Below are 113,502 nucleotides of genomic sequence, written 5' to 3' on the forward strand. Positions count from 1 at the left end.
TTTTCTTTTTTGTTAGATTGTTTGTTTTGATTTATCCTTGTTGTCTTTATTTTCCAGTTTGTTTTTTTTTAAGAGAGTGAGGAAGGAGTGGAGTTTGAAGGGTAGGGAGGATCTGGGAAGTGAGGAGAGGGAACCATAATTGAAGTATACTGTATGAAAATAAAAATTTATTTAAAAATAAACTGACACTTAAAGATGTATAAATAAATAAACAAACAAATAAATAAATGGTACTATGGACTTGTTTATAGGAAACACTGACAGAGGCATTTTCTAAATCCCCAAATAACTCTAGCTGTTGATATAAAACTATCCAGCATGGGCTGGAGAGATGGTTGAGGGGTTAAGAGTACTGACTGCTCTTCCAGAGACCCTAAGCCTAACCCTAACCCTAACTCCCAGCACCCACATGGTGGCTCACAACCATCTAAAAAGAGATCAGGTGCCCTCTTCTGGCCTGCAGGCAGAACACTGTATATGTAATAAATAAACAAATCTTTAAAAACAAAGCAGCACTACCACCACCACCACCAACACCAACACCAACAACAAAATTACCCAGTAGAGCAACAAAAGTTGTTTTCCTGGGACTCTCTCTTGGTAGTCTCTACTAGTTTCACAAGGATGATCCGGAGATGAATGGGGGGAAATGATTCATACATCATTACCTTTTTGTTTTTTTGTTTTAGACATCTTACCTGGCACCTGTCTTTGCTATGTAGACCACATTGGCCTTAAACTTATGCATTCCTCCTTGCTGTAGGGTTTCTACTGCTATGAAGAGACACCATGACCAAGGAAGTGGGAGGGTGCTGCGTACTAGCTTGCTTTGCCTGGCTTGTTCAGCTTGTTTTTATGACTGATTTATTTCCTTCATGTATGAATGCCCTATGTACACCTGCAGGCCAGAAGAGGGCATCAGATCACATTATAGATGGTTGTGAGACACCATGCAGTTGCTGGGAATTGAACTCTCAAAGAGCAGACAGTGCTCTCAACCACTCTCCAGGCCCCAGCTTGCTTTCTTATAGAAGCCAGGACCACCAGCCCATCTGCTGGGCCCTCCCCAACCAATCACTAATTAAGAAAATGCCTTACAGCTGGCTCTTAGGGAGGCATATTTCCCCCCCCCCCCCTCTCTCTCTCTCGTTTTTCGAAACAGAGTCTCTCTGTGTTAGCCTTGGCTGTCCTGGACTCGCTTTGTAGACCAGGCTGGCCTCCAACTCACAGCGATCCACCTGCCTTTGCTTCCCGAGTGCTGGGATTAAAGGCGTGCACCACCACACCTGGCAGAGGCACTTTATCAACTGAGGTTCCCTCCTTTCAGACAACTCTAGCTTATGCCAAGTTCATATAAGATTCCTGCTTCTGCCTCCAGAGCGCTGGCATTATGGATGTTCATTAACTTCCCCCAGGCTTTTCTTCTAAACTGTTCCTTACATTGTTATTTTTACATTTATCTCCGCTGTGCTGTGTTGTGTAACACTTTTCACCTGGGAACCATCTTTCCAGCCTTCTTCTAAACCTACATTCCATACTTAAACTGCTTTAGAAAGCCTGGGGATGCCGTTCAGTGGTAGAGTGCTTGCCTAGCCAAGTGTGAAGCCTTCTGTCACCATTCAGCAAAGCAGCAAAAAGAAGTGTTTTATGTGGTTACTTAAAAACAACAACAGCAAACAACCAGGCCTGGTGTCACATGTCTTTAATCCCAGCACTCAAGGAGGCAGAGGTGGCCTGATAGCTGTAAGTTCGAGGCCAGAGTGGTCTACAAAGCTGGTCCCGTATAGTCAAGGCTACACAGAGAAACCCTGTCTCACAAAACAAACAGACAAACAAAAAAGCCCACCACTAACAAAGAACAAACTGGAAAACAACAACAATAGCAACAACAATGAAACAACCCAAAGATACGTGTATTAAAACACACAGAACTGGCAAGATGGCACACTGGATAAAGGTACTTGCCACCAACATTGATAACTCGAGCTCTATCCAAGGTACACACATAGAACTGCCTCCCAACAAGATGGCCTCTAATTTACACACACATTTTAAGTAACTATGATTAAAATAATAATAAATAACAACAACAATAATAAAACAACAACACACATTTTCTTGTCCCTTACTCTTTCTGAAAGCGTCTTTGATATAAGGTTGTGTGTTTTAAAAATTTTTTTAAATGGGGGGGGGCGATTCCATGTGATGCCCAGGCTGGCCTCAAATTCCTAGGTTCAAGTGGTAAAGTGACCTCTGTTTTTTGATTGTTCTTTTTAGGGTGGTGACAGTAAAAGAGAAAAGTACTTTTATTGGCCTATGTACCCATTACAATTTCAACAATCCAGGTGGGAGGCAATTCAGGATTCTTCTCTATGCATTCCAAGTTCAGGAAGACCAAATGGGCCGCCGTGGTGGCGCATGCCTTTAATCCCAGCAGTCGGGAGGCAGAGGCAGGTGGATCGCTGTGAGTTCGAGGCCAGCCTGGTCTACAAAGATTCCAGGACAACCAGGACTGTTACACAGAGAGACCTTGTCTCGAAAAACCTTAATTAAAAAAAAAAAGGAAAGACCAAGTGGTTGCGTTTTGAGTAATCAGCAAGAGCTCACGTTGTGCGCCCCACAAACCTCTTCAAACAAGCCCCAGAAATGGCTGCTCCTGGGCTCTCCTGCTCCTGATTTATAGCAGTCCGCAGCTTTCGGTCAGGTGGCACTTCCGTTCGCTCCTCCCTTCGCTCTCAGTCACGAGTTGTCTCCAGGACTCCGCCCCTTCGCCAGCTGATTGGGCAGCTCCTGTCCTCTGATTGGCTGTTCCTTTTGCGGCTCGCCAACCCAACCGGATGTAGAAGCAGGGCTTCCGCTTTCGCCTTCTCCCTCCTCTCGCTCGTCCTCCGGTAGCAGCCGCCAGCATAGTGTCCGCTGCCGGGCGCGGTGTCGGCGGGTCGCGCGGTTGGCTTCGGCTTCGGTGTCGCTGCAGTTGAGTCGGGCCGTCATGGCTGAGCTGGATCCCTTCGGCGCTCCCGCCGGTGCGCCCGGTGGCCCCGCGCTGGGGAACGGGGTGGCGGGCGCCGGCGAGGAGGACCCGGCCGCGGCCTTCTTGGCGCAGCAGGAGAGTGAGATTGCGGGCATCGAGAACGACGAGGCCTTCGCCATCCTGGACGGCGGCGCCCCCGGGCCGCAGCCGCACGGCGAGCCGCCGGGGGGTCCGGGTGAGGGACGGCGTTCGGGCGGGGAGGACTTGCGGGCACACTCGAGCCGGGGCGGGTCGGTGCTCTGCCGCGAGACTCGGGCCTCCCTCCTGAAGGTGGAGGTCAGGAGCGCAAAGAGGAAGTGAGACCCCGCCTGGGTCCTGCACAGACCTCCGCTGCTGCAGGCCGACCGCGTCCGGGGCGGAGGGGCGCGCAGATGCAGTGACTTGTCAGGATCCCGTCGTGTTCGGTCGAACTTTTCGCTAAGCATTTGCTGTGCTTGAAGCCTGGTCTCGGAAGCTGCCGCATTGGCGCAGTTTGGCCAGATTTTACCAACATGTCTGAGTCCATCCCGCAAGAACTGCTTTTTGGGAAAAACTAAGAATAATATAAAATTGGAGACACACACATGCAAACAAAAATGGCAGCGTAGTTCAGTAGTTAAGATAAATAAAATGTTAGGTTGTGGGGAGGAAGAGAATAAGGGCCTCAGAAAAGATGGTCTGGCCATCAAGAAAGGAACTGGCCTAGAGGATAGGTGTTAAATTACATACATTGTTGAGTGTGTCAAGGCAAGGACTCCCAGTGCTTTTCTCTGGAAACCTTTGTGAGGAAGTACTGCTTCAGGAAAAGGCAGGCATAGTCCGGGCTAATCAAAGAGCCGGGGGAAAGATGAATGTAGGATGCAGTGTGGGCCTTACCACAGAAAAGCTCATGCAAAGGAGTTGGGACAGGCATAGGATGACAGATTGGCCTTTGGGCGCCTTCCTTAACTTGTGTGGTGCTTAGCATTCTGATGTGGGAGGGATGATTGAGTGGAAAAGACCCATTCAGTAGAATAAGGAAGTAGGAAATTCGATAGAAAAAAAATTGAGGCAATGCTTTTCACTTACAAGAAGAAAAAAAAAGCTTGTTGTGGCGCATTGCGCTTAGATATTTAGGAGGTTGGCGCCCATGATTCACCAGCCTGGGTAACATAGGGCAAGCCTGCAATCAAAGAGTGCAACTTAAAAATACAGTGGCACTCCAGGCAAGTAGGAATAGCTACACTCTAAACTCTACCAGTATGAACCCAGTTAACAGATGAGAACAAACAGCTCTGAGACAGTGAGTGTTGCAGACTCAGGCTTTGAGTAATGCTTTGTGTGTATTGTGAGGCCCAGAGAGTTCAAATTACCATTCTAAGCAAGCAGAATATTTTGGGACAGAAGTGCTTCTGGTTTGCAGGCTTTGGGGTGTTTTGTTTTTGTTAAAAAACAAACAAAAAAACCAGGACATTATGGATCGTGGACAAGTCAGCGCCCACTAGGAACCTGCATGGGAAGCTCAGTACCCCAGGTCTGCAGTTCACAGCAAGCTGGCGGGACAAACTGGGCTGTCGCCTAAAGCTGCTTTTAAATGGCAGAAGCTGTGTTCTTTGGGGGAACTTTTGCATTGCCTGAGAACATTTAAAATTTGCTTTTTAGCCCTATAACTTCTTTCCTTCATTTACTAGAAAACTGAATCCTATAGGTGTGACTTGGTTAAGAAAGCAAGTTTACCCTCCCTTAGACTGCACTGGATTCTGTTGCAGATGCCTTAGCAGGGTGTGCTTGGGTGGAAGAAAAGCTCTTTGGGTGTTTTTGGCAGGCAAGAACTGGGAGGAATGGTTTCTCTGTAGCTGTGGCTGTTTTCGAACTTATCCTTGAACTAACAGACCCATAGTTAGAAGATGATAGTGACTGTGGTGTTGTATGTGTTTAGTGTCACATCTGGATTATTTAACAGTGTCTGGCCTATTATAGTAGGTGTTGATGTGTTTGACAGTGGGCAAAAAGAGCCCTGTACAGAACGCACAGCTTTTGGGGGCATAGGCAGTTTGGGAAGATAGAGCTGGGCAGTTTTGCCTTCTGTTCAGCAAAGGGAAGGAAGGGGTGATTGCTGACTTAGTTCCTGGGAAAGACTTTTTTTAAATGAACTAAGCATTTAATGACTTAATGCCAGAGCCTAACTGTGTTGAGTTGGTAATGTGTAGTCTCAGCACTTCCTGTTGGGATTAGAGAACTTTGATACTCAACACAGTAGTGTTTGGGATTTGGGGCTATCCTGTGCTGCTTGAGTGTGAATTTAGGCAATACCTGTAATCGCCGTCACTTCCCCGCCTATTTGCGTCTCTAGGTACATAATATATATCACATGTTTTAGCGGTACCTTGTCTGTAAAGTGTTTACTGCTGTGTAGGAGGTGGTCAGTGAATTTTAGCTACTATTTCCCTGGGAGCAGGAAGAGAAGTTGCAGGGCTCAAAGGCTTTGTGTATACTAAATAAATTGAGAGAGTAAGTGGGGGCACTGTTTCATGTACCCTCCACAGGGGCAGAGGAAGAAAAGACATAAACTTACTCCCTCTGTGGGCAAATTCCCATGGGAGATGAGTCCAGGTTAAACAGGGCTGGGCAGAGACATAGGTTTAGGTGGGAGGCAACCAACTAGGTGAAGTGCTGGGAGTATTGAGGAAGAGCAAATGGCCCAGGTGTTGGGGGAAAAAATCCTTCGATGGTGGGGCTTGGCAGGAGAGGAGTACAAAAGGGATTGAGGAACTACAGTGGGCCGCAGGCTACTGCTTCTAACAAGTCCTTTCTTGGAGGAGAGAGAGGTGAATTAAGGGGTTGTTTTCTGAGGGAGATTTACTTTATTGGTAGAAGTGAAGACAGAAGTTATGAGAATGTTACACATGATACTTAAATATGCTGTGCATTTACCGCATGCCAGATACTCCTAGTACCTCTTGATCTGTCAGTAAGTGCCAGCTAAGCTGCAGTGTCAACATACTTGAGATGAGAACTGACTGCTGTGCAAGTTAAGCAGTGTCCTAAGGCAGCCCCTCCCAGTGGCTCAGCCGCCTGACTTCACACACTGACACACATAACGTAAAGAAAGGTGGTTTGCTCCGTGGAAACCTCACTCTGGCCCTCAGTTCTTTTTCTTTTTCTTTTTTGGGAGGTGGTGGTTTGAGACAGGGTCTGTGCCTGTATCCTGGGCTGTCCTGGAACTTAGTATAAATCATGCTGGCTGAAGCAAATCCACCTTCTTCTGTCTCCCAAGTCATGGGATTAAAGGCGTGTACTGTTGTGCCTGGCTTGGCCCTTATTTCTTTCCAGGCTTTTTGTTTGTTTGTTTGTTTGATTTGGTTTGGTTTTTGGGTTTTTTTTTTTTTTTGTTGTTGTTGTTGTTGTTTGTTTGTTTTTTCCTCCCAAGACAGAATTTCTCTGTAGCTGTGGCTGTCCTGGAACTTACTCTGTAGACCAGGTTGGCCTTGAATTCACAGAGATCCACCTGCCTCTGCCTTCCTTAGTGCTGGGATTAAAGGTGTGGGCCATCAACACCTGGCTTCTAGGCTTCTTAAGATGCTTGAGAAAGTTTTCTTCTGGATCATTAGAGTTAGCATAGCTGTCCTAAATCAAGGGTCATGATATAATTTCTGTTGTTTCTGTAGACTGTCCTTTGACTTTGGTATTTGATTCATGTAATAATGTGAGAACAGGGCTGGAGGGATGTCTCAGTGGTTAAGATCTGACACCCTCACCACACAACAGGGACATATGCTCAACCATGTTCATAGCTGCCTTATTCATAATAGCCAGAACTTGGAAACAACCTACGTGTCCCTCAACAGAAGAATGGATAAAGAAACTGTGGTACATTTACACTATGGAATACTACTCAGCTATTAAAAACAAGGAATTTCCAAAATTTGTGGACAAATGGATTGAACTAGAAATTGTCATAATGAGTGAGTTCACACAGAAGCAAAAAGAGCTAAATGGTATATACTCACTTATATCGAGACACTAGCCCAAGGTGTACGTCCCCATGAAAAACTGTACCTACCAGAATAATGGGTAAGAGGGGAGGACATCCTATTGAAACTTTAGGTGTGAGAAGCCTGGGAGAAAGAGGAAATGGAAGGATCCAGTGGGTCCTGGAAAACTACAGGAGAGTCTGGGCCCTGGGGTCCTCCGCAAACTGTGGCAACAGCCAAGGAAAAAATAGGCAGTAAAAACCTTGAACCCCTACCCGGACTAGCCGATGGACATTCTCCACTGTTGAGTGGAGAAGAAGATCTAACTCTCACACAAACTCTGGTGCCCCATATTTGATCATGTCCCTTGGATGGAGATGCCTGGTGGCACTCAGAGGAAAGATAATAGGTCACCAAGGAGAGACTTGATACCGTATGAGCATATTCAGGGGGAGGAGATCCCCCTCAGACACAGACATAGGGGAGGGGAGTAGGGGGGGGGAAGTGGGAGGAAGGGAGGGATGGGAGGATACATGGGATGGGCTAACAACTGAGATGTAATATGTATAAATTAATAAAAATGTATTAAAAAAAAAGGAAAAAAAAAAAAATAAAAAATGCTTAAAAAAAAAAAAAAAAAAAAAAAGATCTGACACCCTCTTCTTGCCTTAGTGGGATTGCACGCATGGTGGCACAGACATACAGGCAAAATACCCTACACATAAAATAAGTATTTTTTATATGATAAGGAGAAGTTTATTATATGAGCATGGAGGAGAGAAGGAAGTGGGGAGCCCAAGAGAGAGAGAGAGAGAGCGAGAGAGAGAGAGAGAGAGAGAGGGGGGGAGAGACAGACAAAGAAGAGAGATGGAGACAGGTAAGAGAACAGGAGAGGAAGAAATAAAGGAAGCCTTTAAAAAGAATGATATAATATCTAATAAAGAGCTCAAAGCATGTGCCAGAGGGTCTGGATGAATCCTCAGACCAAAGGACAGGCTGCAAGTAGTTTAGGAGGTATAGGGCCTGCATGGCTCTGCTTTTATGTAAGGAGTAATGGCGAAAGTTGTTTTTGCAAATATCCCTGCACTAGACTGTATTAACTGGATACTGTGTTATCTGTAATATATTAACCATACTGTAAGACTGGTCCAGCTAGCCATTAGAGGCTCGAAGAATTAAAACTCTCTCACTCACTACCTTACACAAAAATAAATTGCGGTGAATTAGATATTTTTAAAGTACCAGAAGAGGGCCAGAGAGATGGCTCAGTGGGTAAAAGGCCGTGCTGTCAAACCTGGTGGCCCAAATAAATGAGGTGTAATGATTTTTTTTAAAGTACCAGAAGATACTGGGGGATAGCCTGTTGCATAAAAGCCCATGCAAAGATCACAAAGGAAGAGTTGCTAGTATTTTCATACAAATTAAATTGTATTTCTAACTATTAATGTCATAAGCCGAATTGAAAAACAAATTAGGTATTGCAACGTAACTTAGTTGGTAGAGTGTTTGCCTAGTGAGCATGGAGCCCTGGGTTCAGTTCCCAGTACCTATAAACTGAGTGTGGTGGTGCATACCTGTCAGTTCCAGCACTTGGGAGGTGGAAGCAGAGTATTAACAGTTTAAGGTCATTTTCAACATGTTTGAAGCTAGCCTGAGCTACAGTGAAGACCTATGTCTTTTTTTTTTTTTTATAAACCTTTAGAAAACCCCACAAAAAGAAAATGTTGGACTTGAAGATGGCTCAGGTGGTAAAGTGCTTCCTGCACGAGCTTAATAACCTAAGTTTAGATCCCAAATATTCATGTACAGTCTGGCTCTGTGGTGTGTGCCTGTCACCCAGAGCTGAGAGGAGACAGGAGGATGGGTCAACCAGCAGACCTTGTCTTAAAAAATAAGGTTGGAGGAAGATACCCAGCAAGAGCGAGCCTCTGACCTCCACATGTACACACCACTGCACAGGCACACAGAGGAGCCCGGGAGGCAGGTGGACAAAAGAGGGACTATTTGCAGTAATAAGGTTATTAATAAAGGAAATCTAGAGATCAGAAGACAGTGAAAGTAGACAATCTAGTTGGGCATGGTGGCACATGCCTTTAATCCCAGCACTTGGAAGGCAGAGCCAGGCGGAGCTCTATGAGTTTGAGGCCAACAGGTCTGCAGAGAGAGAGAGAGTCCAGGACAGCCAGGGCTACAGAGAGAAACCCTGTCTCGAAAAACAAACAAAGAAAAGATATATTATTACCTCATAGGGAATAAGGACCCTCACACTAAATACATATCCTGGGACCCAGCAATTTTTCAACAAAGAATTAATCAGAGGAGTACTTGGCTACACCAGCCAAATACTTTTATTCACTGCTTAGTAAACTTTGTTAAAATTGTTAGGATGTGTGTCACCTATATTTACTTTCTTGCTGTATGGCTTGAGCGCACCTGGAATCTGTCCAGGCCTCACAACCCTTAGTCTCCTGCCTCAGCTTCTGAGTGCTACAGGCATGTTTCACCATGCATAGTTCAACTCCACCTGTGCGCGCGTATGTAGGTTAGAGGAAAGCTTGCAGGAATCTCGTTCTCTCCTACTATTTGGGTCACAGGCAACTTTTTTTTTTTTTTGCTATCTATGTTTCTGCACCACAGGGTGCCTGGCACCCTTGGAGGCCAGAAGGATGTTGGATCCCTTGGAACTGGAGTTACAGATGATTGTAAGGTGCCATGTGGATGCTGAGAATCAAACCTGGGTCCTTCAGAGGAGCAGCCAGTGCTCTTTACCACTGAACCATCTTTTTTCGGGCTATCCTCTCCCACCAAAGTATTTTGCCCATTGATCCCAGGGCCTCACTGAGGCATGCGTGCTCGGCAGGCTGTCTGCCGTTGAGCTGTACTCAAGCCCTAACATCACTTCTTAAAGGCTGCTTAGCAGTTCATGGTCTCTACAGCACACAGTAGTTGTATTCTACTATATAATCCTTATGCTTTGGCCTAGCATTTCAGTAGCCCTCATTGACAGGCTGAACCTTGTGTTTTGCAGATGCCGTTGATGGAGTGATGAATGGTGAATACTATCAGGTACAGAGTACTCTGACTATACTAATGATAATCAACTAGTCTTAGCTATGATTTGAATTGACTGACCTAAAAAGAGATCCATAGAGAGCCGTAACTCACTGTGTAGACCAGGCTGGCCTTGACGTCAGTATAGATCAGCTTGCCTCTTCCTCCTGAGTACTGGGGTTAAAGTCTGCACCATCACACTTGGCTTTCTTTTTTTTTATTAGGACAAAGTTTTATTCTGTAGCCCAGGTTGTGGCATTCCTCCTGCCTTGGCTTCCTGAGTGTTTGGATCATAGGTATAAATCACTATGCTCAACTGAGAGCACTGTTTTAATATTTGCCCCATTTCATTGTCTTTTTCCCCCCAAGAATTGATCCTTCATGATGATGGTGGTGGTGGCGTTGGTGATGGTGGCACTGTGTGCCATGTACCTTATCAAACACTATAAAGGTCACTAGTACTTTCTTGTTTTTATTTTTGTTTGAGACAAAAACAATGTGGCCCTGGCTGTCCTGGAATTCCCTGGGTACCTCAGCTAGGATACCTCACAGAGCGTTGCCTGCCTCTTCCTTGTAAGTGCTGGGATTCACCACTAAGCCTGGCAGTCACTAGAACTTTAAATAATTCTCTATTTGACTTTGTCAGAGTCTAATAAGGTTAAGCTGGCAATAATCCCCAGTTGGCCACATAATATAATTCTCAAATCAACAGCTATGAGTGTTTGTCAGTGTGTTTTAGCTTTCAGATCTTTATCCACTATAGAAAAGTGTCTGTCCATTTGCCCTTTGACTCACAGTTGCCCGCCTTTTCATTCCCTCCTTGATTTGACGGTAGTTGCTATACATATGCTTTTGGATTCTTTTCTTAAAATTTATTGTTTTGTTAGATGGGTATTACATAATGGTTTCCAGTATGATATAATAGTATTTGAAGTCTTAGGCTCTGGGCCTGGCTGTTTTGTACTTACCTTTGTTACTTGGAGATAACATGTAATCTCCCTGTCAAGTGAGAAAACAAACTGATAACAGTGTCCTAATATGTCTCTTACCCATCCAACCTCAACGTTCCTCTCTCCCACTCGTGTCTCATCTTTTAACAGATAACAGCCACTCTGCCTCCCTTGTGAGAGTGCAAGGGTTCAGCATAGTAATGCTGGAGGCTCTGATGGCTCATGAAGTTACGTTGTTGCTTTAAGTAGTCCTTTAACATTTTACAGCAGCCCGCTGGCATTTGGGGTACTGATAGTGTATATAATTTTCTGTGTTAAGGAGAGCAATGGTCCAACAGACAGTTACGCAGCCATTTCAGAAGTGGATCGATTGCAATCAGAGCCTGAGAGTATCCGTAAATGGAGAGAAGAGCAGACGGAACGCTTGGAAGCCCTTGGTAAGGAATCCTGTTTTGCCTTTGGGTGTCTGTTTTCAGTAGGGTAGTTGACCTAGACTCTACTCTTACCCCTTTCAAGCTTATATTAGCCATATTGTCTCTGTCTGGTCTTTGGGAAGGTGTACGCCTCAGCCTAAAGGTCACAAGAGCACCGGACAAGGCTACACTTCATTCTAGGCTATTACATGACGAATATAGTAGTTTAGGAGCCATCTTCTCCAGGAAGAACCCTGGATTGGAAGTGAAAGCCTCAGTTGAAGATTTTACCTTATTGTGGACACTTGGTTCAGATCTTTCGTTCTGTAGTCATCTGAAGGGAAATCAGTGTTCCTGGCCTCAAGCTGAGTGCTATTCACAGGAATATATGGGGACTTGAAGTACTACTGTTCATGTGAATGACATTCACAGTTCACTTATCACTTGAAAGATGAATCTCATATTAGGAAATGTATTAGTAGCTTCCCATTACTGTGATAAAATAGTGGAGAAAATCAGCTTGAGGAGGAAGGCTTAATTTGGTTCAGTTTCAGAAATGGCCCACTGGCTCTATTACTTTTAGGACTGGGAAGACAGAAACATCATAGTAGATCAAACAGGAGATCTGCTCACCTCATGGCAGCTAGGAAACAGAACCCTGGAGGCCAAGGACAGCATATACCTTCAAAGGCACTCTCCCCAGCCTCCACTTCATTCAGACCTCACCTCTCACTGGGACCACTATCTCTGAACGGTCCAGTCAGTTGTGCATCAATCATGGATTGAGTCATCAATTTAGCTTGGATCTCTTGTGGTCCAGTCACTTCTCAACAAATAACACCATGAGCCTTTTTTTTTCTTTTAAGAATCATAATTGAATCTATGCATATGAATGTTTTGGCTGCATGTGTGTCTGTGTACCACACATGTGTCTGGTATCTGCAGAGGTCAGAAAAGGGTGTAGGATCCCCTGGGCCTGGAGTTACAGATGGTTGTGATCTGTTATGTGGATGCTGGTTTTCTGCAAGATCAACAAGTACTCTAAATTCCCGAAGCTTCTCTCAAGCCCCTACATGAGCCTTTTTAGAGGGGTCCTTCATATCCAAATCATAACAGAAAACATGAACTTCTTTTTTAACCTTACTGTCCCTATAAGGTGAGGGTTTTTTTTTTTTTGCATTTTTATGAGTAAAGGAATTAAGGATTATAAATAGATTATTTGAAGCACACAGCCTCACGTGGTAAACAAAGTTGCTGTTTGCTTTATAATCCATTCATCTCCGTCAGCCACATCACTTTCTACGAATTTTGTGTATATGGCCATCTGGCCGGCAGGCCAGGCCCTGCTTTGGCGTTAGCTTCTGGTAGAATTGTATACCTGAGTGTCACCTAGTCCTTCAAGATCACGGGAGGGCTGGTGGTGTGGAGGCAGTATGAGGAGGTAATCAGTAGTGATTTCTTTTTTCAGTTACTTAGTAAAATGTCAAATCTAACAGTAGGAAAATTAATATTAAGTGATTTTGGCTGGTAAGTTGGGTTTTGTGTTTTTGTTTTGTTTTGATTTGATTTTTTTGGTTTTTGGAGACAGGGTTTCTCTGTGTAGCCTTGGCTGTCCTGGACTCACTTTGTAGACAGGCTGGCCTCAAACTCACAGTGATCTGCCTATCTCTGCCTCCCGAGTGCTGGGATTAAGGGCGTGCGCCACCATGCCCTGCTTCAATATTTTGTTGTTGTTGGGGGTTTTTTTTGTTTTGTTTTGTTTTTTGTTTTTTTGAGAGAGGGTTTTTCTGTGTAGCCCTGGCTGTGGTAGACTTTGTTCAAAGCTGGCCTCAAACTTGCAGAGATTGCCTACCTCTGCCTTCCTGAGGGCTGGGATTACAAGTGTGCACAACCGAACCTTTGCTTTGTTTTTGTTTTGTTTTTTTTGAGATAGGGTCTCTCTGTATAGACCAGGATATCCTGGAGTTGGATGTGTAGACCAGGCTAGGCTAGAGCCTACAGAGACCCTGGCTGCCTCAGCCTACCGAGTGCTGAGGTTAAAGGTGTCCTATCATGCCCAGCTCTTAAATGATTTTCATTGTAATAATACTATGTATTTGTGTGTGTGTGCTTCATTTATTTTTGGGTTTGCTTATTTTGTGTGTATGAATATATCGCTTACATGTATATGTACCACATGTGTGCCTGGTGCCTTCTGAGGCCAGAAGAGGGTGTGGGGCCCTTGGAACTGAGACAGATGTTGTGAGCCACCGTGAGGGTCCTAGGAACCTAACCTGGGTCCCTTTGTAAGAGCAACAAATACTTTTTTTTTTCCTCCCTGAGACAGGGTTCCCCTGGGTAGCCTTGGCTGCCCTGGACTCATAGACCAGGCTGGCCTCGAACTCACAACGATCCACCTGCCTCTGCCTCCTGAGTGCTGGGATTAAAGGCGTGCACTACCACGCCCGGCACACACATGTATGTTTTATAGAGGTCTGTGTACATATTCCTTTTGTTTTGGCTGATTGGCTCCAACATACAGACATAACTTCCTGTCTATTTTGTTCTATAACTCCTAGGAGTAGTGAATTCTTCATGTACCCACGTCAGTAGGGACACCTTTCTGAGAACATTGACCTAATGAAAACATGACTCCTTATTTTTCAGGTGGGGAAAACTGACACCTGGAAATAGGAGAGAACCATGACCCAAATAACCAGACAGTGCCAGATCTTTTATCCTTTGTCTAGTTTTCAAAGTTCTCAATACAAAGAGTCGCCCCGAATCGTAGTACCTACATGTCTTTTCCTCAGTGGAAGTACTAAGTATCTCTACTGTTGGCCAGTTTGATCCTTGTATAAAATGCTTGTGTTGGATGTGGTGATGAGCAGCATAGGAGCCCCTCACCATATGTGGGTGTTGAGGTACTCGTCCCTGGAATCGAGAAGCTCAGTTTTATATTTCGTTCATTTTTAGTAAGCTTCTTTTCCAGGAGTCATGTGTGACTGGAAACTGCTGTAGTGGAGAGTGCAGCGTAAAGAGACGAAAGCAGGCTGTCGGGTCTTAGCAGCTGGGCTTTGCTGCTTGCTTTTTGTGTGCCTTTAGAAAAGGCTTGGAGACAGAGTTTGTTTTCACAGAAAGATTATATTTTGGTGGTAGGAAATTTCTTTTTTCTTTTTCTTTTTTTTCAAGTTACCACGTTTGTATGCTAGACTGTGAAAACATGAGTGGTTACAGCAGGATGTGTACTACATACAGTAGCAGTCCTGCGCAGTTGGAGAGTCCGTGCCTAGCATGCATGACGTCCTCAAGTCAGTCCCGAGCACAACACAGAACTGGCCATACTGTACATTTCTGTGGTCTGACATTCAGGAGGTGGAAGCAGGAGGACCAGATGTTTAAGGACTTCACTGGTGTCATAGGTCCAGGGTTAGCCTGGGCTACATAAAATTCTGGATCAAAGAAAAAAGTATATGTATGCCTGTGCACCGTATGTGTGTAGTGCTTATACTAGAGAGGTGTCGAATCCCCTGGAACTGGAGTTCTGGACCTTTGTGAGCTAAAATCAAATGAGATTTTTTTGCTTGCCCTGCTCTGAATAATGACACAGACTTGAATTATATTTATTTATAGTAGCTTTGGACCTTAGCTTACTCTTGTTTCCCAACTAGGTCTTATAACCTATGGTAACCCGGTTAAATTCATCTATGTTCTGCCACATGGCTCATTACCTCTCCTCTTCCATGTCTGTCAGCGAATCTCTAGAGTTCCTGTTTCTCCCAGAAGGCCCGCCTATTGTCTCCTGCCTTTGTTTTAGGCCATTCTGCTCTTTACTCAACCAATCAGAAGATGATGGAAAACAGGGCTTATAAAATATTGAGGCAGAATACGCTTCTTAAAAATGACAGTATCAAAGTCTATCCTGTTCTCAACTCTCTAGATACAGAAATCAGCATTTGAATCATAAAAGGACAATCTTTATACAACGCATAAAAAGATCGCTTCAACAGGGATACACCATGGAATGTAGGTGCTCTTAGCTGATGAGCCATCTCTCCAGCCATTGCCCATCATTTTTTCCCTAACATATATGTGCTTATATTCCCATTCTTAGGTAAAGTCAGTAAGATCACAATGTTACGTGTTAAGCTGGGCATGGTGGCGCACACCTTTAATCCCAGCGCTCAGGAGGCAGAGGCAGGCAAATTGTTGAGTTTGAGGCCAGCCTGGTCTACAAAGGAGTCCAGGACAGCCAACGCTACACAGAGAAACCCTGACTCAGAAAAACAAAAACCAAAAGTTACATTTTGAAATAAACTTATATTTTGCTTTCCCTCAGTTGTTGTCTTTTCTTTCCTTTAAAAGATGCCAATTCTCGGAAGCAAGAAGCAGAGTGGAAAGAAAAAGCAATAAAGGAGCTAGAAGAATGGTATGCAAGACAGGATGAGCAGCTACAGAAAACAAAAGCAAACAACAGGTCAGTTCACTGTGCTCTCCACAGCCGGTTTTCTGGTGAATCAGATCCATTTTCTCGTACTCAGTCTAGGTTCTTGGCCATGCCTGCCCTCGTCGTATGAAAGGCCTTGGAGGTTTGGAAGAAACTGCTAGAAACAGGCTACAAGTCTCTTGGGTCTTATGAGCTTGGATTGAGTTTGGCTTTTAAACTGGCTTTGGTTTCCTCAGCTGTAGTGGCGTCATCTGGAAAAGTGAGGCCTGAGATGAACGATGAGCTGCAGGGTCTCATTACTTTGGAGACAATTACTGACTAACTTACGCTGCTTCCCCAGCCCTGGCCTCCTAAAGAGGCCCCTCAGGGTCCTTAGCATGGGTGCTCTGTAATTACGAAGCTCAGGATGTTCCAGTGTGGACTACAGAGTTAGAGTCACTGACTTCTACCTGTGCTTAACAAGCCTTGGCTTGGTTTCCTACTGCTTTTTTTTTTTCCAGAATACATTTTATACTTAATAAAAGTTAATCCTGTGGGGAGAACATACTCATTCTCCTCCCATTACACAGTAGCTGTAAACGTGCAGTGCATTCATTTCTTAGAGCCTTCCTTCTTGGAGGTAGCCTAGGGACACACTTTGCTGGCAAGGCAGATTAGCTTACTTGCTGCTGGGTTCAGAGCCACCTTTCATTGAGTAGGAGGCATGTCACTCATTCCACTGTAAAAAACAAAACCCAAGGCAGACTGGGCCTGAGTTTACTCTCTGTGGCCTGGGGCTGGCATTTTTTGTGTAGCTCTTAGATGGAAATCTGTCAGGAAAATGTAGGCAACCCATTCACCAGCCAGCTGATGCCATTGTGAGGCAAATGTGACAATAGGTGGGCTCTTTTATGTGACAGTCCTTTAAAAAACACTTTCTGTGTTTCTTGGTCATCCTTGGCACTGCCCTCTGACGCCAGACCCTGGCCTCTCAACTTGATTGGCTATTTCTCTGATGGATACATTCTAAAACAGTGCCTTTCAAGTTCCATTTGAAGTTTTGTGTCAAGTAGGGTAGGAGATACTGTCTGGTCAGGGTTAGCTGCCTCAGGGATGGCTGCTGTCCAGCTGCCTGGAGCTTCTGCTGAACCGATGTGAAGTGTCAGGCTCCTCTGTTCTTTGCCTCATCATGATGATTCCCCAAGTACTGGTCTGTAGTAAAAAAATAAATAAATAAATAAAAAAAATAAAGCTACAGTGTTATGATAACTCCCCAGCAAAACTACCTCAGCACTCCATCTACCCTGAAGTTCTTGGACCAAGTACACTAACTCTCCCTGCATCAGGTGCCTAGGGCTTCAGCAACTTGACAAATTGATTTTCAGACTTACTAATGCATATATTAGGAACGGGCTTTCTGTGGCAGAGGTTTTGCTTACTCCCTTTATCTAAAGGAATACCCCATATCTGTTGTAGGTACTTAACCTTAGAGGTTAAGGTTCTGAGCACATAGCCAGACTGTAGTATTTTTGTTTATTTGTAGTTGTAGATGTTGAGTTGCCTGATCCTCTCCAGTTTCAGAGAGATTTTTTTCTGAATGTTAACATAGCGGTGTCAGAGACCAGCTTATATGCCTTGTAAAGTCTGTTCACAGGCTAGAGTCTACGTGCATAAAGTTAGTGGTGTGCAAGCCACTGTCTCCGCAGTCCTAGGACAGAACATATGTTTTTCAATATTTAGCCCCATAGTTTGTTTTGTTTTATATTTATTTTGAGGCAGAGTCTCTCTGTGTTGTCCTGGTGGCTGGCCTCAAAGAGATCTGCCTGCCTCTGCTGGGAGTAAAGGTGTACGCTACTGTGCCAGGCTTCTGGTGATTTCTTGAAGAATGGGTCAGAGGGTGGTGGCCTGGAGGATTTATACATCACTTGAGGACTGGGAATGAAGTTCTGCCTGATATGCAGGGCCCCATGCACCACAGAGAAAAGTTGTCTGTGGTGCCACACTACTATAATCCCATGCACTGAAGGCTGAAACAAATTAATATTTGAGGCTAACACGGGGTCATAGACCTTGTTTCAAACAAAACAAAACAAAAATCACCTCACCAGACATTGGGAGCACGTGCAGGCCAAGTCCTGCAGATTGGGGTTTGGAAGAGTCAGCAGACAGGAGGGGTCTTTGGTCCCCATGTAGACTGTAGTCAGTGCCAAACTGCAACCTTCTTTATCCCAAGCTATGGCCTATGAGAAAGAATCTCCTTTTCAGAGACTGAGAACAGTGGCAGTCTCCTTCAGCTTATCTGTGGAGGACAACCACCAACCGTCTCCCTTCCTTCCCAAGCGAGAAAAGAAACATTCTCCTTGTTAGAGACCTCTTGTGTTAGGACTTTTCAGCTCTTCCAAGGCCTAAAACCATTTATTTGAGGATTCTAAATCTATTATTCTCAGCAGTGGTAGACTTTCCCTCCCTGTGTCTACTGTGGAGCTATTTATAAACTGAAGTTCTGAGTTGTTATTTTAGGCCTGTGGTCAGGCTTTCCTGAGCACTCTGACAGTTGCCGGTTCCCAGTCTGTCTGTGCTGGCTGGGAGAAGAGCAAACAGGTGGGGTGCCTGTGGGTTTAATTTTCTGGTGGTCCTTCAGACATTGACAAGCTCTTTAGTGCTGAGACTAGTTGCAAAGAGGCAGAAGCTGACATAAAAGCCTTTGTTGTCAAGGGATGCCTTGATGGAAGGCAGTAAACCTTCCTCCTCCAGTTACACAAGGCAGAGCTGAGTGGACTAGGCTCAGCCTTCTGTAAACTAAAGAGGATTAGGGTGAACAAACTGCCCGCCCACCTGTCTTTGCCTCCCACTTACTTGACTCACAAGCAGCTGTTTCGCTGCTGAGTCACCGAGTTACAACCAGGCTGCTCCTTTTGCTTTCTTTAAATTTCCACAAATGCCTTATGTGTAGAGAAGTAGGAAAGAATGAAGGGTATGTGTGCATTTTAAAAATAACCTGAAACTGCACTGGAGGTGTGGTTCAGTTAGTAGTGATTGTAGAGTATTTGAGAGGCCCTGGGCTCAGTCCACAGCAATGCAGAAAGTGGATGTGATGGCGAATACTTACAATCCAGCATTCCTAAGATTGGGGAATGTGGAGACAGGAAAACTACAGCTTCAAGGTCATCCTCTGTTACTTGTCAAGTTTAAGGTCAGCCTGGGCTACATGAAGCTCGGTATTAAAGTAAGATAAATATAAACTAAAGCATAAGTTACTGCAATTTGCTTTCAGATAAATGTCTGCTTAAGTTAATGAGCGAGCATGATTGTCATTTAAAAATGGCCCTTCCAGAGCTGGGTGTGGTGACACACACCTGTAATCCCAGCACTTGGGAGGCAGAGGCAGAGGCAGGCAGATCTGTGTGAGTTCTAGGCCAGCCTGGTCTATGAAGCAAGTCCAGGAGAGCCATGCCTACTTTGAGAAACCCTGTCTTGGAAAAACAAAACAAAAATGGCCTTTCCAGCTAGTTACTGCCTACTCTTGGGAGGCCAAGGCAGGGTGATCACAAGTGAATTCTAGTCTAGTTAGGCCTACAAAGTGAGATACTGTTTAAAAAACTCAAATATTTGCAGTTTTTCATCCAAAAACAACTTGGCAAAGGACAAACTGAGGCTTAGCAAGGTTATTTGCAGTATACCTTCTCGACACACTGTCCCCTGGTTAGTCCAAACGCTGTCAGTTGATCCACTGTGCACCTGGAGAGTATAAAGACTTGGTGGAGTTCAGAATTTTAAACTACACTTTGTCAAAGCCAAGACTGACATACAGTTGTTTAGAAACTCTCCTGGCTTCCTGAGCAGACACAGAAGCCCAGGGCCAGAGTCCAGACTAGCTTCCATTTCCCTAGACTACTTACCCTAATCTCTAAGACTGACATTTTGCAACAAGTACAGGTTTTTTATCCCACCAAGCCAGTGTGGGGAAGCAGTGACTGGGTCCAAGATTTGGATTAAATCCTTGGGACTGTGCCCCTTTGTTGCCTGGCAGCGATCACACCCAATGATAATTTACTGAGGCTGGCATCCCGAGCTGGGAAGCAGCTTTAGTTTACACTGAGCCACTACACTGCTACTGCTATAGCTGACCAGGTCCTCATCACTGCGCCTCAGGCATCTTCCCTGGGGAGTGGGGTGAGAACTGGCAGTGTAGGTGAAGTGGTTAGGGTTTGTGGAATGGCATGTCGCCCATAAGAAGTGCTTAGTAAGGGGTGCTGCTGGGAAGGCCCAGTGCTGACTGAAGCTGCAGTGCTCTTGTGGAAAGCCCATGAAGGCCAGCTTCCGAGGTGCCTCTGTCCACTGAAGTGTCCGCTGCTAGAAGCCCCTGGGGTTAGGACGGAGCCTTGCGAGCAGCTCCCCAGGGCACTGTCACACTTCTATTGTGGGTTTTAGATGTTTCTGCTTCTCAATGTTTTCTCTTTTTTCCTGCCTGCTTGCCTGCCTTTTGGACTTCTTGCTGTCTAGGGTGGCAGACGAAGCTTTCTACAAACAACCCTTCGCTGACGTGATTGGTTATGTGTATGTTGCAAAACTAATTTCTTTTCTTGTTTTGATTCTTTCTTTCTGTTTAGAGTTAATGCTCTCTTTTGTCACAAGTTGCTTTGCTTTTTAAAATACTTCACATTGGCTCTGTGGGGCTGCTTGAGCGTTGATAAGCTAGATATGACCATTGCTAGTTTCGCAGAGCTGTCACTGAACGCACTCCTGGTGACTGTTTGCATACTTGGGACCCTGGCGGGACATAAGCTTCCAAACATGGTCCTCCAGTTTCTCTGGGAAGGGGTCAGGGCTTGGGTGGGTCTGACACTTGCTGGTGCTGCTCCAGACCCTTCTGCCTGTTTGCCTAAGATGGGAAGGAGAGTCTCCCTTCATCAAAGGCGATAACCTCCACTGTTAGGAGCCCAGGGCCGCAGCGCCATACATTACCAGAGGCAGAGCTGGGAAGGCGGGAGGGGCTCTGCCTTGCCAGTTCTTGATCCTTAAAGACCTTGAGGTGAATGTCACTCACTCAGGCAGAGGGTTATCTGTCACTGATTTTCTCTCATCTTAGATATCAGAAATTGCTGTTTTAGTGGCCAGTTTCTGGCGCCCTGTCTCCCAACCCCCAGCACAGAGGCCCCCAGCTGTGAGGTTAAGATAGTCAAAACTGTCGAGTAAGAACTGTATATTTTCTGGAGCTTTTTTGTTTTTAATAAGGATCCTAGTTAACGAAGACAGTATTGCTGCAGACTTGGAAGTAGTCCTGCTTTCATTTTCACAACAGAATTAGGAGAAAAAATAGCAACTACTTATGGAAGGTGGGTGGTAGGCAGAGGGTTCCATAGGGCCCATGACCCTGAGATGGCTGCCTCACTAAAAGGCAGACTGGGTGTCCTGCAGGGGCTGCTGAATGAGCTTGCAGTGAGACTTGTGAAATGATGACTTACAGGTGGTGTTTGATTTGACTTTTTACTCATTCTCTGGAGTAGAAATGGAGACTGGAAAGGTTTAGTCTGGGTTTGCTGGACAGCAGGGTGGCCCGGCAAAGCCAGCTGCACGTCGCCAGGTGTAGATAGAACGGCAAGGGCATGTCTAGCTTACTGACCATCTGCATTAAGCTCATTCTCATTTTCTATATCTGACCTAAAGTTTCTCCTTGTTTTTTTTCTTCTCTTCACCTTTAAGCACAAACATAAACCATCCTTGCTACAGCCTAGAACAGTTAAGTAAACCTTTCTCACTGCCCCTAACTGTGTGTGCCATAAAGTCGCAGTGTTGTAGTGGCTCTGGGCTTCAGCAGTGTTTGCCACGGCCATCCCTGTGATAGTGCCACCCTCTGTCCCACAGACCGGTCATCTCCATTGCTTTTGCTTTGCCCATGATGCTTGTTGGAGTAGATGAAACACATTGTGTCTTTCCCACCTCTACCACTGTCCTTTTGGGCTGTTGCTCCCACTGGTTAGTTCCCCGCTTGGGGTGGGCTGACCTTGATGTGAGAGAATGTTGGAGTGCATCCTGCCAAAAAGCAGCTCATGTTGGCTCTCCTGCCAGGGTATTCCCTGAGTGGCACCAGGCACCTGGCTGGAGAGAAATGGCAGACGTTTGGCTGAGCTGGTGAATGTCATAACAACCCCTTCCCGAATGGCTGTAGTCTCTAGTGCCTGTAGCATGGGAACTTGGTCTTGAATGCCTTTTGCTCTGCCCCGTTTCTCTCCAGCCTTAGGAACAAGTTTCCAGCTCTTGTGCGATGACCCAAGGGCTTCTAAGAAATCTTAATTCCCTTGAATCTCAGTACAGCCCAGCACCAGCTACTCTGCAAGCCCTTGATCAACTTGCTGCTTTGCTCTTGTTCAGAAAAGCAGTGCGTAGGTGGCCAAATACTTGCTTTTTCATGCTCTGATGAGCAGAGACAGCCATAGAGAGACTGAGCCCCAAACCAAACACCTGTATTCCACCATTTCACACAGTAGCCTGGGTCCCTGGACCTAGAAGAGCTGGCCATGTATCTGGCCCTGCTTCTGCCCTGAGCTGGGGTCTGATACTCTGAGCCACTGAGTCAAAGAGAAGATCACTTACTTTGTAGCAAGTTAGAGCAAGGCAGCCACAGATTGCGCAAAGGTTTTGTTTGTTTTTTGTTTTGTTTTGTTTTGTTTTTTTTACATTAAACCAACATATTGTTATTGCTTCCAGGGCAGCAGAAGAAGCCTTTGTAAACGACATTGATGAGTCATCCCCAGGCACTGAGTGGGAGCGGGTGGCCCGCCTGTGTGACTTTAACCCCAAGTCCAGCAAACAGGCCAAAGATGTCTCTCGCATGCGCTCAGTCCTCATCTCCCTGAAGCAGGCCCCCCTGGTGCACTGAAGAGCCACTCTGTGGAAACACTACGTCTGCAATATCTTAATCCTACTCAGTGAAGCTGTTCACGTAATTGGATTAATTATGTTGAGTTCTTTTGGACCAAACCTTTTGTCTTTAGAGTTGATCATTGTTTGTGATTGCATGTTTCCTTCAACTGTGTTCTCCCTGGCATTCAGAGAAGAGAGGGGAGGAGGAAGAGGAAGGGAGGGAAGCTCCCAGCAGTAGCCTCAACCCATGCTTTTGTGCATTATTCTGAGAATAAATTTCTGTTTTAAGCAATATACATGAAGCATCTTTAATTGATCTCAAAATGCTGCTGCAGCGTGGGAAGGCTTAAAGGGGTGAGTGGTTAATTCTTAGTGATTTTTGAGGGTTGAGAAGGCACAGCCATTGAGCATCCACCCTCCTTAAAGTATAGTAACTCCCAAGTTTCTGGTGTTTTGTGGGGATGGGGGTAGTAGAGAGTGAACCTAGGGTCTCAAAGTATGCTATGTAAGCATGCTACCATAGCCCCCCCAATAGCCCTTTTTTATTTATTGAAATAGAGGTCCAATTTAAGTTTAAGGGCCCCTCCATAGCACTTAACTCCTCTCCCCTGAACTCCCACGGCCTTGGATTTGGATTATCTGCATGCCGTTGTCTGGGGGTTCCTCGGAGATGTGACGGTTCTAAAATCTGATATTGTCCAGATGAGAAGTGAGGCCATGTGAGTTACAAGGCTAGATCAGCACAGCTTATGGCTGGTGTGTTCAAATCTCGATCTGGTACCCTGAACTACTATGTGAAAGCTATGCTGCTGTGAAGCCACCGTGCAGCGAGGAAACCCAAGCTCGCCCAGAGAGATCCCACAAGGAAGAGCAGTGCTTCCTATCAGCTCTAGGTACTAACTGCAAGGGCATGACTTTGGGCCCAGACCTGCTGAGCAAATCTTTCCCGACCCACAGACACCATGCATGGAGTTGCTGTTGTCTGGAATTCTTACATCTTTCTCTTCTTACAGAATTTAGTTGTGGATTGGAAGTCTATAATTTTCATTTTTACCAGGAGGTTGTAGGTGAGAGACTGCCTTGTGTCTCAGAAGAAACCTGGGACTTCTGAATGGTGCCGAGACTGTTAGAGATGACAGAGACCGACTAACTGCATGTGGGTTTATGGGAGTCAGCAGTGGGTGTGGTAGTTTTATGCCCTCCACAGGCTCAAGTATCAGTACCTGGTCCCCAGCTAGTGGTGCAATTTTGAGGGGTGCAGCCTGACTGGAAGGAGTGCATCCCTGGGGGTGAGTTCATAGCCTTCCCCTACTTCTAGTTCATTTACCCTGCTTTTTGCTTGTTGTTGATGTGATTTCTCACGCTCCCTGCCCAGGCCTCTGCTTCTCCTTCACTGTCACTATGGATTCTCTCAAACTGTAAGCTAAAAGAAACTTCCTTGGTCACCGTCTTGTCACAGCAACAGGAAGGAACCAAATGCAGTGGTACTTATTAGTACTTATTTCAGGGTACAACTAATAGGCAGAACGTTTGACTTTTGTGTGTTGCCATCAGTGAAAGAACAGATTTTAAGCTGGGTGTGTTGACTACTTGTCTATGATCCCAGAACTGTGGAAGCCGAGGCAAGAGGATTGTTCTGAGTTCAAGATGAACCAAGGTAGAGTGAGACATGAGATTCTGTCTCAAAAAACAAACACAACTAAAGTACAGATTCTAATTTAGTTAGAATCCAGATTTGTGGCTCTGAGCTCTAGGTGTCGATGACATTCTGGGTCACAGAGGCAGGAGGGGTAGAAGCATCTGCTGGTCAGAAGCAAAGAGCCTTTGAGGACAGTGGCTCTCCTTCCAGAAGCTCTAAGTCCTGCTTGCTTTCTCTGGGAAGTTAAGGACAGCCACTAAAGCCACCATAAATTGGACCCTAAAGTGTCACAAACTCCAAGAGTAAAGCTTCTGTCAGCAGACACTGGGGTGTGACATATATCCAGTCCCTTGATTGTGGTGGCTGTTTAACAGGAGTATGCCTTCGAGAAAGGTTAAATGTATAGACCTAAGTTGCTAATAAACAGTGAGCAAGCATTTCCTGGTGAACTTTTCTTTGGATGTGTGACAGGATCTTTCGTGGCCTCATGATGCTAGCATCCCAAGGAGGAGTCCTAAGGCTTCTGGGTCAGTTGCTGTTGCGCCTTGTGCTGCACAATGGGGTTTGCAGTAAGATGGCCCTGTCAGAGCAGCCTTTGCAAATGCTCATGTGGAAAGGTGGATTTGGAAGATGTGATGCTATTCTTGGTTGTCAACTTGACTACATCATTTGAAGTAGGAAGAGCCACCTTTAATCCAGATCTCTTGAGGTGGGAAGATCTGCCTTTAATCTAGGCCACACTTTGTGGTGACAGCCTGTACATGGAAGGACGGGGTTGCTTTTGCCTGGTCGCCCTTGCTCTCCATTCACTGTCGTCAAAGCCTGCTCCACAATTCTGATGTAGTCTGCAGACCAGCCAAGACATCCAGCCTCATGCAGTGGCCAAGTCCTGGACTCTGGCCCTTCCCTTGGAGGACAGCCATGTGGGGCTAGCTTAGCACAGCCTGTGAGCAGCCTAACAACCCTCTGTACAGAGCTCATTCTAATAGTTCTTTTCTTCTAGAGAACCCTGGCTAATACAGAAAGGAAAGAGGCAAAGATACTCCTGGTGTTCTGGGGATTAAATAGCAATTTTTTGTTTGTTTGTTTGTTTTTTTGTTTTTTTGAGACAAGGTTTCTCTGTGTAGCCTTGGCCATCCTGGACTCACTTTGTAGACCAGGCTGGCCTTGAACTCACAGCGATCCGCCTGCCTCTGCCTCCCGAGTGCTCGGATTAAAGGTGTGCGCCACCACGCCCAGCTAGCAAATTTGCCTTTTAAAAAATAAGATTTATTTTTAATTGTGTGCATATGGGAGAAGGGTCTGTACATTTGAGTGCGGTGGCTGCCCTATATGGCTGAGGCATTGGATCCCCTGGAGCTTGGCTTTCAGGCAGTTGAGCTGCCTGACATGGGTGCTGGGAACTGAACTGGGGTAAAGGCTCTTAACCACTGAGCCATCTCAGCAGCCCCCAACTTGGCCTTTGAAGAAATACTGATCTAGAAGAACATGGTTCCACCAAGCAGCTTCTGGGTCTCAGTCCATGTCTACTCCCAGGAGGCCTAGTGGACCCTGCGGGTCGTGTAGTCCAGAACCATGCTGGCAGCGCCAAGCAGGGCCGGGTCAACCAAGTCTGAAACCACCACATCTACATCCTGCACAGAGGACAAGGCTTGCTGGCGGATGACGTCCTTTACGATGTGGATATAGTGGCTAGCCAGGACTCCAGACAGGATCACCAGGGAAGGATTCATCGTGTGGAGGATGTTCACAACCCCAAGTCCCAGAGCAGTTCCAGCTGCAGGAGAGCGAAAAGCAGAAACATTTCTAGAAAAACACTAAATCAAACATCAAGAAGTGCTGTTCTTAAAAGCTGTTCATGAAGGCAGACGTGATGGTACACAGCTTTAGTCCTACCACTTAGCAGACAGGTAGGTGGAGTAGGCCAGCCTAGTCTATAGGGTGAGTTCCAGGACAACCAGAACTATGTAGTGAGACATTGTCTTAACAAAACCAAAAACCAAAACATACCTGTTCATAACTTATTCTTGCTTATATTTTTGTTGTCTCTGTTTTTGAGACAAGTCTCTTTCTGTGTAATCTGGGCAGCAATTCTCCTGCCTCAGGCTCCTGAGAAGAGAGGCCTATAGGAGAGTGACATGATTTATTCTCCTCTTTGAGACAGGCTCTCATTCTGCAGCCCAGGCTGGTCTTGAACTTACTAATCATGCAGGCTGCTACCTAGGTGTCTAGAGCTGATGTTTCCCCATCTTCCCGAGACCTCTCGGCTATCATATCTTTGCTGTTTCTCGTGTGGTGTCAGCACAGACAATAAAGGAAACCTCATCTGAGAAAAAAAAGGAATGGGAGTCTAGCTTAGTGGCAGGGTGCTTGCCAGAGAGTCTAAGGTTCTCATTCTAAGCACTGTAAAATAGACAATTTTTTATATAAACTGTAAGATATAATCTTAATAATGTGGACATTACAAGAACAAATGGAAAGACTGGGAAGACATTCTGATAGTTGGTGAGTCTTGAGTGGTAAACTCAGGGTGCTTTTTCTTACTAGTATCATATTCTTCTCTAAATACCTGTAAAGTAAACAGGTAATATACTCCGTATAGAATAAGAATTAAAACACTTGTTCTTTTTTGTTTTGTTGTTTTTCAAGATAAGGTTTCTCTGTGTAGCCTTGGCTGTCCTAGAACTCACTCTGTAGACCAGGTTTGCCTCAAAGTCAGAGATCCACCTGCCTCTGCCTTCCAATGCTGGATTTAAAGGTGTGCACCTCTGTGCCTGAGAATTCAAACACAGTTAAAGGCAGTGCTTCTAAACATGTTCAACACCTTTCCCTTTCTCAGTAAGTGGGAAAAGTGCCTGTGTGCATGATGTAGAGCATTGCAGCTCAGGAAAACTGAGGCTCTCTGTAGCAGCCCTGGGTGCCTGGGACCGCAGGCGTACCTGTTCGTAAGATGCTCTGGGCCTTCACATTGCCAAGCTTGGCGGCTTGGATGAGATGGAGGGCGCCCACAGCTTCGTCTTTTGGCACTGACATCCCTTCCACCAAGAGCAGATCCTCTGAGCAAACAGGAGGAGCAGTCATTAGTGAGCAGTGAGGGGCCCAGAGGGAAGCTGGTTATACCTGTGCCTGCTGGCAGCAGCTCTAGGCACGGAGGCAGAGCTGGTTATCACTTAAGGACGCCCACATGTTGCCCAGAAGCCTTTGCTGCCTGCCCTCTTGCTAGCACAGTTCTGGACTTACTGGGAAGATGGCTCCCATCTGAATACAGCCCCCCTACCTGCTGCTTCCTTCACTTCTCACTTGCAATATTAGAGCCTTTGTTGTTCTCCCCACCCCACTCTTCTCCTTTTCTACCCTCATTCACCTTAAACAAAGCTGCACTGCTGGCTCTGAGTGACAGCTCTGAGGGGTCTACAACAGCAAGTCTCAGTGGCTAGAGCAACAGGCCTGGCCAGCTCAGTTCAGATCTGTTCTGTTACTACTGACAGCACAGGCCTGCCTACATCATTTCATTTCTGTATGTCTCTCTTTTCTAGAAGACTGGGATAATAATAATGAGAATTATTTTAGGAATTAAATTAAGACAGTGGATATGGATTTGTGTACAAAGCTGGCTCAACTAAGTAAACAAAAGACATTCCCTAAGGCTCAACTCCCAGGATGGTGCACTGCCACTCCCTCCTTTCCCTGTATGGAGGGAACACAGGGAACTTGGTGTCCCCTGTACAGGTAGCCACCTATTTGGCCATTGCTCTCAGTGCATTTGGCACACTGAAACTGAAGATGTTCACTGTTTATTTCTTCACTACAGTGTACATGGAGTTTGGGTCCTGTGCCAACCAGTACTGAGAAACAGAACTGAAAGAACTCTTGCCTACTGTCTTGGGGTGGTAGGCCTTGTGCACCTCTCCCCAGGCAAGGATAAGGCAAGGCAAGGATCTGGGTGAGGACCAAGGATGCCCTGGAGCATCAGGATGAAGGAAATAAAGAGTTAGTTTAAAGTCATGGCTTCCATGCTCAGCTCTGTAATTTCTACTCCCAAAAGTACTTGTCTGCCAATGGTCAGTTACTGCTTTAGGAGAGAGGTACCAACCATCATGGAGCTTCTTTGCTTCCCTCTGCAAGGCCATTCCAGAGGCATAGGCTTCAATACACCCATGGCTTCCACAAGAACAGTCAGGCCCATCCAGAGACACCACAAGGTGGCCAAGCTCTGCGGCACAGAAGGAGCTGCCATGGATCAGCTCGTGCTGGTGGATGATCCCTCCGCCAATCCCTGCAGGAGACACGTCACAGTGGTACTGCTGAGACCGAGCTGGCCTGTGCCAATGCTCCCATCTGGTTAGCCAAACTTTAGAGTGTAAGGTTTCTAAGTGCCAACTTCTCTAGAGGGCTGAGGCTCACTAAGCACTGGAACAGTATTTGTAGCATATTTTCTGAGGTCTTGTTTCCCATCTGGCTGGCTGACTTACTGTAACTTCAACCCAGCTGCGGCATCTGACCCCTCTTGTGTTGGGACGGTCCCTCAAACACACTGCCTACTTTGTGCAATGAGTGAGACCTCATCAGCTGGCAGACTGGTGCCCAGGTGAGACAGAGCCAGCAGGAAGTGGACAACTCCACAGTGCTGTGGGAAGCGCCTTCAGCGTCCTGGGAAATGTGGCCTTTACTGCCTCCATGGGACTTGGATATCACGCCCGTAAGTGGCTCCACTCCACTTTACTCCTTCATGGTTTTCAGGACCACCTCCACAAGGAAAGGCTCTGCTTCAGGAAAGCAAGCTAAGGCACTCTACCTAATGGTGTTACAGTGCTTGCTTCCAGAAGCAGAGCGTGGAATACGATTCTGAGGCCATGTCTGAAATTCTCCCATTCTAAAGTAGCAAAAGACTGTCGTATATGGAGCACTACTGAATTAACTCCCTTATTAAGGAGTTAAAGGTCATCTACCATAGAAGCCTTTGTTTTTAAGAGCTGCCTTGCCAATTCTTACTTTTTAATTTTAAATTGTATGTGTATGGGTGCTTTTCCTGTATGTATCTAAGAGCAACACGTGTGCTGGTACCTGCAGAGGCCAGAAGAATGTATTAGATCCTCTGGAACTGGAGTTACCGATAGTCATGAGCAACTGTGGAATTATGGGAATCACACCTGGGTCCTCTGGAGGAGAATTAGTACTCTTAACTGCTCAGTCATATCTCCAGATCTCTTCTTCCTCTCACTGTAGCTTAATGACTGCTCTGAGCTAGAAAATGGTAGTCAGCTCTGTTAAGTTGTTCAATACAAAAAGGGGATTTGCATGAAAAAAATGTAAGCTTAGTTAGGCATGATGATGTAACCTTGGAGTTTGGAAGGCTGAGGTAATAGGCTCAAGTGTTCAAGGACAGCCTGGGCTACATCAGATCTTTGTCAAACAAAACAACAAACAACAGGACCTAAAAGGAAAGTGTAATAATACGAAACTTAAGAGCTAGGTAGCCTGGCTGACCTGGAAGATTATAGCAATTCTCTTGTCTCTGCTTCTCAAGAGCTGGGATTTCAGGTGTGAGCCGCCATGTCTAACCAAAATTCTTTTTCTTTTTGGTGATACTGGAGATAGAACTCAGGGCTTCACATGTGGTGGACACATGCTCCTACCATTTTGCCCCCTCAGAAAGGGGCTAGGAGGCCCTAACCTGAGTGTGTGCATCACTTTCATGGTCCACTCCAGCTGCAAGTCAAGCCTGAGGTGTACCTATGTGCCTCACTGAGGGCTAAAGCCAGCTCTGGCACGTTCTGAAGTGCCTTTTCTTCCCCTCTCACCTGTTCCTGTGATGAGCGTCACAAAGTTTTCCTGTCCTTTTCCTTGGCCAAACTTCCTTTCTGCCATGGCAGCACAGTTGCCATCATTGTCCACCCACACAGGGAGATGCAAGGTGTCAGAGAGGGGTGTCCTGAGGTCCACAGAGTTCCATTCCTGTATCAGTTTGGTTGAATGCAGCACAATTCCTTCCTGGGGATTCACACGGCCACCTGTGGAGATGCCTGAGCTCCACCCCAAACACAGAAGACAATTTTGATTACCCATTTTAGGAAAGCCTGCCAACTTTCTTGGGTCTAAACATACATTAATTTGCCCAACATCTTGAACATGACCAAAGATCACAAGGAATCACAGTTCTGAGCAAAATCTACAGTGCCCACAGACCTACACACCCACCCATGCTTCTCCCTAATGCTGGCATCGGGAGCATGCTTGGGACCTAGGTAGAACCTGGAATCTAGTCACAGGCAGACACTGGCCTGAGGGTAAATGTAAGAAGCTGCTGAACTGTGAACACAGAAAGGAGCATTGCTTGGATTTGTAGTTTAAAATCTCACCTACTCCCAGAATTCTGCAGTTTAGCTTCACGGCTTCTGCTGCAGCTTCCACACACATCTGCAGGATTAAACTAATCCTCTCTTCATAGGTTTTAGGATTGAACTGAGTGTACTTCTTAACTATTTCACCCTAAGAGAGGGAGGGAAAGAAACCAAAGCACTGGTCTGTCCTGGCGCCACAGCTGTGGCACCTCCGTCTGCGCATGTTAGTTAGCCTTTCCGGTGACATGCTGCAGATGGAAGTGAGTGCATGTGGAGGGCCTAAGTAATATCCTATGAAGCCATCCACCATCCCAACACAACGGTGCTGACGCAATGGCAACTGCACAGCCATCGAGGAAGACGGTGGTGTGCAATCTAAATCTAGTTCATTAAAAGGGCATAATTCCTCTTTTCAGGTTGACAGAATTATCTAATTTCAGTACCGACTGAGGAAACTAAACAGTTACTCTAATGTTTACATTATAGCCATGTGAACTGAACTGTAACTGAAGCCAGTAATGGTATGAATAGCCAACTCAGGACAAATTTCCATGCAGACTGGCACATCACATTGTATAGAATACTGTGCTGGGTACTCCAATTTAATACAAAACAGAGATGGTCCCTCCTAATAATTCTTGGTGTTTGAGGGTTTTGTTTTGTTTTTAAACTCACTTCAAATGTGTATTATTTTGTTTCAGAATAGTTATTTTAAAAACCCCAATAACATAATTTTATGAAGTTCTAAGATCCCATGGAAATGCTGACTGTAATTATGTTAAATTTATAATCCAATTGTGCGGTGTTGACATTTCAGAAGCATTCAACACTGCACTTTTTCAGGACCATGCTTGGCACTATTTCATAATTTCATAATTCTATTTATGAAAATCGTGGTTTTATGGCTTTAATTATTCTTTGGAATCTGGATCGCCTTTTCCCTTTGTATTCTTTTGTATTAATGGATTTTTACATACTAAATACAAGAGTTATGGTATGTTTTGGTTAGCTTTTCATTAATTGACTTAATATTACTAAATTTCTAATAATTTGTTTAAATTCTTTGCTATTTCTCAAGGACAGTTGAAACTTTACTTATGATACTGCAAACAGACTTTTCTGGGAGGCCTATTTTTCATTAAGTCAGTAGGAGACCATTTTAACATGTTTACAAAGGTGTTGTCACCCTGCCAGGGCTCTGGCAGTGTTGTGCTTAGTAGAGTGACAGTATGTGGTGCACTGTGAAGATCAGGCTTACGAGTGGCAAACGCAGAAGTGCCCAGCTGACCTCTCCCTACTAGAAGCACACTTCCTCTGGACCCCATACTCAAGGTGTCTTCAACTGTAGAACCTCAGTCCTCGTGAGGGGCAAAGCTCTCTCCTATGCCTAAAGGGTCACCCCATCGCCATTCAGCATTTACTAAATTAGATTCCCTAACAGTTTACTTCTCTAAAATGTCAATTGTGTTTGGTTTTGTTTTTTGAGACAAGGTCTTACACTGTAGTGTAGGCTGGCCTCGAATTTGCAGGAATCCTCCTGCCTCAGCATCCTAAATACCAAGATTATAAGCATTAGCTACCAAGCTGGGTTTGGTGATGCATGCCTTTAATCCTAGCACTCAGGAGGCAGAGGGAGGTAGATCGCTGTGAGTTTGAGACCAGCCTGGTCTACAAAGAGTCCAGGATTACACAGAGAAACCATGTCTCAAAAAATAAAAAATAAAAAACCAAACCAACCAACAAACAAACCAAAACCCAAAACTAAAAGAAAGAAAGAAAGAAAGAAAGAAAGAAAGAAAGAAAGAAAGAAAGAAAGAAAGCATTAGCTACCACAGTAGCTTGAGATGTTAGTCATCAGTAGACAAGGGATACATGCTTAACGGACCCAAAAGCACTGTGGGCGAATGACGACAAACTCCCTGCGTGTTTCTAGTTCCACCTTCCATGTACACATTTAAAAATCAACCCCTCATGTGACACTCAAAGCTGAGTGCTTAACAGGGACTTTACCTTCATGCTAACTATTGCCACTCTGAGATTTGTCCCTCCAAGGTCGACAGCCAGGGCACTCAGAGTTTCGAGAATATGGTCAATATCTTGAGAGATGTTCTCCTTGACGGGAGGGAAGCAGAATTTCTTCTGTAGTGGTTCTTGAAGGTCAATAGATTTAAGAAACTTTAAAATCCTCGGAACAGCATTTCCATCCCCATATATCTTTGAGCTGCAAACATCCAAAAAGTCAGTTCAATGAAGTGGTTTTGCCAGGCATAACAGGTGATACCAGGGTATTCAAATCAGAGTCTTCGGGGAGAGATAATTGTTCTTTTTTAAGATAACCTCTCTGGGCTGAGGAACTGCCCCATGGCCGAACACTTCCCTGGCATGCTTGAGGCCCTGAGCTCAGTCTCCTGCACCACACAAACACACAAAATCCCTACAATATGTGTGTGGTCTAAAATGTGATACACAGTAAATCACTCTATGAACTTATTTTCTGTCAATTAAAACCAAAAAACTACAGGTTGGCATGGTGACACACTTTTAATCCCAGCACTTGGAAGGTAGAGGCAGAGGGATCTCTGTGAGTTTGAGGCCAACCTGGCCTACACAGTGAGTTCTAGGACAGCCAGGGCTGCACAAAAGAGAGACCCTGCTTCAAAACACAAAGACAAAAACAAAGCAACAACAACCCTGAAAATCACAATGGTTCAGAACTAGATAAAGTGAAACCTGGACCTCCTGGCAAAATTGTAACTTAGTTCCTCAATTTGGGGCTTTCTGTCTTGGTCTGCGGTTTTGCTATTTTAGAAGTTTTATCTTTACATTTCTGAGAAATTACTACATTGAAATAAAAGGAAGAACAGCCAAAATTAAGTTCTAAAGAAAATCAGATACATTATTTTCTAATATGTAGTCAAATTTTACCAGAGAAACACACTGTAGGGTAGTACTATTGTAATTAGCAGAGTCAAGTCTTTAAAATTCTGCACTACAAACTAGGCAGCGCACTGGGGTGTGACATCGGCGCCTTCCCAGCTGCCAGGGCGTGCTATTGGAAGAAGCAAAGTTCTGTTAAGATGGTTAAAAGATGATGGACCACAGCTTCAGTTGGTGCCTAAGGTCACCCGAAATGAATTATACTCACCAAGGGTACTGTTTACCAAACTGGAGGTGGAGCGCTTGCAATATTTTGTCTTGGGTGTCAGCGTCCCGGACATGAAGAACATTCTCCCCTAAATAAATCCAAGGACGTGTTAGAATGAGTGGAAGTGTGACTGTCCGAGACAAACAAACAGCAGTGTGTTGGACCATAATTTAATCCTAAAGCCCAGCAGGTAGCAAAGTACTCTTGGTAAGACTTCCTTACGGTATACAATGTCTTTATTTCCAAAGGGGGGAAAATCAGTTTTGTTCACTTAATGAAATCAGATAGATTGATGTTTGTTTGATTTTGGGTTTAGAGACAAGGTCTTACTAGGTAGACCTGCCTGGCTTCTAACTTGTGGCACTCCCCCACTTCTCCCTTAAGTGCTAGGTCACAGGCATGTGCCACCACACAGAGACTTGTGGGGTTTTTTTTGTTTTGTTTTGTTTTGATTTTGGCAGTCTTGCTCTACCCACCTACATTGGCCTCAAAATCATGGCCTTCCTACTTCAGGCTCCTGAGTGAGATTAGAGGCATGTGCCATCACACCTGGGTAAGGGTTAATTAATCTAAGACTGACAAGCTGTTTGCCTAGATATCTGCCAAGTCCTTTTTCAAATAGCCAGCCAGTCAGTCAGTAGGCAGGCAGGGCTGGCCAGCTGGCTGTTACGCAGGCGCTTTCTATACACCTCGTGGCCAGTGTGAGAGGGTAAGCATCATGGACAGCTATGTTTGCAACAGGCTTGGCTAAGAGGAGTAGAAGAGAGGAGAGAGAGTAAAGAGGTGGCTGAAGAGAAATGAGGGGCCAAAGGAGGGTTTGCTTTTGTTTCCCAAAATTAGAAGAGCCTAAGCATGTTTAAATGATGAAGAAGTTGGGACTGGAGAGATGGCTCAGAGGTCCTGCATTCAATTCTCAGCAACCACATGGTGACTCTCAAGCATCTATGATTAGATCTGGTGCTCTCTTCTGTCACTCATGCAAATAGAGTGCTTATATACACAAATACTTAAATAAATCTTTTTTTTTTTAAATTAAGGAGTTAAGTATACATGGAAGAGAAAGGTTGACTGATGGGCAGGAAGGCTCCCAGAAGAGGCAGGAGAGATTTTGAGCCCAGGTAGGAGGATGAGCAGTAGATATACAGGAAACACATTCGTATCCGTGACCCCTGGCTCCACTGAAAGGTTAGAAGGAAAGGGATCCTGGATGGGGCATGTATGCTGTGTAGTAACAGGCACTTGCACAAGGCAGAGCTCTCACATCTTATTTGGTGTCATAGCAGCTTTTAACACCTCTTGGAAGCGATTTCTGGACTCTAATGATAATCACAGTCTTCTGGTTTGCCTACACCATTGAAAGTTCCTTTCCATTTTCTTTTTTGGCCTTGTATTGCACTAAATGTTTCAAGGTTGGTCCTGGGCTACATTTTCTGCCCTATTTAGACATTTTTCCTGGGTAATGTCATAGTTCCTTGGTTTTAAATACCATCTATAGTAGACGGCCATTATCCTCAAAATCCAACTTCCTGCTATTTAGGGGGTTTCTGTTACAGCGAACTGATGTCTTACTACATACATCTATAACCAGCAATTCTCAAATGTATCTCCAACTCTATATCTCCCTAGTCCAGTCCAGCTCCTTGTCTTCTTGGCTTTGATGTCTATGGTGGTTTGAGCAGGTCTGGTCCTCATAGACTCATATGTTTGAATGGTTGGCCATAAGGAGTGGCACTATTAGGAGGTGTGGCCTTGTTGGAGTATATGTGATCTTGGAGGAAGTGTGTCACTGTGGGGCAGGCTTTGGGGGGGTCTTCTTTGTTCAAGTTACACCCAGTGTGGCACACAGTCCCCTTCTGTTGCCTGTGGATCAAGACGCAGAACTCTGAGCTCCTTCCCCAGAACCATGTCAGTCTACATGCTCCACGCCTCCCACCATGATGATACTGGACTAAACCTCTGTACTGTAAGCCAGCCACAATGAAATGTTTTCCTTTGTAAGAGTTGCCATGGTCATGCTGTCTCTTCACACTGATAAAACCCTAAGACAGTGATCTAATTGGCATCAATTGAACATGGCCATAAGAAAACCCTTAATTCCATTCCTTCCCAAGTCTGTTCCTCCCTCGGTGTCCCCATGTCATGATAAGTATGGTCCACTGCACAGCACAAAATCTAAGCCCTGCCATTTATTCTCTTCCTCCCTTTGCAGCTCACATGCACCAGTAGGCTTGGTAACAAAACCCAAATCTAACTTTTCTCTATCATTACTGCACCACTGTCCTAGCTGGAGTTACTGTTACTGGGAAACACCAGGACCAAAGCAGCTTGAGGAAGAAAGCGCTTATTCAGCTGATGCTTCCGCATCACTGTCATCATCAAAGGAAGTCAGGACAGGAACTCAAGCAGGGCAGGAACCTGGGAGCAGCAGCCGCAGAGGCGGGTGCTGTTACTGGCTTGCTCTCCATGGCTTGCTCAGCCTGCTTTCTTTTAGAACCCAGGACCCACAGCCCAGGGGTGGCACCACTCATCATGGGCTGGCCCTCTCCCACTGATCACTAGTTAAGAAAATGTCCCACAGGCTTGCTCACAGCTGGATCTTGTGGAGGCATTTTCTTAATTGAGGTTCCCTCCTCTCAGATGACTTTAGCCTGTGTCAAGCTGGCATAAAACTACCTAGCTGTAGTTTTAGACTAACTACCCACCCACTTAGTGTAAGCTACTGTCACCTCTTGCCTGAGCGACACAGCACTGATGCCTTCCTCCACATGACACACTTTCCTTCCCTATAAGCTCCTGGCGTCGTTTTCCCAAATGCAAGTTCTATTGTATCATTCCCTCCCTTAAACGGCTTCCCATATAGCTGGAAGAAATCACAAGCCATCGCTCTGGGGGATTGGATTTGCTTATTATTTATTTCTTTATTTTGTTATTTTGCTCAGCTTGACATAGCTGAAGTTATCCGAGAAGAGGAGCCTGAGTTGAGGCACTGCCCTCATCAAATTAACCTGTTAACTGCAGAGCATTTCCCAGCCCACTGTGGGTGATGCTGACCACGATGAACTACAGGTTGTAAGAGGGAACAGACCCTTTCTTTCCTGCGTGTTTGCCACAGCAAAAGAAGGCAAACTAGGACATTAGTATTTTAGCTTATAAAAGTCTGCGTCAGTTGGGCATGGTGGCACACACCTTCATTCCCGACACTTGGGAGACAGAAGCAGGTGGCGTCCAGCCTGGTCTATTCAGCAAGACCTTGGAAAGCCAGTGCATCATAAAGAGACACGGTTGGGATGATGATCTTTTTGTGCACTGTATAAACGTTATCTTTGTATGGTTCAGATTCTGATTTCTGTACTGGCAAAGATGTGAGAACAGGCCAGACTTTGGTATTGTTACTTCTATGACGTATCACCTGTCTCAGTGATCGGAATGGCCTATAGCAAAGCAGGGTAGGCGGGACTTCCGGGCAGACTATGGGAAAGAATTAGGCTGGGGATTCATCAGCTGCTTCAGAGAAGAAAAAGGTGCTGGTACTGAGGAGGTAACAAGCCACATGGCAGAATGTAGGTTAGTATAAGCAGGTTAATTTAAATTATACAAGCTAGTTGGGAACAAGCCCAAGCTAAAGCCAAGCTTTCATATTAATAAAAAGTCTCCGTGTCTTTACGTGGGCGGCTAGCAGGTCCAGACAGTCCAGTGATAAGACCCTATCTGGGAGAGAAAAAGAAGTTTACCTTTCTTTTTTGGGGGGCAGAGGAAGAGAGTCTGTCTATGTAGTCCTGGCTGTCCTGGATCTTGCTTTGTAGACTAGGCTGGGTGCTCTTGCACTGTCTTCCTCAAAGCCAGGGGTCTCCTGCGGCATAGGCTGACCTTGAACTTGTAGGGTTTCAGGTATGGAGCATCATGCCTGTGCACTGGGGACTGCACCAGGGCTTCATGCATGCTGGATAAGCGCTCTACTAGTGATCCTACTTACACTCTCATTAGTTACGACTGCCACACTCAGGACACCGTACCAGGCACAGGACACACAGACTAGCATTCATACACTCCAGACACATTCAACTCTAGTCTCACTTAAACAAGACTAAAGATTATAATTAAGAACCACTTAGCTCTAATTGATTTTACAAAGCAATAAAAGTTCAAGCAGAGCTATAAATGTGGCAACCCCCTGAGATATTGGATGGCTAGCCTTTCATTTCACTCCCCTACTTGTTTCCAAAAACATGTGGCCAGATACCTAAAGAACTTAATATCCTATGATAGAGACACTGCAGGTAAACAGATGGGACTGGAAAACATTATATCAAATGAGGTAACCCAGAGGTAAAAATATAAATGCTGTGTGTTCTCTGGTTTGTGGATCCCAGCTCCCAGTCTTTAGATCTGCGTGTATAACCTGTAATAACCATATAAGACAGAAAAGTAGAAAGGGACCATGGGGAGAGGGGACAGTCTGACACAGGTGTTATGTGGGGGAAGGGGAAAATGGGGGGGCTTTAGCTGGAGAGTGTAGACGTAAGGTAAAACAGGGAGGGGGAGAGGGAAGGAGGAGAGATAACATCAAAGATATTTTTAAAAGCCCCAGGGGAAAAATGCATTGTTTTATAAGATCCCTTAAATACACACACACACACACACACACACACACACACACACACACACACACACACACGCAGAGTTATGCTACCTGGGGTGATAATGTTGTCACCCCCCACCCACCCACACAAGAGCCATGAACTATCTGTCAGAACCCTCAGAGCCGAGCAAGCATGGGAAAACTCTGTTTGAACGTTGGTCAGCAGGCTCAAAAGATTCCTAAACAATATAAGCCACTGCCACTGTCCCTGGCCGCCTTCAAGCTGAAACACACAGACCTATTGCTGGGCAGCACAGGGCACAGGACTTGGAGGTGGAGCTCGCACAGAATTGGGAGGTGCTATGCAAGCTGCCAAGGGAGAAAGCCATCAGTAGCCCTGCCCAGCTGGGAAGCCTGCAAACCACAGCCATGGCTGCCCGGCAAGTTATCTCAGTGGTGTGATAGAGGCATTATCATCTTGGGGTAACCAGAAGCCATATAATTGGACTTAGGGCCACTCACCAGGAGGGATTCATGGCTAGTGCTGTAAACTTAGTCAACTAGCAGAAGATGGGGAAGTCACAGGCCCTATGGAGAACCTACTACCACCATTTTCCTAAATCAGTGTATTTCTAATACACTCAAAATGATTATCCTAGACCCACAGATGCATGTAGCTCCCGCCAGTCATTAAAGAAGCTTCCTCTTTCATCAGATGGAGATGATTACTGAGATTCATAACTGGTGAAAATGCAGAGAATACGTGACTTGGGGTGGCCAACCCCAACCAGGACATCTACAGACCAACCTACATGTAAGGCTCAGGGGAACCATGGAAAAGGGTGCAGACAGGACTAGGATACCTACTTGGAAATAGTGTCTTCTAGAAATGACAGGGAAGCCTTATGCATTAAATCCTAACGGTGTGGTTGCCTAAACAAGACCTGTACCACGGCAACACCAGCTGGCATGACAGTGTGGACGGGGGACACTTCACCAGGCCTCATCCTACTACATGGAAGAACTACAGGCCATGAAAGATTGTTGGGAGGAGGGGGTGGGAGGGAGAGAGAGGGGGAGGGAGGGAGGGAAGGAGGGAGGGAGGGGGAGAATATCAGCTTGAGAGAGAGAGAGAGAGAGAGAGAGGGAGAGGGAGAATATCAGCTTTCCCCAGGGACAAGCTCCCCTATAGGTTATCTAATCCTAAGTGGTCACTCGAAACACATGTACAAACAAGCAACAGTAAATGGATTCAGTAGGGTGTGTGTGTGTGTGTGTGTGTGTGTGTGTGTGTGTGTGTGTGTGTGTGTGTGTGTGTGTGTGTGTGTGTGTGTGTAAATTGGAAGAAGTCATGGATCTGAGAGGGAGTGGGGGAAGACAGGAGGTGTTGGAAGAGAAGAGGAGTAGACACGATATAAATACAGTACTCATGTGTGAAGTTCTCAAAAATGAAAAAGGGTACATTTAAAGAATGTGGCCAACCAAAGAAATAAGGTTGGGGGGCGGGGGCAGGAGATGCTAGGCATGGTGATGCACACTTTTAATCCCAGGACTTGGGAGGCAGAGGCAGGTGGATCTTTGTGAGTTTGAGGCCAGCCTGGTCTACAAAGTGAGTTCCAGGACAGCCAGGACTATTACACAGAGAAACCCTGTCTTGAAGAACAAAAACAAAACAAAACAAAAAAGAATATGGCCAGCACCAATCCATCACACAGATTCAGAAACGCTTGTCAGCTGAGATAACAGACAAAGGCAAATACCTGTTTCTCTTCCTATCTGGCGTGTTCCCAGGTTGATCACGGGTGTTCCAAACGCACCAACCTCTCGCACTCCACAGCTGCTGTTCCCAATCATGCAGCCAGCATGGGCAACCAGCTGTATAAACTGGTCAAACGGGACGTGCTTGACTGCACGGAAATTGGGATGATGCTCGATGCCCTTCTTCCGCATCACTCGGACCATCTCCTTGCTCCCTGTGACAATGAGAAGACTGAATGATGAAATGCAGCCATCTGATGAATGAGACAAAGACATCCTTTTACTGACAAGCATAGCCCTAATCCTCATGCCAGTTATGAGGGAAATTGTCCCATGGACCACTCATCTTTCCCCTTTTTATGGTGATGGGATTTTCTTTTCTTTTTTTTCCGAGACAGGGTCTCTCTGTTAGCCTTGGCTATCCTAGACTCGCTCTGTAGACCAGGCTGGCCTCGAACTCACAGCGATCCACCTGCCTCTGCCTGCCTCTGCCTGCCAAGTGCTGGGATTAAAGGTGCACACACCACGCCTGGCTATGTGCTGGGATTTTCATAAGCAGCATATAATATGTGTGGCCAGCTCTCTACATCTCATGCAGGAGCTCACACAGTAGCAGCTGGGGTTTCAAACAGAACTTAGCAAAGTAAATATATTTTATTAATATCTCAGTATAAATTCACCTTAATTAAGGGGCTAAAAACAAGCCAGCAGTTTCTAAGCAGGAGGGTCAAAAGTTGCATACGAAAGCAGATTAAAGTGGCTTTGCCTAACTCTCCTCAAATCTCCGTAAACTCCCACCTTTGTAAACTAAACTCAAGGCAATGTGGATAGGGTCCAATACTACAGCTGGCATTTTATCTTAAAAACTTTAAAGCAATACAAAGCTATGAGGCAAAAAAATTTAATGTTAATGGTCTCCCCTTCCTTCCTTGTTTTTTCCTTTTTCCTTGTTTTCTCCATTATCGTGTGTGTGTGTGTGTGTGTGTGTGTGTGTGTGTGTGTGTGTGTGTGTGTATCTTGTTCATCTGATTGTAAGGCAAAACAATGACCACATGACGCTCACCAATGGCTAGAAGTCACTGAGCCACCAGACGCTGTGCATGAGTCTCTTCTTAAAAACAAAACTAACTTTCTTTATGTGGCAAGACAGGCTCAGGTCCAACTCCCTGCAAGATGACAGGCCACTTTCCTCCTTTTATGCCAACCCTCACCTACAATTACGGGAGAACATGGCACTTCAGAAGATCCTTCTACCCCAAGCCTCCACTTTGGTTTGAAGCCTTAACCACCTGCACTAATCTAGTCTTCCCAAGAGCCCACCAAGGGCGAACTGCGGACACACTGGGGCACTGAGTCAGACACTGACAGAGTCCCTTGATGCTGCATGGACAGCAGAGGCACGTGCAGGGACATGGCTCAAGCCATTTTCCTTTAAATACCAATGCTTTTGTCTTTGAGTCGGTGCCCCAAGGGACCCGTCCCCTCAGCCTCCTGAGCAGCTAGGACTACAGACGCACCTCACACTGCACATAGTAGCTGTGACTACAGATGTACCCCACACTACACATCACTAATTCTGAAGTGTACACATTTAGGAACGCTACTACAAACAGAATGCATCACTTGGAGGTAAGCAAGATATATTATAACTACTTATGTGGAACTTGAAGGATCCAAAAGAATCATAAAGGTTTTTGAAATACTGTATATTACCTGATTAAAGTCTGGGTTGAGAGTCTTGTTTCTCCTAACAAAAAGTTCTCTGGAGTAAGATGGTAATATCTTAGCATTTCAAAGAAAGGGTCCCACTTTTGTTACCAAAGGACCCTAAAAGGTCTGCAGTAAGTAATGTCATCCACAGTAACCAGGACTTGAAAACTCCTTTGTGGGAGGCCCTGATCTAACTCATTTCAACTTGCCTAAGAGCTCACTTAGCACCGAAGTTCACAGCCATCAGGTAGGTGGCTCACACTCAAGATTATAGCTAACATAGATAGGAAAGAGAACAAAAATTAATAATATAAGTCATCTTACTGCAGCAGGGGACATCGGTGATTCCCCTGGCTTCTGAGGTTTGTGTCTCACAGCCCTTAGAGTTTCTTCTCAGTGGAAACTGGAGGGAAAAGACTAAGCTTGAGAGCAAACTGCAGATCAGAGAGATCCTGAGAAAGTACTTATTTCCTATTGTCTCTACTAGACCTGACAAAAATATCACACCATTCTGGTCTTCAGCAAGATAGGTAACCTTTGACTGGGATGCATTTCAGAAGAGTCTCTGATGATAAATGGGCAGAACAGCAGACAGGCGAGAAAAGAAGTAACAGAAATTAAGGTTTGAAAGGGTAGACGGCATAATTTCATTTTCAAGTTCCATTACCTGCATCAATATTTGGAAACAGAACTAGGGTCCTCTTGTTAAATGAGATAAGTGCATCCAGTGTTAGTTCAAACATCTTTATGGAATGCTTAATGTCAGTGGTCACTGGATGCTGCAGTGCAACAATATAATCTTTACATTTCACATCATCACCTGTTTAAAGAAAGGTGAACCACAATGCTTCATTAGTCAAGACTCTTGTTGTTCGTGCTGTGTTTGAGGCAGCGTCTCACTATGCAGTTTTGGCTGGCCTGGAACACATTTTCAAAGGTAAAAAGAGATACAACCTCTTCCATTAGGTTGGCAGAAGTCTAAAGGACGAGCAAACGTAAGTGCAGTAATCCAAGTGCCTGGAATGTACCTGAGGGCCACTACTATGTACAGCTGCACCCTAACCACAGCTGCACACTCAGTGCTGTGATGTGAACGGGCTCGTTCCTGACTGGTAAACAGAGGCACCTGGTCAGCCTTTAGCATGTGGTTGGGGTGCTTGTGACCAGCCTCCCAACAGTGTTCAGAGCACTAATGTCTACACAGACAATGCAGTTTCCCCGGAGTCTCTTCACCCTCGACCTTCATGTTCATTCTTTGCTTTCCTGTTATCTTGAAAACATAGAGAAGCCAAGTCTCTGATCTCTGGGCTTTTCAGAGGGTTTTCTTTGAAAGTGAAGGGATCCTCCCCGACTCCAGGGGTCTGGGAATTAAACCAGGGTTTACTAATCAAGTAGCTAGCTACTCTGCTAGCCCTGAGGGTTGGGATGTTAAGGGGTGTCTGTAGTTCTGTGCAAAGGGCCATGCTATACAGTGTATTGGTAAGGAGTAAGCAGAGGACTCAGGGAACAGTTGTAGCAGTGCTCTCCACAAGTGATTTCTACTTTTCATTTACCTTCTATTTTGAGTATAATTATTTTAAAACGTTGTTATTAAGAATGGCATGTATAGGATAAATGATGATGATGATGATGATGATGATGATGATGATGATGAAGAATGGCATGTATAGGATAACTTGCAGTAGTCTTTTTCCACCATGTGGGTCCCAGACATCAAACTCAGGCCTGGTGCCAAGTGCCTTACCAGCTGAGCCATCTTCATGTTTGTTTTTGACACAGGGCCTCATGTATTCCAGGTTAGCCTTGAACTCAATATAGCCAAAGATGACCTCGAACTCCTGATCTCCTCCCAAGTGCTAGGATTACAGGCATGTACCACCATACTAGGTTAGGTGGTTTTATGTTTTGTTTTTTGTTTTTTTGTTGTGTGTGTGTGTGTGTGTTTATTTAACTTCTGAGAAAAAAAGCTCAAGCCACTGCACCAGAACCATCTATTCCCGGCAGTGACATCTGACATTTACTGTGGGATGCCTTTTTTTTTTTTTTTTTGAGACAGGGTCTCTCTGTGTAGCCATGGCTGTCCTGGACTTGCTTTGTAGACCAGACTAGCCTCAAACTCACAGCAATCCGCCTGCCTCTGCTTCCCGAGTGCTGGGACTAAAGGCGTGCACCACCTCTTATTAAAATTAATGTATCTTTTGACCTTGCTAATTAATGTCCAGGTTATAAAGCTTCATGTTATAAGTGACCTGCACAACTTTTTTTTTCCTGTAAGCAGAGTGAAAACATAAGAAGCTGCTGCTAGTGGAGAAGCAAAATGTATTATTTGTACAAAATGTACTATCGCCAGATAGACAGTTCTGGTTCACTGTCTTGTGTTCTCTTTTTCACTGGTTTAAAAAACAAAGCAAGAAGCTGGGTGTGTGTGCACACTTGTAAGCCCAGCATGTGGGAGGATGAAGCAGGAATGCCCCAAGTTCAAGACTAGCCTGGGGTATGCAGTGAGTACCAAGATAGCCAGAGCCATATAACAAGCTCTGTCAAGAAACAAACTAACAAAAAAACTAACTAAAAATCCAGGTTCTGCTCTTTCTATGATGAAGAATAAATGGTCAAATAGGGCTTTAAGCTTATAATTAAATCTTGATGCACTGTTTCTTCATTTTTGAAAAATTAGTATCCTTCTATGGGCATGAAGTGGGGTAGCGTACACGCCACTGCACAGATGTGGGGGTCAGAGGGCAAATCTGTGGAACCAATTCTCTTCCCACCTTTATGTGGATTGTCAGGGCTGCACTGTCAGGAGCAAGAACCATCTCGTTGGCCCTGCATGCTTGCGTTCTTATAGTTACTTTTTATTCACTAAAGCTTTTCACTACACATATATTTTCCATGATAAAGGGAAAGATAATGGTATGAGCAGAATGCAGGAGTGTTTACTCAAATCCATGAAACGGAGAGAAGGGACACGTTCACTCCACCAGTACTATCTACATGGGATCCTTGGTGAGTGTACATGTTTCCAAGGATAAGACATATAAAATGGGCTAACTTACCTATGAGAAACCCCAGCTCCTTTCCTGTTGCAATATGCCTAAATTAAAATAAAGCTAATCTGTGTCCGTCAAGAGGCTCAGCATATAAAGGTGCTTGCTACTGAACCTGACAGCTTGAGTTTGAGCCCTGGGGCCTACAAGGTGAAAGACTTGACTCCCACACAGTGTTATATGACCTCTCAGTGTGTGTTCTCTCCCTCTCTCTCTCTCTCTCTCTCTCTCTCTCATACACACACACACTTACACACACTTTTAAAAAAAAAGTAACAATTTATTTGTTTATTTGTTTGATTATGCAATTACCAATTCTTCATTCTCCTTCCCCCTGCCCCACCCCCACCCTGAGACAGAGTTTCTCTGTGTAATAGATCTGGCTGTCCTGGTCTCACTTTGTAGACCAGGCTGGCCTTGAATTCAAAGAGATCTGCCCTCTTTGCCTCCTGAGTGCTGGGATTAAAGGTGTGCACCACCATGCCTGGCTTCAATTTTCTATTCTTTAATTTCATTATTCAACAGATATGTTTTCCATAAAAAGTCCTAAATAGACAGTTATTCCTGATCTCCCCAACACAGTACTCTCACTGTAGGTTTAGGGTTTCGTTTTCTGTTGTTGTTGTTGTTATTGTTATTTGTTTTGTTTTTTACTTTTTGTTTTTCTCTGTATATCCCTAGTTGTCCTGGAACTCACTCTGTAGACCAGGCTGGTCTTGAACCTGGAGATCCACCTGCCTCTGCCCCCAAGTGCTGAGATTAAAGGTGTGCGCCACTACCCAATAGGTTTAATATTCTTACTACTAAGTTGGCTCATTCATATTTCTGGTTGGAAGCTGGTTTTCTTTACCTCTGTTAACAAAAGGTAATTCCTAGGAGGTTAAATCAATGAAAATTTCAGACTTTGAGGTTTATTTATGAATACACAAAATCCAACTCTATACCTGCCACTTTTTAATAATATCAATGTCTTTTACATGAGTAAGTACTTAGGGGTTGCTGTTTCAACACTCATTATATCATCTGACTGTTCTGAGAATACCATGAGAAAGCCATTAAAGGTGAAAATGGACATCTAGCGATATAGCTCAGTGGTAGAGTGCTTGCCTAGCATGCACAAGGCCTGGGTTACATCTTTAATTACACACACACACACACGTGTAAAAATGGGGGCTGGGGAGATGACTCTTGGTGTGCAAACATGAGGACCAGTGTCCAGAGCCCTAGAACCCACATCAAAAAACAGGTTTGAACTAGGTATGGTAGCACACATCTTTTATCCTAGGACTTAAAAAGGAGGCAGAAGGAAGAACTCTGTGAGTTCAAGGCTGGTCTAGTTTAAATAGCAAGTGTCAGGCCAGCTAGGGCTACATGGTAAACTCTGTCTCAAAACAAAAACAAAATAAGAAACAAACCAAAGCCCAAAAAATCAGTTATAGCAGTGTTTGCCCATAATCCTGCACTGAGGTATGAAGGGGACAAGAGACTCCCTGGGCTTGTTGCCCTGCCAGTTTAGCCAAATCAGTCAGCTTCAGTTTCCGTGAGAGACCATGTTTCAAATAGTAAGCAATAGAGGAAACACTGGGCATCAACCTCTGGCCTCCACAGACACACGTGCACACTCGGCATGTACACACACCACATGCACACACACAGAAGTGAAAACTACGATTTCCATTATATTACAAATAAAATGCAGAAAGAAGTAAAAGTACCCTAACTTCACACTGGAAAATAATAAGTGACTAGGGTTGCATACTTTCTATCCTTTCTACTATAGCTATATAACAAGTTCAAGGCCAGACTACACCAGATCCTGTCTAAAAAAAGAAAACAGAAAGCAGAAGGCCATCAGGTTAAAAGTGCTGAAGACTGCTGACCGGAGTTCAATCCCTAGATCACACTGTGGAAGGACAGAACTGTCCTCTGGCCTCCATACATATGCACATGTGTATATTCATGTTTTAAACATGTCCACATGTGTATATGCACACACAATAAAAGTAATTTAGAAATAATTTTGCGTATCACTTTATCAACACATATACTAACACTGCTAAGGACCTATCCCTGTAAACACTAGTCACTGGAATATTTAAAGCATCCTGTTGTACAATGTAGCATAGATCTTCAAATCAATCTAATATACATATTTTATAGATAACCTTGGAGGTAAGGATACACAGCAAGGCAAGAACTATGAAGTAAAATCTTCACTCTCTGGTCTCTACTGGAATATTGTGTCCACATATTCCCAAAAAAGATTGAAACATACCCAGCATTTTCTGAGAAAAACAACCATTAGCCTGAATAAAGTTTGGCATACGTACCTAGCCACATCCGAATGATGCTCATATAGTCTTTATTCTTGGCTGAGAGCAGTTTGTCATAGGAAGGGCACCCTGCCAAAAGGATGCGGTCATGGTCCTCACACATGGATATCAGGTGTTGTTCTGCACTTCTGGTACAGCACACGTGGTAGTGAGCGAGTTTTGTTATGGCATGTCTGATAGAGTCATCAATAGTCCCACTGACCTCTCCTCCTTCAATGTGAAGGATTCGGATGTTCATCAAGGCGGCAGATGTAGCCAGAGCAAGAGCATCAAAGCGGTCTCCATGAACAATCATGATGTCCGGCTTCAGGCGATTGAGGACATCTGGTAGCTTCACTAGAGCCAGGCCTACTGACTCTACCATGGCCGCTTCGTCTTCCCCTCTAACAATCGTGTGCAGCCTGGTGTTAATGTCAAAGTCATCTTGCTCGATCATGCGGTACGTGTTTCTAAAGCAGAGCAACAAGACGTGACACTGTGTTCTCTTGCAAGAACACAGTAATGAGGGCTGGGCGTGGTGGCACATGCCTTTAATCCCAGCACTTGGGAGGCAGAGGCAGGTGGATTGCTCTGAGTTCGAGGCCAGCCTGGTCTACAGAGTGAGTGTAGAACAGCCAAGGCTACACAGAGAAACCCTGTCTAGCAAAACAAAACAGAACAGAATGCAATAATGCTCACCCCGAAGAATGCTTACATTTTTGCTTGCTAAAACAATTACATTGAAATATAAACTACAAATAGAGAGCAAAGACCATACATGTGCATGATTCACACTGTGGCTATCGCCCAGATCAAGATAAAGCCTTCCCTGGGGAGACTCAGCTGTGTCCCTCTCAGGCAGTACCAGGAGGGAAAAACAGTGATTTTTCTTGGGGAGTGGGCAGAAAGAAATTCAACTTTTGTTAATGGTCGGGCTTTTAACTTTTTGTCAGCCATCTATTTTTTCCCTCAGGAAGAAATTGTTACTATAATGGGTGGGGAGGGGGGGGGGAAGTTTTCAGAACAAAGCTCTTTTTTTTTTTAAAACCAAAAATAAATAAATAAAATAAAAAGCCAGAGAAGCAGGATGCCTGGCATGGCACAACACTAAACATTTCCTTTAATTATAAATTAAAATTTTTTTTTTCTCTTTTGGTTTTTCGAGACAAGGTTTCTCTGTGTAGCTTTGGCTGTCCTGGACTCACTTTGTAGACCAGGCTGGCCTCAAACTCACAGCAATCTGCCTGCCTTAGCTTCCCGAGTGCTGGGATTAAAGGCATACATCACCACAACCAGCCTTAAATTAAAATTTTGGTTAGCATACAAAACATAATGGTGTCATCATGACATTCTTATACATACATATCACTGTGTTTTGTTCTTATCCAGCCTCCCACTGCTCTTCCTCTCCCCGTCCATGGTATTCACTCCTGCTTTCACACCACACAGAGGCTGCGACCCTCCCCTGTCCTCTCTTCCCCTCTCTGCTTTAGACATCATCCTCCCTTCAGTCTACTTTCTACTTTCGTATGTATGTATATAGCATATGCATGCTTATATATTAAATCAAATCTATATTCTACATGAGACAGCAAACAGGTAATCTGTCCCCCTGAAGATGGCTTATCTTACTTAACATAATTTTCAGGAGTTCCATTTATTCTTTTGAGTCATAATTTCACTTCTTATGGCTGGATAAAATGCCGTTGTGTATACACTCCATTTCCTTTACCTAGTCATCTACTGGTCACCACCCAGGCTGGCTCCAGAACTTGGCTATAGTGAACAGTGCTATAAGGAGCATGGGATGCAAGTGTCTGTGATATACTGACTCAGGCTCCTTTGAGGAGTATGGTGTTTAATTTCCAGTGCTTTCAAGTATTTCTACTTGTCTTTTTGTGACTGAATGAGTGGCTGTTTCTCATCTTCCCCCATCCTGTCCCCTGCTCGCTCTCTCTCTCTCTCTCTCTCTCTCTCTCTCTCTCTGTGTGTGTGTGTGTGTGTGTGTGTGTGTGTGTGTGTGTGTGCATGCGTGCGTGCATGTGTTGTGTGTGTGTGTGTCTGCGTTACTAGGGACTAAGCCTAGGGCCTCCTGCATACTAGGTAAGTACCTCACTCTATCCCAAGCCCTGATTTTATTTTTGTTTTGAGGCAATATCTCACTAAGATGTCTAAGCAGGCCTGAACCCTCCTACCTAACCCTTGAGAGTAGTGTGATATAAGCCCTCACTACTATAGTCATCCAGCATATTAAAAATATTTTCTCAGGTTTTTAAGGGGTAGCTAAGGGAGAAATAGTCTCATAGGAGCTGCTCTGACACTCCTAGAAACTGTACTTGTCTTTCTCAATGGTTGAGAATTGAATATTTACTCCTGATGTCTTCCAATAATGACAGCACTACAGGCCACCAATTTATTTCATTTGATGGAAGAAAGTGATACACAAAAGTATATCTTTAGCATCTGTATTTTATTATATATTTGTATTACTTATCTATATACCATCAATTTCCCCACTGAAATGTAGGTTCTATGTTGGCAGGGTCTGTGTTTCATTGCCACTGTGTACATGTGTGTAATAACTACCACTGTGTACATGTGTGTAATAACTACCTGCTGAAAGAACAAATGAATCTACAAACTGCTGATACTCATTTGATTTCTTTGTACATTCAACTCTAAAAATTTTCTTAGATTACTTATTTTATCATATTTGTGTGAATATTCTGCCTGAGTATATGTCTGTGCACATGTGTACGCCTGGTGCCTGTGGAGTTCAGAAGAAAGCATCAGACCCCCGGAACTGGAGTTGCAGATGGCTGTGAGCCACCATGTGGATGCTGGGACTGAGTCTGCTTCCTCGACAAGAGCAACACAGCTCTTAACTGCTCACAGTCAACTCTTTTTGTTTGTTTGTTTGTTTGATTTTTGAGACACTGTTTCTCTGTGTAGCCTTGGCTGCCCTGGACTGGCTTTGTTGACCAGGCTGGCCTCAAGCTCACAGCCATCCACCTGCCTCTGCCCCTGAGTGCTGGGATTTCAGGTGTTGGCCACCATGCCTGCCTCATTCTTAAAGAATGTAAGAACATCAATGGAAAACAACCCTAAGAGTAAATCCTTATAATCCCACTGTAACTTAAAAATATCACAAATGGGAAATGCATTCAGGCTGTATTTGGAAGTAAACAGCTGCCTGCTATCACTTGGGAAACAGAGGCAGGAGGGCTGCGGCAAGTTCAGACTAGCCTGGTCCACACCAGTTCTAAGCTAACCAGGCTACAAAATGAGTAAGAGTCTCAACACAAACAAAACAACAATGAGAAAGAAAATGTATTATAACCACTAGTCTACCAAACACCCTGGCTTAGAAGCAGTATGCTGCAGAACGCTGGCAGAATGGGAAGCTGGCCTAGTGTGTGTGCCTCAGCACCCTGAGTTCCTTACTGCATATTTCTAGCCCAGGAAAAATCCAGATTCAAACTCTAAAGCATAGTTTTTACTGAATTCCTACTCGTTCAGATTAATCATAAAGTTAAAATATTCTGAAAGTTGAACAAACATAAATCTGGAACCATGTGAGTTGAAATAAAAAGTAGCTTATTTAAATTTTTCGTTAGTGCTGTGTGAGTATGTACATACATCATGTGTGTGTGTGAGTGTAGCATGTGCATGCTGAAGTACACGAAGGGCAGCTTTCAGGGACCGACCCCTCTCCCCTCTATGTTGATATCAAACTCAAGTCATTAGGCTTTTTTTATTTTTTTGAGACAGAGTCTCTCTGTGTAGCCTTGGCTGTCCTGAATTCGCTCTGTAGACCAGGCTGGCCTCTAACTCAGAGATCCACCTGCCTCTGCCTCCCAAGTGTACCACCACTGCCTAGCCTGATCTTGTAAAAGTAAATTACTCAAGGCAGGCATAAGGCAGACCAAGGCAGGCGGTTTGGGAACCCGAGGCAGAAGGATCAGTTAAGTCCAAGACTTGGCAGCCAGCCTCAGCAACAAAGCCTAAGGAAAATAAAAGATGGCATGGTGCTGCATCCACTACCTGGGAGGCAGAGACAGGGGACCAGAAGGTCAAGTCTAGCCTGGGCTACCTAGTGATTTCCAGGTTGGCCTATGCCACACAGACAGACTCAATCTCTAAACAAACAAACAAACAAACAAGACTAAGCTAGCATGGTGGCACATGCTAGTAATTTCAGAATAAGGTCATCCTTGTCTACATCAAAGGTTTGATGCCCACACAAGAAACCATCTCAAAAAGCAAAACAAAAAATCTCCCAGAATAAAACTAAAAAAATGAATCGAATTTGTAAAATGTATTCTCATAGCTTAAAGCTGAAAAAGGTACAAGAAGGTTATGTGATGTCTCCCACAATCTTGTCTTCTTGCTCCCCAGTTCCTCAAATTAGAAGGAACCTAAAGCACAATTTTTCCTCATGTTCTAGTTGATTTTCCTATTCAATAGTCTTACCATCAAGTATCACCTCCCCACCTCACTTGCTGTGGCTGCTACCACTTCCTGGAGAGTCTCCTTCCCACCAGCCTTCCTGCCCAAGCTTTGTCACACAAGAGGACCTACTGAGACTTTCACCTCAGGCTCAAACTACATCCTACCACTCAAGTGAACTGTCTTAGAAAGCCAGAATTCATTTAAATTTAAAAAAACAAAAAAACAAAACAAAACAAAAATCTATAGGCTACCGATAGCCTCCCACTGCCCCTTCACTGTCCGCTTACAGCAAGCTGCCCTGTGGAGTTCTGCAGACAGGCGCGTACTCTGCTCATTGCTCTCCATGTGCCCTATTGCCATGTGTTCTTTAAAGGGGTCTGAAAGGGGCAGCTTGATTTAGCTTCTTTCATATGGTCACGTTGTTCCAACAGTCTCTGGTGACTGCATGAACATTTTTACACCACAAGGGTGCAGTAGATGTATGCAGAGAGCAAAGCCGCAGCTCCTTTCTGGTTCATTCACTGCATGGCTCTCTCCGATAATCCTTCAGTTTTCAATGTATACCCTGCATACAGGCACTTAATGCCACACACATAACAATGGTCTTGGTAATATAACATTTTAATTTACCTCAAAATAATTAGATTTTTGTAAATCTTGTTTCATATATACAACTTTATATGTGATTGACCTGTAACCCAGGGTTGGTCTTTGTTGTCGTTTGTTTGTCTATTTGGAGACAGGGTCTTACTATGTAGCCCTTACTGGACTAAAATTCACTACGTAATCTGGGCAGGCCTCAAACTCAAAGCAATCCTCCTGCCTCTGTTTCCCAAGTGGTAGGATTATAGACATGCAGCAATACACTCAGTTCAATAAGCCAGTTTCGAAGAATTGCCATGAAAACTCACAAGACCACTGGGGTAAAGTTCAGAGTACCCAGCAGTAAAGCACATTTAGCATGTTTGAGGCACTGGGCTCAAACCCCAACACCAAAAATTATGCCACAGAGCCATGCTACTGTAGTCCAACTGTATATATCACTGTGACCAGTTTCACCGCCATGTTGGTTTTCACCCTGTTATATACCCAAAGAAGCCGACTCTAAGATGCTCCCCAAGTTCTCCAAGGTACATAGAGACTAGAAAAGAACTGAGATTTGACGGTAGGTCCACAAGCTTACAAAACCCAAGCTCCCCGTGCACACCGCTGGTCAGAGAGCAGGAGGACAGTGGGCTCACCCGTAGTCATCTATCAGGTGAGAGCCCAGCACCACCACGTCCAGCTCGAAGAAAGCAGGCTCGGTCTTAATGCCAAACATGATGGGGGCCAGTTTGGAGTAATCGGCGCGGTTGCAGGTAGCAACGCAAACCCGAAGCTTCCGGTTGTTCCCGTTCTTCTCCATGACTTGCTTCTTCTTACTTGAGAGTTTCTTAAAATAGAGTTCCTAGTGATACAAGAAGAAGTCACTGCTTACAACTGGAGTTACCACTCACTAGAAAACACAACCCTCCAGTTGGAAGTGCTGCTGTTTGCCTGGTGACCTTTGCTCCCCCTGCTCCTTCCTCCTACACGTCACTCATTGGTGGATCAAGTGATGACGTTCCACCAGTTACCCAACCCCACCCTTTTTTCTCACTGGCAACTGCAATGCAATTTCCATTCAGAAGATAAACAAATACCAGCTCTAATGATTAATTTAAAAGTACTAACTGAAAATTAAACACTGTTTGGTATACTCACAAGTGGGACCAGCAAAGTTGACTGCTAGAAAGTTTAGGTAAAGAGCCATCCATCTGATTCACCCCCTCATTTACAAAAAGGGAAATGCAGGGAGAATTACCTCCCCGAGATTCAAGATCATGACTTCAAAGAACATGTCTTTGCTCCCACTCTGCACAGTCCCTTGGGAAGATAAAGATGCTTAGGAGGAGACATGGCCTCTAAGACCCCACCTACACCTACAAGCTAGGCCTCAAAGTCGACAGATAGCTCTGCTATATGTCCCCAAGCCACCTGAAAGTCAGTGTCCCAAACTGAATTGATTTTCTGCTGCAAACCTGTTCTTTCTTGTTTTTTTCTCTAACCCAGCCCATAAGACTCATCCAAATGCCCTGGTATCTTGCCACTTTCCCTGCTTACCTGTACCTCCTAAACCTGTTAAGTCACCCTGAGCTTTTCATCTGTCTCCTCCTCTTGATCCCCACCAGCAGGTCCCTTAGGCCAGTCTCTTGCCTTAGGTCTGAGATAGTGGTCAAAGCTGCATGCCTGTCTCTAGCCCTGCCATTCTCCCACAGACTTTCAGAGTGATGCTTCCAAATTCATAGACCTGCTTGTCACACCAGCCAGCACACCACCCTATTGGATAAAATCCAAATTGCTAATCGGGATCCCATGCAGTTTTTTAAACCACATCTCTCCTACGTCTACTAACTGTCAAAGCATCAACATGTCAAATTGCCTATGGTTTCACTAGTGGATCTACGCCATTTTTAGAGCTACGCACCTCTACCTAAAACTTCCTTCCCCTCTTGTCCAGCTGCCTACTGAGACTTCAAACCTCAGCCAAGTGTCACCTCTTCTGGAAAGGAGTCACATAAACCCCAGGTCCTTCTCACCCCACTGCTCACAGATGCCACCTTCCTCTCAGTACTGTGGCCCTACCACATACACAAAAACACTTTAACTCTTCTGTCCACCTGCCTGCCTTCCCATCTGCCCTTGTACCACACCAAGTCAAACATCAGAACAAGAGACATTTGTTCTGTGGAACTTGTCTCTATATGCCAGGTATCATGCAATCCCAGCACTTAGAAGACTGAGGCAGAAGGATCCGAAGATCGTGAGTTGAAAGCCATTCTGGGCTAAATGGTGAGATGTGAGCTGAGGAATGGGCAGAGACAGAGAGAGAGTGAGAGAAAGAGCTACAAGAAAGGGATGGAAGAGGGGGAACACTTTAAACTTCCTAATAGAAGTGGTAAGTTTCACTTCACAGACTCTGACCTCAGGACTTAGGTTTGAGGCAGTATATCCATACTTGAAACCTGAACTAAGAATCCTGACAGCTTGGGTAAGAATGTGATGGGGGCAGCACCGCTCACTACGTCAGAGTCTTCTGCAGTGGGCACACCATCTAAGGCAGCTATTCATCAGTGTGCAGTTCCCTGGCCATGCAGACTGTCCCGTGATGAAGCTCATTCTGAAAGCACAATGCCCAGGAAAGGCTACTTCTAAGCAACGAAAGGCTGTAAGATGTCAAATGAGCATTCTGCCAAGAATCTAAAGTACTGCTTTCTCACCCTCCATATTGGCTGCCTCAGTGTTCTTGCCCATAGTCCTCCCTCCACCGACCAAATGTGAACGACTAACTTGCTGGTGACATTTAGTTTGCTGGATGAGGCAAAGCAAATGATTGGCAGTTGGTCAATTTCTGTTTATTTTACACGGGAGAGTAAACTTTCCATCTGCTGGGGCTCTCTGTTTGCCAGGTTACTGAACTATTGTTCTAACTAACCCAAGTAAGCCAGCAAAATCATGAAAAACACATGATTTTCTTTTTTAAAGTCAAAGCTTTTTAGGAAAATAAATTAAATCTTAAGCGTTTAAATGTTTCTTGGATTTTAAAAATTATTTTGGGGGAAGAGGGAGGTTGGATCTGGGGCAGAGGGGAGGTGTGGGGGGAGAGGAGAGTTGTAGGGGGGAGAGGAGAGGTGTGGGGGGAGAGGAGAGGTGTGGGGGGAGAGGAGAGGTGTGGGGGAGAGGGGAGGTATAGGGGGAGAGGGGAGGGGGTAGAAGGGAGAGGTGGGGGTAGAGGGGAGAGAGGAGGAGAAATTGCAGTTGGAATGTAATATATAAGTATAAAAAAATTTAAGGAACAAAGATACACCCACAAAAAATTAATTATTTCATACTGGACATCGTATGGCATACCTTGAATCCCAGCATTTAGGAGGCAGAGACAGGCAGATCTCCATGAGTCCCAGACCAGCCTGGTCTACATGCAAATTCCAGCTAGCCAGAATTCCATGATAAGACCTTGTCCCAATAAATACATAAATAAACAGATAAATAACTTAAATAAGTAAATTCATGATTAGGTGGTATACCTACATGACTTCAAATGAAAAAGTCACAACATACCTCAGAATAAAACATCTGCCAGGCTGCACTCTCAACCATATGACAGTTCTCAGCAGCTCACAGTACTAACTTGGTTTCCTTCCCTTCTTTTCTATCTCCTCTCCTTTCCTTGTTCTCACCATTTGTTATTTGGACTTATTTGTAGGTTTCCGGTTTTTGGTTTGTTTTTTGTTTTCTGAGATAGCCCTATGAAGCCCTGGCTGGCCTAGCACTCATTACGTAAGCCTCCGACTTATGGCAACCCTCCTGTCTAAGCCTCTGGAGTGCAGGAATTATAGGTATGCACCATCCTCCTATATATACATATTTATTTATAAACATAATGTATATTATGCAATTGGCAACATTTTACAAACTGTTGATACATTATTTTCTTTAAAATATTTATATTATGTTTCTGAATTAAATGGAAACATGAGAAAATTTAAAAGCAATGGAAGTATCAAACCAACTGTACAAGGTATCAGCTTTTCAAATAAACGGACCTGGCAATGGTGATGCATCCCTTTAATCCCAGCACTTGGGAGGCAGAGGCAGGTGGATCTCTATGAGTCCAAGGCCAGCCTGGTCTACAATGTGTGCTCAGGACAGCCAAGGCTACACAGAGACATCCTGTCTAAAAAAAAAAAAAAAATCAAATAAATGACAGGTTGTGAGAGCCTTGAAAGTAAAATACTGAGAAAACAGGCACTGACTGAGTCTTTAGTCTGTGAGGGGCACTGTGCAGAGCCCTGAGACTCTGCTGTGGGGCTGTGAAAGGTCTCATTTTTCTGATTTTAGGAACTAAAATCATAGAAGACAATTCAACAGACTCCAACCATTTTGCTTTTACAAACAGGAACAATAGAAATCAGAAATTTAAACAAATTATCTGTTATTTGTTCTGAATAAAATATTCCTAATGGCACTTTTTTGCTTTTTGTATTTTTGAGACAAGGTCTCTCTATATAACCCTAACTGGGATTTTCTCTGAAGACGAGGATGCCCTCAAACTTACTCAGATCTGCCCACCTCTGCTTCCTGAGTGCTGGACTTAGAAGACTTGAACCACTAAAAGCACAATTATATACTGAATATAGTGACCAGCATCTTCATCATCAATGTGGGATGAGGTATGTGACAAAAAATTAGACTTAAATTACTTAAAGGGAACTTAAGTTTCATAAAACAGAAGATGAAATTTGTTTCTTTACATAATGGAATGCTAGACAAAAATTAAAATTGATCAACTGTATATTTGTCATTGCACACTGTGTATCCCCATCCAAAAGTCTGAGATCCCAAACATTGCAAAATGCAAACAGTTTTCAAAAGACAACCTCTAATATCAGTCCTCTCCAGCCGAGGGACAGTTACAAAAGGACAGGCAGATAAGGAGTGTGAGGTGCGGGGAGGAGTGGGGAGTGTGACAGGTACACAACAGCAAACACTCAAAACCAGCAGGAAGGAAAGGCAGGCAGCCAAGGGCGAACACTTGGACCAGTGGACCAGAGAATAGGGGGAATGGGAGGACGCTGGTTTTGTTTTTTAAATGCCCAACCCAGAGTCCACCTGCCAGGACTCCCATATCTGGACCTCCCACCCCCACCCCCGCCCCCATGCTATTCCATTCTGACAAGCTTCAGTTGAGCTTTTTAATTCATGCTCTCTGCCTTTGGGTCTTCTGTCATCTCTATGCCTGTCTCACAGAACGATCTCGCCAGTTTCACCTTGTTTGAGACAGGCTTTCTCTTACTCCCCGCCCCCTCCACCCACCCACCCTCTCCCAAGATCCCAACACTTCCGGGCTGCTAGGATTACGACTGATTTTACTGGGTTCTGAGGACCCAAACTCAGGTCAAATTTTCAGCTTTATGTCCCCACCCATACACACACATACACCAGCTATTTCCTCAGCTCCAGGAAATGACAACGCTCACATATACATTCAACTCAGTTGTGCTTTATAAACGCTGCAAAAGGTGATGAGAGACTATCCCAACCACGAGCAAGCGTGTTCTCTAAGTACGCTGGTGCAAGGAGTCACCAGCAGAGGAAAAGTAGCAAGGCAAATATTTGCTAAGCGCTTTCACCTAGCACAGCGCTAAGAAAGCTATAAGCACCTTTCCGTTCCCAGGGCCCTTTCACTCACTCCCTCTAAACAAACAGGACACGGAGGTACGGGGGGGGGGGGGGGGGAGGGGGGAGGGGAGGGGTGGAAATCCCATGTGCTCTAAATCATAGCGAAATGGTTAATGACTGACAGAATCTCAATTCAAACCCAGGTCTAGATGATCTCCCGGCAATCAGGTCACTGCCCTACCTACACACCTTCTGCTTTGTGTGTTCTCCTTTCTGGAGAACTTGAGACACACCTTCCTTTCATGCAGAGCAGATAGAACTCACCGCCATAAAAAAGGAAGGGCGGCATGGAGTTCTCAGAACCTTGCTGCCCGGCTATAATTCAGTCTGGTGTTCCTCCCCAGAGCCCCTACAGCAGGACTAAACAATTATCTTTACTGTTAAACGGTGCCCCCGCCACACCCTATCTATGGAGGAGCAAAGCCTACCTCCGTGCTTTAACGATTTTACAAGCCTGTTCAGGGATAGATATAAACGCCTATCAAATCTGCAAGGAGGCTGAGAGTCCAGATGGTCAGAGTTGGGCGGACTTCCCAGACTTCTCTCAGGGCAAACTCTCTCCACCCAGGGCAGTGGTGGGCCCAGCAGCCTTCTCACGCCTCCGCCCCGGGAGAGCCAGGCCAGGCCTACCTCTGCAAGCCCCGGTCCCCATTCACCGGCTCGCTGAGCCTGACTGCTCCGGGATCACACGCGGGAGCCCCGCACCTGGCGGGAGAGACGCCCTGCTGCGCAGACCCAGGGCACAGCGCGCGAGGCCTACAGCTGCAGCAGGAGGTGTCGGAACCTCGCACGGTGTCCGTGAGTCACCGACTGACTCGCGGCCTTCGCCCGCTTAGTTCCCTCCGGCGCCACCTCCGTACTCCGCAGGCTCGCGTCCAGCCGGCCCACAACGCAGGTCCCCGGCAAGCACGCCCCGAGGCTTCCGGTACCCGGCGCCGCTCGACGACTCGGCGCTCGACCCAGCCCCCGTCTTTGCTCTTGAAGTCGCCCGTCCCGAGGAGGAGCGCCGAGCGGTCGATTGCTCCGGCCCCGCCCCTCCTTGCCTATTTGAGTTAGCCAGGGGCTTGTCGCTGTCACCTCAGCGCCTTCCGCTGTCGTGTCAGCTCTGGTAGTGACATGTAGTCTGTTTGCGGAGGGTGTTTTCTCCTCTAGCGAAGCCGACTGTGAAGCCTTGCCACGCCTGCCACGAAGCTCTCGTGGAGTGCGGAGTGGCAACACACATACTAGCTGACCGTAACTGTAAACTCCGTGTCGCTGACCACTCTAGGCCTTAAATTCCAAGGACCACCCTGGAGCCACGGATACAGAGTTGCCTTGGTGCTTGGTCTATGAGATGGCTCTCAATTTGGGTGCAACCATCTCGTGGGAGAACTCGGGCTTCACGTGGGCTTTGCCAGAGTGAGAGCTGTATGGTTTAGATGAGAACATCTCCAACTCTGATATTTTAACCTCAATTTAGAGCTTCCAAAATGGACCTGGGGGCCATATCTTTGGATCTCTTTGTCCCTCTTCCCAATTTGGCCACACTGAATTCCCCATTTTCCGTTTGTTCGCTATTAATTTGGCAGTTGTCGTTGACTTAATGGAGGACAGATGGCAGAACCTGGCTTCTCAGGCACAAACTGCGATACCTCGGAAGTTGGAATTACAGGTTGCTGTGAGCCTCCTGACATGGGTGAAATTTACTACAACTAGGTGCAGGAGGATGAGAAGTTGGATAGTATTCTGAGCAATACAGCTGCACCTGTGTCTCAAACAACAACAACAAAAGCACAAGCGAAACTTTCACATCTATTTTTTTAGTTTTTTGAGACAGGATCTTACACTGTACCTAGCTGAAGCTGGCATGAGATTCAATGTGTAACCCAGACTGGTCTCAAACCTATGTCAGCGATCCTGCCTCTGATCCACCAGCCTAACAAAGTGACAGTTTAAACAATCTGGCAGTCCCTTGGGGTTTCTAGCCAAAAAGCTAATTGTAAGGCGCATCAGATTTTCCCAGTGTGTGGTCTGTTTCAGTTAAGAATGAAGCTCTGGTTTGCATGGTGTTTGTGCAGCCTTGTTGGGTCCAGCAAGGGTCACCTGATCCTGACAGTACAGATGCTAAGTGGTATCGTACAAGGAGGTGCCATCCATCATCTATCCACCTTTCTGTCCGAGGTCAGAGCAATCATCTATCTGCAAGTTAGTCAAGTCACCATTTGTGTCTGCTCTGCTAACACCCATTTCCAGCACGTTGCACATTACACATCTTTTCTGAATACCGCTTAGGTGTTAGTTGGGTGTTTATACTGCTGGGTGGAGAATGGATTAGCTGAGAGTCAGGGATTGGTGCCAGTGAAATTTCCACAGAAGTAGATAGATAATTCATTTGGATGTAAAACTGATGAAATTTACTACTGATTAATCATAAGGAAGGAAAAAAGAATGACTGACTTCCAGGTTTCTATTTTTAGTAATTGGCTAAAGTTAGTAATTGGTTGTGGTATTTCCTGGAGTGACAAACAAGTTCAGGAACGAAAGGTAAAAAAAGCTTTCGTTTGGAGTATGATACATTCGGGAGCTGCAGGCAGCTGTTGAGTTCTAATAAGAGAAGTGAATCTGGGCATAAACATCAGAGCCCACTAGAAAGTAAATGGTCCACTAGCTCCCTGCCTGCCATTGTGTAACAAGGTGCTACCAGCTCCTGGCTGAAGACAACACACATTCCTTACCCTGTGCTTCTGGAGGTCAGAGTTTGGGGGAACTAATATCCAGGCTATAGCAGGATACCTGCTCTTTGCAGGATGAAGGAGAGAATTCATTTCCTTGCCCTTCCCCTTTGGAGACTGATAACACTTCTTGGCTTGTGAGCACTCTTACCGCAAGGCTTTTCATGGTTACGACTCTCTTGCCTTCTTTTTACTTAAAGAGACTCTTAGGATAATAAAGTTGAGCCTACCCAGTGGTTCAGAATAATCTTCCTGGCACAAAATGCTTGATCACAACTGCAAAATCTGTCTCCAAAGAAGGGCCTGTGGCCACTTCAAAGGAGCCATTATTCTGCCTGCCATGTGTGGTATAGAAGAAAGGTGTGGAAGATGCGCAACAAAGGCATCTGGTTTTTAAAGTTAGATCATTACATAGCCAGTGTATACACAGGGGAATGAGAGAGAGAGAGAGAGAGAGAGAGAGAGAGAGAGAGAGAGAGAGAGAGAGAGAGAGAGAGAGAGAGAGAGAGAGAGAGAGAATGCTAGGACTATACAAAGAAACCCTATCCCCACAAAACAAAACAAAAACTATGAGACTCCTGGATATTTTCCTTGAAACTCTTAGAAAACATTAAAATCTGAATAAAGTACTTACCATGGTGTGTGAAGAACCGAGTTTGAATCCCCGGAACCCAAGTAAAAGCCAGCATCAGTAGTCCAATCGTCTGTAATCCCAGCTCTCTTACAAGCACATAGGAGGTGGAGAAGTACACATTTTACACACACACACACACACACACACACACACACACACACACACACACACTTTACTGAGGTGTCAATAAATAGCTAGATCAAGTATTGATTTACGTTTTCATGAAATGGAAACTACCATTAAGCTAAAGAAAGAAAAGGTTGTCTATGCCTACTCAGGAGGTGCCTGTCTGTCCATAATTCCTGAAAAGACTTAGCACCAAGGCTGTGGTTAGCTAGCAAACACATCAGTGACAGCTGGGTATGTTACACTGACTCTAAAGCCTTTAGATGGAAGGAGACAGTGATTGGCTCATTGGATATGAGTGGGAAGATGGGGCATATTAAAAACACAGACACAAAACAACAATAACAACAACAACATCCAGGCATAGAGGTGCACGCCTTTAATCCCAGTACTTGGGAGGCAGAGGCAGATGGAATCTATGAGTTTGACGCCAGCCTGGTCTACAAAGTGAGTCCAGGACAGCCAAGACTACACAAAGAAACCCTGGCTTGAAAAACATAAAAAATAAAAACAAAACAAAAAGCCACAGACACATATATTTTATGAGAGGCAGGCCAGGTGGAGCATGAGGAGAGAGTCTAATGCCTAACTCGCCTCAGATTCTGAACAGCTTCCTGGCTTCCTCCCATTTGGAAGCTAGGCTTATTTTTTTCCCCATCTTCTGCTTTTTGCAAGTCTAGTGCTCTACCACTGTGCCACCTTCTTGGCCTTGATGTCAATCCATTTTTTAATTTTTAAAAAACTTTATGTGTATTGGTGTGAGGGTGTCAGATTCCCCAGGAAGTAGAGTTATAGACAGTTGTGAGCTGCCATGTGGGTGCTGAGAATTGAGCTTGGGTCCTCTGGAAGAGCAGCCAGTGCTCTAAACTGCTGAGCCACCTCTCCACTTTCTCAATCCATTTTTTATCATTACAATAAATCTTCTTGTTAAAAATGACTCAGGGACTGAACACGATCGTGACTGGAAAGAGTACTTGTGTGTCTGCCCTGTTGTTTGGAAGGGCCAGAAGGGAGGCAGGATTGGTGTCATGTGTTTTCCGTTTCTGCTTTGAGTCATGAAAAAGTCAATCAAGGGGTGGGTAAAGTGAATAATCGGCTGGGCACCGTGGATTAGGCCTGTCTGGAATCTCAACCCCCCAGAGGCAAAGAATCATCCTGGGTTTAAGGCCAGCCTCAGCTGCCATGAGCAACCACATTTGTCTGGATAGTCATATGAAGTAAACATCATGTAGTTATTGACGGGTGTCTAGAATGTCTAGGGGTAAAGCACACTGTACGTTCTATTGTTTGTAACCTCTTCGTGAAATAGAATAAGGTACAAAAAAGACCAATTATTAGATTCTGGACTGTTGATATATTTCGTGAGCTGCTTAAGCATGGCTTGTACAGCCCTTTTCCAAGCATGGCTTCACTTGCTACCTGAAACCGCATGACCTGGAGAAGCCGCCAAACTTCACCAATCTTGCTTGTTTACCTCAGCATGTGGCATTAGAGTATAAAATGAGAACACAAAGTGGACACAGTCCTGGGGCCTTTCAGGAGCTGCCCTGGCTTCAGTCCACCCATGATACCTCCTCTCTCTACTCTCATCAGTGTTAAGCTGCTTGTTCCAGAAAAGGTTCTTGCGGCACTCAGGGCAGAGCGTGGCTCCTGTTGCACTAGTGGCCTTGTGTGGCTGCCTTACACAGGGTAGCACTTTTTTTTTTCTTCTGAGACAGGGTTTCTCTGTCTAACAGCTCTGGCTGTCCTGTCCTGGATTCACTTTGCAGACCAGGCTGGCCTCAAACTCACAGAGATCCTCCTGCCTCTGCCTCCCCCAGTGCTGGGATTACAGGCGCGCGCCACCATCACCCAGCAAGAGGAGCCTTTTGAAACTCATAGCTCTGAGCCATCTCATGATTCTTCATAGCTGCAGTGACTATTTAGCATGCTTTTTGGAGTTCTGTAGTGAGAAGCTGACTCTATGCTATAGAACAGACGTGCATAATATACAAGACACGCAGAAGCACAGTGCGGTTGTGTTTGTTTCTACGGGATATTGTCCTCTATTGGGACTTTAAAATATCGTTTTCACTATGGACTATGACAGTAAATTGTTTTTTCATCTGGAAATTGAAGAAATAATGTAAGCTGGGAAGTGCTCAGCTTGACTAAAGAAGTTTAGAAATTGGCACAAAAGCCGAATGATAATCTCAGCACTTGGGAGTCGGAGGCAGGTGGACCTCTATGAGTTCCAGGACAGCCTGGTCTAAAGAGTGAGTTCCAGGACAGCAAGGGCTACACAGAGAAATCTTGTCTTGGGAGGGCAGGGTGGCATAAAAGCTGGAAGGTGGTGGTGGGGGGGGGGCGGGAGGGGATGACTAGTTTTCGTTTAACTTTGGCTTTGCAATAAAACATTGGGTCAACAAAATTGTTCTCTAAAATAACGTCTTACTGGAAGTTTTACAAGTTTGTCCTGTTGGACTTCCTGTATGTAGCTCTAGTCAACAGCACTCAACCAGCAACAAGCCTTTGGAGAAACGTCATGATTTCCCAACAGAGGCTAAAGGAGTAGTCTAGTGTTGGCCCTAGCTCCTGGCTGAGGAGCAGCCCATGTTTGTTGCATAAATAGCGCGTTAGTCCAGCATGCTACTAGAGCACCCAAGCCAGATTCAGCATGAGCATGCAGCTAAGGATTAAGGAAAGGCCCTACCGGATCTTGCCATGTAGTCCAACCTGGCCCAACTCTGAAGCCCAAACTGCCACCAAACTTGCTGTCCTTTTGCCTTAGTCCTTGAGTCCTGGGATTACAAGAATGTGATCCCATGCCTGGGAGACTCAAGTAGGCTGTTTAATACCTGCATGAAACTGGATATAGTGACCCATTCCTGGAGGAGGCCTCAAGGCCAGGAGCTCCAGACTAGCCAGGGATGTATTGTTAAGATACATCCTCCTCTCCATCACAAACAGCGCTCCATGAGTGTTTACCGTGTATCCAAATACATATACTTAACATCTCTAAGCCTCAGCATAAACACAAGGCCTCAACTTCTCTGGTCTGTGTCTTCCATGCCCTCACTGGGATAAAATCAATTCTATGTTTCAAATCCTTTCTCATTCTTCTTTATAGCTTGCCCCTGAAGGCGGGCACTGCCATGATTGTGCCTCTGCCCTTCCGTGCTTGTCTGTTTACTTTGTGTCAGAACTTCTTTTAGTCTTTTTTTTTTTTTTAAAGACAGGGTCTTCCTGTGTTATCCTTGGCTATCCTGGACTCGCTTTGTAGACCAGGCTGGTCTTGAACTCACAGCAATCCACCTAGCTCTGTGTCCCGAGTGCTGGGATTAAAGGCGTGCGCCACCACTCGAAGTCCCTTCTTTTATTCTTAAGCTTTCTATTTCGACTTCCATGTAGAGAAAGCCTTGTATACAACCCCTGCAGCAGCCGCCCCAGCATGGGTCCACACTTAAAGCTGCCTTCAAGATACTCCCTAACCCCAGTCTTAGTACACAGAAAGTCCAGTTCCATTTCCGCTTCCCCATTTTCTTCTCTTCTTTTTTCTTCCTCCTCTCCTCTCCTCCCCTCTCCTGTCCCCTCCCCTCCCCTTCCATCCCCATCCTCCTCTACTCTTCCCCTTCCTCTCCTCCCCTCCTCTCCTCTCCTCTCCTGTTTCAGCCTGCCCCTCCCCTCCCCTCCCCTCCTCACCTCCCCTCCTCTCCTCTCCCCTTCTCTCCTCTCCTGTTTCAGCCTGTCCCCTCCCCTCCCCTCCTCCCCTCCCTTCCTCTCCTCCCCTCCTCTCCCCTCCCCTCCTCACCTCCCTTCCTCGCCTCCCCTCCTCTCCTCTACCCTTCTCTCCTCTCCTGTTTCAGCCTGCCCCTCCCTCCCCTCCCCAGCCCTCCTCTCCTCTCCCTCTGCTCCTTCCCCTCTCCAGAATCTCATGTATACTAGGCTAGCCTCACACTCACTCTATAGCAGAAGACAACTTTGAAATGTTAACCCCCTGCCTCATCTCCTCAGTGCTGGGCTTTCCATGGACTACTTCCCCACGCTCAGATTTCTGTGGTGCTGGGACTGAACCCAGACCTTTGTGAATGTTAGACAAGCAATCTACCAACAGAGCAGCATCCCCAGCCCGAGTCTCTCTGTCACAAACACTTCCTTCTTTGATCCCATGTCTGTGTTGGACACTTGTAAGGCCAAGCCCTGTCTTTGCTTCATGTGCCTTACTTGAATTTCAAATACCATCTGTTCTGAAAATTAATCTGAACTCTCTGTATGAAGATAACCCTCCCTCCACTGGATGTCTGTAGCACTTGGCTTGAATGCCCATTTCATACTTACTAACTATGGAAGGTTTTTGAGCGGATCCATTTTTAACTGTGGTATTTAACAGCATTCTGTGAAAACAAGTCATATTAGCTATCTTCTCATCTGTGACCTAGTTCTATAATCAGATTCTAATTTCCTTGAAGTTAGCCCTTTATGCTTCTCTCTGATAGTTCCCTGAATCAGTAAGAAATGCAGTCAAGCCAGGTGTGGTGGCACAAGCCTTTAATCCCAGCACTTGGGAGGCAGAGGCAGGAGGATCGAGGCCAGCCCAGTCTACAAAGTGAGTCCAGGACAGCCAAGGCTACACAGAGAAACTCTGTCTCCAAAAACAAAACAAAACAAAACAAAACAAAACAAAACATAACAAAACAAAACATAACAAAACAAAACAAAGAAAGAAATGCAGTCAATAAAAACTGAGTCATTTAATGGTGTTTCTGGACACCCCTGGTTTTTCCCTATGGCTCACATTACCCTGTAACCAACCTCCCTTGTTGGTCATCCTCCACCATCTAAATATGCTGTTTGTTTGTTTGTTTGTTTGAGGCAGAGTTTCTCTGTGTAGTTAAATATCTAAAAAAAATAAAAATTACCATCATGGTGAGCATGTGTATATGTGCACTTGTACATGCTATAACACACATGTGGAAGTCAGAGGACAATTTTTTGGAATTGGCTTTCTCCTTCCATGGTGGAATCTGGGGAATCAAACTCATGTTGTCAGGCTTACATACCAAATGCCTTTACCCACTAAGCCATCTAGCTGGCCCCACATCTTCATGATCAAGTATGAAAAATAGTAATGAGCCAGAAGAACAAGGAGAAATTCAGTGTTGATATAAGATAGGTGTGTGGGGGCAGATGTGGCTGAGATACGAAGCAAGACCAGGCAAGGGCCATGCCTAGTATCACACCAGGGAAGTCAGACACCTGCCTCTCTGCATTGGAGATGCTATTTAAAATTATGGGTAATGGGTTGGGATGAGAAGGGACTAGAGGAAAACAGTATTTCCTAATGCTGGCAGCAGGAGGACCCTGTTGGACATGGTGCACACACATGTGGTCCTCGCATCTGGGAGCCTGAAGCAGGAAGAGTGATGGGAACTGCAGGATGGCATGGACCTCGTTGTAAAGTCCTATCTCTAGAGAGAGAGAGAGAGAGGGAAGTAGGGAGGAAAGAGAAGAGAGAGAATGAATCCTGAGGATGGAATCAAAAGAACGGGGAGAAAGAATGGATAGAAGCAGACGGTAGAAATGATAGCGAGAGGGATGAGGTGAGTGACCAATATTCCTGTTTTAATATATGGGTGATTGGCAAGCTTTTATCTGAACCCGGAGAAAGACAGCCTGGGAATGAGCTAGCTGTTGGGGGTGGGGGTGGGGCGGCATATGGCTGCTCCGGCTCTGGCTTTGCTGAGTCTGTAGACTCTTAGGAGATTTTCATGAGGTTGGGAATCTAGAGAAAGACTTAAGTCAGAAGTAGAGACCTGTTGTGGCATGACTGACTCAGCTACCTAATATCTGGCTTCTAAAATACACTGTTCACTCTTAGTCCAAGGTACTACGAAATATCTTTCTGGTTTTTTTTTTTCCCAACCAAGTTTCCCACACTGGGGAAACCTCGGTGTGCAATGGATAACCTCGTGCTGGGAAAGCCACCTTCATGATCATGGCATCTCCCCTGCAAGGTGAGTGTCCAACTATACTTTTTTTTTTACCATCCCGTTTCTCTACCCTGACTCCCACTTAGCATTACTGTTGGTCAACCCTTTTCATAAAATAGCCTGTACACTTGCAAGCTCCACCTCCATAGATTTAAAGAGTTTTCGATAGGAATATTTGGGAAAGATGTGTTTGTACTGAAAGGCAAGGCTTCTTTCTCCTCATTACTTGTTACATACTATGGCATAACAATGACATGGTGTTTTCGTTGTACTGAGTATTGTGAGTGACTCAGAGACTTAACTATACAGGAGAATTGTGACGGTTATCGACATGAAAATACCCTCATTTCTATAAAGGGCCTGAATATCCACAAATATCTGATACCCTTGAGGCTTCCTGGAACCAAGCCCCCCATGGAGAGCAAAGGCTGATGATTGTTAATGCTTCTTTGTTACATATTTTGACTGTCTGAGTCTCAGGCAACTAGACTCAAATATTACAAAATTGAATTTGATGAGGTGGAAAGTCCCGTGGGGACCCACACCTCACTCTGTGTGGGTCTGTCCTAGACATGAGCAGTGCTTTTGTGGACGTGTGCCTCTTTCTGACTCAGTCTCACTCCTCCCAGCAGCCCAGGCACGTGTTTTCCCTTTCCTCTAGTGTATCCTCAGGTAACATTCCCTTTTACCTTAAGGCTTACTGAACTTTTTTTTTCTTTTTGAGCCAGAAACTGGCCTAAAACTTACCGTGGAGTCAAGGAGGACATAAATGCCAGTCCTCCTGCTTCTACCTTTTAAGTGTTGGGATGACAGGGATGTACCACAATACCCAAGCTTCTGCCTCGTTCTGGAAACACTCCACGTTTGAGGCTTCCAGGACAGGTGTCTAACTTCCCGTCTGTCTAACCTCTAGTCACTGCACTTCCTCAAATCATGGTGCAAAAAGTTGGTTCCCAGGATGATGATGTGTCTATTCTTCCACAGATGTCATCTTACTATCCATGCTTGGCCCTGTTTGCTTGTGTGGCCTAGCCATCATTTAAAATTATTCCAAGTTGGATAACCTAGCTGAGGCTTCCTGTGCTAGGCTCACTAACCTGCTACTTATAGGACGGCTTCATTTGTCCCAGACGCCTCAAGTCAAAATGGCCCAAACAAAGATTATTTTTACCTCTTAATCCTGGGTATTCTCCTCAACCACAGTTTTCAGTGAATGGCATTCTAGTCTTTGCGATAACCTGGGAGACATACTTGGCTCCTCTTTGTCCTTTATCCCTCATGCTCTGTAGGCCATAACATCTTATGAGACTTAAAAATAGACAAGTTACTTAGCGTGACTCTTGCCCTTGTAATTACAGATGGCCACTGAGTACTCACTGAAGACACGAGGGGGAAAAACAACAGCTTAGTTTCATCCAGAGGCTCAAAAAGTATAAACTTGAATTTAACTGTTTTTTTTTTATTTTTAAAAAATTTTTTATGTAGGTTCTGGAGATCTGAACTCAGGTTCTCATGCTTGCACTGTTTTTGAATTTAACTTTTAAACAATAAAAATAACATATTTTCACTGAACGCAAATTGAAATTGGACCTCACTGCCTTGATACAGCTAGCTGTAGACTGTGAGGAAAGGCAGCTCCACTCACCACTACACCCCAGACCTAAACGGTACTGAATGAGCCACACTACATAATAGAAGTTCTTTTTTAAAACCTTATTCCTGATTTTTTTTTTACTTAAGAAAAAAAAAAGACACATACTTTTGTGACATTCATGAGACCAAATAGTGGGCTTGCTTCATAAAGACAAGTTCTTTCCAGCGTACCATGGAGTTTGGCCTTACTCACCCCCGCTCCCATACTCCCTTCCTTCCTCATGCTCCTGTCTCATGCCTTGCCCTAACAGGGCTTTAGAAATGCTCCTTAACTACAGTGGGTCTTCACACTGAAACATCCGGTTTACATGTGAAGATGCCATAGAACATATAGCTGCTCCTCTGCTCCAATCAAAATTAGCTTAAACATACCCATTCTAATAGTAGTGCTGTATCTAGATGTTAGAAAACACGGCAACTGTGGCGTAGATACTAATTAACTCAGAGAAACTGCCCCCCCCCCCAGTGTGGTCATTCAATAACTCAGGTCTGGGAGGCATCAATTAAGGTGGGTCTCTGTGTCCTGTTTCAAAAGCAAAATTAGGTTTCAGCTCACGCTGTACCTTTTGAAAAGAAACAGTATTTATGAAGCAAGGAATTAAAAAAGCAACAGCAAAACCCTTTTTATCCGATGGAATCTGGAGGAAAGAGTATGTTTCTATTTCTCTGTTTAGAATGCAGAGAGACAATGAATGACAGGATGATGATAGGGAAACAAACCAAAACTGTACAGTGACTAACCACAGAGTGAGCAAGGGGAAAGGCGTTTGAAAAATAGTAGGTGTGTCAGATTTGAAACTAAAGCCCCTTTCTTCCTTTTGATGGCCTTTGTCTCTGAGAGCAAGGGGTCCTGCCTTACTCACGTGAGGTCCCGGGTAGCTTGGCTCCCTGTGGAGATGCATGTGTGTGTCCATCCTGTGGCACAGCCCTTTCCCCAGGTGTGGTGAGCTGCTGTCTGTCCTCTTGGGTTAGCTGCCACGAAGTAGTCATTAGTAAGCACCTGCCTTCCAGACTAGCTCTTAAGCTCCGCCTCTTTGAAAAGGTAGGGGTGGGGGGTGGGGGGGCAGTACAGCTCTGAATTCTCCCTGTGTTCCTGGACACTGGGCTTGAAGTAAGAGGAGAGCTGGCACCTAAGGGTCATTTCCCTGTTCTTGATAGATGACTCAACTGTTTTATTTCAAAAGGAAAAAAAAAGTTTCTTCTCAGTTTCTGATATAAACTCAACACTATCTGTAATGAAAATCTCTATTGTTCTTTTCACACAGGTATATTCAGAACCTCTACTTTACTCTGAACAAAACAATTAGGAGATTAAACCAGCTGGGTGTAGTGGCACACGTCTGTGATCCCAGCACTCTGGGAGGCAGAGACAGGAGGATCATTAGAGTTCAAGGCCGGCCTGGACTACAAACTGAGTCCAGGACAGCCAGGTTGACACAGAGAAACCCTGTCCCAAAAAACAAAACAAAACAAAGAAGAGATTAAGCTAGAGACTTATTAGGATTCCTTAGCAAACTTCTCCATATTTAGAACATTTAGCTCCATTTGACTGAAGGAAAATCAAATCACATTCATCTAAGCTATGTTTGGACAGAAAATATGCATCAGCTTATTTATAAAGAATATACTTTGTGGGTTTAGTGTCCAGGGACCTCCCCCCACCAAAGGGATCCTGACTAATGATCGGCTTGTTATCAAATGCAGTCCTCCATTGCAATGGCAAATGATTATTTGCACAATTTTCTATTACACTCAGACATATCTACTGCACAACCTTACGTTCCACCTGAGGAAAACTATAATTAAAATGTAATGTGCCTTGCCAGGTGCAGTGGAGCCTATGTTCTGTCAGAACTCCACAGTATGAAGCAGACATAGGCTAGAGTCATCTGAGAGGAGGCGACCCCACTGGAGAAAAGGCTTCCACAAGGGTCATGTCCTTATAATTCTCTGGATTCCCTCAGTGTCTGTAGTTATGTTCTCTTCTCTACTTTTATTAACTTGAATCTTTTCTTTCCACTTTTTCATTAACTTGGCTAAAGATTTGTCAATCTTAGTAATTTTCTAAAAAATAAAAAAATAAAATAAAATAAACCCAAAACAACTTCTGAGGCCGGGCAGTGGTGGTGGACGCCTTTAATTCCAGCACTCAGGAAGCAGAGACAGGCAGATCTCTGTGAGTTCAAGGCCAGCTTATGAAGGAGAGATAAACATTTTTTTGGTTATGATCCCAAGAGTGGGATGAGGAACGGACTTTGTGAGAGAATAGGTCATGTTAGTCAACAAACCACCTCATGTGTGAGCTTGTCTGTGGACAGACTCTGGGAGGAGCTATATATATGAGCCCAAAACAGGGGAGGGGGCTTTTTGGAGAGACTTGGGTTAGTTTTGGCTGTTCATCGCTGCACTTCGGGATGCTCCTAGAGAGAATCGTTTGAAGGAAGGCTTTGGGGTTCCAGGCTCTGGGCTTCTGCTGAGGCTCCGGGTTCCGGTTGCTCCAGGTTCCGGCAAAAGAAATCCTGCTGGTTACACCAGAAGAATTGTTCCTCAGAACTGATATCCTTAAGATTTCATTATTGTGTTCTTTACTCTCCTTTTCCTATTGTTTAGGCTACTCAGGTTATAAGTGAGGTACTCTCTTTTATAAGTTCATAATAAAATATAGTTGTTAAGAAAACTGAGCCTATAAGTCTACTCTACATAGTGAGTCCAGGACAGCCAAGGCTATACAGAGAAACCCTGTCTCTGAAAAACAAAAGCCAAAACAAAACAAAAACAAAATCAACTTCTTGTTTCATTAATTTTTTTTGTTTGTATCTATCTGTTTGTTAGATTTGATTTTATTGATTTTAGCCCAGAGTTTGATTATTTCTTGCCTTCTACCCCTTTTGGGTGTTATTGTTTCTTTTGTTCTAGAACATTCAATTGTACTTTCAAGTTGCTAGTATCAACATCTATCTATCTATCTATCTATCTATCTATCTATCTTTCTTTCTTTCTTTAATACAGGCACATAGTAGTATCAACTTGCCCTTTAGAATCACCTTTATCGTGTTTTGTTTTGGTTTTCGAGACAGTGTTTCTCTGTGTAGCCTTGACTGTCCTGGACTCACTTTGTAGACCAGGCTGGCCTTGAACTCACAGCGATCCTTCTGCCTCTGCCTCCCAAGTGTTGAGATTAAAGGCATGTGCCACCACTGCCCGGCTTTGTGTCCCTTAACTTTGGATATGTTGTGTATTCATTTTCACTCAACTTTAGAAAGTCTTTAATTTCTTTCATAATTTTTCTTGACCCATTTTTCACTCAGCAATGAGTTGTTCTGTTTCCATGATCTCATAAGATTTCTGTTGTTGATATCCAGCTTTAATCCATGACATTCAGATAGATTGCAGAGTCTTATTTCTATTTTATTGTATCTGTTGAAGCTTGCTTTGGGACCGAGTGTGTGGTCAGTTTTTTGAGAAGGTTCCATGAGGTGCTGAGAAGAAGGTATATTCTATATTTGGGTGAAATGTTCTGTAGATCTCTGTTAGGTCCATTTGGTTTATTACATCTGTTAGCACCAGCATTTCTCTACTTAGTTTTTGTCTGGATGACCTCTCTGTGGATGAGAGTGGGGCACTGAAGTCTCTTCCACTGCCAATGTGTGAGAGTCAATAGGTGGCTTAAGCTGTAGTAGTGTTTCTTTTATGAACTTGCATTTGGTGCATAGATGTTAAGAATTCAAATGTCCTCTTGGTGGGATTTTCCTTTGATGAGTATATAGTGTCCTCCCCCATCTCTTCTGATTAGTTTTGGTTTGAGGTCTATTTTGTCAGACATTCAATGGCTATACTAGCTGTTTATTAGGTCTTTCTGCTTTGGCTATCTTTTTCATCCTTTCACTCTGAGGCTATATCTATCCTTGAAGTTAAGGTGTGTTTCTTGGATGAAGAAGGATGGGTTTTCTTTCTTCATCCATTTTGTTAGTCTGTGTCAATAAAAATTGGGGAGTTAAGACCATATTGTTGAGGCCTACTCCTTTTTGGTAGCATACCTATAGATATTTTTATTTCAGGCCCACTAGCCCCATCATTGTAAAAGAATCTCTATACAAGGACAGGTTGACCATAAACTGTTTATCTTCGGTCAAACTTATGATCCTCTGAACCCATTATTCTGCTGTGCTCACTAGGGAAACTGAATCGAGGATTTGATTCAGGTACCAGTTCAGAGGAGTGAAGGGCCCACCTTAACAAAGACCACATTGGCTGTAGTCAGACTCCATTCTGTTAAAGAGCTACCAGACTCCATTGTATCACAAAAGACCTCCAACTGTCACAGAAAGAACCCCCTGGATGAGGTTAAGCTGACGAAGAGCCAGTGTTTATGTTCTAAGGGGAAAATGTCTATACCTCCAGCTCCGGGTAAAAGTCCACGCACCAGGTTATTTCAACCACAAATTGTGGTTATGACCGAGCATATCTTATGGCCTTGATGATCAGTGGGAATTCTCCACCCATACTTACAGCTGTTCACAACCAAATTGGCCAGAATAAAGGTCAACAAAACTTGCTTTGTCTAAAAGGTTAAAAAAAAAAATTGAGTCGTAGCCAACCACCCTACTCCCTTGGCAACCCCTTGCTTGAGAAAATTGTGGGGTTTGCCTATATAAACAAACTCTGGCAGAGGCTGGCTGTCAGAGTTTTAATGCTCTTACTTTGGACTGTGTCCCTGACATCAGTATCTGTGTCTCTCTTTGTCTGGAAAGAAAGTTTTTTTCTCGCCCCTCTCCTGGGTGCCCTCAGAGTTTTGCTTGCCCAACCCCAGATCCGACAATATCATTGAGTGGTGTTTGTTCATCCCTGGCTTTTGTTGCTGTGGTGTGCATTCCCTTTTTGGTTTGCTGGTCTGGTATTATTTATTCCCTGTATTATTCTCTCCATCTATTGTGACTGCAATAAAGTTTGCTGGATATAGCAGTCTAGGCTGTCATCTGTGGTCTCTTAAAGTCTATAAGAGATTTGTCCAGGCCTGTGGAAGGACTGCAAGCTCCGTCCCAGGTGAAAGCAGTCTTGGCCGGTTTTGCTTTTTGGAAATACCACTGAGACTGACCTTGAGATAGACTGGGTGGAGCCATCCTGGGCCTGGAATTCAGGAAGTGGACAGGGGACCCCCGCCAGGGCTAGCCAGGGCTATTGTGTTTCGAACCTCAATGGGGGTTGGGCAGGGGAGGAGGACCGGCCCTTGCGCAAGAGAGACAGACACAGCGGAAAGGATGAGAGGGAGAGAGTGAAGGTCGGAAAACCAGCTGTCTCTTCTCGGCCCACTTGCTTCTCAAGCTGCTGTGGCCCGCGGGTTCCCATGGGATGTCCATGGGAGGTGGACGCAAAGAGATGGGGTGTGAGGCAGGCTGTGGAGTAAGAGCTTTTTCATGGTCCTCTGGAGATGGGTGCAGAGAGGCCACAGCAGGTGGTCTGCTACAGATCTGAGGGTGAGACTGTGGCACTGGATTTGGGGGAGAGGAGGGACAGTCTGAAGATCACCCACCTGCTTCCCTGGCCAGCGGGTTCCCAGAGAGTCCCAACAACGGATCTTAAGAATGATCCCTAAGAGTGATGACCTTCATCACTCAACCATCAGGATGGTTCAATTTTAGAAAAACCTCTTTATATAATCTATTATATTAACCAACAGCCAACCAACCAAACAAAGACCAACCTCTAAATTAGTTAACTTTTAAAAAAGCATTTTCAACTTTAAAAGCACATAACTGACAAAAATCCCATGTTGTTTTGTTTTGTTTTGTTTTGTTTTTAATGCAGGGTTTCTCTGTGTAGCCTTGGCTGTCCTGAACTCACTCTGTAGACCAGGCTGGCCTCAAACTCACAGAGATCCACCTGCCTCTGCCTCCCAAGTGCTGGGATTACAGGTGTGTGCCACTGCGCTCAGCTCAAAATCCCATTTTTAATTCAATAAGAAAAACTTTCCAAATCTATGGCAAGGACCTCAGGTGATGTTGAAATAAAAACGTCCCCACATTGTTACATCATACCACACCACACTGACAGTTATAACCACCACAGACAATGTAGAAAGCAGAAGTATTGGGAAGAATTATTAAAACCATATTATCTATGGATTACATGGCTAACTACCTAGACAACCCTAAAGAGACTCAATTCAACAATTATTATAATTAGTGGATGACAATTTGGTTAGATATAAAAATTGTATGTAGTACATAGTTTTGTTTTATGTAACAAAATTCTCATTCACAGAATGCTAAAGACTATCTAAATAAAGTATACAGGAATCAGTGTAAATGAAAACGTTTAAGCCATTTACACGAAGAAAACCGTAAAACTTTGCTGGAAGGACCTAAGAGTGCACCTTGGTAAATATGCCGACCCTGCCCTTGATGGCAAAGATACTGTCTCTCCCAAATAATCCACAAGCCCAAGCGGGCCTACTGTCAGCAGAAAGTGACTGAATGCCTCGTAGGCGATTTCAATCAGGGACAGTGAAAAAGATGCAGGGTGACTTTCTTAGACATGAGGCATGATTTGGGCTCACTACCTAAGGCGCAGGGCAGAGAAGAGGAAGCAGGGTTTAGAGAACTCCCGAAACCTCACAGGACTAGGAAGCAGAAACTGGTATGTATGTGTGTGTGTGTGTATGTGTGTGTGCACATGCGTGCATGTATGTGGTGTTATTTTAAAGAATACTCATAAGCCAGGTGTGGTGGTGCATGCCTTTAATCTCAGCACTGGGGAGGCAGAGGCAGGCAGATCTATGTGAGTTTGAGGCTAGCCTGGTCTACAAAGTGAGTCCAGGACAGCCAAGGCTACATGGAAAAATCCTGTCTTGAAAAACTAACAAAAACAAAAACAAAAACAAAAAAAAAAAAAAGAAAAAAAAAAGAAAAAAAGAATACTCATATATGGAGTGAGTATATTCCAACTCAGGAAGTGTAAGTTAGCAAGATGACATTGCAAATTTATGTCAATACATGTATGTGTGTATATATACTCCCAAGGGTTGGGAGTCAAGTCATGAATCACCATGCCTGGCTCAGCATTTTGATTACTGAATTATATTTTATAGTGTACATTTGAGGAAACATGGGCTCACACTATAATCAAGGCTGACTCAAACACATGTTGATCTTGCCTCTGCCTCCCAAATACTGGTATTAAAAGAGAGAGTTACCATGTGGTGGTGGTGGTGGAGGTATAGGTACAGGTACAGGCACAGGCACCGGCACAGGTACAGGTACAGGTACAGGTATAGTTACAGGTACAGGTACAGGTATAGTTATAGGTACAGGTACAGGTATAGTTACAGGTACAGGTACAGGCACAGGCACAGGCACAGGTACAGGTACAGGTATAGTTACAGGTACAGGTACAGGTACAGGTATAGTTACAGGTATAGTTACAGGTACAGGTACAGGTACAGGTATAGTTACAGGTACAGGTACAGGTGCAGGTACAGGTATAGTCCTGGCTAGTTTCAAACTCAGAGATCCACCTGCCTCTGTGTCTCCAGTGCTCGGATAAAGCCATGTGTCACCACCCAGACACTAGTGTAACTTGTTTTAGGGGTTAGGACTTGAAGGTCATCCTCAACTACATAGTGAGTTCAAGGCCAGCCTGAACTACATGAGTCGCTACCTTAAAAAAAAAAAAAAAAAAAGGTTGACCAGGGTGGCTCAGCAGGCAGGTGCTTGTCATGGAATCTGATGATCTGAGTTTGAACCCTGGACCCCATGGTAGATAAAACCAACAAGTTTATCTGCTTATGCCCACATACATATTAGACAAACAGAAAAATAAATAAATGTTAAAAGAAAAAAAGAGCAAGATTTTGTAGAATCAATGTTTGGGTAAACTTTACTCTAGATTAGCAAATACAACTGGATTGTTCTGTATCTTTTCTTATACAAGCAAGAGTATACCTTGGCCAGGCATGGTGTGCCTGTCCAAATCCTCTGTACTTGGAAGGCAGAGGGAGGGGGACCACCCAGGGCCAACCTAGTCTATACTGTCCATTGCATGGACAGGTTTCACCCAGTCAGTCCAGGCCAGAAGAAAGAAACACTGACCTTTCCCACGCCGGAAGCTGTCTCTGAGTATACTTTGTGTTCATCTGTAATATGAACACTTCCTGGATTTCTGGTCTAATTGCTTTTGAATTTGAGCTACAAGTTTTTCCTGAGTCTAAATAGCCTGCCATCAGGATTTAATCTCAACAAGCCACTATGGTCAACTCCTTAAAATAAATCTCTCTGCGTGTGTGTACTATTGATTTGTGTCTCCGGTGAAGCCTGACCAGTATAGGCTGTGGGAGTCTCTGTGGGCTTCTTTTCCCCAGAGCTTTAATTCTTGGAATGTTCTAGCAGAGAGAAAGCTTTCCTGGGGAGATTCCTTCACCATCAAATCCTTCACGGTGGCTCATCACACAGACTCACCACTGACATTACTGAGATAAGAACCTTGCAGGGGAGGCCCAGCATCCTCCCTTCCGGGAGCTGAGCCTCTTTGTGAATGGTGACTCACCCCTTCTCCTGGCCCACAGACTGTGAGAGGGACAGGCCTCGCAGTCAGCTACAGCTTGAGTTCGGGCTCAGCCATTTTCTATGGAATGGCCTTGGACAGTTTAGCATGTCTAAGGCCCATCGTGTTTCTGAAGCTTTCTATGCTTAGCTGGAGCAGATGCCTGTGCGCAGTGTACCCACAAGCTTGATGCCTGTGTTTCCCCCTTCCCACACAGACAGAGCGGCGATGTCGAGTCTCCATGTCTGCCTGTGCTAAACACTCTTTGTGATATTTTAATTTTATACCTCTCTTGAAAGCAAATTCAAATCAATTCTTCTATTATTTATTTATTTATTTTTTTGGCTTTTGGGGGACAGGGTATCTCTGTGTCTTGAACTTGCTTTGTAGACCAGGCTGGCTTCAAACTCACAAAGATCCACCCACCTGCCTCTGCCTCCCAGAGTGCTGGGATCGCAGGCATGCGCCATCATGCCCGGCTATTTCCTCTATTTTTATTTTATTTTTCTATTGAGATGACATCTCATGTAGCCCAGGCTGACTTGGAACTTGCTATGTAGGCAAGGTTAACTTCGAATTTTTGACCCTCTTTCCCCTCCCTCCCCTGTGTTATGATTGCTTTCAGGAGCATGCCTCTGTCAGAACAGGATCCAAGAATAGAGCTGTGTGAAGAGAATTCTGAGTGCTTGTGAGAAAACATCAAGAAAACAAGATAAGGATCTTATGACACCTCTCTCTCTCTCTCTCTCTCTCTCTCTCTCTCTCTCTCTCTCTCAAAAAAAAGGTGGACTTGTCCTTAGAATGAACTCTCATCTTCCTCCCAGGTGCTGTGGACAGGAGAGAGTTTACTTCAGATTATTACAACTGGATATTGTTGCTTGTTTGTCTCTAAAACATGTTTTTGCCAGGTGCAGCTTGTCCTGGTGATTGTAGACCACTTGAGCTCTTGAGAACTTTACTCCAGGGACCTTTCTTAACCCTCAGGGCATAAATTGTTGGCTGCTGTGAATAAAGTTGGCTACTGTATGAGACTTCAGTCTGCCTCATTTTTTAGGCTCCAATCTCCCAGGTTCTGCCACCTTCAGAGATGAACATGCCACCAGCCCAGTTTCATGTGGCTGACACCTGGCTTCACGAGTGCTAGGAAAACACTCTACCTCATGTGTGTGAGAGATGTGTGAACACACACGGGTGGAGGTCAGAGGACAACTTTGAAGGGCCTTTTATCTCCTTCCACTGTGAATTTCAGGCATTGCGCTCAGGTTTTCAGGCTTGTGTGGCAAGGCTTGTGGCCCCAGGAAGCCCTTTACGTGCATTAACCGCCTGGCTTTACATTCTGTTTGCTTTTGTTTTGTTTTTATTTGGGAGTCAGGGTATGGGTGGGGAACTTGCTATATAGCCTGGGCGAGTATTGCATTCACAATTGTAGGTGTGTGCTGCCATGCCTGGCTTGTAAGCTGGTTAATGGCCAGGCTAAGTCCCAAGCCCCGCATCCCTACAGGTGGGAAGGCTGGCAGCGGAGGAAGCATTGTCCTGTCTTTGCCAAGGAACCAAGCAAGGAAGCACCAGAACTCTGCTCTTCTCTTTATTTGCTTCCATGTGGAGGGGAGGAGAGATGTTAGAGGGACCAAACCAAGTGGGGCCTGTGCAGTATTATAACTGATATTAATCATCTGCTCTTGCTTCTTCATCTAATTCTTTCTGAAAGAAAAATGACTAAAAATGAAATAGATTTGAGCACTCTGCACACCCCTACTCCTGTGTGTGTGTGTGTGTGTGTGTGCGCGCGCGCACTTTCTGCCCCTTCAGATCCCTTTTTCATGCAACTCACTGATTCAGTTCTTGTAGGGGTTTGCAAACTTGTCACACTGACCATTGCCTTTATACCAGACTGCTTTGCCCTCTTATTATTGTCACATGTGTCTAGGCTCAGGCAATGAGCCTTAAAGTCACAGGAAGCGACTTGAAGACAGAAGTGGAGGAGAGGCCAACTGTGACGGGTTAATTTCGGTTGTCAGTTTGATGGGATTTGAAGTCACCTCAGTCCTCCGACATGCTCATAAGGGAGATTCTGAGTTAGTTTAGTTGAAATGGAAAGAGCCACACTAACTGCTGGTGGCGCCATTCCAAGCTGTGGGTTTTCCAGCATTCCAAGCTGAGCTCCAGCATTTACCTCTCTCTGCTGCCTGTTTGCTAACATGGTATAAGCAGCTGCCTAAAGCTCCTGGTGCCATGACTTCTTAACCATAGCGGGCTATGTTTAAGTTGCTTTAGTCAGGTGTTTTATTTTAGCGACAGGAAAAGTCACTACTATGTCACCCTAAAGCTTCGGTGGCCCTGCAGCTGTGTCAGACCCTAAAACCCCCAACCTCACTCTGCTTTAACTAACACAACGATGGCTCCCCAGTCGGTGTCATTTTCCAAGCCCCGCCCCCTGACTGGGACTTGCTTCTGTCAATCACTTCCTTTGTCTTTTACATAATCAAGGCTTTCTTTTCTCTTAGGGGCCTTGCTTCAGTGACAAAAACTGAGCCCATCAACTCAAGCCAGTTCTCCCTACTATCCTACCTCTCCCCTGTGGGAGCCATCTCTGTGGCTTCTTTCACAACACAACATAGCTTGTAGGCTTCCTGCAGGGTCTGCACTTACCAGTTATTTTAATTTTTCCAACCTGAGCTCAGCCTCTCGCTTAGCTGTGGCCCCAGATTCCTTTGCACACTCTCGCCGAGGCTGTTCCTGACTTATCTTCTCTCCCTACCCTGTGAGGTCATGGGACCATGTTCTCTGGCCTACTTTCCTATCTCTTTGCACTTACTCTGTCTCAGAGAAGCCGGAGTGTGTCATCCTGTGTCTCGGCAATGTGATGTACCATCGACCTTCTTGTTCTAGAGGGACAGTAACAGGATTCATCTTCATTTCCCTCAGGGTCCACAACTCAGGACAGGAATGTGGAAAACCTCGTGATGAGGCTTCTGGGAAAATCAGTGGGTTTAGGTTTTCAGCAGGAAGTGTGACTGTGAAGCCAGTGGCTCAGAAGAACAAAGACATGTGGAGAGGGAGGCGTTCTGGAGTCTCCACATTGCTTCTGTTGACAGGCAAGTGTAGTCAGCTGGTCAGGGGTCCATGTAGCCATAGGCCCCTGGGGCGAGGGGGAGGGGGGAAGTTAATCTCGTTTTCCTGAGGCACCATGGGTGGGACTTATGAAAAGGAAGGACTTGAGGGTACCTAGAAGGTCAGAATGGCTCGGACTCATCCTAAGGTGTTGCAGGAAAAGGAAGTGGTGGACACACACATGGAGGCCTCTTGGTCAGGCACTGGTCCCTACCGCTGTGTCAGCTGCCTTGCTGAGACACGTTTGAGGACTCCTGGGGGCCCTCACATGTTCTCTTGGATCTGGCAACAGCAAGGCTTGTTTCAGCACCACTGGGTCCTGTTTGTAGCAGAAAGTTCCCTGTTCCGTTATGCAGCAAACAGGGGCAAAGTGGGTGGGGAAAGGGGTGAGGGACGAGGGGTGCCTTCCTCAGCGTCACCAAAGGGCTGCCTGAAGCCCAGAGTCCTTCCTAGTACTTGGGGGTCTAGAAGCAGCAGAAGCCACCAGAAATCCTACACCTGCACAACCTGATCTCCCTTTTCTCTTCTACTATACAGTAGGTCAATGTCAAGGCAAGTGATTTAACATTCTTCCCTTGTCTTTGTATTAATAAACTTTTTTCTTTTTATCGTCTCTTTCTTTTCCCCTCGCTCCCTTTTTTCTTTCCTCCCTCCCTCTCTCCCTTCTTTCTTTCCTTCCTCCCTCCCTCTCCTCCTTCTTTCTTTCCTTCCTCCCTCCCTTCCTTCCTTCTTTCGTTCCTTTCTTCTTTCCTCCTTTTCTCCCCATCTTCCTCCCACCTTTCCTCTCTTCCTACTTACTCATTATTTTGAAATAAAGTCTTGCTGTCTTGCTCAGACTTTCTAGATGCATTTATTATACTTTATGTGTATGAATGTTCTGCCTGTATGTGTACATGTGCCTGGTATGTGTGAGCCTGTTGGATCCCCTGGAACTGGAGTTACAGATAGTTGTGAACCATCACATGGGTGCTGGGAATTGAACCCAGGTCCTCCACAAGAGTAACAAGTGCACTTAACCCCTGAGCCAAGGCTCCAGCCCTGACCTTGAACTCTTGAGCTCCAGATCCTCCCAGTTGGTCAAGTGCACAGGCATATGCCACCCTGCCCAGCTCTATGGATAAACTTGCTGTTGGTGATCTCTGTTACGTAGAGAGAGGCACAGAGAAGAATGCAGCCGAGCTTTGGAATGCCAACCTAATGACATTCTGCACCAGCTCTTGTGGTTTACAAAGAAACCATCAGAGAGTAAAGCCTCAAAGAAGCCTGTTTGCTTCAGTTACTGGTACAGGAGTTGAGGTGGGGAGGAGTTGCTGATGTGGACTCAAAGCTCTCTTGTTCAGGAAGAGAGGAGGACAGTGGAGGGTGTGGGATAGCTCTGCTACACACCCTCACACAGTGAGGGCTTGAAAAACAGGATCTTTAAAGGAAGCAATAAAGAGCACCACCCAAGTCTTGGCTTTGATTTTTCTTTCACTCAGCTGCTCATTGTTTTTTATATTCCGCCTCCAGCACACCCTTTTAACAGCTGGCATGCACTCTCAAGTTTCCACTCACATGATTATCTGAGCCTCCATATTCATTTGCAAAGCTAGGGTGATATCTAATTCAACATCTACTAAGCTTGGTGGGTGGCTCACATCTGTATCCCAGTATGAGGAGGCCGAGGCAGTAGGATCGCTGAAGGGTGGCTTCTACGTCTGCCTGGTCAACATAGCAGACTCTGGGCCAGCCAGTGTCACTTAGTAAGACCCTGCCTTAAAAAGAAGAGACGAGGAGCTCATTTATGTGTAAAAGCACTTGCTATGCAGCTGGGATGCCAGTTTGAATCTGCAGAACTGATTTAAATGCCAGGTGCAGTAGTATGAGCATCTGTAATCCCACCTTTCCCATGGGGAGATGGGAGGTGGGAACAGGAGAATCTCCAAAAATTCTCAGACCAGCTAGCCTGGAACACGTACCCAAAAACCAAGAGAGACCTTGTCTCAGACAAGGTGAAAGGTTGTCTTCTGACTTCCACATACATGTGTCTGAATTCACACACATGGATGTGCACATACTTACACATACACACATACAGGTCTCATTGTGTAGCCCTGGCTGGCCTAGAACTTACTATGTAAATCAGGCTAGCCTTGAACTCACAAAGATTCTCCTGCCTTTACCTCTCAAGTGGTGGGATTAAAGGGTGTGTACCACCATATGGCAGCCTATCTATTTTTAATTATATGTATGTGTGCTTCTGTGCATGTACGTGAACATGAATGTAGGTACCCACAGAAGCCAGAAGAATATGTCAGATCCCCTGGAGCTGGAATTACAGGTGGATGTGAGTCATTGCATGTGGGCATTAGAGACTGAACTTGAGTTCTCTGGAAGAGCAATAAGCACTCTTAACCACTGAACCATCTCTCCAGCCTCACAGTAGAAGATTAACAACAACAACAACAACAACAACAACAACAACAACAACAACAACAAGAGTTATAACAGAATTTTGTAATAAGTTATTTTGGCTCATACCTGTAAATCCTAGCATTTGGGGAGACTGAGGCAAGAGAATTGTGAGTTTGTGATCAACATGAGCTACACAGATCCTGTCTCAAATTGAAACCAAAACAAATAATTATTTAAAAACTTAAACCCAAAAGCAGTGAGCCTGAACAATGATAAATTCTACAAGGGACCCCTTGAGTCCTATGACATTTTGTAGGTAAGGAAAAGTGGGACAGTTTTGGGAATTAGTATAAACATCACTGGAAAGATTGGATCAGCTGATGGAGAGCCTGAGTCTAATGATGAAGAGCCTGGGTCTGATGATGTTGGAGGCCCTGGGTTTGATGATGGTGGAGAAGATGAGTGTACTACTGATGTTCCTTCCACATTTCTATGTCATCCAAGTTGATTAAGATGGGTGCCTTTTGTCTTTGTTGTGTTTTATTGCTGTGAAGAGACTCCATGATCATGGAACGTCTTATAAAGGAAAATATTTAATTGGGACTGGCTTACAGTGCCAGCATTTAGTTTGTTATTGTCATGGTGGGAAACTTGGTGGCATGAAGGCAGGCATGGTGCTGGAGAAGGAGCTAAGAGTTCTACATCTTGGTCAGCAGGCAGCAGAAGGAGTGTCACACTGGGTGTGTAGCTTCAGCATAGGAGACCTCAGCGCCTGCCTCCACAGTGACACACTTCCTCCAACACGGCCACACCTACTACAACAAGGCCACAGGAGTCTATGGAGGCCATACCTATTCAAACCACTACACCTTTCAAAGCAAGTCTTCAATTAGCTATTGTAGAGCATAGCTTATACTTAATCATAGATGTATGGAGTGAGCACACAGGATTCATTACCATCTGTGGTGTATGGCCCCCGCAGGAGTCTTGGAATATGTCTCCTATGGATAACTGGGAACTCTTATCATCTCTTTTGTCCGTTCCATGTCTAGGACCATTTCTCCTCAGAATCAAACACTCGCTTGTGGACCGGCATGGTGGCTGCTTGATCCAGACATCCTGGCTTCTGTCCTAATGTGTTTATTACTCACACTGATTGTAGCAATTCTTCTCCCGTTAGCACATCCTCAGGATAAAGGAATGTGTTCAGGCAGCCATTTGGACCCTAGCTATTTCACTCCTGCATGAGGCAGCCTCAGGGGACAGCTGTCCATGATCTAAAGCCTTCCATCAGAAACTGCCACAACAGGCTATGCTGACTTCTGTCTCCCTTGCAAAATTTTAACCTTTCACCCTTGCAAGCTATCAACACAAACCAGAAAAAGAAAGTCACTATAACCTTCAATTTAAAAACCATGGGGCTTATTATAATTATGCTCTGCCTCTCGGGCTGTCTCTCGTGTCATAGTTCTCCGCTCATCTACCGTTATGGAGTTTCCTTATTTCCTATGCCTTTGATTAAGATTCTACCAATAACTGATGTGGCTGCTAAGAGGCATGTAATAGACTAGGTATGATGGCACAAACCTTTAATCCAAGCATTTAGGAAGTAGAAGCCAGAGGATCAGAAATTCAAGGTTGGGGCTGAAGAGACAGCTCAGTAGTTAAGGGCATTTATCGTTTTTGCAGAGGACCTAGGTTGAATTTCCAGCACCCACATCAGGCCGCTCGCTCACAACGGCTCCAGCTCTATGGGAATCCAATGTCTACTTCTAGACTCTGCAGACACCTTCATTCACATGTACACACCCACACACAGACACACGTGTATGCACAAATTTAAAAACGAGAGAAATTTAAGGTCATCCTCAGCTACACAGTGAGTTTGAAGCCAGCGTGGGACACATAGACTCTGGGGATGGAGGAAGTGAGAGCTCAGCGGGCATGTAGTCTAGTTGGTATAGTGTCTGCCTGAGACACACCTTGTGGGCATGGGCACATGCCTGTAATCCCACCTGGCACTTGGGGAGTCTACTAGTCTAAAAAAAAAAAGGTGATTAGAGGGTGTCAGAACAGAGTACCTTTTTCTCTGCCTGCTTTTAGAGTAATGACAACTTACAAAAGAGAATGCAGGCTCCTCTGGCTGTTGTCTGCCTTCTGCCTGGCAGGAGCAGACTTGCAAAGTGATACCTACTCTTCTAACAGGACTGCTCTTTTGTCTCAGCTTCAGGGCTTAACTCTGCTGCCATGAAGCTCCCCCCAACCCCTGTAATTATACACTGCCATCGGCTGGCAAAAGAGCACACTGGGTAAAGGTGCTTGCTGCCAAGCCTGGTGGCCTAAGTTCAGTTCCCAGATCCCACATGAAGGAGGGAGAAAAGAGCCTCCTGTCTGACCACAGGCACTCCATAGCTTATACACACAGACGACAGACAGACAGACAGACAGACACACACACACACACACACACACACACACACACACAAAACAAATGTCCTAAGAAAAGCCCCAGGACTTACCTTCTGAACCAGTCCAGTGAGATGGTACTGGGTGTGGGCTACTTGAATTCACTTATTTTGTGGTCTTCAGCAAATCACTGTAGGAGATCAGAATATGTCACCCCCAAATCTGCTTGTTTGGAGCAAGGACCACTTTGAGGTGATTTGTTTTTGTTTTGTTTTGTATTGTAAGGCCCTCTCTCTCAGCCAGCCTGGGAACGTGACCCAGGCAGGCTTGGGAAAATGACCCAGAGAGAATTGAAGGCCAGCTTAGCTTCAGTTTCTGAGATCAAGGTGGCCAACCGAGATAAACAATTTCAACTAAGGTAAACAATTACCATCTAGAAATTCTCTGGAAATTCCCCAACACCCCTCTTTGGCAAGAACAGCTCCCGAGGCCAACGACCCCTGCAATAGCCAATAATAATTAGACAAGCACCCCTAGCGACCGCCAGAGCCAATCCTAACATAAGACACGCAGCCCCTCCTAACCTTTGCGGTTTTAGCCTTTAAAAATAGTCTGTAACAGTGACTCGGGTGTGCCTCCCTCCCTAGTGAGTGCTGAGGCCCCCTGACGTGGGTCAGCAATAAACCTTGCGCTTTTGCATCAACAATGTGGTCCTCGAGTGGTCTCTCGCGACGACCCCCTACTACCCGAGTGGACTCTAGGGTCCAACATTGTGGGGGCTCGCCGGGATTTGGGGGTCTCCCTGAGGCCACCGACCCCCCACTTGTTGCAAGGTTTCAAGGCTGAGACTGTGAGTTACTCTCACTTTGCCTTTTGTTTGTACTCTCTGCGGGAGCTCCGCTCCTACCGGCTCTTCTTTTGTTTGTACTCCGCGGGCTTCACGAGCTCCCCTCTCTGTCTGTGAGAGCTATTGCGAGCTCTTTTTATGTCTGTTCCCTTTTCTGATTGTCGAGCCACTTTCAGTGCCTCTGTAGCGCGCAAATCTGTATTATCTGTATTGGGAGGAGAGAGGGGGCAGACGTGCCCAGACCTTTCTCCCCTTCGCCCTGGAGGACGCTCAGGTGGTTGTCTGGAAGACGGGCAATGACAACATCGGTCTCCTCAATCTGAATCTGAGTGGCAGAGAAGTTCTGCCATCCGATCTGATTTCTGTTCTGTAGCACCGATATTTTGGTTTTATTTGTCTGTTTGTCTCTGTCTTGTCTCTCTCTATCTTTCTCTCTCCCGACCGTACTGACATGGGACAAACTGTGATGACCCCCTAGACTCCGACTCTTTAAGGATGTTCAAGCTCGTGCACATAACTTGTCCGTGGATGTCCGCAGGGGATGTTGGCAGGTTTTCTGGGCCTCAGAGTGGCCAACCTTTAACGTGGGGTGGCTTAGAGACAGAATATTTAACCTTACTATTATCTTACAGGTTAAAGATGTTTGCAGACCTGGGTCTCACGGCCACCCAGATCAGGTCCCATATATAATCACGGAAAAATCCCTGGTCTGAGACCCACCACAGTGGCTCAAGTCTTTCCTCCTGGGCCCCCTGCCAACTTTTCTCTTCCCAGTTACAGCTTCCGAGACTCTTGAGATACCCAAAAAACACCCAAGAGTTCGCCCAAAGCCCGTGCTGCCTGACAACGAACAACAAGATCTCCTACTACTAGCCCTGCCTCCTCCACCTTACCCTACGCCTTTGAGTTTTCCCTCTGACCCTAACCCCTCTCTCCGTACCTCATCTACCCACATGCCCTCTCCAGCCCCTTCAGCTCCTTCTCTTACACCTCCCCCCCCCCCTCCTCAGATTCCTCCCTGCCCTCTCCTTCTCCTCCTGGCCTGTGTAGCCGGTGGAACCGAAATCCAGGCCAGGAAACCTCATTGTTTCCTCTTCGTATTATCAGTGGTGACATCCATTACTGGCCGTTCTCCGCATCAGATTTATACAATTAAAAGACCCACAATCCTCCCTTTTCGGAAGACCCCCAGGCCCTAACGTCCCTTATTGAATCAATCCTTTTAACTCACCAACCCACCTAGGATGACTGTCAACAGCTTTTACAGGTTCTCTTCACCATGGGAAAAAAAACAGAGAGTCTTCCTGGAAGCAAGGAAAAATGTGCCCAGACCAAACGGGGCACCCACCCAGCTCCCTAACAAGATAGATGAAAGATTTCCCTTGACACGCCCAGATTGGGATTGTGAGACGGCTGCAGGTAGAGAGAGTCTCCATATCTATCGCCAGGCTCTATTGACTCCCAGGTCTCAAGGGAGCTGAAAAACGCCCCCATACTTTGGCCAAGGTGAGAAGTATTACTCAGAAAAAGAAAGAAAGCTCTGCTGCCTTTATGGAAAGGTTGCTGGAAGGGTTCCGCATGTATACTCCATTTAACCCTGAGGCTCCAGAACATAAGACAACAGTGGCCATGTTTTTTATAGATCAGTCAGCTACGGATATAAAAGGGAAGCTACAGCAACTAGACCTATGGATTACAGGATGTGGTCAGAGGGACAGAGAAGGTGTATATAACAAGAGAAAAACCCCAGGGGGAGGGGAAGCTAGCAAGGGAACAGGAGGAACGAGAGGATCGCAGGGATCAAAGCGAGATAGACATTTGAGTAGGGTCTTGGCCGCTGTAGTGACAGAACCTACTAAATATAAAGGACAGGAGCGAGGGGGGGGAGAACGAAGGCGGCCCCGTGTGGATAAGGATCAGTGTGCTGACTGCAAAGAACTTGCACACTGGTTAAAGACTGCCCTAAGTGTCCCAAAGATCAGAAGAAACCTATCCCGGTCCTGGCCTTGGGTAAAGACAGTGACTAGGCAAGTCGGGGCTCTAAAGCCACCCCCCCCAGCCCAGGCTAACCCTCACCGTTGAGGACAACGCACCACTTTCCTGGTAGATACAGGTGCTCAACATTCCATGCTAACCCAGCCATCGGGACCAATGTCTTCAAAGACATCCTGGGTAAAAGGAGCAACTGGTGTCAAACCACACCAATGGACCAACAAACGGACTGTTAACTTTGGTACAGGTACTGTGACTCACTCCTTTCTAGTAATTCCAGAGTGTCCTTATCCTCTATTAGGAAGAGATCTGTTAACCAAGTTGGGGGTTCAAATTCATTTCTAAGAGGAAGGTGCAACAGTATTAGGCTCCAGGGGAGCACCTATACAGGTCCTCACCCTCAAATTGCAGGATAAATACCAGCTATTTCAGACTAGTTCCAATGACCCCCTTCCTGAAGACAGCCCCTGGATCTAGCAGTTTCCCCAAACTTGGGCGGAGACTGGAGGGCTAGGACTGGCCCATACGCAGCCTCCTATTATTGTGACTCTCAAACCCACAGCTGTACCGGTCTCTGTAAAACAATATCCTATGAGCCAAGAGGCCCAGATGGGCATCAAGCAACATATTCATCGATTCCTACACTTAGGGATCCTAAGACCTTGCCACTCTCCCTGGAATACTCCGCTTTTGCCTGTCAAGAAACCAGGAACACAGGACTATAGACCAGTGCAGGACCTTCGAGAAGTAAACAAAAGGGTGGTAGACATCCATCCTACGATGCCTAACCCTTATAATCTTCTAAGTACCTTGAGGCCAGATTTTACCTGGTATACTGTCTTAGATTTAGAGGATGCTTTCTTTTGTTTGCCTTTGGCCCCTCAGAGCCAACCATACTTGGCCTTTAAATGGAGAGACCCCAAGCTGGGGCTCTCAGGGCAAGTGACTTGGACACACCTTCCCCAAGGTTTCAAAAACTCACCTACTCTTTTTGATAAAGTGCTCCACCAGGATTTGACTGATTTCCATGTCATGCATCCAGAAATAACTCTCTTACAATATGTAGATAACCTCTTACTGGCTGCCCCCACCTAGGAGGCCTGTATGGAAGCTACTCAACACCTACTCTGGGAACTGGGTAACAAGGGCTATCGGGCCTCAGCTAAAAAGGCACAACTCTGCAGACAAGAGGTAACATATTTGGGCTATATTCTCAAAGAAGGGAAGAGGTGGCTTAACTAAGAGCCACATAGAGACAGTGGCCAGGATCCCTCCGCCACACAACCGTCGGAAACTCAGAGAGTTCCTGGGAACTGCTGGATTCTGTCGGTTATGGATCCCTGGCTTTGCTGAATTAGCAGCTCCCCTATATCCTCTCACTCGAAATAAAGACTCTTTCAAGTGGGATAAACCCCAACAGCAGGCCTTTGATGCAATAAAAAGGGCCCTCTTGTCTGCCCCGACCCTCGGGATACCTGATACTTCCAAGCCTTTCACTCTATTCATAGATGAAAGGGGTGGCGTTGCTAAAGGTGTGCTAACCCAGACCTTGGGGCCATGAAAATGACCAGTGGCTTACTTGTCCAAACAATTAGATACTGTCGCTGCCGGATGGCCTCCTTGCCTGCGCATCATGGCTGCCATGGCCTTGTTGACCAAAGATGCCAACAAGCTGACTCTGGGACAACCCTTGACTGTCATCACGCCTCATACCTTAGAGTCTATAGTGTGACAGCCTCCTGACAGATAGATTAGCAACGACCGTCTCATCTACTATCAGGCTTTGCTCTTAGATTCTGATCATGTCACCTTTGGCCCCCCAGCGACTCTCGACCCAGCTACCTTGTTGCCAGCCCTGGACCAGGCACAAGAGACTCCACATGACTGTCACCAGGTGATGGCAGAGACACATGGTACACGAGAAGACCTACAAGATTGTCCTATCCCAGAGGCTGATCATACTTGGTATACTGATGACAGCAGCTTCCTGGATTCAGGTACCAGAAGGGCTGGGGCGGCTGTGGTAGATGGACAGAAAGTCATCTGGGCATAGGCCCTTCGTCAAGGGACCTCGGCCCAAAGGGCAGAACTTGTCTCCCTAACCAAGACATTAAAACTTTCCAAAAACACATGGAAGAGAGGCTCTGCAAACGAGGTTGTAAGAATGTTTAATCTGGGCTGGAGAGATGGCTCAGAGGTTAAGAGCACTGGCTGCTCTTCCAGAGGTCCTGAGTTCAATTCCCCAGCTACCACATGGTGGCTCACAATCATCTATGAGATCTGATGTCTTCTGGTGTGCAGGTGTACAAGCAGGCAGAAGACTGTATATACAATAAATAAATAAATAAATCTTTTTAAATCTCTACTGTGAAGAGAATGATAACTCCAGATCTCCGGGAGCTCCTATCTGCGAAGTGGGCAGTGGCAGGTCTGCACTACAGATCTGTGCTATAGTGTAGCACGACACTGTGCTCCCTGCTCACTTCCCTCTCACCGTCCTGCTCCACAACCCTCTTCTCTGTTTATTCAAAGATGGTATCTAAACCTAAATCCAAAGCCACCTCTTCAAGATTTACTCATATCTGGTTGGCTTCCATTTGTGCACAAGGTGTTTGTGTTATTAATCGTGGCTCTTTTTCTCTAGTTAACTGCCCTTTGTTATTAGGGATCATTGTGGCTAAGAAAAAGCAGGGTAGAGAGAAGAGTCTTCCTCTTGTCCTGTTACTAACTCATTCATGTCTCATTTTCTAATGTCAAATTGGAGGGTATTCCTCACACCGTAGAGCATTTGTAAAGATTAAGAAGCTAGTACACTCAAAGCCTGAGAAGCCACATAAACACAGTGAGTGCTAAGTAAGAGCAGTCTGTCCTCCTTTTGGAAGGCTTGCAGCTCTGCACTAGTGTTTGTGTGCTCAGTGCATTTTGCCTTGTGTACATTTTATTGATTATTTTAAAAAAAGATTTTACTTCATTTTAATTTATGTGCATTGGTGTAGGGGTGTCAGATCTTGGAGTTACAGACAGTTGTGAGCAGCCATGTCATTGCTGGGAAGAGCAGGCAGTGCTCTTAACCACTGAGCCATCTCTCCAGCCCCCATTTTATTGATTTCTTTACATTCCATTACCGTATGTGTGTTACCATGACACACATGGTATATATATATGACACATATGCATATATATGACATAAGCCAGACACTGTGGCTCATGTCTGCAATTCCAGCACTAAGCAGGAGGGTTGCTGCAAATTGGAGGCCAGCTGGGACTATAGAGTGGCAGTCAATGCTGAGCGTGGTGATGCATGCCTGTAATCCCAGCACTCGGGAGGCAGAGGCAGGTGGATTGCTGTGAGTTCGAGGCCAGCCTGGTCTACAAATTGAGTCCACAACAACCAAGGCTATACAGGGAAACCCTGTCTCAACAAAACAGCACACAAAACCCAAAAGACCCACCAAATCAGACATTTTACTCATAGTATATAGAATCTTTTAAAACCACCAGCTCCCTGACGTTTGTGTTCCCAGGCATCTGTTTGATCTGAGGTGTGATATTTGTCTAGCACAAACCCTGTGCTAAAGCTCCAGGATCTTTACCTCATACAACATCTTGGGTAATGCTTGTCTTCTGGGTGCAAGTCCAAGAAATAGCCCATGAGCTAGTTTGCCCAACCTCCTAGAATACACAAAGACGGTTCTGTGTGCATGGCAGTTACCACCTACAGATTGGGTGACCTTGGACAAGCCAGTTCAACAGCTGCGAGTGGCCCTTTGTTTTCATTTGTGCTGGATTGGCTATGTGGCTTCTCAGTGACATTTTGGGTCCTTTTGTGTCTAGTGTAGCAAGAGCCATTTGGGGTTAGAACTTGCCTGAGTTCAATGTGGTGAGGTTTAGAGGGAAGAGCAGGGAGAGGTAGCTAATGTGCCAGTGTGATGAGCAGGTGTGGACTTCAGCTATAGAAACGAGTTTGTCACCACCTGTTCCAGGAGCCTCATGTAGATCTCTCACCTCAGTCTTGTAGGCAGCTGAGGACATCCAAAGCCCCTACGAGTCTTGAGTTCCTGAACGCTGGGCCCTAGTTTTGCATCCTGCAGGATAGCCTCTGGCAATCGATTTTAAAAGAGCAGAGCGAGCTGGAGAGTGGTGACACACACCTTTAAATCCCAGCTCTCAGGAGGCAGAGGCAGATAGTCAGCCTGGTCACAGAGTGAGTGGCTCTTCAGGGCTATACAGATAAACCCTGTCTCAAAAAAAAAAAAAAAAGCAGAGAGAAGGGGAGAGGGATAGAGAGAGGCCTTGAAATACAATATAGAAAGTTTTTGTTCAGAAAGAAACCAACCCACGACCAATTCCGAAGCCCTTAACCCACCCCCCCACACCCCCCATCCCTGCCTGCTTCCAGCCTAGACCCATGAGGCACTTTCATCTTTCATCTGTGTGGATTTGCCTTTCCTGAGATTGCCACCCACTGCATGGGAACTTTGCTTTACGGAACCTTAGTGCACTTTGCACATTAAGGGTCTGTGGCAACCCTGATCTGACCCATGCTCTCTGACAATGTTATGTCCTTGTGTCCTCTTCTGGGAATTTGCAAAGTATTCCATACTTCTTCATCACCTGGCCTGTGGTGGTTGGGTATTGCTACCGTAACTGCCTTGACCCTCTCCCTAAGGGGGTCCCTGTTCCCTAAGACATGTAAAGATTTCAATGTGGAATGTCCCTCACCAGCTTGTGTGTTTGAACATCTGGACCTTAGCTGAAGGAAAGTACCAGAACCTTTATGAGGTGGTGCTCAGTTGGAGGCATGTCCTATGGAGAGGAGGGAAGGCTTTTAGGTTTTTAGCTCAGTCTTGCTTCCTGTCCATTCTCGGTTTCCTGTTGTAGCTGCGTGTCCCTGCAGTCCCAGTCACGGTTGCCCGTCTCCATGGCTACCTCATGCCCCAGACCATGAGCTGGAATAAATCTCTTCTAGGTTGTTCTTGTCAGGTATTGGGCCACAGTGACAAGAAAATTAACAGACACACATAATAGTGAGAGTAGATAGATAGTAAACAAGGCAACAGAGACCTCTAAGTATTTAGGCAAACAACTGTGTCTTCTACATTTTCAAAATCCAGATTTAGCGTAGTGAAGAAGGTGGACTGAGGAAGGCAGAGCTGTTTGTGAACACAGAAGAAGGAGATGCAGTACCCTGAGAGACATCTCCATTGATACAGAGCTGAGGATAGTCTTTTCTGAGCCCCAGCAGCAGCAAATTCTCACCAAATGCCATCATGGTGCACACCCCAGCAAGGAAAGGTCAGGCAGGTCGGGAAAGCACTGTGCTGGCCACCTTTGGGTCTGACAAGGTTTCCCTTGGGAAGGCCAAGGTTTCCCTGTGTTTAGATGATCCCCCTCATAATGCTGCATAAAGAACTTGACTTGAAGTCTGATGATGTCTGTTTACCAGGGCTGGTGGGGCGTAGAGCCATGTTCAGATTCTCTAACAAGCCACACGCTCCCCCCACGCTGAAAGCTCTGGACTAGGGTTGGGGCATTACAAGCCTAAGAGAGCCTGCCAGGCCGGAAGTTCTCTCCTCTAGGCCAAAGAGCTTGCCACATATTGCAGGAAGAGGCTTGTCAAAAATCCCCAGAGCTAAGAGTCTGTTAACCTTGTAAGATAACAATTACACCTTGATTTTATCACTTCACCTTTCCCTTCAGTTAAGAAAGTGGGCAGCTGGGACTTGGCTAGTAAAGTGTTTGTCACAAGTGTGACAGACAGTTTGGAACCTCCTGAGACTGTGTAAAGTCTAGGTGCGATTGATAGCCCACTTTTAATTCTATCATTCAAAAGGGAAAGATGGGGTTCTCAAAGCACACTGGCTAACCAGACTAGCATCATGGAAGAGTTCTGGGGCCACCTGAGAGACCCCGAGTCAATAAATAAAGTAGGGAGTACTCAGAGAAGACTCCTTATGTCTGCCTCAGGCCTATACAGCACACATGCACACATATGTACTTAGACACCACAGACACACCCCACAGACATGTGTTAAAGAAAAACAAAACAAAAAAACCTCACTGGGCTGGATAGATAGCTCATTTGTTAAAGAATAGGCTCGCAATAAAAACAAAAAACAAAACAAAACAAAACAAAAGACCTGACCAATTGCTGGGCATGGTGGCCCAGGCCTTAATCCTAGCACTTGGGAAGAAGAGGCAGGCAGATCTCTGTGAGTTCAAGGCTAGCCTGGAATACATAGTGAATTCCAGGACAGGGTCAAAACCCAAAAACAACCCAAACAAAGCCCAAAAACCAAAGGAACAAAAGCAGTATAGGCAAGAAATTTGCCTATTAGAGGCACCTGCAACTTTGCCACAGCCCAGGCTCTTTCAAATCCCCTTCTGTGCGTTTCATAACCTCAGAATATCTCTTGCATTCATTTCTTTAGAACCTGCTGATAGACCTATTGCTAGCTCTCATCCCTGGGTGCGTTAGTGAACCATGGTTTCTTCCCCACACCATAGCTGTTTATGTTTGGATAACTGTGTTTCACACAATTGGTCTAACCTAGAGTCCCTTGTGCTTCTCTTAGAAGCCTAGAAGGACTCGAGTCACAGCACGCAGAGGGTTAAGAGCCCAGAGCAGCAGCTGCCTAAGGGGAGGTTCTGAAACCAGGAGACAGCTGAAGTTCCGGTTCCACATCCTTTTTAGAAGACACAAAGCCTTTTGTTTCTAATCTCTGTGGCCCTCTGGATTTGCTTAAGAGCCAATCTGGAGGATGGGGCGAGGCTCGGGGAGAGGACGCTGACAGGACACCGGTGCTGCCGCCCCTGCCCCGCAGCATGCAGCATGCAGCATGCAGCATGTATGCAGTATAAAATCCTCTGAGGCCTGGTCTCTGTGGTGTTTTCTGACCTTACATCTCTCAAATGGTAAAAGTGAGTTTGACAGTCTGCATCTGAGGATATAGCTATACCGAGATTTTATCACTGTAGTATGAGTGAGCCAAGCCTGAGTACTCAGTACCCACTTGAACATCACAGGTCCCCTGCTACTTTACAAGTAGGGTCTTGTGGGGGCTGAAAAGGTGGCTAGGTGGGTAAGAGCACTTGCTCCATAGGTATTGGTATCTGGGTTCAAATCTCCAGCACCTGTGTAAAAAATCTAAGTGCGACTGCATCCTCTTGGCCTGTAACCCTGGTGCCGGGATGGGTAACTACTGGAGTATTGTTGGGATCTGGCCATGGGCCTAGCTCCAGAGCCAGGGAGAAACTGTATCTCGAGAAAATAAAGCAGAGAGTGACAGATTAGAACTCTAGTATCCTCCTCTAGCTTACAAGGGAAAAAGAGCAACCCATACATATGCCACATACACACACAACAAAAAAGAAGGCTATGATGAACTTGGGGTGGTGGTCTTTGCCTATCATCCCAGGATTTAGAGAATCAGTAGTTCAGGGTCATCCTAAGCTACATAGCAAGTGTGAGGCTAGCCTGGCCTGATGTACATGAGACCCTGTACTCAATAACAAAAGGCTATTCTAGAGTCCAGCCACGTGTCAGGAGCATGTTGACTCTTAGGACAACCCCATGTCTTCCTGTGTGACCTGAGTGACAGGAGGTGAAGCCTTGAGCCAACAGGAAGGGGTGTGGCTGGACCAGAGCAGAGGCTTTGATCTGGCTTGCTTGGCTCATCTTGAGCAGTTGGAGGACAAGACTTAGCCCAAGTCAAGCCAAGATTTCCTGCACCAGGTGCCTTTGCCTAGAAACCCCAAGATGATCTGAGGAAGTAGGGGTTGTAGGGAGGCACCTGAAGTGTAAACAGAGCCTCGGGTTTTCTTATTTGGTGAGGCTGATGTTGACGTAGGGGCATGGTGAAGAGGAAGTATGGACCTTAGTTTTCCCTAGACCTTGTACTGAAGAGCAGATGTGTTGCTGCTGGAGGTGTTAAAGGCATCACGCTGGTTCTCCCCAACACCCAGCAACATTTCAAAGCAGCTCCTGAATGGCTGGTGGCCACATAACAGAACATTCATATGATGATTATAGATGCACAGGCTTTTATCCCACTAAGCCCCACACCCGTGACAGGGGGCAGGATTATGAAATTCACTCTTCACAAGAGGTCATTGAGGCTCTCCGAAGTTAAGGAATAGACTTTTCCACATGCACTACCTTCGAATTTGATTTTGTGAGTTTAAAATCCCTTGTTTTGGGCTTGAGTGTGTCACACATTTGGCATCTGGGAACCAAGGACAACAAGATCTTCTCTTGTATCCAGGCTTTTCCACAGCAGGGGAGAGCACTTGGAGACTGTGAGGGTCTAAGTTCTATGTGAGAATGAAGCCTTAAGAGGAAGGAGGGAAGTGGAAAGCTCTACCCTGCACTCTGTTGAGAGGCGCCTCCTACAACTGCTGGCCTGTAAGTTCCGGCTGTAGCCTTGCTACTGGTGCCTCTGGCACCTCAAGCATGTAAGGGTCAGCGTCAGGGTCACATTCAGAGTTAGGGTTTCAGGGGCTTAGGGGGTCAGGGTCAGGGGTTAAAACTGTGTAGGCGGAGGGACTGAGGTCCAATCCTGCACTTCCTGAGGTTGCTCTGAATAGTTGTGAAATGGACTTGTGGGGGTCTGAGGAACAAATTTCACTGCCCCAACAACTTGTCTTGGGTTTTCTGGGCCTGGGGCTGGCCCCATTCCCGCTTCCCCGTTTCTTAGGCAGGGGTTGTCCTACAGCATCAGTTTGGGATCTTCATTCATTAGCCCAGTGTTTTCCCTGCGCACATCGAGGGCAAGCTCCAAGGCAGTTTTATTGCTTTCTTTGCTATAGTCTTTGAGCCTTTGGGGACAATTCTTAACTTGATGTCCTTGCTGACCACACCCAAAGCATCTTTGTTTTCCATTCTGCTAAGCGAGCATAGATTGTACTGTTACTCCTTGAAAAGCTGCAGTTGTAGCTAATTCTTGATCAAAAGATGGGCCAGTATCAGCATACAATTTAATATATTCTGTCAAATCTACTTTATTTTTGTAGGGCCTAATTGCAGTACGACAAAAGAGCATTGGCATTTTCAAAGGCTAATTGTTTTATAAAAGGAATTCCACTTAGATGATTATCTAAAACTCTCTCTACTGCTTTCAGTAATTTATTCACAAACTCCTGAAATGGTCCATCCAGTCCTTGCTTAATACTGGATAAGCTAATGCTCAGATTTCCCTTGCTAGTTAGTTTCTTCCATGCAGCCTTGGTGACTTGTGCATATACTCCAGGAGGATAATTAGCTTGATTAGCATTACCTTCAAATGGCCCTTCTCCAGCTAACAAGTTAACATTCCATTGAGGATTCCCTGCTTGAGCATTAAGCTCTTCAGTCTTTTTTACAACATCCATGAATTATGCTTTCCACAACAAATAATCTCCTCCATCTAAACAGGCTTTGCTTAAGGAATCCCAATCATCAGGGGCAAGGTTGGCAGTCATTAGTGCATCAACCATTGCTATGGCAAATGGAGCAGTGGGTCCATACTGAGCACAAGCAGTCTTTAATTCTTTGAGTTATTTCCATTCTATAGGGGCATACTGTTTGACTTGGCTGCCCTGAAAATCTAGTGCTCCTACAACCGGATGAGTGAGCTCATTGCTCATTTCTTGTGTTTCTAGCTCTTGGCATTCCAGTCTCTAATGGGGACATACTCTGAGGGCTATTTAGTAGACTGGAAGCCTTTCCTCTTTGTCTGCAATGACTTTTCTCAACATCATCATCAATCCTTATTCTTTCTAATTTTCTCTCTAATTGTTTCCATCTCTTAGCTAAGCCAACTTCTTCCTCCAGGGCCTGAACCTGTCCTTGAAGTTTTTCAATGGGATTCTGTTGCTCTGCGAGTGCTGCCAGTCATGCTCTTGAGAGCAAGCAGCTTCCCTTTCTAGATCTTCCTTATCGCTATTACCGGATTCCCTTATATCTCCTTCCAAGACGTCTTCAGCTTGTGATAATAAATCTCTCATTTTGTCACTCTCATGTGGGGGATCAAGAACATCCCTGATCAAAACCCAAAGGGGAAAAAACATAGCAGATGTCTCTTCAGATCCATTAGTAACATAGGGACCCTGCAATCTTTTACCAATTTTATCCCAAGACTTTATTTTATTTTATAAATTTTATTTTATTAATTTATTCATATTACATCTCAATGGTTATCCCATCCCTTCTATCCTCCCATTCCTCCCTCCCTCCCATTTTCCCCTTACTCCCCTCCCCTATGACTGTGACTCCTCCCCCTGTATATGCTCATAGGGTATCAAGTCTCGTCTTGGTAGCCTGCTATCCTTCCTCTGAGTGTCACCAGGTCTCTCCATCTAGGGGACATGGTCAAATATGAGGCACCAGAGTACGTGTGAAAGTCAGACCCCACTCTCCACTCAACTGTGGAGAATGTCCTGTCCATTGGCTAGATCTGGGTAGGGGTTTGAAGTTTACTGCCTGTATTGTCCTTGGCTGGAGCCATAGTTTGAGTGGGACCCCTGGGCCCAAATCTGCCTATCATAATGTTCTTCTTGTAGGTTTCTAGGACCCTCTGGATCCTTCTACTTTGCCATTCTCCCATGCTTTTCTCATCTAGAGTCCCAATAGGATGTCCTCCCCTCTGTCCCAGTTTCCTGGTAAGTGAAGACTTTCATGGGACATGCCCCTTGGGCTAGTGTGCAGATATAAATGAGTGTATACCATTTGACTCTTTCTGCTTCTGAGTTAACTCACTCATTATGATCATTTCTAGTTCAATCCGTTTGTCCACAAATTTTGGGAATTCCTTGTTTTTAATAGCTGAGTAGTATTCCATAGTGTAAATGTACCACAGTGTCTTTATCCATTCTTCTACTGAGGGACACTTAGGCTGTTTCCATGTTCTGGCTATTATGAACAAGGCTGCTATGAACATGGTTAAGCAAATGATCTTGTTGTGTGCTGGAGCATCTTCTGGGTATATTCCAAGGAGTGGAATAGCTGGGTCTTGAGGAAGCCCTATTCCCAGTTTTCTTAGATAGCACCAGATAGATTTCCAAAGTGGCTGTACTAGTTTGCATTCCCACCAGCAATGAAGGAGTGTTCCTCTCTCCCCACATCCTCACCAGCATGTGGTGTCACTTGAATTTTTGATCTTAGCCGTTCTAATGGGTGTAAGATAGAATCTCAAGAGTTGTTTTGATTTGCATTTCCCTGATGACTGAGGAGGTTGAACATTTCTTTAAGTGTTTCTCAGCCATTTGATATTCCTCTGTTGAGAATTCTCTGTTTAGTTCCAAGTCCCATTTCTCAATTGGGTTATTTGGTTTGGTGGTGTTTAATTTCTTGAGTTCTTTATATATTTTGGATATTAGACCTTTATCAGATGTAGGGTTGGTGAAGATCTTTTCCCAGTCTGTAGGCTGTTGCTTTGTTCTGTTGACAGTGTCTCCTGCCTTACAGAAGCTTCTCAGCCTCTTGAGGACCCATTTATTAATTGTTGACATTAAGGCCTGGGCTGTTGGTGTTCTGTTCAGGAAGTTGTCTCCTGTGCCTATGTGTTCCAGGCTGTTCCCCACTTTTTCTTCTAACTGACTTAGTGTCTCTGGTTTTAAATTGAGATCTTTGATCCACTTGGATTTGAGTTTTGTGCAAGGTGACAAATATGAGTCCAGTTGCATTTTTTTACATGTAGACATCCAGTTAGACCAGCACCATTTGTTAAAGAGGCTATCCTTTTTCCATTGAATGGATTTGGCTTCTTTGTCAAAAATCAAGTGACCATATGTGTGTGGATTCATATCTGGGTCTTCGATTCAATTCCACTGATCAACCAGCCTGTTGCTGTGCCAGTACCCTGCTATTTTAATTACTGTTGCTTTATAATACAGCTTGAGATCAGATATGGAGATTCCTCTGGAGGATCTTTTATTGTACAAGATTGTTTTAGCTATTCTTGTTTTTTTTTTCCATATGAAGTTCAGAATTGAACTTTCAATGTCTTTAAAAAATTGTGTAGGTATTTTGATAGAGATTGCATTGAATCTGTAGATTGCTTTTGGTAAGATGGCCATTTTTATTATGTTAATTCTCCCGATCCATGAGCAAGGAAGATCATTCTATCTTCTCATATCATCTTCAATCTCTTTCTTCAGAGTTTTGAATTTTTTTTCAAACACTTGCTTGGTTAGAGTAACTCCTAAATATTTTATATTGCTTGTGGCTAATGTGAAGGGTGTGGTTTTCCTAATTTCTTCCTCTGCAAGCTTGTCATTTGTGTATAGGAAGGCTACAGACTTTTTGGAGTTAATTTTGTATCCAGCCAATTTGCTGAAGGTGTTTATCAGCTGTAGGAGTTCTCTGGTGGAATTTTGAGGGTCACTTATGTACACTATCATATCATCTGCAAATAGGGATAATTTGACTTCCTCCTTTCCCATTTGGATACCCTTGATCTCCTTTTGTTGTCTTATTGCTCTGGCTAGAACTTTGAGTACTATATTGAAGAGATATGGAGAGAGTGGGCAGCCTTGCCTTGTTCCTGATTTTAGAAGAATTTCCTTGAGTATCTCACCATATCATTTGATTTTGGCTATTGGCTTGCTGTATATAGCCTTTATTATGTTGAGGTATATCCCTTGTATCCCTGATCTTTCCAAAACTTTAAACATGAATGGATGTTGGATTTAATCAAATGCTTTCTCTGGATCTAAGGAGATGATCATGTGGTTTTTTTTATTTTCAGTTTGTTTATATGGTGGATTATATTGATGGATTTCCATATATTAAACCATCCCTACATGCCTGGAATGAAGCCTACCTGGTCATGAAGAATGATATCTTTGATGTGTTCTTGTATTCGTTTTGCAAGTATTTTATTGAGTATTTTTGCATCAATGTTCATTAGAGAAATTGGTCTGAAATTTTCTTTGTTGAGTCTTTGTGAGGTTTAGGTATCAATGTGACTATGGCCTCATAGAATGAATTTGGCAATGTTCCATCCATTTCTATCTTTTGGAGTAGCTTGAAGAGTATCGGTATTAACACATCCTTGAAGGTCTGGTAGAATTCTGCACTGAAACCATCTGGCACTGGGCTTTTTGTTGGTTGGGAGACTATCAATGATTGCTTCTATTTCTGTAGGGGAAATGGGATTATTTAGCTTGTTTATCTGTTCTTCACTCAATTTTGGCACGTGAAATTGATCAAGAAAATTGTCCATTTCTCTTAGATTTTCAAATTTTGTGGCATATATGCCTTGAAGTAGGATCTCATGATTCTTTGTATTTCTTCAGTGTCTGTTATGTCTCCCTTTTCATTTCTGATTTTGTTGATTTCAATACTGTCTCTCTGCCTTTTAGTTAGTTTGGCTAACGGTTTGTCTATCTTGTTGATTTTCTCAAAGAACCAGATCTTGGTTTGTTGACTCATTGGGCTGTTTTCTTAGTTTCTAACTTATTAATTTCAGCCCTGAGTTTGATTATTTCCAGACGTCTACTCCTTTTGGGTGTTTCTGCTTCTTTTTTTTCTAGGGCCTCCAGCTGTGTTGTTAAGTTGCTTATGTGCTATGTTTCCAATTTCTTTTTAAATGCACTTAGTGCTATGAATTTTCCTCTTAGCACTGCTTTCAATGTATCCCACAAATTTGGGTATGTTGTTCCTTCATTTTCATTGAATTTCAGGAAGTCCTCCCTGACCCAGGTGTCATTAAGCAGAGAGTTGTTTAGTTTCCATGTATGTGTAGGCTTTTTGTTATTTCTGTTGTTGAATTGCAGCCTAAGACCATGGTGATTTGACAGGACACAGGTATTATTTCAATCCTCTTGTATCTGTTGAGGCTTGCTTTCTGACCTACGATGTGATCAATTTTGGAGAAGGTTCCATGGCATGCAGAGAAGAAGGTATATTCTTTCTTGTTTGGGTGAAAGGTTCTATAGATATCTGTTAGATCCATTTGATTTATGGCATTGGTTAACGATGTTATTTCTCGGCTTAGTTTCTGTTTCAATGACCTATCCTTCCGTGACAGTGGGGTGTTGAAGTCTCCCACTATTATTATGTGGGGATCGATGTGGGGTTTAAACTTTGTTAACAGACCTTTTATAAATGTGGGTGCCCTTGCATTGGGAGCATAGATGTTCAGAATTGTGGTGTCATCTTGGTTGACTTTACCTTTGATGAATATCAAGTGTCCTTCCTCATCTCTTTTGATTAATTTTGGTTGAAAGTCTATTTTGTTATTAAAATGGCTATGCCTGCTTGCTTCTTGTGACCATTTGCTTGGAATATTTTTTTCAACCTTTTACCCTGAGGTAATGTCTATCATTATGGGTGAGATGTTTCTTGGATGCAGAAGAATGTTGGATCTTGTTTATGCATCCATTCAGTTCATCTGTGTCTTTTTATTGGAGAATTGAGACCATTGATGTTGAGAGATATTTGTGTAGTTGTGGTTTTGCCATGGTGTAGTTATCTATTTCCTGTGTAGATTTGATTGTAGCTTGTCCCTTTGGGATAGAGTTTTTCATCTAGTACCTTCTGTAAAGCTGGATTTGTGGATAGGCACTGTTTGAATTTGTTTTTGTCATGGAATATTTTGTTTTCTCCATCAATGGTTATTAATATTTTTGCTGGGTAAAGTAGTCTGGCCTGGTATCTGTGGTCTCTTAGGGTTTGCAGAATCTCTGTGCAGGTCCTTCTGGCTTTTATGGTCTCTGCTGAGAAGTCAGGTGTAATTCTGATAGGTTTGACATTAAATGTTATTTGGTCCTTTTCCCTTGAAGCTTTTAATATTGTTGTTGTTGTTGTTGTTCTGTATGTTTTGTGTTTTGATTATTATGCGATGGGAAGTTTTTCTTTTCTGGTATATTCTAATTGGTGTTCTGTAGGCCTTTTGTATGTTTATAGGCATCTCTTTCTTTAGATTGGGGAAGTTTTCTTCTATGATTTTGTTGAGAATAATTTCTGGGCCTTGGAGTCTAATATCTTCTCTTTCTTCAATGCCTATTATCTTTAGATTTCTTCTTTTCATGGTGTCCTTGATTTCTTAGATGTTTTGTGTCAGGATTTTTCCAGATTTAGCATTTTCTTTAATGGTTGCTTCAAGATCTAAGATTGTATCTTCTAGACCTGAGATTCATTCCTCCATCTCTTGGATTCTGTTAGAAAAGTTCCCCTCTTTGTTGCTCGCTTTCTTCTCTGTTTTTCTTCTGTCTGTGTGTTTATCATTGAATCCATTTTCATCTTCAGATCTTGAACTGATTTTTTGATTTCTTTCATCTGATTGTTTTTATATTCCTGAGTTTCTTCCCTTGCTTCTTTATAGGCCTTCAGAGCTTGAACCGTTTTATTGATTTCCTTCATCTAGTTGTTTGTATTTTCCTGATTTTTTTCCAGTGCCTCTCTATGGGCCTCTTTTATGTCTTCCACCTGTTTGGCTGCGTCTTCCTGCATTTGATTACGAATTTTATTTGTTTCCTCCATTATCATCCTTATTACTAAGGATTTGAGGTCATTTTCTTGTATTTCCATTGTGTGTGAGTTCTCTTGGTTGTTTGGGATAGCTGGGATCTGGAGATGCCATATTGTTTTGGTGGGTTTTTGTTTGTTTGTTTTTTGCGTATGATTTTACGCTGTCCTTTAGACATCTTACCATCTCTGTTTTCTTTGGGTAGCTTCCAGAATTGTGTGGAGGGAGTCTGATGATAGATTCACCTGTTTTCTCATGATTTTGCTAGGCCGGAAGTTCTGATGCTTCACCCGTCTGGATGGCAGGAGGCTAGCTCTGTCATTTTGGTCTCTAACAGCCAGTGATCCCCAGCTCCCCTGTACTGTAGGTCCTGCAATTGTTCTGGGTCTCTGAATGTGCGTTGGGACAGGCCAGGCCAAAGTGTCCGCAGCTTTCTGGGTCCCCTTGTAGCACCAGAGCTCTCTAGATACTGAAGCAGGTCAGGTGGAGGTGGTCTGATGGCCACTCTACTCCCAGTCTCCCTGAGAATTCCTTAGTCCTGGAGCTTTGATGCTCCACTGGTCTGTGGTTCCTGGTAGTGTTTCAAGACCCAGCCTGCTTGCAGAGTCCAGGTTAGTGTCACAGGGCCCAAATCATCCACACACTGAGTTCAGTTCGTGTCTCTGGACCCAAATGGGTCTCAGCGCCTAATCCATGCACTTAGTCCAGTTAGTGCTGAGTCTAACCAGGGTCTTGGGCCCAAACCACACTGAGCTTGCCGAGTTCAGTTAGAGTCTCAGGGCCCAAACTTCCTGCTGAGTCCACTCAGCATCTCAAGGCTGGGACTGCCCGCTCAGTTTAGCTAGGGACTTCGGGCCCAAACCTCGCTCTGAGTTCAGCTAGGTTCTCTGGGGCAAACCACCTGCCAAGCTCAGCTAGAGTCCCAGGGCCCAAACCGCTTGCCAAGTCCAGCCAGGGACTCTGGGCTCGAACTGCGTACTGAAACTCAGCTAGATTCTCAGGGTCTGAACCATCTGCAGAGCTCAGCTAGGGACTCTGGGCCCAATCTACATGCAGAGTCCAACCAGAGTTTCTAGGCTGGTACTTCATGCCAAGCTCAGCTAGGGACTTTGAGCCCAAAGCATGTGCTGTGGTCAGTTATAGTCTCAGGGCCTGAACTGCCCACCAAGCTCAGCCAGGGATTCTGGACCCAAACTGTGCACTGAGTCCAACCAGAGTCTCAGGGCTGGGGCTGTGCGCAAAGCTCAACTAGAGTCTCTGGGCCCAACCTGCCCTCCAAGCGCAGTTAGGGACTCTGGCCCCAAACCACACGCCGAGCTCAGCCAGAGTCTTAGGGGCAGAACTGTACACTGAGCTTAGCCAGGGACTCTGGACCCAAATTGCGCGCTGAATTCAGCCAGGACCCCAGGCCCAAACTGTGCACAGAGTCCAGCCAGAGTCTCAGGACCGGGACTGTATGCAAAGCTCAGCTAGAGTCTCTGGACCCAACCTGCTCACCCAGTCCAGCTAGGGACTCTGGGCTGAAACTGCGTGCCGAGCTCAGCTAGCATCTCAGGGGTGGAAGTGCGCACTGAACTCAGCTAGCATCTCAGGGGCAGAACTGCGTGCTGAGCTGAGCTTGGGTTTCAGGGGCCAAACTGAATACTGAGCTGAGCTAGCGTCTCAAGGTGGAACTGCATGCTGAGCTGAGCTAGTGTCTCAGGGTGGAACTGCACATCGAGTCCAGTTTGGGTCTTAGGGCACGAGCTGAGTGCCAAGTTGAGCTTGGGCCATGGAGCCCAAACCGCATGGCGTGGCCCAAATCCTGCCCAGAGTCCCCTCTCCTGCAGCAACTCCTATCGGCCACCAGACCAATTGCCTCTGCTGGAGGGATCCGAGCTGCAAACCTCAGCCGCTGCTTCCGCCACTGCTGCTGCCGCTGTGGTCTGAGAAAATCCGTGCTCCTCCTGTGTGCAGGCGCATGCAGGTCCTCTGCCCCCTGGTCCTTTCAAACCGTGCAGTACTTCTGCTGCAGTGGTGTGGGGACTCAGTGTTCCTGGTTCAGAATTCTGTGCAATTCCCTGAATTGTTTACTGGAGCTTCTAAACATGGTCCACACTGCTTGCTGCCATCTTGGATCCTCCTATCCCAAGTCTTTAAATTAAACACTTCTTCCTCAAGAAACCATGAACATACATCACTGACAAAATCTAAAAATTCATCCAACTGTCTTTTATTTACCTTTATCCCTCCCATTTGAAGCTTGTTTTCCAATGTCTCTCTGAATAAATCTTTACTAGTGCTCCGTCCCATATTTGTGTTGCTTACTTTGTCATTTCTCTGTGAAATGTGCGACTTCAGGGCAAACGGTCTACTTGTCTTTCACTCATCTTTCCATGCAATATTCCTCACTTAATGCCTCGTTTTCAGCCCCTTGTCAGGTGCCAAATGACATATCTCAGCCCGTGGGAATGAATTGAACCAGGGTTCACCTAAAAGAGGGAGTGTGGATTAACATGAGAAATAATGAGTCAGGTCTGGAAATTTCTGATCAAGACTCTCTTTAATGCTGAGTAAGACTTTTTATCGCAAGGTTAATAGCATCTATTCTGATCCCTCTTTCCCTAGGCCCCAGCCAAGAAGAACACAATAGCCTGAGTAGCTCTCTGTAGGAACTTCCTTAATCCTCTGAGTAGCTCTCCATAAGGACTTCCTTAATCCTCAAGGTATCTCTCAGTAGGGACTTCCTTACCTCTTTCAAAGGTAAATAGTTCAAGAATAGCCTGGAACACCTCTTCTGGCAAAGCTCAGCAAATGGAAGGTCACAGCATGCAGCCTAAGCATGGGATTTCTGACATGTCAAAATTTAGCACTGCTCTCCACATACATGCATAGAAGTACTGTGCCTTCAAAAACTGCTTTTACATGTTTTATGCCCAAAGAAGCAACTTGCTAACATGAGCGATGCATTTGTTCAATTTTTTGCCTCAGCGGGGATGCCTTAGAATACACTACTTTTGCGTATCCATGCAATTCTACTGGACGTAGTTAAATCACTGTTTCTCTCTCCTATTCAAGCTCAGGGAATTAGTTTTAGTGCAACAAGCTTACAGAAGTGTGTTTTGATTATATTCAGTTTTTCATAGAAATACTATTTCTTCCTGAAACACACCCAGGTGTAGAAGTACTGTGTCTTCAAAACTTGACTATTTTTACACATTTTCTGTCCATATTGCAACTTCCTATCATGAGAGATGCATTTGTTCATTTTCGTAAAAAACAGGATTTTTGCCTCAGGAGTTAAGTCTTAGAATACACTGCCTTTGTGTATCTCGCAGTTGTACTGGACTTAGTTAAATCACTGTTTCTCTCACTGTTTCATGCTCAGTGGCCTTATTTTTAGTGAGAGAAGCTCACAAAGGTGTTTTCTGAGGGTATTTGTCCCGGACTGTGGGGTCTTCAATGGGTACCTGTGGAGGGGGCACACAAGTGGGGTGACAGGAGACATGAAGAAATGAGGGCAAGTCTGGATTCTGATCAAACCCTGTTTATTGAAAAATTTCACAGGGTTTTTATAGACACAGTGGCATGGGTATTTGCATAAGCAAGGGTTACTATGGATACCTAATTGTGAGATGCTCCAACAGGTGTCTACCTTTATGGCTGCTATAACCACAGAAGGCAGAGAAATTCCAGAGAGAGAGAGAGAGAGAGAGAGAGAGAGAGAAGTTGTAAAGATCTAGTTAGTCAGGAAAAAGTTCCCAGAACTGCTGCTCACAGGCAGCTGGCTTTTAATCTGATTTTACCAGGAGTCTTACTGGAAAAGCTAGTTTATAGCCAGAAAGGAGTAGCTCTTATTATGAGCTCAGGGGTCTTAGAATGACCGTCCCCCACAGGTATTCAGTTTTTCATAGAAATAGTGACTTTGCTTTGAAAAACATGCATTAAAGTGTGTTTCTTCCTGAAACACACTCATGTGTAGAAGCACTGTGCCTTCAAAAACAGTGTTTTTACACATTTTCTGTCCAAATTGCAACTTCCTATCCTGAATGATGCATTTTTCAATTTCGTAAGAAACAGGATTTTTGCCCCAGTAGTGATGTCTCAGAATACACTACTTTTGCCTATCCACGCAGTTGCAGTGGATTTAGTTAAATCACTGTTTCTCTCACTATTTCATGCTCAGTGAACCTTATTTTAGTGAGAGAATCTCATAGAAGTATTTTTTCAGGGTATTCAGTTTTTCATAGAAATAGTGACTTTGCTTTGAAAAGCATGCATTATAGTGTGTTTCTCCCAGAAACACACCCATGTGTAGAAGAACAGTGCCTTCAAAAACGGACTGTTTTTCATGTTTTCTGACCAAAGAAACAACTTCCTAATGTGAGCAATGCACTTATTCAATTTCATAAGAAATGGGATTTTTTGCCTCAGGAGTGATGCCTTAGAGGACAATACTTTTGCATATCCATGCAGTTGTACTGGACTTAGGTAAATCACTATTTCTCTCTCTCTCTCTCTCTCTCTCTCTCTCTCTCTCTCTCTCTCTCTCTCTCTCTCTCTCTCTCTCTCTCTCCCCTCAGGGAAATTAGTTTTAGTGAGAGAATCTCTCATAGGTGTGGTTTGAGTATAGTCAGATTTTCATAGAAATGGTGAGTTTGCTTTGAAAAGCATGTGTTACAGTGTGTTTCTTCCTGAAACACACCCATGTGTAGAAGCACTGTGGTTTCAAAAACTGACTGGTTTTTACACGTTTTATGACCATAGAAGCAACTTCTTAGTGTGAGCGATACATTTGTTCAATTTCATAAGAAGTGCAATTTTTCCCCCTCAGGAATGATGCCTTAGAGTACACTAATTTTGTCTATTGACAGTTATATTGTACTTAGTTAAATTACTGCTTCCCTCACGTTTTTTACTCTGGGAACTTAATTTTAGTGAGAGAAGCTAAAAAAATTTTGTTTTGACAGTATACAGTTTTATATAGAAATAGTGACTGTGCTCTAGGAAACATACTTTACAGTTTGTTTCTTCCTGAAACACAGCCATGTGTAGAAGCACTGTGGCTTCAAAAACAGACAGATTTTTTTTAAAAACACATTTTCTGACCAAAGAAGGAACTTCTTAAAGTGTGCGATGCATTTGTTCAATTTTGTAAGAAATGCGATTTTTGCCTCAGGACTGATGCCTTAATGTACACTACTTTTGCCTATTGAAACAGTTGTACTGGACTTAGTTAAATCATTGTTTCTCTCACTTTTTCATACTCAGGGAGCATAGTTTTAGTGAAAGAAGCTCACACAGTTGTCTTTTGAGTGTATTCAAATTTTCATAGAAATAGTGACTTGCTTTGAAAAACATGTGTTATAATGTGTTTCTTCCTAAAACAAACCCATGTGTGGAAGCATTGTGCCTTCAAAAACTTACTGTTTTTACACTTTTTTTTTTTGACCAAGGAGGCAACTTCCTAATGTGAGTGATGCATTTGTTCAATTTCCTTAGAAGCAGGATTTTTGCCTCAGGAGTGATGCCGTACAATACACTATTTTTGCCTACACATGCACTTGTATTGGACATATTTAAATCACTGTTTCTCTCAGTTTTTCCTGCTCAGGAACAGTTTTAGTGAGAGAAGGTCACAGAGGTGTGTTTTGACTATATTCAGTATTTCATAGAAAGTGACTTTGCTTTGAGAAACATGCTTTACAGTGTGTTTCTTCCTGAATGACACTCATGTGTAGAAGTACTGTGTCTTCAAAAACTGACTGTTTTTTACATGTTTTCTGAACAAAGAAGCAACTTTCTAAGGTGAGTGACACGTTTGTTCAATTTCATTACAAATGGGATTTTTGCCTAAGGAGTGATGTCTTAGAGTACACTGCATTTGCCTATCCACGCAGTTGTACTGCACTTAGTTAAATCACTGGGTTTTTCTCCACTTTTTCCTGATCAGAGATTTTAGTTTCAGTGAGAAAAGCTCACACAGTTGTTCTTTGAGTGTATTCAGATTTTCATAGAAATAGTGACTTTGCTGAAAAACAAGCATTACAGTGTGTTTCTTCCTGGAACACACTCATGTGTAGAAGAACTGTGCCTTCCAAAACTGACTGGTTTTACATGTTTTCTGACCAAAGAAGAAATTTCGTAATGTGAGCAATGCATTTGTTCAATTTCGATTGAAATGGAATTTTTGTCTCAGGGGGCATGCCTTAGAGTACACTACTTTTGCCTACCCATGCAGTTGTACTAGATTTAGTGAAATCACTGTCTCTCTCACTTTTCAGGGGTCAGGGAGCTTGGTTTAGTGAGAGAAGCTCACACGAGTGTGTTTTGTTTGTATTCAGTGTTTCACAGAAATAATGACTTTGCCTTGAAAAACAGGTGATACGGTTTGTTTCATCCTGAAACACACCCATGTGTAGAAGCACTGTGCCTTGAAAAAGTTTTTTTTAAACATGTTTTCTTACTAAAGAAGCATCTTTTTAATGTGAGCTATGCATTTGTTCAACTTCATTAGAAACTGGATTTTTGCCTCAGAGGTAATGCCTTAGAGTACACTTCTTTTGTCTATCAATAAAGTTGTACTGGACTTAGTTAAATCACTGTTTCTCTCACCTTCTCATGTTCAGGGAGTTTAGTTTTAGTGAGAGAAGCTAACACAGTTGTGTTTTGAGTGTATACATTTTTCATAGAAATAGTGACTTGGTTTGAAAAGAACGCATTAGAGTATGTTTCTTCCTAAAACCTACCCTTGTGTTGAAGGACAATGCTTTTGAAAACTGTTTTTTACACTTTTTCGGACCAAAGAAGCAACTTCCTAAGGTGAGTGACACATTTGTTCAACTTTGTTAGAAATGGGATTTTTTGCCTCAGAAGTGATGCCTTAGAGTACACTACTTGTGCCTATCCATGCAGTTGAACTGGACTTAGGTACATCACTATTTGCCAGGGACCAAATGGCCTGAGGCCGACCCCCACCCATTCAGCATTTGCAGCAAACATCCTGCTGGGCCACTCATTAGGTATGCAAGGCATCCGGCTTAGTCCTGAGAAGACAGCGATCTGATCCTAAGATAACCACAGAGACATCCTGCTTTGTCTCACCTGGAAGACCCCTCCCCTTGCAAATGTTCCCGGGGCTCAATCCCAGAAGATTTTGTACTTTTCCACTACTCTCCTTGCGTACCCCCGCCCTCCCTAAAGCAGGTTTTAAAAAGCCTGCCATTACCTTCAATAAACGGCTCTTGACAAGCAACTGTTCGCTTGAGCTCTACGTCTCTCTCGCCCATGTCTTTACCTACAGGTTGCGACCCCCCTCGACCCCCCAATAACTGACCAGCTGGACTGGTTGGTGGACTAGTCACATGGACTAGTTATCCTAGTTACATGGACTAGTTAATCTGGCGCCCACGTGGGACTCGAGGTGCGGGTTTCTTCCCGAACAGATTAAGGGACCGGTCCACAGGAGTTTTCATGACCAGCCGAGTTCGCCCGGCCGGCTTCGTCATTAGGTGAGTCATCCGTTCGCATATCTCAAGAATGGGCCATTCGCTGTCCAAAGAAGCAAAGAGGCTTAAAGGACGTACTCAGAGAGAGGGGTATTAGGGTAAAAAAGAAACATTTGATTGAGTTTTTTGTTTTTATTGACCAGACCTGTCCCTGGTTCATGATTGATGGACCTACTATTCATTCTGAAAAGTGGCAAAAGGTGGGGCGTGAGCTTAATGCACTTATTAAAAAAGATGGTAATACAGCGGTGTCGAACAGTATTTTTTCTTATTGGAGCCTTATACGGGACATAATTGAGTCCAGCGAAAACGAAAGCGGACAGAGGCAGCTCCTCTCCGTGGCTGAACTCTGCCTGCGCGAATCTCTCCCTCCTTCTCGTGTTCCTTCCTGTTCCTCTCTGCAGGGTTCCTCTCTTACGTTCATTGACATGCCCCCCATTCTGTTCCTCCTACATCCTCCATCCTCGGAGCCCTTAAAAAATCTTTCCCCTGCGCCTGCGTCCAAGCCTTCCCCTTCCCCCCGCCGTCTTTATCCGTCGCTTCCTCCCACCTATGAGGACCCCATTTCCACTATGGAACGCGGGTGTTCACCACTTTGTGCCCCTGTTTTTCCCCCAAAAAGGACACCCTCTGTCCGGTCCGGTCCGCCAGCCTCTCCTGTTCCCCCTCCGTCGGTCGCCCCTTCACGCGCCTCCCGCCATTCCGCCATTTTCCTTTCTCAGGCCCCAGATGAGCCCTTGGATCCGGATGCTGCTGCCACCCTTGAGGAGGAGGCTACTCGCCTCTTCTGCCCTTATCAGGCTACTCATCTATCCCCTCGTTCTGAAACACCCGCTCCCTTCTCCTACGCTCCTCCTTGCCGCCGCTACCCAGGGCCCTCTCCATCTCTCCTGGTCAGATTTTGGCCTGGGCCCTTCCATTAACCCTGGCTGACTCTGTTGTCTCTCCTCCCGCCGCCCCGACTCCCTCCCTACCCCCACTGCTTATCATAAACTCAAATTTAAAAAGCTAGAAAAACTTAACACGGCTGTCCGTAGTTACGGACCTAATGCGCCGTTCACACTCTCCCTCCCAAACTGCTTTTGCCAGATGGTGGCCCATCTCCAACACCAGATCTCCCATGCGACGAAGATTCTTCAACTTCAACAACGGCTTTCACTTTTAACAACGCGCTTTTCCTCCACAGCCCCGTTTATTTTACCCGTTCCCAGAGCCAGCCCGCCCCGAGCGGGGCGAAAACTGAGGCCACTGATTCAGGCGCTGCTTCGGGAGAGCCACCTGCCCCTACACCCTCCCAGTCGTCCGCGGCCCTTGTAGATTCTGATAGTGAGCATGATTCCTCAGGTTCGGAGGGAGAACAGAAAGGTGGTGGAACGGCTCCTGACCCTACCCAGCCTTTCGCGCTCATAATTTTTCCTCCCCTCTTTGCCCCCACAAGACTGCTCTGGCAACGGGCCCCTCTTTTTTGGCTTCATCTCCCCTCCTCCTCCACTACTTATCCTACTCTGGTTGCATCTCTCATTCGGCAGGGGCGGGAAGCGGCCACCAGGCTCTTCAGAAGGGACCCTCACTCTATTATCACGCCTTACTCGGCCACACAAATAAGGTGGCTTTTTCAAAATTCAGATGATTGGGCGGTCTCCTGTATTTCTTTTTGCAGCCTATTAGATAATCATTATCCCCCAGATAAACTAATTCAATTCCTGCAGCGACAACCTGTCATCTTCCCGAGAGTCACCGCTCCAAACCCCTCCCCCAAGCTTCCCTGGTTTTTACTGATGGTTCCTCTACCGGGGTCGCTGCCCTCTCTGTGGACGGAGCTATCCTGCAAAAACAAACACCCCATACCTCTGCTCAGCTTGTTGAGCTGGAAGCTGTTGCACACGCCTTTACATTGCTTCCCCATACTCCCTTTAATCTATATACTGATAGTGCCTATGTCGCGTCCTCTGTTCCACTCCTCGAGACAGTTCCTCGTATTAAGCCTGCTACTAATGCCTCCCCTCTCTTCTCCCGTATCCAACAACTTATTCTTTTGCGCTCTCAGCCTTTTTTCGTTGGTCATATTCGCGCTCACTCTACCCTGCCAGGGCCTTTGACTACACTTAATGCCCAGGTGGACTCAGCCACGCGCCCCCTGCTTTCAGGGCTGGCCGTTCCATCCGTCAGCGACCCCGTTGCTATGGCCAGGGAGGCTCATGCCCTCCACCACCTTAATTCCCAAAGCCTCCGCCACATGTTCTCCATCACTCGGGAACAAGCCCAGGCTATTGTTAAAGAATGCCAGGCATGTGT

The 113,502-nt window shown here is 45.1% G+C and overlaps 2 protein-coding genes across 6 annotated transcripts; one reads left to right on the forward strand and one right to left on the reverse strand.

Moving 5' to 3' along the window:
* Window positions 1-2,841: 2,841 nt before the first annotated feature.
* On the forward strand, window positions 2,842-22,940 carry CLTA (clathrin light chain A). Of its 4 annotated transcripts, XM_084785325.1 has the most exons (7): window positions 2,842-3,206; window positions 9,992-10,029; window positions 11,284-11,401; window positions 15,722-15,833; window positions 20,286-20,339; window positions 21,486-21,521; window positions 22,491-22,940. In XM_084785325.1, exons 1-7 carry the CDS (start codon window positions 2,990-2,992, stop codon window positions 22,660-22,662), a joined length of 747 nt encoding a protein of 248 aa, XP_084641451.1. In that variant the 5' UTR covers window positions 2,842-2,989; the 3' UTR covers window positions 22,663-22,940. The 4 variants fall into 4 exon arrangements, with proteins under 4 accessions (XP_084641451.1, XP_084641452.1, XP_084641453.1 ...); XM_084785326.1 differs by lacking the exon at window positions 21,486-21,521; XM_084785327.1 differs by lacking the exon at window positions 20,286-20,339.
* A 2,592-nt stretch (window positions 22,941-25,532) lies between these two features.
* Window positions 25,533-69,917, reverse strand: GNE (glucosamine (UDP-N-acetyl)-2-epimerase/N-acetylmannosamine kinase). 2 transcript variants are annotated; one of them, XM_084785295.1, is made up of 12 exons: window positions 69,847-69,917; window positions 52,871-53,076; window positions 47,196-47,647; window positions 42,486-42,638; window positions 40,111-40,323; window positions 33,772-33,859; window positions 32,637-32,847; window positions 30,645-30,774; window positions 30,087-30,308; window positions 28,379-28,561; window positions 27,225-27,341; window positions 25,533-26,062 (listed from the first exon to the last, which is right to left on the reverse strand). In XM_084785295.1, the coding sequence occupies exons 1-12, from the start codon at window positions 69,895-69,897 to the stop codon at window positions 25,827-25,829; spliced, it is 2,262 nt and encodes a 753-aa protein (XP_084641421.1). In that variant the 5' UTR covers window positions 69,898-69,917; the 3' UTR covers window positions 25,533-25,826. The 2 variants fall into 2 exon arrangements, with proteins under 2 accessions (XP_084641421.1, XP_084641422.1); XM_084785296.1 differs by lacking the exon at window positions 69,847-69,917 and adding an exon at window positions 58,521-58,845.
* Between the last annotated feature and the right edge of the window lie 43,585 nt (window positions 69,918-113,502).

This window comes from Acomys minous (genome assembly GCF_964271855.1).
Source record: "Acomys minous genome assembly, chromosome: 1".
Taxonomy (NCBI): Eukaryota; Metazoa; Chordata; class Mammalia; order Rodentia; family Muridae; genus Acomys; species Acomys minous.

Bases quoted from the DNA above. Each gene is read 5' to 3' on its own strand.
- CLTA (XM_084785325.1), top strand. From the start codon at position 2,990: ATGGCTGAGCTGGATCCCTTCGGCGCTCCCGCCGGTGCGCCCGGTGGC. The intron at 11,402-15,721 runs GTAAGGAATCCT...TTCCTTTAAAAG, and splicing joins GGAACGCTTGGAAGCCCTTG to ATGCCAATTCTCGGAAGCAA. The intron at 15,834-20,285 runs GTCAGTTCACTG...CTTGCTGTCTAG, and splicing joins AAAACAAAAGCAAACAACAG to GGTGGCAGACGAAGCTTTCT.
- GNE (XM_084785295.1), bottom strand. From the start codon at position 69,897: ATGGACACACACATGCATCTCCACAGGGAGCCAAGCTACCCGGGACCT. The intron at 42,639-47,195 runs GTACGTATGCCA...TTCTTTAAACAG, and splicing joins CATCATTCGGATGTGGCTAG to GTGATGATGTGAAATGTAAA. The intron at 28,562-30,086 runs GTGAGAGGGGAA...TGTCTCCTGCAG, and splicing joins GACGCTCATCACAGGAACAG to GGATTGGCGGAGGGATCATC.